The 144,179-nt window shown below is 44.7% G+C and overlaps 2 protein-coding genes across 6 annotated transcripts in view; one reads left to right on the top strand and one right to left on the bottom strand.

The window, feature by feature from the left end:
- The window catches only part of ZBTB2 (zinc finger and BTB domain containing 2), a 21,802-nt gene extending 10,222 nt beyond the window's left edge, over positions 1–11,580 (top strand). For 2 of the 3 annotated variants that reach the window (XM_032836361.1, XM_032836362.1), the window contains exons 2-3: positions 4,567–4,751; positions 10,154–11,580. In XM_032836361.1, coding sequence (XP_032692252.1) covers positions 4,579–4,751; positions 10,154–11,525 — 1,545 coding nt within the window. In that variant the 5' untranslated portion in view covers positions 4,567–4,578 and the 3' untranslated portion in view covers positions 11,526–11,580. Of the gene's footprint in view, positions 1–1,055; positions 1,132–4,566; positions 4,752–10,153 lie in introns of those variants that run through there. The other variant, XM_032836363.1, reaches the window with a different exon arrangement.
- Positions 11,581–23,586: 12,006 nt separating this feature from the next.
- On the bottom strand, positions 23,587–118,563 carry AKAP12 (A-kinase anchoring protein 12). Of its 3 annotated transcripts, XM_032836358.1 has the most exons (4): positions 118,239–118,563; positions 64,049–64,163; positions 24,297–29,280; positions 23,587–23,639 (listed from the first exon to the last, which is right to left on the bottom strand). In XM_032836358.1, the coding sequence occupies exons 1-3, from the start codon at positions 118,398–118,400 to the stop codon at positions 24,305–24,307; spliced, it is 5,253 nt and encodes a 1,750-aa protein (XP_032692249.1). In that variant the 5' UTR covers positions 118,401–118,563; the 3' UTR covers positions 23,587–23,639; positions 24,297–24,304. The 3 variants fall into 3 exon arrangements, with proteins under 3 accessions (XP_032692249.1, XP_032692250.1, XP_032692251.1); XM_032836359.1 differs by lacking the exons at positions 64,049–64,163; positions 118,239–118,563 and adding an exon at positions 45,425–45,564; XM_032836360.1 differs by lacking the exons at positions 64,049–64,163; positions 118,239–118,563 and adding an exon at positions 33,886–33,940.
- Between the last annotated feature and the right edge of the window lie 25,616 nt (positions 118,564–144,179).

The following is a 144,179-nucleotide window of genomic DNA, read 5'->3' as shown; positions in this document are numbered from 1 at the left end:
GAAAATGAGAATGGATTTGGCAATGATTCTTTAAGAAGGGGTACCACCACCCCCCACCCCCCACCCCCGTGCTGGCAGAGTGTGGAGAAACTGGGGGGGTGGGGAGGATGACTGGACAGCTGGACAGCTCCCAACTGTGCGTCTGTGATAGTCAAAATGTCTTATCACAAGTACGTATGCTCAAATAATGTTTCCGATTGACTTTAAACACACTCATGCATAGCGCGTACCAGCAAACCAGACAACCCTGCTTAAATCTCACTTCTAACGCCTACCGAGTCTATCCTCAGGGACAGACCAGCTGACCTCTCAGCCTGTTTCCCCCTTTATAAAATCTGCATAGCAATACCATAGATAAGTTCATGCGCAATTAAATAAAGGCCGTATGGAAACGAATGGTCAGTGGTAAACACTCCATCAGTAAGAGCCACTCTTGTCATTATCATCAGGGAATAAACAGTCATGTGTTCTCATACTCAAAGCTGCTATCTGTGAAGGGATAGCCAGAGCCGCCTAGGCATAAGGGGAACGGGCTCAGAGACAAAGCGCAGGAAAAGCAGCTCAGGGCAGGGTGTTCTCAGGGGGTGTTACGCTTCTTTGTAGAAAGAGGCTGGTTGGTAAGATGGAAAAAGGAAGTATGCTGGCATTTTCCAGCCAACAGGCTTCTAATGGTATATCATGGGGGTGGTCAGGTTAGAGTGATGTTTCTGTGTAATCCCCATTACCCTGCACACAGGCACCAACTCGTGTTTTCATCCTGAACCTCGCACCTTGTTTCTGTCTCCCCTTCCTCCTCTGGGTGCTCTCACTTCTCCTATCTACACCGAAAATCCTGTGGGAACGAGGGTCCTGATCCATCCCAGGGATGTGGACATATAAATGAGCCTGCGGTCTGGGTCTCTGTACCCAGACTGCTGCTAGCTTGGGTGACCCGCCTGCCCTTCCTACTTGGAGACAGCTCTTGATAGAAAACGTGACACTGGACATCCTTGATCCTTGCTCTGTGACCTGATTGGTCTCTCAAAGTATTATTCCATTTCCTTCTTTTCTTTTAGGTCACACTTGTTAATTCTGAATCTGCCAGATCATGCCTAGCACAGGAAGGAGAGTGGGGAGTTCAGTACCAGCTGAGTAAGAATTGCCACGGGTCTGGTTTGTTTTATTTCTAAAGCTTAACTAATAACGCATCCTATCACAGTAGCTTTCCCAGTTCTGCACTTAAGTGTCATCGTTATTACCCCTTTCTTTTTAAATCTGGCTAATTAGTTAATGTGTGGTGGGATTGTCTTTTTTTCCTTTTCCTTTTTATTTTGAGATAACTAGAGACACACATGTAATTGCAAGAAGTGAGAGAGATCGCATAAGCCCTTTGCCGAGTTTCCTCTGATGGAAACTTCTCGCTGAACTGTAGTCCACATCACAACCAGGGTGCTGACGCTGATACAGTCGAGCTGCAGAACATTCCTGTCCCAAGGATCCCTCGTGTTGCCCTTCTGTAGCCGAACCCATTTCCCTCCTGCTCCCCTCGCCTCCCGTCACTAATCTGTTCTCTGCTCCTCTGGTTTTCGAGAATGTTACAGCCGTAGAATCATAGAGCGTGTGACCTTTGGGGATTGGCTTTTTTCACTCCGCAGAAGCACCCACCTTGCTCTGTACACGTAGCGGTAGTTCATGTGTCCTTAACTGGCTGTGTGGTTTCCTGGAGCGTGGGCATACCACGTGCTTCACTGTTCACCCACCGAAGGACATCTGGGCTGTTTCTGGTGTTTGGCTGTTAGGAGTAAAGCTGCTGTGGACGTCCACGCATAGGTTTCAGTGCGAACGTAGGTTTCCATTCTCTCAGATGTGTCCACGAGCCCTGTTGCTGGGTGGGGCGGTACTTGCATACTGAGTTTTTAAGAAACTGCTTTTCCAGAGTGGCTGCACACTTCACCTTCTCCCCGGCCGAGTTCGAGCGGGGTCCAGCTTGGTCGTGGCCAGCGTCTGGTGTTGCCGTTATTTTCTACTTTGGCCATTTTGGTAGATATATAATGAAACCTCACCATGGTCTTAATTTCTTTTCCCCAGTCACCAACGAGGCTGAAGCTTTTTTCAAGTCTTTATTCACCATCTGCACAGCCTCTGTGGTGAAATGTATCTTCCAGTCCATTGCCTGTTGTCTAGTTATATTTTTCTTCCCTGTTGAAGTTTGAGAATTCTTTATGTATTCTATATACCTGTCTTCTGTCAAAGATTTGCAGAGGTTTTCCGGTATTTTCTCCTGGTCTTTAGCTTGTCTTTTCATCCCCCTTCTTCTCTTTCCTTCGTCGTCTTTCACGAACAAAAATTCTTAATTTTGATGAAATCCGGCGTAATCAGTTTCCCCTTTTACGGATTGTACTTTTCATGTTCAGTATAGAAGTTCTGCATCTAACCCTAAATCCCTAAGCTTTTCTCCCATTTTTTCACAAAAGTTATAGTTTGGTGTTTACTTCTGAGTCTGTGATTCATTTTGAGTTAATTTTTATGTAAGGTATGAAACTTTGATGACGTGTTTTTCTTTCTTTCTTTTTTTTTCCCCTAATGGGAGTCCAGCTGATCTAGCACCATTTGTTGAAAAGACTGTTCTTCCTCCACTGAACTGGAGGAATTGAAATGCTTTGGGGCCTTCGTGCACATCAGTTGTGCATATTTACTTGGCTCTGCTGCTGGGTTCTCAGTCTGTTTCCTAGTCTGTATGTTTATCCCTTCCACAGGACCTTGCTGTCTTGAATGCTGTACCTGTTCGATGCATCTTGAAATCAGACTGATTCGTCCCACTTTAATATCCTTTTTAGAAATTATTTTAGTGGGGCGCCTGGGTGGCTCAGTGGGTGAAGCCTCTGCCTTCGGCTCAGGTCATGATCGCAGGGTCCTGGGATGGAGCCCCACATCGGGCTCTCTGCTCAGCAGGGAGCCTGCTTCCCTCTCTCTCTCTGCCTGCCTCTCTGCCTGCTTGTGATCTCTCTCTCTCTCTGTCAAATAAATAAAATCTTCAAAAAAATTATTTTAGCTCTTCTGGTTCCTTTGGCTTTCCATGATACATTTCAGAATATTCTTATCTATGTCTACAAAAAAAAAAAAAACCCTTGCGAGAATTTTGGTAAGAATTTTGCCAAACCTATATGCTGACTTGGGAAAAATTTGTTTGTGCTATGTTGGATTTTCCTAACCATAAATACAGTATATCTTTCCATTTCTTTAAATATTCTTTGATTTCTTTCTTCAGAGTTTCAGACTCTTCAACATGCAAGTCCTATACGTGCTTGGTTAGATCGACAACCTATGTATCTCAACATTTTAAGTGACTGTAATGGTGTTATATTTCCAATTTCAGTGTCCACAGGTTCAAACTTAGTGTACAGAATTACAGTTAACTTTCACATGTTTATCTTGTAGCCTCCCTGTGGTGCTGCCAGACTCGCTTGTTCGTTCCAGGAGTTGTTGTGGGTTTTTTTTGTAGATTCCTTGGGATTTTCTAGGTAACAACCATGTCATCTGGCAAGAGGGACAGCTTTGGTTCTCTCTTTCCTCTCTGTATGCCTTTTATTTCCTTTCTTGCTTTATTGCACAAACTCAAACTTCCAGCACTATGTTCGGTAATGAGAGTGGGCATCCTTGCCTTGTTCGCAATCTTAGAAGGCATTCGCTCTTGGTAACAGAGTCTACTGTTAAGTATAACGCTGATCTGTGTGTAGTGGGCTGTTAGAAAGGCCCTTGGCGGGAAAGGAGCAGCCTACTGATGTGCCGAGCTACCTCCTTTAGAGGCAGTTCTGCTCCTCTACAGCTGATTCAGACCCAGTGCTTTGCTAGGGTGAAGTGGGACAATGAAGACCTTAGAATTTGGAGTCAGAACAATGGGATTTAAATTTTGGCTCCCCTGCCTTCTAGCTGGATGGCCTGGGCAAACTTATTTACACCTCTCAAAGCCCAATACCTCATCCACAAAAAAGGGAAGAGGATGCCATCCCACTTCCTCCCTCCATGAGCACAGGTGTCCAGGGCAATAACGGGCGTGTTATTTTATCCCCGCCAGGGGCAGTCCTGTCCCCAGGGCAGGAGCTGGAAAATGGCTCCGGTTTGGTGAGATCTTCACCCTACTCTGCTGTGTCCCCGCCCACCCCCCCCGCGCCCCGCCCAGCACCTTAATTTACTGATCTCTATGGAAGATTTGACAAGTTCTAGTAGACAGGTCATTTAGAATTTGCATTTGGAGTCGTAAACTAAAAGACTAACTGATCTGGGGACATTTGCTGTCTGGAGGGCAGACAGCCGAGTTCATTTCCCGGCTCGGCTCCCCCACTCACGTCTGTGTAAACTTGGGCAGACCACGTAATCTCCCACCTCGCTGTAAATGCCATCATCTGTGAAATGGGAGTGAAGACAGAGCGGCTGACTCCCAGGGCGGCCATGGAGGTGAAATGAGCGAGCTGGTGTCACGTTGTTAGCATGACTTTTTAGCTGTGGTCATTACTATTGGTGACTATAACGGACACATACTTACTTGTGAATCACCTTTCTTAAAAAAAAAAATTGTTTGCTTTGCAGATTTTTAAAAAAATGGATTTGGCCAACCATGGACTTATTCTTCTGCAACAGTTAAACGCTCAGCGAGAGTTTGGTTTCCTGTGTGACTGCACGGTTGCCATCGGCGATGTGTACTTCAAGGCACACAAATCAGTTCTTGCTTCATTCTCCAATTACTTTAAGATGTTGTTTGTCCATCAGACCAGGTAACTAACGTGGTTGATAATAATCTAATGACTGTAGACGCTGAACTTCATGGCCCTCTTCCCCTCTGCACCTGCTCTTAGCCCATCCAGACCATGGGGCTCACCTCCTCTCCCTGGAATCCTAGGCCCCTGGGCACCCAGTTTTCCCTCGTGTCCTCACTTGCCCCCTTGCCCATCTTGGTTACTCACACTTCCATGGACCTTCGAGCCTCCAGCAGCCCCTCCACGCCCAGTACCCTGGCTAGCTGACCCCGACCCTCGGGATGGGCAGTGGCAGCCTGATTCCCTCGCTCCCACTCCTCCAGCCCCCGGCCCCCAGGCTGTGCCCACTCCTTTCCCTATTTTTATCCTTATCTGCCAGTCTAATGAGAAGCTTGAGGGCATGAGTTCCCCAGTTCCCTTCTTTTCTCTCTTAGCACATCCCAATCTCAGCATCTTTGATCTTTCCTTCCCATCTCTCCCATCTTGGAGAAAAGGACCCTCTAAGGAAAAGTGGTCTTCCTCCAACTCTCAGGCTACAGATCTGACCTCTTACTCTCTGCTCTATCCTTTTCACTGCACTGCCCCCGCATCCGAGCCGCTGCAAGATCAACATCCCGGGTACCTTGACTGTGCTGCGGGGCACCTTCTCCTTTATCTCATGGTGAAGGTGTTCAGAGGGCGAGCCACAGCCTTGCTGGTGCTCCCCCCTACCCGCTTGACCCCTCCTCTCTGGGGACACTGTGGTCTCTGCTCCATCTCTACTGAAATCATTTCTCTAAGGTCACCTCTTCATCAAAACCGCGGCTCTTCTCAGCCTCTGGCGTCCTTGTCCTTGGCCGCAGTGCATCAGCTGCACTTTGATAATGCAGAACGTTCCCTATTTTCCTGCCCTCTGGGCAGGAGCCTTCTGAGAGTCGTGCTGAGTTTTAGTCTGGAGCTCTCCATGCTTCTTTCCCTGTGTGCTCTCTTGGGGAGCTTGTTTCTTCTGGATTTGGCCTCTATTGGAAGCCACAAGTTTATAACTCTGGCCTTAACCTTTCTCTGCGTCCAGAACTCTGCTTCCCGAGGCTGCGAGGCTGGCTGCTCGAGGGGTAGAATGGAGTATCAGCGTGTCTGAAGCTGAGTTAGGCCTTCCCAGGTCCTTCCCTATTTATCTCCAAGTAACCCGCACTTAAAATCGCTCTAAAACCCCATTTTCTTGGTCCCACCCCCAATCACGTTTCCCTCACAGTCCCTTTTGCATTAGCCCTTTCCTTCCCCTTCTTACCTCCTCCCATTTCCTAATCATTCCTGTCAGATGAATATTCCTGAACACTGAGCAAGCGCTGTGATTGTAGGACGCCTTTGATCAGAAACCTAGTCCAGAATGTACTGCTTGGATCAGAAACCTCGAGGCCGTCTGTCGCACATCAAAACAGCACATGGATTCCTGCTTCTCTTTCAAGGCTCAAAGGCTGCAGCCTGCTTGGCCATCATGCCCAGTCCCCGAGCCCAGCTCCCCCTCACCTCTTCTGTGACCCCTCCCCACAGTGATCCAAAGCCGGCTCTTCCTCTCTCACATTTCACAGCACTTTCTGCCCCTTTACAAGATCAGCACATTTTCCTTGTATTGTTCTCGGTGGACTTCTCTCCCCCCACCCCCTTCATCTGTAAGTTTCCTGAGGGCAGAGACCAGGTTTGACCAAGCTTTGTGGATGCCCAGGGTATAGTTTGGGTATTTGTACATAATGGCCACTAGTTAAGTGTCTGGAGGAGCAGAATGGGTGAAGAAGAGGGATAGTGGCGAGCAGAGGTTGCTTTGTCCTGCAACACTAAGGACGTTCCCTTTTACCTCATTGTCAGAGACTTGCTTAGAAGTTTCAAAACAATGAGTTAACTTGTCTTGAGGGGGAAAGATTTTCATTTTGAGGAGTAAATAAATAAAATAAATACAGTTTAATGAGTTTTAAGATTTTCTATTTATTTATTTGACAGAGATCACAAGTAGGCAGAGAGGCAGGCAGAGAGAGGAGGGAAGCAGGCTCCCTGCTGAGCAGAGAGCCCGATGATGGGGCTCAGGGCTTGATCCCAGGATCCTGAGATCATGACCTGAGCCAAAGGCAGAGGCTTAACCCACTGAGCCACCCAGGCGCCCCAGTTTAATGAGTTTTAAATAGATTCAAGAAACTTAAGTGGAGAGCAGTTTAAATGCCTTTGTAAAAAAAGGAATTGTGGTATCTGTGTAGATCGGAGTCCCCAATGTTCTTTTCTCTTTGAGACGAAGCAAACGGGGGCAAAGGCCAGAGGCAGCCTTTCAAACCAGGGCCTTCTTTGTCAGGTGCTGTGAGCTGCCACCTGATTACCCAGAAGGTGGACTGAGGATACAGGTTTTTCACACTTGGTTTAAGAGTGTTCTGTTGTCTGTAGTACCACTAGATGTCTCTGTCTCGTGTGCAGCCCTGGAAGTGACTGGGTTGTGAATCTCACAGGACTGCAAACACAAGAGTTCCCCAGACTGCAGAGAGGCAGGTCTGGCTAAGCACAACCTCCTGAGCGAGGTAGAACATTATGTAAAATTAATTATTTCTAAGGTTCTTTAAGCCCCTTTTTTCCTTTGAGATTCCAGTGAAGGAAAGATTAAAAATGCAAATTCCTGTGAAAGTTTGCACAAAGGGCTTGTGGCTGTGCCAAAACCTTATTTTTCCTATAAAACTGTCTCAAGCAGACACCTACAGACCAAACCATGTAGGTGTAATTATCTTGTGGGGAGCTGTGTCCTTCCAGAAGGACTTGGAAATGACCAAAGTCTGGCCCATAGCAAGCAGAGAGGTCTAGCTGGGAGGGGAAGCAGTCAAGGATGGAAATTGCTGGAATGTGACCTAAGGAACTTTTTTAAATAACTTTTTTTTTTTAAGTGTTTCTATGTGTTTATGTGTGCATGTGTTCTTCTGCTTTAAAAATAATAATAATAAAATTGAGAAATCAAGATAACTGGTTTCTGGGAACCTCCCGGGGCCCTAGGCACTGGTGTTGAATCCCAGAGGCCTCCCTCTCCCCAGTGGTTTCTCTCCAGCCCCCCGTGGGTCCCTTCGGATTCCTTCTCCCTCCAGCCTGGCAGGGTCTCCCAGTCCAGTTTATTCTTTGCCTTCAGAGATTGCACACAGTTCTTTAAAACCTGAGCTCTGCTCAGTAACCACCCATCACGGACAGTAGACAGAGGACAACCATATATAGTAACAAATAAGGGAAAATCATAAAACTGACAACAAAACTTTGATGGAAAGGGGCCCCACTTGGTACTTACCGATCACAGATGCTAGAAAACATAGCCCTCCTTGGGACTTGGACCCTTCTCTTCTCTTTCTGGGAGGCAGAGGGGAGCCTGCTTTCTCTTTTGCCTGGAGGAAAATACCCTTCCAGCAAAACAAAGGTGCCCTGTGAACTCCTGGGTGTACGTCGTCGCATCTCCGAAGGCCTGTGGTTTCCCAGTTCTCTGTTTTGGAGATGACTGTTTACCTGATTAAAGTACTCTTCCCCACACATGATCCCTGAAGCTTTGTTTTGAATATTGAACTTCCCTAGAGCCCCTGAAATGTATTCTAGTGTACACACAGTATTGTCGGCACTCACCCTGTGCTCGAAAGGAAGACTACCTATAAAAAGACTCCAAAGGAAAATGAGTGACCTTTTAAAAAAAAAGAGTCACAGAAACTCTCTTCTTTCTGCCATCAAAGTGCTGCTAGTTTCTATGCATAATCTTTATTCTTTGACTTCCATACTTTGTAGGCAGACACTTTTCACATGATTACTTGTATGCAGTCATCTCGAAATATACACGCATTGATAGCAAGACAGGAATTCCTCAAATCTGGTCTGTCACAAATTGCTATGAAAGTCACTCTTTTAAAAAATAGAATAAAATGTTAAATTTGGAAGAGCAGGTATACTGTGACTTTTTTTTAGCATGTTGAAAAACATATATCGATAAGATAAACAGCTAAAGGAGACAAAAAGAGTTACAAGAGTAAGAAGTGGTGTAATCAAAAATGATTATACATTGTAAGAACCTGATTAAATAACTCATCCATTTTTAAAAATGATTATACATTCTAAAGGCATTCAAGGAAGCTGTCCTTGAAATTGAAAATGCATTCATTGTCTGTAGAATGTATTCACTCAGTGGACATACAGCACACACCTCATGCTTTATAGATACAGTCATTGCTTTTAATGCATCAGAATTGCTGTCATTAGTGATGGTTTAGGAAGAGTTCTTTGGGACTGCTTGATTAAAGCTCTTGATCAGAATGATATTTCTGGAATGAGGCAAACACTAGCTGCTTTAGGGGCCTCAGATAAATCACTTAACTTTTTGGGCTCTCAGTTTCCAGATCTGTCAGATAGGAACAGTCACATCTGCCTGAACCACCACACAGGATTGTTTTCATGCTCTAAACAATTTTGGTGTCATGGGTTTGGATTGAGACCGAGATTTAAATCCCTCTTCGAACTCTGATACTGAGCAAGGCATGAATCTCTTTGAGCCTCCGTCCCTTAGCTGGAAAATGAGAATGAATGGAGTTTAATGAGATAATGCCTGTAAAGGCCGGCAGTAGTTCTGGTGGGGGTGGTATTTACGTTTGGTAAGTAAGGGAGTTGTCCTGAAACCGCTTTTTACTGCAGTCTAGCAATACTGGGTAGGTGATCTGACCCCATTAGAGCTAGAATGTTCCCCCATACCTTCCTGGGGGGGTGGGCAGATCAGAGAGTTCAGAGCACCAACAGAATTAGGTTTTATTTTTCTCTTACTTTTGTCGTGTGGCTCCTAGCGCTTGTTCATACTAGCCCAGCTCCCCCATGTCGTTTTACAAATGAAGAAACTTTCTCACCAGGTAGATTGTTTGATTTGCCTTAAAAGATCTCCTGCTGAGCTCTGGATGGCATTGGATCAATAGAAAATCATAGACTCTTAGCCAAAGCTCTGCCAGGTCAGCGGCTCTTAACCATGTCTGGGTCACAGGCCACTTTCAGACGGAGAAGCAATAGATCCTCCGCACAAAACACAAAAGTTTTTTTATATAGAACTCTCAGAGTTCTGTCTAAAAATACAATGTGATAGAAGTTCATGTAGACTCTGAGGAGAAAAAAACTGCTTCTAGAATCTAGGAGTTAAGATACCATATTTGCTTAACATGAACTTTTTCCTTCTCATCCTTGCAAATACATTTATTGTCTCTGTCTGTTCTTAACACCATGAAATTACATGGATTCCAGTTCTCTCCCCTGAGTATTCCTTTTCATGAAACACTAACTGTAAGAAAGGGGAAATGCTCCGGTTTCATTTGCCTTTAAAAGTTGCCCCCTTTTTTCTCCAGAGATCATGTTCTCCCTGGAGACCTGGGCTGACATTTACTTACAGACTGTCCCCCTGTCTCTTGCAGTGAGTGTGTCCGTTTGAAACCAACCGACATCCAGCCGGATATCTTCAGCTATCTCTTACATCTGATGTACACCGGCAAGATGGCACCCCAGCTCATCGATCCCGTTCGATTGGAACAGGGGATCAAGTTTCTGCACGCCTACCCGCTGATCCAGGAAGCCAGCCTGGCCAGCCAGGGTGCCTTTTCTCACCCCGACCAAGTTTTCCCGCTCGCTTCTTCCCTGTACGGCATTCAGATCGCAGACCACCAGTTGCGACAAGCCACCAAGATTGCCTCTGCCCCCGAGAAGCTGGGGCGGGAAGCGCGGCCGCAGCCGTCCCGGGTGAGCCAGGAGCAGGCGCCGGAGGCCTCCCAGCTGTCCCAGCTGCCTCCCAACCTGGCCCCGGTGACTCGGACGCACCTGACTCCCTCGGACCCGCTGCAGACCTCGCTGTCCCCGGAACTCGTTTCCACGCCCGTGCCTCCCCCGCCTCCCGGGGAGGAGACCAACCTGGAGGCCTCGTCCTCGGACGAACAGCCGGCGGCCCTCACCATCGCCCACGTGAAGCCGAGCATCATGAAGAGGAACGGGAGCTTCCCCAAGTACTACGCCTGCCACCTGTGCGGCCGGCGCTTCACGCTGCGCAGCAGCCTGCGGGAGCACCTCCAGATCCACACGGGCGTCCCGTTCACGTCCGGCCAGCCCGGCGACAGCCGGGGGCCCCTGTCTCTCTGCAGCAACGCCCCCGACCTGGGGAAGGACGCCATGGAGGTGCCCGAGGCCGGGATGATCAGCGACAGCGAGCTGCAGCACATCTCCGACTCGCCCATCATCGACGGGCAGCCGCACTCGGAGACGCCGCCGCCCTCGGACATCGCGGACATCGACAACCTGGAGCAGGCGGACCAGGAGCGCGAGGTGAAGCGGCGCAAGTACGAGTGCACCATCTGCGGCCGCAAGTTCATCCAGAAGAGCCACTGGAGGGAGCACATGTACATACACACCGGCAAGCCCTTCAAGTGCAGCACCTGCGACAAGAGCTTCTGCAGGGCCAACCAGGCGGCGCGGCACGTGTGCCTCAACCAGAGCATGGACACCTACACCATGGTGGACAAGCAGACTCTGGAGCTCTGCACGTTCGAGGAGGGCAGTCAGATGGACAACATGCTGGTGCAGACCAACAAACCCTACAAGTGCAACCTGTGCGACAAAACCTTCTCGACTCCCAATGAGGTGGTGAAACACTCGTGCCAGAACCAAAACTCGGACGTTTTCGCCCTGGACGAGGGACGGTCCATTCTCCTGGGCAGCGCGGACTCGGAAGTCACGGAACCCGACCACCCAGTGTTAGCCTCCATCAAAAAGGAGCAGGAAACAGTGTTGTTAGACTGAATGTGACTTACCTGTTTTTTAAAAAAAAACTGTCATTTTTACAGAGACGGTCTCCTCTCCCACCACCCACCCCGCCCCACCCCACCCCACTTCCCGATTCAGAACCGTAGTTCTCCGTGGCATGATACCAACAGGTCCCCGGTCCTTCCGCCCTCCCCACCGCCTCCCTGTCCCCAGCCCTTCCTCCGCAGAGGCTTTGTGCATTATAAACCTGGAACATATTTACTTCGAGTCAGGGGATATTGGAAAGATAATGGGCAGTAGTACTTATAAACTCAAAATAGATTTTGAGACATTTTAGATTATTTAAAGGCAGACTTGCAACTAATGAAGGGTATACAACAAAACAAAACAACTAGAATACAATTTGGTAAGCTAAAATTATGACTTTCCCTGGGTAATAAGTCTTCCTTCTCGGAAAATGGCAGAAAATACAGCATGCTTCTTAGAGATTCTGCTGGGCTCTGTACTATGCAAAAATCTAGAAGGTGTGGGGAAACTTTAAACCCAAGTAAATGTTCTTAGTATGTATCCTCCAGGTGTCTTATTTCAGAATGCGTCCTTTGAGATTATGTCCAGTCAAGAAAAATCATTCGTTAAGAAATCTACTTGAACAAAACACAAAAGAGAAAAAGTAATAATGTGATGGCAATCTTAATTTTTGGATAAAACATGACAAAGCTGTGAGTTTGTGTGTTTGTAAGAGAAAATGTGTGGATATTTGTGATAAACAGGTGTATTAACGCACATGCCTTATCCAATTGCTGGCTTCTTTCAAAGTTGAACGAGAACAAAATCCTCTGTTTTCGTTTCTGATAAATCTGTTGGTTGTTTTAAAAATCAGACTTGCGAGTACTATTATTCTGTAGATTGTCTTTCTGAATAGAAATCGACATGCCATTCCAGCAGCTGCGGGTGGTAAATTTGTTTTGGCACCGACCAGCTGCTTTAAATCCGTGTCCGTATGCAGGAAAGTGCATCTCAGAGGCAAGGCTGTGGGCAAAGCATGTAGTAACTTTAATGACTTTAAACGTTAATGCTAATACTTTACTGGCAACATTCTTCGAAGCATCAAAAATGGCAAAGAAAAAATCAGGACAAAAAAACCTAATTGCTGTTTGGGGGAAAAAAAAAACTTGATTTTGTTGTTTCATCTCCACATTTTTTTTTTCCCTGTTCTTTGAATACCTGAAATTTCCTCCACTGGCCTGAAAGCAGTAAAATGTGTCCGTTACTCTTTCCTTGGGCCAATAACAGAATGGGTCTGACAGGACAGAAAAGGAGCCAGAAATAAGGACCGAAGGGAAAAGGGAAGAACAGTTCATAGCTGTGCTGTACGTATATGTTTAAAACTGAATATCCCGTCATCCTGTTTCATGTATAGTTGCGTTCTCAGATTTGTAAGTTTTTATACATACTTTCATTGAATAAACATTTAATTAAATGGGTATTTTATTGTATCTGTGTATTACTTTGTCTACCTAAAGAGATGCAGGGAGGGGGGGCGTGGACCAAGGAGGCATCTCCTTGTGGCACCTCCTTTCTGTCTGCAGAACTTGAGGCAGGTCCCCTCACTTGAGTGGCATTTTCCACATCTATAAAACGAAGGCAGTGGGGGCGGGGCGCCTGGGTGGCTCAATGGGTTAAAGCCTCTGCCTTGGGCTCAGGTCACGATCCCAGGGTCCTGGGATCAAGCCCCGCATCGGGCTCTCTGCTCAGCAGGAAGCCTGCTTCCCTTCCTCTCTCTCTGCCTGCCTCTCTGCCTACTTGTGATCAATGATCACAGTGATCTCTGTCAAATAAATAAATAAAATCTTTAAAAAAAAAAAAAAAACGAAGACAGTGATAGCTGCTGGATTGTCAGATTGTGGGAAACAAATGAGTAAACTGTATGAAGGTGCCATGGACAGTCCAAGCTTGGCCAGGAAAGGGTCTAGAGGTCATCCTACCCAACTTTGTTTTAAGGGGAGAAGAAAAGACTCCAAGAGGTGTTTACCTAAAAACATGACACAAAGTCACGCTATATAAACCTAGATTCTTACTGAGAGGTTTCCGTTGATTTCATCTTTTTTTAAAATCATATTCAACATCTCCCAATTTAAATGAGAGTCTTGTGCCAAATTAAATTCTCTGAGTATCTGTGGAAGGGGAGATCCAGGCAGGTCCCCGCTGCTCTCTGCAGCACGCCAGGCAGCCTCGAAGGCACATGGGTCACACCAGAGGCTCTTAAAGAGCAGAAAGTCATGAGAATCCCGAGGGATCTGGTGGGTGAGGAGAGAGGGTGAGGCGAAGATGCCAGCCGGCCCCAGCTCACTTCCCACAATTTGGTGGAGGGGGAAAGTCAGGAACTGTGGTCAGCTGCTCATTATGGGCAGTGGTACAGGAGCTCTTAATGCTGGCTTGTGGCTACCTCCTCCTCTTGTGACAGACCTGCCAGTCCCTCCCTACCCTAGAATGCTCACTGGCTATTTCATCACAAGAGGTTATAAAGTTAACATTTCATTCTTAATTTTTGATGGTACCAATATAAACACGCTTTGGACATTTCAGTTGATAATGTCAGTCTGAACACCTAAGCTCCAGCATTAATTTAGGCTGTCACTCTCCACATTTTAGCCCTTATTTTTTTTTTAATATTTTATTTATTTATTTGACAGATCACAAGTAGGCAGAGAGGCAGGCAGAGAGAAAGAGGAGGAAGCAGGTTCCCCACTGAGCAGAGAGCCTGATGTGGGGCTCAATCCCAGGACCCTGGGATCATGACCTGAGCTGAAGGCAGAGGCTTTAACCCACTGAGCCACCCAGGCGCCCCATTTTAGCCCTTATTGACACCACTGGTACTACCATTCATTTCATAGGGAAAACAAAAGTGACCCATTCATTAAACAGATACAGCTAAAAAAATTCTGTAAAATAGTGTAGGATTTACCCTGGGAAATATGGCTGTAATGAGAAGAAAGAATTGCCATTATAAAACTGGAAAATATATACATACATATATAAAATTGCTTTGGATAATGACAGAAGAATGGAGAGTAGAGTGGACCTCAAACATTCTCCTTTCTAAAGTCATTACGGGGGCGGCTGGCTGGCTCAGTGAGTGGAGCATATGGCTCTTGATCTCGGGGTTGTAAGTTCGATCCCCATGTTGGGTGTGGAGATTACTTAAAAATAAAACGCTTAAAATAAAAAGTCATAGAAACCTGTGGAGCGTCTGGGTGGCTCAGTGGTTTAAAGCCTGAGCCACCTCTGCCTTCAGCTCAGGTCATGATCCCAGGGTCCTGGGATGGAGCCCTGCATAGGGCTCTCTGCTCAGCAGGGAGCCTGCCTCCCCCCCACAACCCGTCTGCCTCTCTGCCTGTGATCTCTGTCAAATAAATAAATAAAAATCTAATAAAAAAAAAAAAGTCAGAGAAACCAGCCACTATTCTTATTTGTAATTTCCCTCCCAAGAAAGGGAAAGAGCTGAGGCATGCCGAGTGAGCCTTTCAGTTCAAAATGTCACGCCTTGGTCACTGAATTGCTATGTTTAGAAATATCTAGGCACTTAGGAGGATGGTTGGGGAGGATGGTGTGTGGGGCGGGGGAGTACTTCCTAAGGCTTGGTTGGGAATTACGGTGGGGGGAGGGGAAGCCCTCTTCACTCATTCACTAGTAAGGAATGTTGAAACAAACTTACTTGTATGGAGAGTAGTTTATTGGAATGGAATGAAACTTGTTCTTGAAGTTGACTGCATTTTTAGGACAATTTTCAGAATCCTCAAAATACTTAGATTGCATTTTGCTTGGCTTTAGTTTTCCATTTTAGTCTGGAACAAACCATTGTTATACATCATTGGCAGGTAAGCAAGATTCAGGCTTAGAAATCTTAGAGTAAATAAAAAACGAATTATCTTAAGACAGATCAACTAACCTGCCTCTTCTAGAACTAGCCCCTTAAACACAACTGGAAGGGTATCAGCTAACCCATTAACAACTCTCTAAATAAAAAGTAGACTCGGGGGGCGCCTGGGTGGCTCAGTGGGTTGAGCCTCTGCCTTCGGCTCAGGTCATGATCTCAGGGTCCCGGGATCGAGCCCCGCATCGGGCTCTCTGCTCCGCAGGGAGCCTGCTTCCCCCTCTCTCTGCCTGCCTCTCTGCCTACCTGTGATCTCTCTCTCGCTGTCAAATAAATAAAAAAAATCTTAAAAAAAAAAAAAAGTAGACTCGGAATCTTCAATGTGAAAAATAAATGGACCAGGATGAAATGATATTCTGGGGTTTCATTCTCTTTAGATCAAAGTAATTCTGAACATAAAACATGGTTATTTTTGACTGAAGTTGGCGCTATTCCCTGAAAAATACGTAATCACCTGCCCTGCCTAATTTCCTGGTTGTTATGAACATCGCTGCTTGTGAAGAAGGCATTGTCAACAGAAGGGCCGAGTGGGGTACGTGAGATCCTCAATTGGGTGTCTGTGTGCTAGAGGTTTTCATTTACGCCCAATCATCCTGGCAAGCATGTGTCCCATTTTTATAAATGAGGAGACTGAGCCCCAAAGAAATTAAATAACCTCTTTGAGGTTATCCAGCCAAATAGAGACAGTCATCTTTTAAAACCCCATGTGGCTCCCTCAAAAAGCAATGCTCTTTCTCCTCCCCCAGGGATGCCTACACCTAACAGGCACCTTTGACCTGCCCTTGGCAATGGGCAAGTCCTGTATTATTGTAATTGACAAGCCTTTGATTCAGCAAAAGCAAGAAGTACAAGGCATGGCTTTCCTTGCTCATCTGACCTACTTTTGTGTCTGGTTTCAGACCTAGGTTTGTCCAAATTATATTAGGAGGCGGGAGAAGACATGTATTCCCAAATGTGCAAACATTTCTGTGGACTAGAAGCAATTGCTGGGGGAGAGGTGCCAGGGGCAGGGAAGGGAAAGCTTTTTCACCTATTTGTTCTGCGACTGAGGCAATTAACTTGAATCCATTCTATAGCCTTATGTTACGGCAGTGGTCCTAAAACAGGCACATCAGAATCTCCCGGAGGGTTTGATGAAACAGACTTTCAGCCTGGCAGAGAGTCTGATTAAGTCCGTCTGAAGTCAGGCCCAAGAATGTGAACGTCTAATAGGTTCCCAGATGAGATGATGACGATGATACTGGAAGCCACATCTTATTAAAGTCTTTATTTATTTATTTAAGAAAGAGAGAATGAGAGAGAGCGAGCATGAGTGGGGGAAGGTCAGAGAGAGAAGCAGACCCCCCCGCTGAGCAGGAAGCCCATTGCAGGTCTCCATCCTGGGACTCCAGGATCATGACCTGAGCTGGAGGCAGTTACTCAACCAACTGAGCCACCCAGCCCCACCCCAACCCCCGGAGCCACATTTTTTAAAAAGATTTTTATTTATTTGAGAGAGAAAAAGAGAGCACGAGCAGGGGGAGAAGAAGAAGCAGACTCCCTGCTGATTCCATCCCAGGACCCTGGGATCACGACCTGGGCCAAAGGCAGACGTTTCACCAACCGAGCCACCCAGGTGCTCCCAGGAGCCACATTTTGAGAACCACAGCATTACTCTATCATTTCTGCTATAATCCTATCCTTCCCTGGTTCTACTTGCTCCTTAGAATTGCAATAACCAGGGGAACCACTATGGGGCCACACAGGGACCTGCGACATTTCTAGCATTCTGCTTTCTTTGAGGCAAAGTGCTCCTTAACGAGATATATGATCTGTACACATTGGTACAGGAGCCCTTAGAAGAAATGGGCTTTATTCTAAACCTCCCTCTTCTCTTTCCAGAGGCACCTGTAACCTGTGAGCACAGAAAAGGATAAAGCTAAAGTAATCGAATATTCTAAGTAGTTTTCGGGGAGGCCACCTAGTTTCCTCCGTAAGAAAGTGGCCAGGATCTGGGTGAGGACACAAAATGGCATTAAGGTGGTCGGCTGAGGCCACACAACCCCTGAGAAGTACGTACACAGCCCCCATGTCCTTTTTTGTCAGCGAAAGAAAAGAAACTAAAAAATCTTATCTTTTGGGACGCCTGGGTGGCTCAGTTGGTTGGACGACTGCCTTCAGCTCAGGTCATGATCCCGGGGTCCCAGGATCGAGTCCCACATCGGGCTCCCAGCTCCATGGGGAGTCTCTTCTCCCTCTGACCTTCTCCTCGCTCATGCTCTCTCTCACTGTCTCGCTTTCAAATAAATAAATAAAATCTTAAAAAAAAAAAATCTTATCTTTGCAGTTAGGTAGGGACGCCCATGAGTAGACAAATGTGGGAGAGGACCCGGAGCCTGCGCAGTACAGCGTTGGGTGGAAGCTGGGATGGACCCAGAACGCTGCGGGGACCGTCCCTTCCACAGGCCCTCCGCCCCATGGAACCGGTCTCCCCTGTCAAGTCTCCCTGGAGAGCCGTGCAGCAGGCCACCCAAGCCGAAAGGGAAAAGGGGAGGAAAGAAAAGAAATGCGGATGACACCCAAGTGGAGGTTTCATTTCTAGAAAGAGCGCGTGTGAGTAAGATGGGTCTTCCTAACAGTTTGGGAAGATCCATGTCATTTTGAAGGTTACCAAGATCTTCAAGGACATAGCAGTCAACAGCGGTCACGATGCTGCCTCTGGCCGGCAGCTTTATTTACATATTTCTCTTTCCCTTCTAATTACTAATATGAATGCATTGTGGTGCGTTTTGCTTTCTTAGTTCCTGAAGCACATTCCCAAGAGGAGACTCTTGTGAAGATTCTGAAATGACACGTTCTGAAATGACACCGTAGCGACAAGTGATAAAGCCGCCTCTTGGGTGCCTGGGGGGCTCCGTCGTTAAACGTCTGCCTCCAGCTCCGGTCATGATCTCAGGGTGCTAGGATCGAGACCCGCCATCGGGCTCCTGCTCATCGGGAAGTCTGCTTCTCCCTCTGCACTCCCCCAGCTTGTGTTCCTGCTCTCGTGGTCACTCTCTGGCAAATAAGTAAAATCTTAAAAAAAAAAAAAAAAAAAGAAAGAAAGAAAAAAAAAGGAAGAAAACGAGGAAAGAAAGCAAGCTTCCTCTTCTCAATCACCTGACCAAAGCTTGTGTGTGAGATTTTAAGCCGTTATTTCCCGGCTCTGGGTCTCCCAGGACACGGAACAGAAGAGCCATGGCTCTAGTTCTCTAATCTCCCAAGACCCACCTACCCCGAGGCTGATCTGTTCTTGCCCTTACATAGCTCCTGGGCCTCCCGAATTGAACATTTCCCAAACTGATTATCTCCTGGCCCCACCCAAGTCATGGCTCGGCTCCACACGTAGGCTGGTCACCCAGAATGTCCACCTTCACTCCACCAAGTTCCCATGACAGATAATGAGGTGTCAGGCCCTGTTGATTCTACCCTCCTAAATCTCTCCATCTCACCCATAGGCTCGCCAGCCAAAAGGCCATTGCTTTCATGTTGCCCATTATCAACTCCTGCCTGGATTATGGTATTCTCATTTGTAGTCCTCTTCCCAACTTCCAGTCTTGGAAGCAATTCTCCAGATGCATTTCATTTTATTTTTTTGAAGATTTGAGAGAGAGCTTGTGTGCAGGGGGGGGGGGGAGGACGGGGAGGGGCATAGGGAGAGGGAGAAGTAGACTCCCTCCCTCTGAGCAGGGAGCCTGATGTGGGGCGGTGGTCCATCCCAGGACCTCAAGATCATGGCCAGAGTCAAAGGCAGAAGCTTAACTGAGCCACCCAGGTGCCCCTGAGACACGTGACATTTTAAGTTTGTTGTTTTTTTTTTAAGATTTTATTTATTTATTTGACAGAGATCACAAGTAGGCAGAGAGGCAGAGAGAGAGCAGGGGGTCGGGGGGGGGAGCAGGCTCCCTGCCGAGCAGAGAGCCCGATGCGGGGCTCGATCCCAGGACCCTGGAACCATGACCTGAGCCGAAGGCAGAGGCTTCAACCTACTGAGCCACCCAGGCGCCCCAGACATGTGACATTTTAGATAGAAATTCCTTTCCTATGAAGGGCTGTCCTGGGCCAGCACATTAAAATCCATTAACACCCTTCCTCGCCACTGAAACTAAGAATGCTACAAGGGAATAGGGTAAAAGGGCACCACACAAGGCCCGAACACTCCTTGGGAATCGCTAACATACAAGGACCGTTTCATTTCCTAGCTAAGTTATTTATTGATTTACAGTTAAGTCTCATACCCCAAAATGGCCCACGGGCCAACTCTGCAGTATTATTTCTGGAAAGTCTTTCAAAAGAACACCAATTTTGTTCAGGTTTCAAGTTCTAGAGGAAACCCTGCCTGCTTTTTCAGGTATCAGGTGAGTTCTGAAGCGAACAGGGATGAGGAGAATCAAGCACAACGTGGTTTTTAAATTAACCTAATTTATAGTATTGCCTCTACGCTTGTGAATTATACCAAGTTATTTGGAGTTAGAATAAAAGGTAAAGCGCAGGGCTGAGTTAGAGGTAGGCCTTAGGGCTCAATATCCTGCCGCGGGAAAACGGCACGTTCAGTCCTATTTTCTTCATTTATGAAATACTAACACAGGTCTCCAAATAGGAGTGTTACAGTGACACTGCTCTTTTTTAAGATTTTATTTATTCATTTGATAGAGAGTGACCAAGAGCAAGGGGGTGGGGAAGGGCAGAGGGAGAGGGGAAAAGCAGACTCTCCGCTGAACATGGAGCCCAAGGCGGGGCTCGATCCAGCACCCCAGGACCACAACCGAGGTGAAGGCAGACACCCAACCAGGTGAGCCACCCACGTGCCCCATTAAAAGCCGGTGGTTTCAATCTCTGCTTTCTCATATGTGAAATTAGGACCCTGATCCCCAGATCATTTCCAGTGACTACAGGTGGGAGATGGTAAGGAATTGGGTGGGGAGGAGAAGTCTGCATTTACACAAGAATTATGCCAGGATATCCTGATCCATTTCCATTAAACTGTTCATTAGAAATGAACTAGGCTTGAAGTTACAGGACACTGTGTTCAGCCTCCATCCTCTCACCATCTCGGAAACCTGCGGCTGCTGGGTCCATTGCCTTCCTTATAGAGCTGGGTGGGTGAGGGGTTCCTAACTCTAGCTCTAGTTACTGGTTGGGATTTCAGAGGTCTGTGTGACTGACTATCCAAAAACTATTTTGGGGAGTTCGAGGTCAGCCAGAGGTTTAATGAGATTCTAATTAAAGGGCCCTTGGCCCCCAAAAGGTTAAGAATCACTGGCCATTTTTGGTGCATTTACACATGTCCCAGGTACATTCCGAACTCCCACGATGCTCTGTGGAGAATGTTGCAAAGGTGTAAGTAATTAAAAGAAGTTAAACATGTGAGGATTATCACAGCAGTGGAGAAAAGCAATCAAAACTGAATTAAGGTGAGATTACAGAAAAGAAAATCCAGGGCATTTAATTAGGTCGCATTTTATTTAGATAAATGAAAATCTGCCCCCCAAACAGAACTAGGAATCAGATATTGTCTCAGGTTAAAAGGAAACTTGCTATGCTTGAAGCTTACACTGAAAGCTAAAATTTCCAGCCCTTGACTACTTGTAGCTCCAAACACCAAAGGAAAATACGGGAAACACAGTATGTGTTAACAGAGAGGCAACTCAGGTGCACCATTAGCAAAATAACCTGAGGGGGAACATTTTACATTCCCCAATACAAGAAGTGGTGAGAGTTTACAAGTCTTGCATTGCGTTCTACTGTACATGGCTCTACAGTAATGCCAAAAGTAGCAAAATATAGGCACTTGCTCCAACTTCTGCAGTTTACATTTCGCTGTTAACATACTTCATCAATCAACAGCAGCTTTAGAATTATAATACAGGATTCTATGTCATGCTACTGTTAATAGCATTCCTCCAGCTAATGGAAGTGTTGCTTAACAGACATAGGTCTAGAGCTCGTACAGAGATAATCTGAGGCACATCCAAATAAAGGATTATGAAAAGCACAGTCATGAAGCAACCGCTGCTGGAAAACCAGAATGACTTGGCCACGGGTGCTCTGGGAAGAGCAAACCCAAACAGAATGGAGTGGGAGGGGGTTTAAAAAAAAAAAAAATCAAAGTTTACCACTTGACTACATAAAGCCTTCATCAGTTCAAAGCGAAGCGTCTCGTGCCATAGAGATGAAGTCAGTGTTTGACCCATCAGGAGCCCCTCACGGATTGCTTGCTCTCATCTCCAGTGCCTCTTAGTTGATCTTCAAAAACCGACATCAGCACTTGGATTTAAGTCTCTAAGTTGGCAAAAAAATTATTTAGATCAGAGGGTTTTGTTTTTGTTTTGTTTTTAATTTGGGGGTTTTAAGTTTCATAACGATGTTCAGAGGACTATTATATAGGAGAATAACTCCTTAAAGGGTATCAAATATTTCCCAACTACAATGTCATACACTGTTATCATGAGGTGTCTCATGATATGATATGACCCCCCCCCTTTTTTTGGTCGTCAGGTTTGTTGATCTAAGATCAACTACTTTCTAATTCTACAACCTTTGTTCCTTCTGCCAAACTTGTCTTTCTAGAACATCTAGAATAAAATCATTAACTAGCAGTCATAATTTCAGTTTGCAAACCAGAGTTCTGAGTTTGAGTGCAATTTAAGATGCTCACGTGGCGAGGCCATTTCTACGTGTTAAGAGGCAGAACACAACACAGCTAACTGTGGCCAAAGTCTGACAAAGTCTTTTACATTTTGGCATAAATTAGGAATCATTTGGGTATTATTAAAAAATACTCAAATCACCTATTGGGCAAGGCATTTTTACTATTAAGCCTTCTTAAAAATTTCTTTCTTGACGTTTCTCATTAAAACCTAGAATGATGAAAGAAAACGGACTTTTTCAGGAAGGCACCACCAGATGGTAGCACTGTATCAGTCCTGTCCGTCTCAAAAGCTCCTGGTTGACCTGCACTAATGCCTCTCTGCTGGGAGTTCCTCTGAACATTACCTCAAAGCAGTATCCAGTGGTGACACCATGTAGTGACCACACTGGAAACTTCTACCTCAGCTGCTTTTAGATCTCAACAAACATGCCCCAGGCTTCCTAGTATCTAATAAAACCAGCAAATCTAAGTGAAGCAAATATTTTATTTAAATTGGTTGTCAAATCACAGTTTATCCAAATGAACATAATGCAACATTGTCCTTTAAAGAGTGGGCACAGATATGGCACAGTCACAATCCAGGACCTACCAAAATACCAGTCATCAAGAACCTGACTTTCCTTCACGCTGTGTGTGAATGTCGTCCAGCACAGAAGAGTAGAAGCAAAACCTTAAACAGCCAACTGTTTTCTTGATAAGATGAAAAACATTTCTCGCTACCTTGCCTCAGGATTTCGGCACACTCCTCTCTCCAAACAGCCACAACAATTCAGAGAAAAGGCTTAGAGTGAATCCGCTACTGAAAAAAACAAACAAACAAAAAAAACAAAAAAACTCCCTTCCAACCCCCACTGGGCTAGAAAGAAATTTCACAGTAACAATGGAACATTCTGTATGTTTCCCCTCCCTCACCCCAAAAAGGCTTTTTATTTTTAGCACACTGTGCCTAAGAGGAAAGTGACCCATTTTAGAGCGGTATGAAACACGGACCCTACTCCTTAGTAGATTTTAAAGTACGAACTATAGCTTCTGATCAGGAATGTCGTCTCTAGGGAGCTGTTCTCACAACTTCCCCAGGCTTGACCGCGGCTGCATGGCCTGCCTTATCCTGGGCGACACAAAAGGAATGTACCATCCTGCACATTTCCTTAATCGTTAAGGAAAAAAAAATATACAATAGATACAGAAGGCGGGTTACTTAAAACATACATATAAATACATAAAGGAAGATACTCCAGTTTGAGAAGCAGAACCAGGTTGGGCCAACTCCAGTTCCGGGTTAACAATTCAGGACCTTCAATCAGAAACACTGGAACAGGGTATCAGGGCAAAGTGAGGGGGGTGGCCCTGCGAGGAGGAAGTGTTAGATGGCTCTAGCTCCCGATGCAGCCTCAGGATTGTCAGGGGCTCCAGAAAGGTCAGTCGAGGGACCTGTTCTTCGGTTTTGAGTCTGGAACACTGGTCTCGAGTCTCGTCAGCAGCAACCATCCCCCTCCCTCCTACTGCTCGTCTTCACATTCAGGTCTTGCAAACACGTGGGCTGGACCTGGAGGAGGAAGGAAGAATGCAAAGTCAGTCAAGGTCTTCTCCTCCCTCGTTCGTTCCAGGCGCAGCGGAAGCCCTTAGAGCAGAGCGCTGCCCCCCAAAAAGCAAGTGGGTCAGGACCGTGGCGGTTCAGGCTGGGCCACCCCAAAACTTGGGGCCTGTGGCTCCCCAGCACCAACATTTGGGCCCATCACACACACTGGGAAATTTTTTAGATGCCTGTTCCTAATGATGGGGAACATTTTTTTTTTTTCCTTGAGAGCTATCAACTAAAATTTCAGGCTGTAGGATAGCAACTCACCATGAACTTCTGCTTATAAAGAAAAATTCAATGGGAGCACAACCGGTTTCTTAAGCCTTTGAGCCACACACACATGCACGCTTGTGCACACACACATGCCCCTTCACTTTCTTTGAAAGCAGGCACGTGGGTGTAGAATGAGCTCATTGTTTTCATGACATCAGTTAACCCTGAATGGCAGCAGGTCAGTGAGGGGAAAAAAGGAAGGGAACCAGGATCTCCTTGACTGTTCTTTGCCCAACTAAAGGTTCTGCCTACAGTCACAATGATTCAAACTCCTGCTTCCCTTATAACAAATTTGCCATCACATGGCAAGAAAAGAGGAAAAGACTGTTTTAGAAGAGGAAGCTTGCTTACCTGACGTTTTAGGATCCTGTGGGTTCGGATTTTGTCGGTTCTCCCTCCTGTTTCTGAGTGTCGTCCTGCATTTCGGTTTTGATCTCTTCTTCTAACTCGCTGTGGACTTTTCCTTCTGGAAATTCTACTTCCTGGCCACCTTCCTTCTCCTTCAGTGTTGGTCCATCTGTGTCTGAGGACTCTCTGCTCAAGCCTCCTGGGGCCGCCACACCTTCCAGGGCTGAGTGCTGGTTTTCCTGCTCAACAACATGACCTTTTTCATCTTCTTGGGGTTCAGAGAGGGACCCCTCTAGCCTTTCTTCTAAGCCGGCACGATCACCATCTTCTGCAACAGACTCGGTCCCGGTTGCATCTTTCTTTTCCTCCGACAGGAGAACTGCCTCTTCGAGCTGCTGGTCATTTATGCTGGAAGGTTCTACCTCAGCACTTGCCACCTCGGTGGAAGCTTCAGTCACAGCTTCGCACGCGTCGGAAAGGGTCTGTTCCCCGGCGGTGAGCGTGGCTTCTCCTTTGGCCACCACAGCTCGAGTTCCATCCCGTGCAGTGGCCTGCGGCTCCTCTTCTTCGGTCTCAGGGTGCGCCCTCCCCTCCGGGGCGTCGGCGATCATCGGCGGGTCCTGTGTCTGCAAATCAGCGGCTGTTTCTTCCGTGCTCACTAACTGGTCGACAACGGTCTGGATTACATTTTGTACAAGTTTACTGCTCTCAGTCTCAAGTCTCGAAATCTCGGCTTCAGCCTTTCCCTCTTCCTTTCTTGTTTCACTCCCTTGGACTTCTGGACCAGCAGTGGGCGCGTCCTCTTCCTCCGGGGACGGTCTCCGGGGTGGGGTTTTCTCTCCTTCCAGGTCAGCACTGACGCCTCCTTCAGGCGCTGCCGCTGTGGTCGCGGGAGTGGAGTCTGGCTGAGCCTCAGTGTCTGTGGGCGCCTCGATGTCCTCCGGCCGGGCGGTGAAATCTTCATCTTTTTCGGAGGATTCTTCCTCTGGTACTAACTGTGCGTCTGCAGATTCCTGAGCTTCCGTGGTTTCTAAAATCTTGACAGTTTCTTCTAAGACCTTCTCCTCCACTGCTGCAGCCGCTGGAGTTAACGACGCCTCTGGGGTCTGGACTTGAACTTCTGTGCGTACCGCTTCCTCCTGCACTGGCTGGGGAGAACCTTCCCAAGTGGTAACCTCCTCTTCCCCGTGGAGGACAGCCACGCCGTCTGTCTGCCCCAGGTGCTTACGAAGCTCCTCAGATGTGGTCACAGCTGGTTTTTGCTCCAGTTCCTCTTCGGTGGCTTGAGCTGGCTCGGCTTCCGTCTCCTCCCTTTCTCCTTGAACTTCCATCTCTCCCCCGACTGGGGTGGGAGATGGTGTAGGGCCGTGGATTTCGGTGTCGTCATCCTTCTGAAATTCAGATTCTTTAGGAGCTTCATCTTCAAGGACAACTTCACTTGTTTCCTGACTCCCGGTAGTCTCAAGGTCTGCACCTGCGACAGGGCTTTCGAGAAGCGGTTTCTCTCTGCTCTCCCCACTGGTAAATTGACCTTCCTCTTCAATCACATCCATCTTTGAAAGAATGGGTACGGTTTCCACCGGTACCTCTTTGTCCGTATGTTCTAGAACCTCTTCCATTTCTGAAAGTCCTTTAATTTCTTCCTGGGATGGAAAACTAGCAGGTGTTGGAGGCAGCTGTTTGGGGACAGAAACTGCTTCTGCTTCTGGGACCTGGGAATCTTCACGCATCTCCAGGGTCTGCTCTTGCTGTGTCACAGGGAGAGCTTCAAGATCTGCTACTGGGGTGCTTCCGTTGGTCTCGCTGTCTGTAAGGGTTTCAGCGGAGTCAGGAGCAACAGCCTGTTCCAGAATCAATTCTGATTTTACCCCAACCAAGGTTTCAGCCTGACAAGTGGTTCTAGGTTCACTGGAGTCCACACTGTCTGTGACTGCAGGAACTTTCTCAAAGCCTTCTGGGGTGGCCTGGACGACTACTTCAGCTTGTGACAAAGTCTCAGCTTTAGCTTCCTGTGCCTTCACTTCCAACACTGCATCTGCCTCTTTCTTCAGGTCTAGCCCTGGAGCATCCTCTTCTGCTCCATCCAGCTTCTCCAGTATTTTGGCTCCTACGTCCCGCGTTGTCTGAATCATGTCTTCTGGCCCCCTGGTATCAGGCAGCGGTGATCCTTCTCGAACTTTCTTTGCAACCGCCTGCAGGACCTCTTGAGTCCGCCTCTCTTGGTCTTCCAGGTCTGGCACACCGCCCTCCACCTCCTGAACGGGTGTTGCTTCCTCTGTGGTTTCTGGAGAGTCGGTGAGCTGAGAAACAGCTGAGACCATGTCAGCGGTCTCTTCAGCCCCAGATGCTTCTGCAGCTTCTTCAGCACAAAATGCCTCCGCACCTTCTGCAGCCGTCACGGCCTCCGAAGTTAATTCCGCCTCACTCACGACTGTGTCATCAGTGGCATCTTGGCCCTCTGGCAGAGTTTTGGTAACAACGGAGGTTTCTTCTGCAAGGACCTCTCCTTCAAGTGCCTCCCCAGTTAGGGGTCTGGCTTCCTCTTCTGCTTCTTCAAGAGGTTCTGTCACCGAAGCGGATATCCAAGACGGCGACCTCTCTTCGACACTGCTAACAGCCCTTGCCCCGTCGAGGACAGTCACCTTCACGCCATGAGCCAGATTCGTACTGAGCTCCTCCGACACAGCAATAGCTACCTGCTGCTCAGGCTTCTCCTCGCTTGTTTGGGCTTGCTGAGCTTCGATTTTCTCCCTTTCTACCGCATCATACTCGGACAGAGGTACCACGGCCGGGACATCAGAGTCGTCTTCGTTGACCTCTGGCGGCCCCGCATCCTCAGCGGTGGCGTGTTCCGCTTTCCCGTCTGACCTTTTCTTCCTTCGTCCGGGAATAAATTTCTTAATGGAAACCCAAGACTCTTCTTTCCCAGGTTCAGCATCTGACGCGGAATGTTCTACAACAGACCCAGGTACAGCATCTTCGCCTTTCTCTTCCAGTTTCGACTTTGATTTTTTCCTCGGAGTGACTAATCTTTTAAAGGACTCCCAGGTGGAAACCCCCTCTCCGTCGGTGGGGCTGCCAGCTTGCTCAGGTGAGGGGCTGCCTGGCCCTTGATCCTGTTCCTGAGAACCAGCAAGCGCAGCGTCCGGTCCGGTTTCTTTGTCTTTTCCTGCATCATCCGGTTTCTGGCCGTCTCCTCCCATCGTTTTTGGTTCCCCTTCATCATCGGAAGACGATGCTTTTCTCGCTCTTTTCTTGGATGATCCCACACAAATCAAAGCTTCCCAAGATACTGAGGTATCAACCCTGCGCTTGGGTTCTTCTGGCTTCTGCTCTTCTCCACTTCCCTTGGCTTCCTCCTGCATCTCGGAGGCCGCGCTCTCCGTGGAAGACAAGGTGGCGCTCTTGACTTTCTCCAACTCGTCCTCTTTGTCACTTTCAGAAAGCCTCCTGACACGTTTCTTGGGCGTCACCATCTTTTTGAAAGATGCCCAGGGAGTAACACCTTCTCTCTTCTTCTCCCCGTCGGAGGTAGTCCCTTCCTCAGCCTCCCCGTCCTGCTGTGTGTCCCCGAGGCCTTTCTCTAGACACGCGATCTCCTCCGGTTCCTCCGGGGACGAGGCAGAGCTCTCGCCCTTCTGTTCATCTGCACTGTCCGGAGACTCTGCTGCGACCTGGTGGTGATCCCCCAACTCTTCATCCCCTCCTCCTCCTCTCTTCCCTTTCTGTTTCTTTCCAGAAAGCTTTTTTAAGCCAGTGCTGGTAAAAAGTTTCTTTAAAGGGCTTCCTTGTACTTTCATTCTCTCTTGGGAGGACAGCATGTCTGCCTCACTCACGACGCCCTCCGGGTGTGCAGAGAGCGCTTTCTCCTCGGGGCTCAGGTCGGCCGGCTGGGGGTGGTCCCCTCCGGGGGTGCACACTTCTTTCATCTTCCCCAGCTCCTCAGGAGGCTCGGCTTTCTCGAGCTCAGCCTGGGATTCTACCCCTTTCTCAGGCGGCAGGGGCTCCACCACTTCCTCTCCCTCAGCCTTCTCCTCTTCTGTCTTCTTCTCTGGCATCCTAACGTGGACTTCGGCAACAATCTCTACCTTATCATCAAATACTTCTGTGGCTAAAGGGGCGGGTCTCTCTTCGGGGGCTCCCTGCACTTGATCTTCAGAGGGCAGCTCGACTTTTTCAAATTCTGCGGACAGTCTGGCAGCGTCAACGCTCTCAGCGATCTCCTGGGGGCGCTCTTGCTCGGAAGCCGCCACTTTCTCGGAGGTCTCTTCTCTCTTTTCCTGTTCCTGCGGGTCTCCTTTTTCGGGCTCTTGGTCCTTTTTCTTCTCTGAAGCTTCCAGCTCCTCCTCCTTCGGCTTCCTGAAACTGGTCTTTTTTCTCCAGCCAGCCCAGCCTTGCGTGAAGAACTTTCTGAAGGGTGACGCCGTTTCGCTGGCTGCCGGACTAGCTGGCGACTCAGGAGATTTGGTGGGTTCTTTTTGTTTATCTTCCCCGTCCTCTTTGCCTTCCTCTGCTGCTTGGCCAGACTCAGCCTGGAGAGAAATCTCTGTGTTGCTTGGCTCCTGCTTAAGGGTTTCGTCGGGTTTCTCCGTGGATTGTTGTAGTTCACGGTCTTTGGCTGTTGCCTGTCCGGCCTCCTGGCTGGGTTCCTGGTGGTCACCAGCCCCGTCTGCGGCTCCTGATCCTTCCCCTTCATCTTTTTTGACAGTGAGTAGCTGCACAGTGTCGGACTTCTCGGTCTTATCCTTTTTGACAGTGAATTTAAAGCCAACAAACTTAAACACCTTCTTAAATCCAACATCATTAGCCTGGGCATCAGTAGGTTGTATGAGCTCTTCTAAATTGCTTTCTGAAGAAGGAATCTGGTCAATGATTTCAGGCATTTCCTCCTGCCCATCCTTTGCTAGGTCTTGAGCCACCACGGAGCCAGCAGCCATCGCCTTATCTGAGGCTCTTTCATTCACATCTTCAGACTCTCTCTGTCCAACTATAGAAGAAAGAGAGTAGTGGAGAAGAATGAAATTATTACAGTTCAGAAAAGTTATACATGTTTAAAAAACATAACCAAGTAATTAATACTTTCTTTAATCTCAGGCAATTTCATGAGAGGCTAACAGTCTTCTCAGTATTTGTAAATCTCCATCCATGAGGCAGCATCTGCTTCTTTCAAATGACCTTTAAAAATTCAGGTTTAAAGATACTACCCTGCTCCTTCCGTTCCCTGTGAAAGCAAAGTTTACATACCCAAGTACCAGAATTCTAGGTATATATAAGTAGCTGCAACATCATTAAAGCGGGACAAGCAGATTCTGTTGCAACAGAAAATTGGATCAATCATCACACCCACGACCTAGAATCCAACCCATTTTAGAAAAGTAAGCTAAATGGCAACAAAAGAATCTAGACAAATCTAAAGGAGAGGTATTCTATGTGACAACTAGCTGGCGGTCCCTTTATACAAGTCCCCAAAAATGGGCTGGGAGCTGCATGGGGAAATTCCAGACTGGGGAAGGGCAAGTGCAAGGAACAATTTATCTTGATAGATGGGAGGTGCTCAATAATGTAACACAGAATGTGAAAAATCGTTGTGTTGTGTACACCCGAAGCTAAAATAATGTGGGTCAACCAAACTCAAATAAAAAACAAAATAAAATAAAATAAAAAGAAGGAAAGGTGTTGCTCACAAGCTGAGAGGTGTAACAGAAGGACACAGCAGTCAGCTTGAAGGGGTCTCCTGCTGGACAAACACTGAAGCATAAGGAAGATGATGACAAGGATGGGGTACAAAACACTGAACGAGAAAAGAATCCATGAATCACGAGTGATACTAAAAAAGTAAAATAGGGAACAGGGAATACTTCTTCATGAAAAGTGCCAATCAATAATAAATTTAGACATAATTTCCACTTTGATCTACAGTCACTCATTAGAATTTCAAAATTCTACCGCATCAAGATTCACATTGTTAAGGATGAGTTAACAAAAATGTTTGTTTTATAGCCAATTATACAGGCTCCTTCCAGATCATGGTAAACAGCTGTTTGGCCGTGAAAACGTTGAGCAATATAATATAGTCTTTGAAGACGTACTTGCGTCCTTCATCCAGTATGATCCACTTACATGAAATTAACATAAGTGGATTTTCTTTTAGTTCTTTGGGGAGGAAAGTCACGTTTTAGTTCAGTTCATCAGCTGGGTCAACCGAATTGAACTTTTCCACTGCTCAGAATAAAGTAAAAAATCATTTCTCATTATGTTCAATATAAAATAATACACAACACCATTTTCAAGGCCAAGTGTGGTTACAAGAAGTTTTACTGTTTTGAATGCAGCTGTGACTGAACAAATTTGGAACTAGTCATATCACCATTAAAACCAGCCACTCAGAGGTGCCTGGGTGGCTCAGTGGGTTAAGCCTCTGCCTTCAGCTCAGGTCATGATCTCAGGGTCCTGGGACGGAGCCCCGCATCCAGCTCTCTGCTCAGCAGGGAAGCCTGCTTCTCTCTCTCTCTCTGCCTACTTGTTATCTCTGTCAAATAAATAAAATCTTAAAAAAAAAAAAAAAAGAGTAACACATACTCAGTGTAGAAAATTAGGGAAGGGGCGTGTGGGTGGCTCAGTGGGTTAAAGCCTCTGCCTTCAGCTCAGGTCATGATCTCAGGGTCCTAGGATGGGAGTCCCACATCTCTGCTCAGCAGGGAGCCTGCTTCCCCCTTTCTCTCTGCCTGCCTCTCTGCCTGCTTGTGATCTCTCTGTCAAATAAATAAAATATTTTTCTTAAAAAGAAAAACAGCTATTCAGAAGCAAAACAAAAAGATAGGAGTTAGGGGAGAAGTTTTTATAGAAAGGACTTGAACGCAGAGTAAGGAAATTATCTGATTTGCAGTAGCTTAAACGGTCATGTTATTTGAAAAAGCTTAGTTGTCTGTCATCAGATTAAGAAAACTGCTCTTTGCCAGTATCTTTGTAGTAACCCCTTCAGTCAAAAATCCAGAAATGCTAAAACCATTGGGTGAAAGGTTGTCAGGAAACCTACAGTTTTAGAGTCTCGACACCCAGATCAAAAGGAAAGCCTGCCTTTAGAGTGGAGAGATCTGCAAGTACCACCTTAAACATTCCCACTAACGGAACAAAACTATCATTGTGCTTTCTGATGTGAGGCACTGAGAAGGCCAATAAATCACTTACAGTACTCCTGCCAAAAATGCTTAATGGAATCTTAACTGTGAGGAAACGATCAGACAAATCAATGAAGGATATTCAGTACAACAACTAGCTTGGCAGCTATGTCAATGTCACAATGTACGACAGTCAAACGAAAACCCAAGTAGACTGTCTGCAAGCAACTTTCAAACAGTTTAAGGAGAGAGACTGAGGATGAGGGCGGGCAGGAGAGAAGACTGTGCTAGACTCTACATAACTGCTGAATTAGGTCACGTGTATATGACTTTATTCTGTTTGTCTATAGTTTTGAAATTTAAAAAATCATTGAGGGTTTAAACAAGCAAAATCAATGTGATTTAATAAAGGAAGGGAGATACTGTGCTAAAGTAATAAACTTAAGAAGCATTATAGTAATGGGCATGGTCCTAGATTGGTTAGCGGTTAGGGCAAGCTAGCCAAAGGAGATTTTTGGCTTTTTTTAGGAAAACGTAACTGAGTATGATTTAGGATGAGATGAGATGAACTTTTCCTGAAGGAAGAGCTGAAGTTTGACTTAAAAAAAAAAAAAAGCGGATTACCAAACAGTATATATAGTTTGATTCCGTTTTGGTTTTACCCTCCCCCCCCCCGTTACCAAACCCCCCACCCCAGCAAACACACACCCCTCACATGATCTCTGGGGAACAGAAATGTGACTTTTAAAAAAAAAATTTTTTTTAAATATTTTTGAAAGATTTATTTCTTAAGAGAGAGAGAGCAAGTGAGCAGAGCAGGTGGGGAGGAGAAGAGGAGGGCATGATCTCAGACCCCACAAAGCACAGGACCCAAGGTGGGGCTTAATCCTACTAACCCAAGACCACAACCTGAGCCCAAATCAAGAGCTGGATGCCCAACCAACTGAGCCACCCAGGCATCCTCTGATATATTTTAGTTTCACTTCTATAAATCAAAGTCAATTAAAATGGACACAGAAAAGGTCTTTTTTTTTTTTAAGATTTTATTTATTTATTTGACAGACAAGAGATCACAGGCAGAGAGAGGCAGGCAGAGAGAGAGAGGGGGGAAGCAGGCTCCCTGCCAAGCAGCAAGCCTGATGTGGGGCTCAATCCCAGGACCCTGAGATCATGACCTGAGCCAAAGGCACAGGCTTTAACCCACTGAGCCACCCAGGTGCCGCCAGAAAAGGTCTTAATACCCACAGCATAAAATGAAGCTTAATAATTATAAACAGTATCCATACCAATACTTAGAATATATCCATACATATATGAAATACAGATACATTTGTAAATACATATACAACATGGTCCTCATGGGCTCAGTTTGCTTGAGATCCTCACTCCCTCTCCCTTTGCCCTCCCTCTGGCTCATACTCTTCTCTCCCTCCAATAAATAATTTTAAAAATTTGTTAATTTCCCCAATTATAAAAGTACATTCATGGAAAAAAAAAAACAACACACCTTTCCCTGAATTCTTTTAATGTAACAAAAGAGATGTAACTTTTTTTTAGAAGACTGTTGATTTGACAGAGTGGGAGAGAAAGCTCAGAAGCAGGGGGGAGTGGTGCTTGGAGGGAAAGGGAGAAACAGGCTCCCCGCTGAGCAGAGAGCCCAGCTGGGTGGGGGAGGGGGCTCCATCCCAGAAACCCTGGGATCAGGACCTGAACCGAAGGCCGACACTCAACCGAGCCCACCCCAGGCGCTCTGAGATGTGGCTTTTTAATTTAAAAAGGTACACAATACCACTGAAACTACACTACGGAAAGAAGGCAAACCCCAATGATACACTCCACACTGGTACAATTTTCCTGAAAACGTACACAAATATAAATTAAATTTCCTGCCAGCAGGCATGAGAGAAAAACAGACATTCATTAACTAACCTTTCTAAACTTCCCTGGAAAATAAATGCAGAGACAATTGCTAACACAGGGGGAGAAAACAGGTGTTAATACACACCATTTCCCTCCCTCTTTTCCCTCCATGCTCCCAGATCGGTTTCAATCGGAAACCCTTTTTCTTCAATTCTGGGGTGACTGGAATGTTTACAGTCACAACGAGAGAGACAGAAAGCAGCGACTACCAACGGGCGGCACAGAGCAGCCGGCGACGCTCCCACCAGCCACCGATGCTGACACCGGCGCTTCACACACAGCGGTTTGCGGGCGGAACTCATCTCTTTTTTTTTTTTTTTACTTTATTATTATTATTATTATTTTGAACTCCTCTCTTTAAAAGAGGGATATAGGATCGCGAGAAAATTTAAATCCTAACTGGTCAACCAACTGGTCTACAGCTTCTAATGACCGAAGCGGTCCCCAGGAGCCAGTATCGTCCCAACAACCTTCCGGGAGCTGTGGGTGGCCCTCAAGGCCGACCCGCCCACCGCGTCCCCGGGCAAACCGCCGCTGGGGGGCGCGCTACTCACGGCAAAGGTTACTCCACCAGGGCATCGCGCGCCGCCACCCGGCAGAGGAGCGCTACAGGGGCCGGAGAGGCCCAAGCTTCTCCCAGCTGCCCCATCGCGCAGTGGACACGGATACCGCTGACGAGGGCGCCCCCTGGAGGCCAGCCACCCCGTGCGTCACAGAGGGCACAGCCTCCTCGCGGTCCAGCCGCCCAGGGCTCTGGCCTCACAAGCCCTCAAGGAAAACGCCCCGGGGGTCCTGTGCATTATCCCAATGGGTCTCTTCAAACGTAAGTGCACTCAAACTCTGAAAATCCTCATGGCTAAATGACTGGCAGACTGCTAGACCTCAATACTGTTGGATTTCTGAGCTGCCTCTCTGATCTGAACTGTTAGGCAGTCAACTCCAAAATCGCAATGCATAGTGATGGCCAAAGGGATAGCGGGATCCTGCCCACAGCATGGTTCGTTTGGTTGTAAGAACTTACATTTCTTGAGTTTAAGAATAAGAACTGTGTGCCTCGTGCACGTTCCCATTACAGAGCTCATTCAGAGTCACAGCGCCTTGGGCTTGAAGGAAGAATTCACCTTGTCCTTCCAACTGGGGAATAAATGGACTTCAAATATGGTTATATGGTTCTTGCAAAATGGTACAACCACTTTTGAAGAGAGTTTGGCAGTAGTTTTCCACAGAAGTAAACATTTTCTTACCATGATACTTCAACCTGCTCCTTGGTACCTCACCCGAGGGAGCTGAAAACATGTCTACACAAAAACCCGCATATGGATGTTTATGGCTTTATTCATAACTGCACACACTTGGAAACAACCTCAAGATGTTCATTATATGAATGGATGAATAAACTATGGTACATCCAGAAAACATTATAACATCATTCAGTGCTAGAAAGAAATGAACTAGCAAAAAGCCACCCAAAGATACAGAAGAACCTTACATGCATTATCACCGGGTGAAGGAAGCCTATCTGGAAAGGTTACATACCGTATGATTCCAACCATATGACATTCTGGAAAACGCAAAATTAGAGAAACCCCCCCAAAAAAAATCAGTACTGCCAAAGGATCGGGGGACGGAAGGATGAACACGCAGAGCATGTTAAGATTTTGTGGCAGTAAAACCAGTGAACCCTCCAACATGGGTTTGAACCATGTGGGACCCCTTATCCATGGGTTTTTTCAATAAATACAGCACAATACCGTGTAAGTGTATTTTCTCTTATGATTTCCTTAATAATAATATTATTTTTCTAGCTTACTTTATTATAAGAATAGAGTGGATCATACATATAACACGCAAATATGTTAATCAACTATTTATATTATCAGTAAGCCTTCTATTCAACCACAGACTAATAGTAGGTTAAGTTTTGCAGGAGTCAGACCTTGCATCTGGATTTTTAACCAGTAGGTCCCTAACCCCATGATGTTCAAGAGACAACTATACCCTATGATACTCAGGGTAGATACATATGATTATTATATCATTTGTTCAAAACCCACAGAATGTACACCACCAAGAGTGAACCCTAGTATCAACTATGGACTTTAGGTGGTAATGATGCCAATGTAGCTTCATCAAAAATAATAAATTCACCACTCTGGTGTGAAATTTGATAGTAGGAGACACTATGCATGGCAGGGTGGCAAGGAGGCATAGAGAACTCTGTACTTCCCAGTCATTTTTGCTATGAACCTAAAACTGTTCAAAAAAATACAGACTATTTTCTTTAAATGGTCTCATGACTTGGCCAGTGTCATAGTAGGGGTGTGGCATTTCTGGTGGGCCAAAGGCTGGAGGGGGAGGATTAAATAGGAACAAAACAAAGTCAGTCTATTTAAAAGAAAAATTCCATACACTTTCGAAGTGCTATGCTTATCTTCCAAAAATTTTAACATTTTATAATTTGTAACTGCCACTTATGACAAGAAAAAGTATTGAGACATGTCTACTCCCATGCTTAGATGGAAAAACTGCTATTACGTCTGCTGTAAACAGCACTTAAAATTCTATTTCGGGGTGCCTGGGTGGCTCAGTGGGTTAAGCCTCTGCCTTTGGCTCAGGTCATGATCCCAGGGTCCTGGGATTGAGCCCCACGTCGGGCTCTCTGCTCGGTGGGGAGCCTGCTTCCCCCCTCTCTCTCTGCCTGCTTGTGGTCTCTCTCTCTCTCTGTGTCAAATAAATAAAATCTTTTTAAAAAATTGTATTTCAGTGTAAAAATGCTGTTTTTGATGGTTATAGTCATGCCATTAAAAAAAAAAGAACATATATATCCTACTCACAGAGAGTCAAAAGATCACTCAATCACCATTTCCAACCATTATGGTAAAAACTGGGTGAGGCTATGATCTATGGGCACTAAGTGGGGGATGGGAGAGAGAGCGGGCAGGGTATTTACATGCTCACTAGCTGTAAGGGTGGGGAGACGGGGCAAAAACTTAACACCAACTTCCGTTAGGGCCAGATGCACATTGCGTGTAAAACCTTCACAAGGGACACAGCAGCATCTGTGGCTAAGAATGCATAACCTAACATGATAAAGGAAATAAACACAAAGGAATGCAGTGGAAATGGGGAGAGGAGAGCTATATGCTTCCAACATGTCAATGTCTTAAAAGACAAGGAGTACAGAAATTAAATCCATAATACCGATCCACGGAGGGATCTCACAATGCAAGGTAAGAAATGCTAAAATGGACACTTTTAGATTAGTTGAAATTCGAACAAGGATGATAGATTCTACATAATGACTGTAATGATGTCAGTACAGGACACGGATGTGGAACTACAGTTATAAAAGAGAATGTATCTCTTTTTAGGAAACAGACACTTAATACTTGGGAATAAATGACGTGGATAACTGAACCCTCAACAGCTTCAGACAAATTCCTATCTCCTGCCCATACAAGGGCTGACAGGAACCTGTATGCTGGTTTTTGGTTTTGTTTTCCACCACAAAGGAAAAAGTAAATAAGGAAGCGAATGAAATACAATACTAACAATACAGGAATCTGGATAAACGGTATATAGATGTCTCCTGTACTTGTTTTTTATTTTTGCAACTTTCTCTAAGTTCAAAGACACTGTTTAAAAAAAAAAAAAAGACACTGTTTAAAAATAAAACACCCAGAGATATGTGAAATAGATAAAAGTGACTAAGAGGTACAAAATTCCAGTTATAAAATAATCATGGAAATTCAAAGTACATCACAGGAAATGTATGGTGATAGACGGGGACGACACCACGTGGTGAGCAGTAAGTAACGTACAGAGCTGTTAGCTCGCTATGTTATACACCTGAAACTAATGTGACGTAGTTATACTTCAATTAAGAAACACTCAGCAGAATCAACAGGTGCAGATAACTAATAATACAGAAAACAACAAAAGGAGAGAGGGTGGCAGTCGTAGAAGACATTGGATCCTGACCTCACAGCATAGACCATAATGTTTTATCAAGGTATTAACAGAGAAATTATTCTCTCCCAAATTCAGGGAGGGGGGAAATTAAAAGAGCCAAAGTTCTGGACACAGATTTGGTTTCAGCTGCACCACATCTAGCACTGGGCCCTTGGGCCAATTTCCTGAAGTTTCTGTTCTTAGTGTCTTCGCCTAAAACATAGGTCACCTTTGCGAAGGCTTGTTAGGAGTAAGTGTCCGTTTGTTGTTAAGATAAAACAAAAACTCTCTAATTTTTTTCTTCATTGTCTTCTTTAGAATAGAACTATTTCATTTTAATTATTTTTTTGCCAACTCCAAAATGATTTTTTTAAAAGATTTTATTTATTTATTTGACAGAGCTCACAAGCAGGCAGAGAGGCAGGCAGAGAGAGAGGAGGAAGCAGGCTCCCCGCTGCTGAGCAGAGAGCCCGATGCGGGGCTCGATCCCAGGACCCTGGGATCATGACCTGAGCCGAAGGCAGAGGCTTTAACCCACTGAGCCACCCAGGTGCCCCCAAAATGATCTTTATCAACTGCAGGAGATTCTTCAAATTCGGAAACTGGGAATGACATGCATACAGTGTCCAGAGATGATCACTATTACTAACCGAGAATGTTTTCTTCTGGCTATAGTTTTCAAAATTGTGATAATGGCCACAAAATTTATTTTTACACCCTCCTATTAAGAAATAATTTATTGGGGCACCTGGGTGGCTCGGTGTTAACCCACCTCTCAGGTCATGATCTCAGGGTCCTGGGATCAAGCCCCGCATCGGGCTCTCTGCTCGGTGGAGAGCCTGCTTCCTCCTCTCTCTCTCTGCCTGCCTCTCTGCCTACTTGTGATCTCTGTCAGGTAAATAAATAAAATCTTAAAAAAAAAAAGAAATAATTTACTGGTCCAATTTTTCATCATTATGCTCTACAATGAACATTCATGTGTATAAATCACTGTCCAAACCCCTGAGCAAGTGTTTGAACAGAAGAGGGCAGTATTGAACGGATTTCAACTGCACCAGGCTGGAAGCCTTGTGAATTTCCTAGATCAGGACCAGGAAAAAAAACTAAAAAACCTACCAATCCATAAAGCTTAGGTGCCTTTTCAAATTCTCTATAGTTGAACATATACCTCTTTGACTCTCAACACAGATGCTAAGGGAAAAAACGGGGCACAGACATCCTGAGTTGGCTCCCTCCCCTCTCCTGTTTGTTACTCAAACCATTGAGGATCTAGACCCTTTACCCCATTTTGGACCAACGGAGGGTCGGAACAGTGACGCAGCCCTTCTTTTTGTGTTGAATTCCATTCCCCACCCCCAGCCTCCCACCCCACCCCCGCTTTTCCAGGCCCATCCGTACCCAGTACATTTCCCACATGCTGCCAGAAGAGGGAGATCTCCAGACAAAACCATACTCATTCCTGTCCCTGTTCTAGTTTGTGGTGAGCAGAAACCTTTTTCCAGGCATTTTTAAAATTTTTTATTAACATATAATGTATTATTAGCCCCAGGGGTACAGGTCTGTGAATCATCAGGCTTACACATTTCTCAGCACTCACCATAGCACAAACCCTCCCCAATGTCCATAACCCAACCACCTCCCAACCACCACCCTTCCCCCCTCCCCCGCCCAGGCAACCTTCAGTTTGTTTTGTGGGAGGGATTAAGAGTCTGGGTGTCTCAGTGGGTTAAGTCTCCGCCTTCGGATCGGGTCATGATCGGATCGGGTCATGATCCCAGCATCCTGGGATCGAGCCCCGCATCCGGGCTCTCTGCTCAGCGGGGGGCCTGCTTTCCCCTCTCTCTATGCCTGCCTCTCTGCCTACTTGTGATCTCTGTTTGTCAAATAAATAAATAAAATATTAAAAAAAAAAGTCTCTTATGGTTTGTCTCCCTCAGGATCCCATCTTGTTTCATTTTTATGTGCTGTCTGCATACTGGTTCTGAATGAGTTAAAGATCATCGCCTGGGGAGCAAACCTGCTGGCCCAGTTTGGCAGGGTCTGGGCAGGGTCGCTGCTGGGAGTGAAGGCAACAGATATGAGAGACAGAAGGCAAGTGATAATAGTATCTTCTAGAAAAGACAGGCCACTGTTCACCTACCTAGATTCACACAGTGGAATCCATTCACAACCAGACCCAGAAACATTTCATTAATAAGTTTACCTCCTCCGCTCGAGTTTTCAACACATCAGCTCCCTTTAGTATTATCTGCCTTAGATTTATCCGACTGGATTGAAAGAGGACAATCAAAAGGCTTGATCATCGAAGCATCACTGATTTGAGGATATACTTTCTTGGTACCCAAAAAGTCCCTCCCCAGAAACAACTGATTTTACAGTAGGCCTTTCTGACACACAATTATCACTCCTGTGGGACTCAGAGTGATCGAAATTTTCCACTTACTTTGAAGAACACTGCTCTCAATCTAGCAAGATTCCCAAATGCCCATAAAGTCCAAACACAGTGCTCATTTACCCACTGCTTTGGTGACTGAGCTAGAAAATTCCACATTCTTGCTTGGTATCAAAGACAGCAAGAAGGCTGGGAAAGGGAGACGTCTGCTTATCAACAGGAAAAAACTCTAGGAGATAGAGCTGGCAGATACTGGTCCTCTCCACACCCCAAAGCCATGTAAAAGGGCTTTGACTACAAAGGAAAAAAAGACTACAGTCCTAACCTCAGGCCACACACTCACCAGACCCACGCTTCCCACCTTTTGCTTGGGACACGGTCTGTGTGGACATATTTTCCCACATCGCCGTCAGTGGAAAAACATTGTAGAAGTCCTGCTTCTCAAATAAACATTATTACAGAAACCATGCATTTCTATTCCCTTTTTCTGGGAGAAGACTCTAATCATATGCCTGTGTGAGAGTGTCCATATGTTGAAAACTGTTACTTGAAAACACAAAGGATGATTTTATTTTGGGGGAAGTGTATTTTTTTCGTCATCTCTACACCCAGTGTGGGACTCGAACTTACGAACCTGAGATCAAGAGTTGTATGCTCCTCTGACAGAGCAAGCCAGGCACCCCAAAAAACACTATTTTTAAAATGATGTACAAGGTGCTTTCATGCACTTACATTTTCAGAATATGGCCTCGAAGGAAAATCCTTATGGTGAACCTAAGGTATTGAAGACATAGTACATAAGAAATAGACACAAACGAAGGTACCAGCTTCCTAAAGCTGTCCTACCACCGGAGGCTTTGGGTAAGCTTGTCAGTCAGTCTTATGTTTTTCTAAGACAAATGAAAAAGTATCCCTAAAAAGTGTAGAAAGTAGAAGAGAACAGTGACATCCAGTAGTATATATTTTCTGGAGTGAACACCTGGAACTATATTTTCCTTTTTTTAAAAATATAAGCCACTCCCCTCATTAAACTATAGGAAAACTGTTAAGAGCTTTGATAGTAATCTATGTATTTCCTTTTTTTAAAAAAAAAGATTTTATTTATTTGACAGAGAGAGAGATACAGCTAGAGAGAAAACACAAGCAGGAGGAGTGGGAGAGGGAGAAGCAGGCTTCCTGCTGAGGAGGGAGCCCAATGTGGGGCTTGATCCCAGGACACTGGGATCATGACCTGAGCAGAAGGCAGTCGCTTAATGGCTGAGCCACCCAGGCGCCCCTAATCTACGTATTTCTTAGTATTATGAATTTGTCATCACAAGCCCTTTCAAGGTCAAAAAACAAGAACAAGACCCCTACAGGCTGTGAAATATTAACGAGTCAAGTTAATGTGAGAATATGGGAAGTATTTTTAATGATGTCTCAAGAGCAAAACTTGAAATCATTTATGGTATAGAAATCCCACTTTGGTAGAACATATTAAAGCTTTTAGGTGTTAATTTCTAGTAAACTCTGCTTCATCTCCAGATGAATGTCCAGTTAGTCAATCCCCATTTATGAAATCAAACACAAGAGACGTCCGAGGTGCACGTCCAAATTTACACTGTCCTTGTGGAACTATCGTCATCCCCCTACTTCCCAAGTTTCAAAAGGCACATGATCCCCCCAAAAGTCCAAGTAGTCTCATAGAAGCTGTGCTTCACACAGACACCCCACCTCCAAACTCCACAAATGCAATCGACATTTGCAAATCAATCAACAGGTCCAAAACCTACGGGGTCTGTTCTCCCTCTTCCAAATACTTAAGAGATTAAGACATAAAAAGTATAACTCGTTTCTTCTATTGTAGATGTTTAAAAGAAGAAAGAGGTCATATGATATATTGCAAAATTTTAATGCTTTTAACCAAACGTAGCTTTCCAAGTCCCGTGGTACAACAATAGACATTTTTGTCAGAGAAAAAGTGCAATATTGCAAAAGCTACAACATTAACTTTTTCAGTTTAGGGTAACCAGAGCGCTCTGTTCTGTAGCCCCATCAGGCCTGCTTGCTGCTGACATCTGGATCTGGTTAACTTTCTCCTACAATCTGCAGCACTGTCCTGGAGTTTTTCCAGAAATTCTCTACATTCTAAATCCATCCCGTATATCCCACACACCCAACGCCCTATGTTGTCATGCTCATTAACCACAAAACCTCTCAAGGGGATGTTTAACTGGGATTAAAACTCAGAGAAGCAAAACCCCACGTAGGAGGGGTTCAGGTGACGGTCCCCGTTTGTCCCCGCCTCAACAGTGATGCTGAATGGTCCTTGTACATCGGGGCAGGCATACAAAAACAGGGGCACCACTAAAGCCATGTTAATATCCTTTACAAGGTACACTACAGCTGTGCTTCTTAGTAGCTGTGAAACACCAAGAAAAACTGAGTTATCATCTTTAAAAGGGTGTTAAACACCCATTGTGTGCAGGATTATTGTAGAGAATAATGTGAATGGGCCCTCAGTAGGAGGTAGTTATGACTCTAGTAGGTGTGACGGTCTTCATTTCAACGTCCCACAAGTCTCTAAACAACTAATCTGCCTCCTTGGCAGACAGAAGCAGCCATGTAGAGGATTTTTTAAAATCCTGTCCAAAGATCTGCATAGAGAAAGGCAATATAAATCATCTAGAACTTGCATGAATGTTGGAGGACTCTTCCTTCCCCAGTTTCTAGTAGAGACAGAGTAATGCTGCCCTAATTCCCCATGACACTCCACGGTTATCTCAATAATGTGTTAGAAAAAACAGGTTAGGTATTTTCAAATTACCTTCCAAAATCCAAGAAGCATTTTTCTCCTGGCACACCATTAGTAGGCTGGTGGGGGAGATGACACCTCCACCATCCAATGTGATCACTTATTTTCTTGTTTTGTTTTTTAATGTATTTATTTAAGTAATCTCCACACCCAGTGTGGGGCTCAAACTCAAGACCTGGAGATCAAGAGTCACACCCTGTACTGAGTGAGCCAGCCAGTCCTCTCGGTCCTCACGTTTGTTTTGTTTTGTTTTGTTTTGAGAGAAAGAGAGCAAGACAGAGAGTAAGCATAGCAGGGCATGCAGCAGAGGGAGAGGGAGAAGCAGGCTCCCTGCCCACCAGGAGCCCAACATGAGGCTCAAACCCAGGACCCTGAGATCACAACCTAAGCCAACAGCAGAGTCACCCAGACGCCTCCTACTGTCCAGTTTGTAAGCTAAGTATTGTTCCTGTGATGTGAAGTTAAGATGTCAAGGAAGACCCAGAGTGTGTGAGAATATGCCATCATTTCACAGTAAGTTTTGCTGCCCTCATTTCACTGGGGGGGGGGGGGTTGTGCGGGAGGGAGGAGTAATAGTCCTGTAAGTGACAGCATTTCCTTACTTTCAGAAAAGGAAACTCGCTCCTAAGTACAAAAATATCAGTCTGATCACTTCCTGTTCACTGTGATATTTAAATGCTCCACGCATAACGTAACACTGAAGAGGACTAGAATACTATATTTCACATTATTTAGAGGAGTAATCTGCTATTTAATTAGTAATTAATGCCATTTTAATTTTTAAAAAATTTTTTAAAAGATTTTGTTTGACAGAGATCACAAGTAGGTGGGGGGTGGGGGAGGGCAAGCAGGCTCCCTGCGGAGCAGAGAGCCAGATGCAGGGCTCCATCCCAGGACCCTGAGATCATGACCTGAGCTGAAGGCAGAGGCTTAACCCACTGACCCACCCAGGCACCCCTACTTAATGCCATTTTTAAAAGCTTTTGTTGCTTTTCAAGCTTCTGACCAACTAAAGACTAGTCACTGTAAATCTTCCTTATCAGGATAACTTACAGAGGGGGGAAAAGATGACAGTTCAAACTCCCTTGGTCCACAACAAAATGGTTATTTGCTGTACAGTTTTGGAGGTAGGAATTTATGTGCACTTTCTTAGTACTAGGGAAAAGTACCAAATTTTGTCCATCCTCCACACCAGCACTGTAACAGAAACTCCGAAAGCAACAGATCTACATAACTTGAAGTTGCCTTAAAAATGACACCATCCAGGGGCGCCTGGGTGGCTCAGTGGGTTAAGCCTCTGCCTTCAGCTCAGGTCATTATTTCAGGGTAGCAGGGATCAGCACAACCCCCCCCCTCACCACCGCACTGGGCTCTCTGCTGAGCAGGGAGCCTGCTCCCCCTCCCCCCCGCCTGCCTGTGTTCTCTGTCAAATAAATATATAAAATTTTTTTAAAATGACACCATCCTTCCAACCGTTTCCATTCATCCGTTGGGATGATTTGAACCAATTTTTGAAAGTCCTCCAAATACCCCAAGTTTCGTACCTCTTTAACTACTTTGAAAAAGAAACCCTATCTTGTAAGAAACTCAACACCTGACAAATCTATCAGGCAGTGAATATAATAAAGGTCATGCTATACACAAAAAGCACCCAGAAGAAAGTTATAATCATAGAAGGCCCACCCCTAGCCATGGCACCCCCCAACAAACCACACTGCCAGGCAGCCTCTCTCACAGTTTGGCATGGCTGTTTCATTCAGAGAAAAAGAAATGATCTGGAAAAAATGAAACGTTTTGGTTTTAATCTATTTTATTTTGTACAGTCTATTAAATAATAGATTCTAGGTGTCTCGTAAACATTGTTGCTATACAAATGGTATACGGCTTATGGCATTAACTTGAGGAAGGAATTCTAAGGAAATCTCCAAGTAAACAAGCTAATCTATAGGAAGTGAGGGATATTTTTAGTTTTGCTAAACTTTCACATTCATTTAAAATTCCACAGAAGAACCAGGCTTCACAGAAGCCATTATATTGAGAAAAATGTGAAGTCTAGAAATCCTACACAGCATTTTTAAGAAAAGGTGTAGATTTGATGAGCAGTGATCTCAAACAATTAGAAAAGAGCAGGTCTTGGAAATCTAAATTAGCCAATGGGCGTTTGTGCTGGAGTGGTAAAAAGGAGAGAGGAGAAAACAGGCAAGTTCCTAAGGAGTCAGGCTACACACAGCACACATGCATCAACCATCAAATATCAAGTTAGAAGAGCTGTGAGGGCTTTCCACAAATCTGATATATATAACTCATTTGCTAGACATATGAATTAAATATTACAATTCATACTTACAGCCAGATTTCTAGAAAGCGTGTTTTAAAAACATGCATTTTTACTATTAGTGCTTCAATCCTGTTACTGGCTGGCCATCAACTTTACACTATGTATTTGCTAAAACCACCATTTAAACCAGAGCTAACATTTTAGGCCCCTAAATCGCCAAGTGCACCTTCCCTGAAAGTTTCCTACTAATGAGCAGGCCAAGCCAAATATCCTAATTTCGCAAAAACGGGAATTTACTTCTTTAGGACTACAACCAGGGATTAAGGCTTTCACAACCTACCTTCAAATTCACCCTAATCTAACACCTATCTCTTCAGTTGGCTGTTCTTCTGCCATCCCCCCACCAAGCGCCCCCAGTACATTCAAGGTCTCCCCTAAGTACAGTCGGGAAGACTCCTGCGTAGGCAAAAAGAAAACGCTGGGCGTGTTGAGTTCTCATGGAGCCAAAGAGAGAATGCTCTTCTGGCTGGAAAGTCAGCCAACACAGGAATGAATGCCCATCACTGTGTCCCCGCCAAGGACCTCGAAGGTCTCTGCCCCCAACGCGGGGTGGAGGGAAGGAAGCATTTACTCCACCTGCCACGGAGGCGCAACACAAGCAGCCGGCCGCCGCCTTACCTGTGATGGTGAGGATTCCCAGCATATTTAACCGCACACCTGCAGACGGCAAGAACAGCCGGTGCTCGCCCTCCTGCGGGCGGTGGGCTGAAGCAGCACGGGGTCTCGCCAGCCCCGTGCAGGCGGGCTGAGATCAGAGAGAAGCGCGCGCCGGGCCACCCTCGGAGGATGAGGGAGAATTTAAAGTGACTTCGGAGCCGCGGGAAAAAGGGACGGAGGATGCACTTCCACCGCTAATTATAAGAGGGCCCGCCCCCGCCCCGGAGCCCCGCCCCCGTGCCCCGCCTCCCCGGAGCCCCGCCCCCGCGCGCCGGGACTTGGCTCCGCGCCCGCGTCATGTGTTTCATTTTACAGGAGAGGAGCCCTCCCTGGAGCTGGTCTCGGTTAATGGTCAGGGGGGCTCCGCAGGGTCCCAGGGAGGGTTTCGGCGTGGCTGGGGTGAAGAACCCGAGTCAGCACCATTTTATCTGAGCCGTTACTTCATTCCTGGCGCCCTCACCCTTTAGCATGACTTGAAGCAAATAACGGCAGATATTACAGTCTATGACCATTTTTTTTTTTTTACGGCGTTTTGTAGCCTTGTTTGTGCAAAGGCTGACGAGGTGCAAAACACGGCTCGCATTTAGCAGCGACAGTATTTTACATTTTCACCGCCCGTCGGACACACGGGCTCTGAGCTGAGGGATGGCAACTGGTCTCCTCCGTTGTCCCTTGAGAAGGGTGTTCCAAGGCCACCGTTGTGTCTCCCACGCTCAGTCAACCCAAGGCAACTTGTAAAAAGCCCAAAGACTGGGGAAGCAGGTTTGTTTGTTGTCGTCTTTATGGTACACGTTAACTAAATGTTTAGATCAAACTAGGCCATATTCCGAAATACAGACACTGCCATATTCAAGCACACATTATGGAGGTCAGAACCCATATCAAGCACTCAGAACATCTCAGGCAGCCTCGAATCTCAAATGCTTTCTTCCCGAAACCTTAGAATGTTCCATATGAAGACACAGAGGAAGTGATACACCGGTCTTGCAATTTCGACATGCTTGTGTATGTCATTGTTCTGCATGGGAAAGTGCACCGAGGCCCCCCGGCTTCCTTTCCTTTTCATCCTCGTCCTGTTTATCACTTCATACCTTGCCTGCCTCACCCCATTACCAAGGCCTCTTCCCCTAAGCAAACAAAGAAAGGTTTTAGGACTGCTCTTCCCTTCAGACGGAGAAGCTCAGATCTTACTCATTATTGCTTAGGGGCCAGAGAGCCCTAGGATGGACCAGAGTGGGCGCAGTAAAGAGAAGGGTGGGGCAGAAGCATAAAACAAAAAAAACAAAAACAAAAAAACAACCCAGCACGGGGATGCTGGCGGACACCTAGTTGCCTCTTCTGGCCACCAGGAGGCGCAACGCACCAGGATTGGGACCAACTGGGCAAAGTTAAGAAAGCAATGTTGCTAGTGATCAGACCGCGTTACAAAAATCCGCCCCAGCCTCTTTGTTGACCACCAGGCTTCCCTCTTTTATTCCAGAGGACACGCAGCCAGGCCGTGTCATTCCTCAGGGAATGGAATGATGAGCTCCCTGTCCTGCCGCCTGTGATATGATACCCAGAGCAAGCCGCATCCTAACCTTTCATCTTCCCTAGAGGGCCCTTAATTGGGGTTCACAAATTGCCTCAATTACAGAGTCTGGTGTGTGTCAAATACTGCTGGTGGAATGGTCCCCCTCTGTAGTCCACGCATGCACACTAAGGGGTCCAGATGGCTCTGCAGTTTCGCCCTCCCCCAACACAGGCACCCAGCCCTGGGGCTGGGGAGTCCTGGCTGAACAGATCCTGGATGAACGAGCCTCTGGAGGTTGCACAGGTGATCCACATTAAATGACTGGTCTACAGCCTTCCAAAGCAACAGCCCCGACAGTGTGTCCCCAGATACAGCCCATACCCCTCCCCTGAACTGTCCCAGGAACCCCCCACCCCCACCTCAGGGATCTGGGATCTCAGTTTCTCCTCATTTCTCGGCACCAGCTGCTGGGGACAGCACATGGCCATCATCTGGTGTGCCCTTTGAAATACACCTGTTCCACCTATAGGCACATCTGTCGATTCTGACCTTGCTTAACGGTGCCTACCTGGTCCTTTCCTTCCCATAAGCCCAAGATCTAATGAATCACAGGCAACAGCTACTCCACTGGGCTGGACTGGAAGAAACGTCCCTAGTTACCAATTTAAGGCCCCAAATAACATCCACAAAGATAAATGTATTGCTGTGTGATTCTGTTACACCTTTTCTTTTTAGGACACTGGTAACAACACTGACACATCTCATCTGGGATTCCTAAAGTGCTTAAAACCACAAGGCAGAGCAAGAGAGCATCTGGTGGCCAGTTGCTGACTCTCTCAGCAGACTGAAGAGTAAGCAAGGACAGGGCGTGACACGGTGGCGGCCTCTGTGGGTCTGCATTTACAAAGCAAAGTCACTCAACCATGTGAAAGCAGTGGTGGCGCTCAGACCTAAGGGTCAATATACAATGCAGGAAACTTTCTTTTGTCATTGTGTTCTGATTACATCAAAACTGTAGAGAAAGAAATCACCACCCAAAGCAAAAATTATGGGGGAAATGTTTACCATATCTCAAATAGGTAGAGGACAGTGAAGGTGCTTTTCCTGAATCTTCATGGTTCACTGAACAGATATTTGCCACGTTCTTGCTCTGTGTTAATTACACTGTACATCGGGGAATACACTTGGTTATTATCCTTCGGCCTTGGGGAGCTCATCCAGCGGTAGACACATCTGGAGGCCAATATGGGCACACTCCAGTGTAGCTCGCTGCACATACCACGTGAGCTGGCTGCAGAAAGGGTGGGATGCGTGAAGGAGACAGCGGGGGACAGTCCACGCAGGAGGAACATGGGCAAAGAAGAACAACAAGACATTTAGCGAATTATGAGTGAGTTCTGTCTAGCTACAAGCTCAAAGTACCTGGCGAGAGACCAGGGGAAGGGAGGGGAAGGACAAAGATGATAACTGAAATGAGAACGAGAAATACTGTATTTGAGGCTTATGAATTTGAGTGACAGCTTAATGGCTTTGTAACACATATAACCCCATTAAAAAGCGGGCAAAGGATCTAAGTAGACATTTCTCTAAAGTACATACACAAATGGCCAATGAGCACAAGAAAAGATTATCTGCATCATCCGCCATTAGGAAAATGCCTCTCCAAACCACAATGAGGTACCAATTCACGCCCACTAGGATGGCTACCATCAAAAAGATGGGAGAGTAACAGGGACTCGAGAAATGAGAAGCTTCATCCATGGTTAGCAGAGATGTAAAATGGTGCAGCTGCTTTGGAAAACAGTCTGGCAATTCCTCAAAATGTTAAACACAGAGCTACTGTATGACCCAGCAATTCTACCCCTAGAAATGTAGCAAGAGGAAAGGAAAACCTGCATCCATGCAAAAATTTGTACAGGAATGCTGATAACAGTATTCATTAATCATGGCAGCCCAAAACTAGAAGCAACCCTGATATCCATCAACTGATGCACAGAAAACAAAATTAGGGATACCTGCAAAGGAGAAGGCTATTCAGTAATAAAAAGGAATTAAATATGCATGGTTTTTAAAAAAATTTTATTTATTTACTTGACAGACAGACATCACAAGTAGGCAGAGAGGCAGGCGGGGGGTGGGGGGGGGAGCAGGCTCCCCGCTGAGCAGAGATCCCGATGCAGGGCTCGATCCCAGGATCAATCCCAGGATCATGAGCCAAGCCAAAGGCAGAGGTTTTAACCCACTGAGCCACCCAGGCTCCCCTAAATATGCATGTTCTAACATGGATGAATAATGAAAACATTGCTAAGCAAAAGAAACTCGTCACCCAAGAGCATACTGAACATACTGAAATATGGTTTTGTTTTTAGTTTTTAATTTTTTTTAATTTTTTTATTTTTTTTAATAAACATATAATGAATTATTAGCCCCAAGGGTACAGGTCTGTGAATCGCCAGGTTTACACACTTCACAGCACTCACCATAGCACATACCCTCCCCTATGTCCATAATCCCACCACCCTCTCCCTAACCCCCCGCCCCGGCACCCCTCAGTTTGTTTTGTGAGATTAGGAGTCTCTTATGGGGGAAAAATAAAAAAGAGTCTCTTATGGTTTGTCTCTCTCCCAATCCCATCTTGTGAAATATGTTTAAGATTTTTTTTTAATTTTTTAAATATTTTATTTATTTATTTGACAGAGAGAGAGATCACAAGTAGGCAGGGAGGCAGGCAGAGAGAGAGGAGGAACGCGGCTCTCCACAGAGCAGAGAGCCCGATGTGGAGCTCGATTCCAGGACGCTGGGATCATGACCTGAGCCGAAGGCAGAGGCTCTAACCCACTGAGCCACCCAGGCGCCCCTTAGATTTATTATTTTGAGAGAGAGAGAGAGAAAAGGAGTGGGAAGGGCAGGGAGAAGGAGAGAATCTCAAGCAGACTCGGGACTCGATCTCACGACCCTGAGATCTCGACTTGAGCTGAGACACGCTTAACTGACTGTACTACCCAGGCACCCCTTGAAATATTTAATTCCATTTAAATGAAGTGTCCACAAAAAGCGGTTGCCCAGAACCAGAGAGGTGGGGAGAGCAGGACTGACTGCTAACAGGTTTCGGGGCTCTTTAGGAGAGATCAGAATGTCCCTAGCTGCCTGCCTCCAAGTGGGATTGAGCATTAATGCCACACATGAGAACTGGAGCAATCCGGAGATGGCCACCAAACCCAGGCCTCCGTACCCCTTGTCACCACCTTTCCAAAGCGGCATTCCCTTGCAGAAAAAGCACCCAAAAAACCCACAAGGTCTCTTCCTCTGGCAGGAAGAGGGCCGGTGAAATCTAAGCGAGCGTCTTCACCACCATGACTCCTTTACAAGGCTTCAAGCGACGCCTGGGCGGCTCAGTGGATGAGTGTCTGTCTGCCCTCGGCTCCAGACATCATCTCAGGGTCCTGGGATGGAGTCCTGGATGGAGCCCCACACTGGGCTCCCTGCTCAGCAGGGAGTCTGCTTCTTCCTTTCCCTCTGCCCTGCTCGTGCACACTTCTCTCTCAAATCAAACCTTTAAAAATATATATATTAAATGGGGCGGCTGGGTGGCTCAGTGGATTAAAGCCTCTGCCCTCAGCTCAGGTCATGATCCTGGGGTCCTGGGATCGAGCCCCGCATCGGGCTCTCTGCTCAGCAGGGAGCCTGCTTCCCTTCCTCTCTCTCTGCCTGCCTCTGCCTACTTGTGATCTCTGTCAAATAAATAAATAAAATCTTAAAAAAAATATATATATATATATAAAGCTTCAAGATAAACTCAGGGTGAGCTCAAAGCTGCCGGAAGAGATGACACAGACATGGTCTTGATGACGCAAGCGTCATGTGCAGGATGGGGGTTCTCCTGGGCTCCGCCCTCACGCCGCAAACCCTGATGAATACCAGCTAATCGATTTTTATGGTCCCATTGAACTGGACATGTTTATACAGACACGGTTACTCTGACTCAAAATCCTCAAGACAAATAATGTGAGTGGTTTCTCAAAGGGACTGTGGTGATACCACAGAGAGGCTAGAAGGGGATTTTAAAATGACTTCACAATACAGTTTAAAACAAAGCAAGGGAAAAATATTTAAAAACTCAATACAAATGATAAAAGTGATGTAAATTAAGAATTATTTCGCCCCTCATTGAGTCCATATTGGAACATTCCTTGATTTGGCAATTCTGTTTCTGCGAAATACACCCAACGAGAGGCAGAGATTTACATTTAAGAACATTTACTGCTTGGGGTGTACACGTTTGAAGAGCGTAAGTGTTCCACTAGTAGGAAGGGGGGATATTTGGCAAAAACACCATCTTTGAAACAGTTAATGACAAGGAAAATGGCTACACTGATACAGAAGTCCACACCTTTGTTCAGGGTGAAAAGCATGATATAAACTATATACTGAATCTAACCCCAATTCTGCTTTTTAAAAATGCATATATGGTACGTAAGGCTGAGGAAGAAGGCCCAGAAAGAAAAATAACAAAAGCCAAACATAGTGAAATTACAGGCAATCTCAGTATCTTCCTATTCTTTTTTTTAAAGTGGGCACCACGCCACATAGGACTTGAACTCCCAACCCTGAGGCCAAGACCTGGGCTGAGATCAAGAGTTAGACACTTTACCACGTGTCCCAATATTTTCCTGCATTTTACGAATCTTCCACAACATCGTTACTTCTGTGGTCAGAACACAAGCTGACAGCTGGCTTTGGGTTGGACGGGACGGCGTCCAGCACTACCAGACCTCGAACCCCAGAGCAATGCCTCTGATATGCTATATAACTGCACAGTGCTCCAAAATATCATGATCTTCAACTCTCCAATCACTGGAACACAGAAATTAGCAAAGTGAAAGGAGACTAAAGTTTAAATGTAATCTTTTAAAAATTAGGAAATACGAAAAACTTCCAAATCTGGTGAGCTACATGAAAAAAAAAGAGGAATCAATTCTTTCCTGAGAGCCTTGTGTTCAAATCCTCCATTCATCTTAGGTCTGAACACTCCTGTCTTTGATGTTGTCAAAAGGATTCTAGGGGCGCCTGGGTGGCTCAGTGGGTTAAAGCCTCTGCCTTCAGCTCAGGTCATGATCCCAGGGTCCTGGGATCGAGCCCCGCATCAGGCTCTCTGTTCAGCAGGGAACCGGCTTCCCCCCACCCCGCCTGCCTCTCTGCATACTTGTGATCTGTCAAATAAATGAAAAATCAAAAAAAAAAAAAAAAAGGATTCTGAAGTCTGAAAAGCTAGCTTCTAGTCCTGACTCTGTTGGCTATATGGCACACGGCAAAGTATTAGAATGCTGTCTCCGTACTTCAACTAATGGAGAATAAATGTGACCCACAGTAATGTTATGTTGAGGTGCAAATGAAGGTTAACACTAGCACTACTGAGTATATTCTAGGAGGAGAGTAAATGTTAGCTATTAACTCGCTTAAAACCATGCCCTTTTCTTTTTTTTTTTTTTTTAAGATTTTATTTATTTATTTGACAGAGATCACAAGCAGGCAGAGAGAGAGGCAGGCGGAGGGCGGGGAAGCAGGCTCCCCACTGAGCAGAGAGCATGATGTAGGGCTCGATCCCAGGACCCTGAGATCATGACCTGAGCCAAAGGCAGAGGCTTAACCTGCTGAGCCACCTAGGCGCCCCTAATAAAAGCATTTAAATTAATGCATGTAACATAATGGCTTAGAGTAGGCATTCAAGGATGATTAATTAATTCCTATTGTCATTTTGTTTTCTTTCATTTCCATATTAAGGGAAGTAAAACGTGTATGTGCTCAAAAAATTACACTTTTCTATGTTGTGTGCCCATAAACACAGGTTTACAATTATTGCTGTTTAGTTTTCCTTTAAGTCAGAAAGGAGAAAAAAAAAGTGTTACAAAGAAAAAATAAAGTTACGCCGCTTTTTCTGCTTACCAGTGCCCTTTACTTCCCCAGGTGGATTCAAGGATTCAAGGATTTCTTAAAGGACTCCCTTTACAATTACTCGAGGGCCTTGAAACACTTGGGGGAATGTGACCAGCCCAAGAAAAGACATGTGAAGATCAACCAGATCACCCTCCAAGGATGGCCACGTTGCCCCAGTAACACAATCCCAAACAACTCTTATTTTTTTATTATTATTTATTTACCTTTAAAGAGTGGGAAAGGAGAGCGAGCACACACGAGCAGGGGCGTGGAGCAGAGGGAGAGGGAAACAGACTTAAAAAAAAAAAAAAAGATCTTATTGGGGCGCCTGGGTGGCTCAGTGGGTTAAGCCTCTGCCTTTGGCTCAGGTCATGATCTCAGGGTCCTGGGATCGAGCCCTGCATCGGGCTCTCTGCTCAGCGGGGAGCCTGCTTCTCCCCTCTCTCTGCCTGCCTCTCTGCCTACTTGTGATCTTTGTCTGTCAAATAAATAAATAAAATCTTAAAAAAAATTTTATTTATTTATTTGAGAGAGAGAGCATGGGAGTGGGGAGGGTCAGAGGGAGAAGCGGACTCCCCGATGAGCAGGGAGCCCGATGCAGACATGATCCCAGGCCTCCAGGATCATGACCTGAGCTGAAGACCGTCACCCAACCAACTGAGCCACCCAGGCACCTGGAAACAGAGACTCTTAAGCTGCCTCTATGCCCGGCATGGAATCTGATGCAGGGCTTGATTTCATGACCCTGAGATCATGACCTGAGCCAAAATCCAGAGTCAGACAGTAAACTGACCAAACCACCTAGGCGTGCCCCCCCACCCACCAATTTTTAAATACAACAAACCAGCCCCCAAATCAGATATGTAACAAACACACCTATTATGAAAGACAAAAAAGCAATCTGGAAGAGACAGAGGCAATGCAGAGAAATCAATCTTCAAAGCAATCCAAAGAAAGATAATGCAGCCAGGAAAAAAAAAAAAAAAGGATACTTCAAAAATGAATTTTAGGGAAAAAAAATCAGTTTTTAGAAATAAAATAACAAAATGAAAACTAGTCTTTAGCATATTTTCCCAGAAAACAGAGCCAAATACAAAAAGCAAAGAGATAAATGACAGAAGGGGGAAAAAAAGATTTAATGAGGGCCATTGTAGAAGGTCTTAAATCTGAGTAATAGTAATTCCAAAAAGAGAACAAAGAAGAAGATGGGAATGGATGAAATAATTTCCCCGGCGTGTGATAAATGGATTCACAAGGAGACCCATCGCTGTAAGATTTTCAGAAGACTTTTAGGACAGAAAGGACACTATAAGCCACCCGAGGGATTAAGAAAGGTCAGCATCAGACTCCGATGGTGATACACGTATGAAGACAACACAGAGAATCCTAATGCACTTGAGGAATGAATGGAAGGAAAAATTAACCCAACTGGGGGTGCTGAAGGCCAAAATCTGACACACAGTTAGAAAATGTTGCTCTTTTGTAAAAAGTTCATTCATGGAGCTTAGACGACCATTCATGGAGCTTAGACCTCAGCTCAGCAGGAAGCTATTAATGTGGAAACCAAAGCAGCCTCCATTTATTTGGGACAAGCAATGATTTGCAAAGTGGAGATTATCTTACTCTGATCTTTAGCTCCTGGATCTCACCGTGTAGGCTGTGCGCCGAGGCTCCCGATGAGTGAACAGCAAGAGAGCGACTGTAATTCCACCATTAGAAATACGTACCAAAGGATACTGACATGTCCTTCATGCTACTTGGCTTTGGCTCATTAAGCAACATCCCTGATAAGACGACTCCTTCCTATGCTTCTCCATCAATGCACTTATCTCCTCTCTAAGCCATTCTTCCCGCACAGAATACTTGGCGGAAAGCCAACTACTTTCTCACGTGCTGAAGAGGTGGGGAAATTAAGCAAGTTTGAAAAGGCGGGAATATTGGAACCGAAACCCCGTTATGCTTGGCAAGCGTCCATCAAGCACATTCATACTTGAAAGATATAATAAGCCCCTGGCATTTCTCTTCAAATGGAGACGGATTATTTTCTCTGGCAGTGTTTTGCCTGGAGAAGAAAAGATGAAAGCAAAAGACAGGATAAATGTTTTCAAATACTTAGAGGGACACCATGTGGCAAAGGGAGGTGAGTTTGTTCTAGACAGTTCCAGAAGGCAGCACAGCTTGGGGGGGAGGAGGGAGGGGGGAGGGGGGAGGGCATGTCTTCCCTGAAGTGAAGTAGTAACTGGCTTCCGGTCATGGAGAAACTCCCTACATCCGTGTTTGAGAGAAGAGCCTCCTACCAGGGGGCCGGAGCCTGGTCTGGACCACCTCTAAGTCCCCCTCCTCGAAGGCCACTAAACCGGACTTTGCGGTTCTGTCAATCATGCGGACAGGACAGGTGTTGGGGGCTCAACTGGGCCCTCTAGAGATTCAGATGCTGAAGGCCCTAACCACCGGCACATCACAATGTGCTTGTTTGTGTTCAGGGAGGGGATTAAGTTAAAGAGACCGTTATGGTGCGTCCAATCCAACCTGACAGGTATCCTTTTTTTTTTTCTTCTTTCTTTTCTAAGATTTTATGTATTTAACAAAGAGAGCAGAAGAGAGGGCACAAGCAGGGGGAGCGGCAGGCAGAGGGAGCAGCAGGCTCCCCACTGAGCAGGGAAGGGAGCCTGCCGAGGGGCTGGATCTCAGGACCCTGGGAAGTGAAAGCAGATGCCCAACCACCTGAGCCAACCAGGCGCCACTTTTATTTATTTATTTATTTTTGGTATAAATGACAGGTATCCTTATAAAAGGAGACTGAGACACAGAGGCCAGTGGTACACACATATAGGGGAATGACTGGACACCGCCAGCAGGTGGTCATCCGCAAGCCAAGGCGAGGCCTCAGAGAACGTGCACCTGCTGACTCCTTGAACTTGGACTCTGCAGCCTCCAGAATTGGGAGAAAGTAAATTTCTGTTGTATAAGCCACCTGCTCTGTGATATGTTATTGTGGCAGCTTAGCGAACTACAGAGCAGGATAACTGCCCTGGGCTTGTCAGTCTAAGCACGGCATGCTCAGACATGGGAAAGTAACCAGTCCCTTCATTTAATTACATCTTCCCTGTAACTAGTCACACTGTCCCGACATGTTAACTACAAAAGCAGTTTGTAAAAATTCAAAGTGTAGAAAAGCTGCATTTAAAAAAATAATAAAGAACAAAACCAATAATCTGCTAAGAGACTCTGAAACTAATGATTTGGGGAAAAATATACCCAGAGACTGCATCTTCCGTAAGTTACCTAAGTGTCATTATTTATGTAACATGGGGACATTTAACATACCATTGCTAGAACCATTCAGGGTTCACTACATTAGGAGAAACTAGATTTTTTTAAAAAATCTTTTTTAAGTTTGTTTATAGTATCACCCAGCCTGGGGCTTGAACTCACGACCCTGAAATCAAGAGTCGCATGCTCCTGCAACGGAGCCAGCCAGGTGAACCTAAACTGGGACTGTTTTAAGAATGAGTCAGTCGGAGAAAAGATCTAAAGGACTGTCAACTAAATTAATAGCTAAAGAATTTAATGTTTCCATTAGGGCTTAGACACAATTAAAGAACCGGTAATCTCAGACCATTACAGTCCCTCCAAGGGAAAGGGTCTGAAGCTTGGTATGTAACGGAGACCAGCCTATAGACCATGTCACCTATGTGCCTCCTCACATGGGCCAGAACTCACCCTGCTCAGTGGACTGGAGTAGCCTCAAACTATAGCTATTTCTGGCCGAGCCTTCAAAGTAACTTAAGGTTGAATGACAGTATTCAGGGCAGACAGATATGGCATTTACCAGTATCTGTCAAAAAATAGGGCCATAACCAATCCTATGACATAATTTCCATTTCCCATATAGGGCGAGAGATAGGTTACCGTGTAGCCACATTTATGAAACTACATAGCTTTCTTTCATACTTGAATGATTATTAAGATTCCTGAACACATTTTCCCCTCTTGAGCTTTTTTCATTAAATTAAAAACTTCATATATACAAGAAGACCTTTTTAAAAATATTTTTTTATTTTCATTTTTAAGTAATCTCTATACCCAGTGTGGGACTCGAACTTACAATGCTGAGATCAAGAGTGGCTTGCTCCACCCACCAAGCCAACCAGGGGCCCCAATCTGGAAGAGGACTTCTGACATCAGACTAAAAAGAAAAAGTGTCTTTACAAAAAGGCATAATGAAATTACCAAGTAGGTTCCCACCTGCCCAAGGTTATTGGGGTGTGAGGCTAACCCCATCATCTGGTTTTCCTATTACCAGCAATACTGATGTTACTCAGTCCTAGAATTTCAGAGATGACTGAAGATGCTCATTTTACATATGGAAACTGATGGTCAGTGAGATTAAGGGATAGATTCAATTCAAAAGCACACGAAGAAATGGTGACTAGAGCAGCCCCACCCGTGGTTTTGTCCCCTAGAATCAACTGAGCAGAAAAAGGACGACCAGAAATCCTTCCCTCCTCATACCCCCACCATTTACCAAGTTACAAGGAAAGGTAAGGTTCACCGGACTGCCAGACTTGAATACAGTTCAAGGGAGAAATTCTTCTCGGTATAGGTTAGCTATTAATTACTTTAAAAAAAAAATCTGTTTCTTTAAAGAGGAAAGAGTAGTTATTTGTTCCCAGAAATTTGTCAATGACATAGTCATTTCAGAGAGGAACGCTACCAACATTCCCGCACAGCAGAGCAATGAATAAAAACCGGTTCCCGGAAACTGCAAAGTACACACTCCGGCTGATGTTCAAGGCTTGTTTTATGAGCATTCCCCCTAGTTTTCAGAACATTACGAAAACAGGATACAGCTTGAGAAAATGTCACGCGGTAACACTGTATTGGAAATACCAAAGCGGGGGTAGGTGGGGAGCGCTCTGTCGTTTGAGTGCGCCCACTGGAAAGCATCCCCAAGCGGGTCAGGGTCTGACCTCACCTTTTCAGACAACACCTGGGTGAGCAACGGTCAGCACCTGCGAGAGCCCAGCATGATGCGCGGAGGAGAAGGACCCAGCTTCACAGGTGCCAGAACGTTGTGGTATTTAACTACGTGAAAATGAGACAATGGTGCGAAGCTAACAGACGCTCCTCTCCCATGAGCGGAAAAGTCATATTGCTAACTCTAACCATTCATTCATTCAAGTACTTGCTTCCTACATTTTAGCAGAGTTGGAGGTAAGAGACATGAGCCACGCCCCACGCTGGTGTGGGGAAAAGAGAGGAGGAATGGAGGGTAGTGATCTGGGCAACAGGCATCTGTCTTCATGAGAATACGAACAAAGTACCAATTATGTCACCAGCTGAAAGAGAAAACGTTTGAGTGTGTATGTCTTCACTGTTCAGAGAGCAGCCTCTCACAGAAGAACATGTATGGGGCAGGGGGTCCACCTTCTAACAGAGACCTGGAAAGGATCTTAGGTATTCACTATCCAGATAAAGATATATATGATCAAAACTACCAGCAACTCCAGAATGGATTTTCTGTAAGGTAATAAGATCTGCAGGGAGGGGTGTGTTGGCAGTAAATAACCTTCTGGCCTTACCTTTTGGCCTTTCCATGTCCCAAAGGCACTAAACACCAGAATCTGGTAGGTTTCAAACAGCAAATTTAATAAAAGCTGAGACAGTGACATTAAGCACCATGAGGAAGATGAAATTCTCTGTAATACTGCAAACTGAGCTTCTAGATAGCTGAGCACGCCATACTCCATTTTTTTGTTTCTGTATCTGGGGGACAGGAGCCAGATGCAGAAAAACTGGAATCCTACAGAATGTAAGAAACACACTCTCTCAAAGACTTCTGTTTAAAGTGACAACATTTGGGGGTTTCCCTGTTTGTAAATTTTTCTCGGGATCTGAGAGGGTTTTTTTTTTTCCAGGACTGCCTATCCTTTTTGCAGTAGTGACCCTCCTCACTGTTTTTTAAAAGATTTTACGGGCACCTGGGTGGCTCAGTGGGTTAAAGCCTCTGCCTTCAGCTCAGGTCATGATCCCAGGGTCCCGGGATGGAGCCCCACATCGAGCTCTCCGCTCAGCGGGGAGCCTGCTTCCTCCTCTCTCTCTGCCTGTGTCTCTGCCTACTTGTGATCTGTCAAAAAAATAAGTAAAGGGTGCCTGGGTGGCTCAGTGGGTTAAAGCCTCTGCCTTCGGCTCATGTCTTGATCCCGGGGTCCTGGGATGGAGCGCCGCATCGGGCTCTCTGCTCAGCGGGGAGCCTGCTTTCTCCTCTCTCTGCCTGCCTCTCTGCCTACTTGTAATCTCTGTCTGTCAAATAAATAAATAAAATCTTTTAAAAAAATAAGTAAAATCTTAAAAGATTTTATTTATTTATTTATTTATTTATTTTTAAGAGAGAAAGAGAGAGAGTGGGAGAGGGAGAGAGAGAATGTCAAGCAGACTTCCTGCTGAGCAGGGACTCCCTTGCAAGGCTCAATCTCAAGACACTGAGAACATGACCTGAGCCAAAATCAGAAGTCGGACACTTAAGGGACAGAGCCACCCAGGCACCCAGCTCCTCACCATTCTGATCAGCGTAACAAAGCCTGTCACCCTGGTTGGCTGGCTGCTACTTTCAACACAGCTGGCTCCAGAGTGGCAAACATCAAGGGCAGAGCACCCCAAATGCTCCACTATTACTGGGGTACATGTCCTCACTCTGGGCAGGCAAAGAGTAGAAAGCACATGTGAACAAAAGTTTATTATTTTTTCTGTGTGTGTGAACAAAATTTAAAAACCAAGGCAATGACTATCGTTTATTCACACAAACAAACGTGACCTATGCAAACAGAGAAATCACCTACTTTATAACATTTGCTGTGTCTACTCTGCAGAAAGGCAAATATCAAAAAGGAAACAAGTAACACACTTGTAAATGATAAATTCAAATTATTAAGATTGGAGACAATCACTTCTGTAGTTGCACATGGCAATGAGTTGAACAGGTACTTTAATAAAAAGAATATGTATTATCCAGGAGTGGCTGGTTGGCTCAGTGGGTTAAGCATCTGCCTTCAGCTCAGGTCACAATCTCAGGGTCTGGGATCGAGCCCCATGGGGGCTCTCTGCTCAGTGGGGAACCTGCTTCCCCCATCCATTCCCCCTGCTTGTGCCCAAGCACCCGCACTCTCTGTCAAATAAATAAAATCTTTTAAATACACGTATTATCCAAATAAAGGAGGGTCTTCAATTTTTTGGTTTTATAATATTGAATTTTCCCATCTGGTTGGGAAAAAAATAATGTGTGCAACAGATACTAAAGTTATTTTTTTTTCATCTGGAAGTATTAATTTGCAAAAGTTTCAAATATAAAATTTGACCTGGACTCACATGTAATGTTTTAAAAATCATTCCTGTTGAGGTATTTAACTCCTAGAAAATCCATAGGTCACAGACTATAATAAAATGAGAGTTTGGGATGGAGAGGGCTTTTTAAAAATTTTTCCACAAAAGCAGATTTTCCACAAAACTAATGGCACTTGTGTGACCACTGTGAATGCTAGAAATAGCATAACATGAAAGAACTTTCTAGTTCTTTATGCTGTTCAACAGAAGAGTTTTTTGTTGCTGTTGTTTTCTCCCCAGAAAGTTTTTTTTTTTTTTAATTTATTTGACAGACAGAGATCACAAGTAGGCAGAGAGGCAGGCAGAGAGAGAGGAGGAAGCAGGCTCCCTGCTGAACAGAGAGCCCGATGCGGGACTTGATCCCAGGACCCTGAGATCATGACCTGAGCTGAAGGCAGAGGCTTAACCCACTGAGCCACCCAGGTGCCCCCAGAAGCAGTTTTAATAAATGGAAACCACCTTAAAAAATTCAGGAGGACAAAATCTCTAAGGCTAAAATAATTTATTGTGAATTCTTGTCATGTAACTTTTTTCTTTTCTTTTCTTTTCTTTTTTTTAACATTTTATTTGTCAGAGAGAGCAAGATAGATAGTACAAGTAGGGGGAGAGGTAGGAGAGGGAGAAGCAGGCTCCCCCCTTAGCAAGGAGCCTGATGCGGGACTCGATCCCAGTACTCTGGGATAATGACCTGAGCTGGAGGCAGACACTTAACCGACTGAGCCACCCAGGCGTCCCATTTGTTTCCCCAATAATTATTGGTTCTCAACCCTGACTGCGTACTTTCTATAAGATGGCCCGTGGAATTCTACAATCTTCAAGTCCTCTCCAAAACCCTTCTATACGTACCTAAGCCTGATGCACAAAGATATTTATGTAGCAAGCAGTTCCTTTCTTCTGTCATCTGAGGAACATTTACAAGGAAACAGGATTCCATTTTCCTTATAGGAAGAGGATGGGTTCTGAATTGCCAGTATGTCTGGCTTCAGCAAGAAAGCCAACAAGTCAAGGTCAGACAGTATTTTAATGTCTGGCTTTGTCTAAATATTCGGCTGCTTTAAATTAAAAACCCACTGGCGGGAACGCCCCTCGTTCATCATTTTCTCCCATGGACTGATCTGCCTAGGGCAGGACCCAATCCCACTGCTGGTCAATCTTCCTAGGGAAGGAGGTGGGTCAGTCTACTCGTACTGATGTGGACAGCAGGAGAAACCAAGGTCCCTGCAATCCAACGTGTTACCTACTAAATTATGCCATCACCGACATCCCAGTAAGCTTCTGTGTAAAAAGGATTTCTGGAAATAACGATAAAATCTAGCCATAGGCGATCACTGTAGTCAAAAGGAAAGCATGAAAAGGGGTGCTGGGGTGGCTCCGTCGGTTGGGCGTCCGACCCTTGGTTTTGGCTCAGGTCGTGATCTCAGGGTCCTGAGATCGAGCCCTGCATCAGGCTCCACACTCAGCGGGAGTCAGCTTGGATAATCTCTCCCTCCACCCCTTCCCCCGTTCGCCCGCTCTCTCAAATACATACATAAATCTTAAAAAAAAAAAAAAAAAGGGGCCATGAAAAACTACTAATGTTTACAATGCCAGGCAGTCAAAATGAAGACAGCAGAGAAAACAAGTGCACCAAGCTTATTACAGACACTAGTAAGACAATGGATTAACAATTCTGCCTAAAACAGTAAAAGCTCATCCAAAAGGCAGGGCTCCGGGTTGATGGCCCCTGCAGGCCTAGGACACCCACCGTCTTTTCCTAGGTGACAAGGCCTTTTCAGAATTTTTCAAAGGACAAGGTGTTATTAATGACCACTTTTCTTACAAGAGGTCTTTGCTATTGTTCAGAACCCTGAGGCCACGAGCAGAAGCCTGGGTCAGCTCGGGGAGACCAGGGAATGTTCCTCTGTGAAGGCCTGACCTTGCCCCTTCTCCTCTCCCCCTGCTTCTGGATCACATATGTCAGCGTCACAGAGGAACCCTGCCTCACTCATGTCAGTGATCCCACATTGCTAGCAAATACTTGCTTTCACAGCCCTGTTACCCAACACACTTGCCTCTCTGGGTCTCCACTGAACGCTGCTCAGAGAACGCTGTGCCAGAAGACAAGCCTATGGACGTGCCCAGCATGGTGAAGGCACAGCGATTGAGAGCTTGTGTTTGGTAATTTGCTGACCTTGGGTTTGAGTCCTGACACCAGTGTCACCTACCTCATTAAAGACCATCGTGCACAAAAGCACAGTTCTAGGACCCATGGTAAAAACCTGCAAAAGTGGTGGCTGCTATGCTTAGTAACCTCACTTTGGCCTGAGACCCATCAACCAGTCTAACCCTTATCTCCCCCCGTCCCCAGGTCTTACACTCTGACCTCAAATGATGGCACCCCCAGAACTCAGACCAGCTCTCATTTCTTGCAAATTCATTTGATACCCACCATGTTAATCTTCCCTTCATCATGTGTATCCTATAGACCAGCTTCCTCTCCCCCTGCAATGGGTAAGCGGTAGGCTGTCTGTCCATTTGTTCTTCTTCCCTGCAGCACAGAGCACAGGCGCTTGGCCAGAGAAGGCTCCAGACCTGCTGTGGCTCGACTGGATTCAAAAGTTGCCATGGGAAGGACAGAGCACAGGACTTTGGAATGTGAGTTGGGACGATTCCAATTCTTTTGGTGGAGAGGATTTGAAACTTTCACACTAGGTCATGCAAATCCTCCCTTCTGTGAGACTGTATATATTTCTGACTTTATATTGTGCCTGTGGTGTTATATAAAGATCAGTCTTCCCACCAACTTCAAAAGCAGCTCGCGGCTGGAAGCAGCTCCATGGGGGCAGTGAACAAGAAGAGAAACAGGTTCCACATGTTAGGAGAGTCTCATTTAACCAAGGCAATGGCCAGTCTCCTCTCCTGGGACTTTCCCCCTCATCTGTCTTGTTCACATTGCGAAGGCTCACTTCACTTCCTGCCAAATCATCATTTTATGCATCTTCGATAGTGGTCGTTAAATTCTCCTTTGTTTATGATTGAATGGAATGATGAGGCAAGAACTTCAGGGCAGAGGACGTTTCTTCTCCAGCCTGGGGAGGTTGGGCCTTTGGGTTAAGGTCCTTGCTCCTGACCCGAAGGTATGGGCCCTACGACCTCAAGTGGGCTCACTCCAACTAGTCTAACTAGTCCGACTAGAATCACATTGTGGTGATTCACTTTCCAATAACCACCCCCACGGGGCCTCTAGGCTCAAGAGCTAAAACACATGCAGCAAATCATAGTTTGGGCGAAGAGCGGCATGCACCCTGAAATACACATTTCTAGAAAAATCTGTGCAAAGGAAGCAGGCTACTCACCAGAGTGAGAGATACTGAATCTTAAAGCAATCACGACTCTGGGGGTTTCCAACAAGATTTCACATCAATACCGGACAACTAGTTGGGACCAGTCAACAATTAAAACGAAATAGAACAAAAAACCACCAGCCTAAGTTCCAAACAAAAATGTCTAAGGAAGATGAAACATGACTTCGTTTCCTATACCCAAATAGTGGCAGAACTTCGTATACCTGGGTGCAGAGGCCACACAAAAGGTCTGATAAATACTTCCTTTTGTTACCAATGGATTGTGTCTGTTGTCAACATCACCCCCACCCCGCCCCCGGTAGGACACCGTGTGGTCCAACCAGCCTGGCTTTCATTGTTTCACTGGATTCAGAGCAGGTGTTGTCAGCCCTAGAATCCCTACTTCTACCCAGACACTGAAAAGCTGCTTACCATCTGTGACAATGGCTTCTTCCTCCTGGCCATTCAGGGCTCCCTCCTGGGGGCTGAACTCTTCTTCCTCAGCTAAGCCATTGGCACTAGACAGCTGACCATTCTTCTGCAGGAGCTAAGGGGAAAAAACAAAACCATGTAAACTTACTGTCAATGGTAATGAAGATTTTAAGTGTCCCATGAGCTTGAATGATCCAGCTACCTTACAAAAGGTATCCCAGGAGCTTTATCAAGGAGATGGGGCTTTGCATCTGGGTAAATGAGCACACCATTCCTTTTTCCACTCAGTCATCCAAACAGCGGGCATCATCTACAGGCCTATTCGAGTTACAACACTGAGTAAGTCAGATGCAGCCCCAGCCCCTCTGAGCTTAGAGACTACTAAGAAAACTAGACTTTTAGACTTTTAAAAATTGTTGTTTTTGTTTTTTTCATGGCACCTGGGTGGCTCATTTGGTTAAGCGACTAACTTTTCTTGATCTCCACTCAGGTCTTGATCTCAGGGTCCTAAGTTCAAGCCCAGGGATGGGCTCCACGCTGGGTGTGGAACCTACTTCAGAAAAAAAGTTTTTTTTTCTTTAAAACAAAGTCTCCTTGTGATTAGATGCAGGGTATGCATATTTGATCAAAGTATACCTAAGTGACAGGAAAAAGGACACATAAATAAGCAATCAGGGAAATGGTCATAATGGGGGAATACAAAGAGCCAGTCACAAACAGAAGAGGAAGTACGGATAAAACTAAATCTCCGATCCCACAAGATGGGCTTATGAGAAAGGGTCCAGGGAATGCAGGAAGGGAAGTGAATTAGGAACCCCACCGTTCGAAGACCAGTGTACCCAGAGACAACACAACAAAGAGATGGGCTACTCATGGCTTTTGTGAGTCACTGATTTTTCCTTAAAATATTACTACAGTGGTCAGCTGTCCTCTATCCCAGAGGATAACCTGTGCAATTGAGGTTTTCAGTTGTTGTTAATAGCAGATACACAGATTTGCCCTTCTGTCCATAGGTAAAAAGTTTTGAGGCTATGGCAAACATAGTATAATAACCATTAGGAACCCCAGGATTCCAACAAAGCTTTCTATCTTGTATACATATCTCGTTTTATCAAAACCAACTTAGGTGGGGTGCTTGGGTGGCTCAGTGGGTTAAGCCTCTGCCTTCGACTCAGGTCATGATCTCAGGGCCCTGGGATCAAGACCTGCATCGGGCTCTCTGCTCAGCACGGAGCCTGCTTCCCTTCCTCTCTCTCTGCCTGCCTCTCTGCCTACTTGTGATCTGTCAAATAAATAAAATCTTAAAAAAAAAAAAAAAGCCAACTTCGGCAGACGGCAGTATCTCCATTGGGTAGAAGAGGACACTGGACCTCAGTGTGTGTGACCACAGAAGCTGGGGTTGGCTGGCCACAGGTCCCACAGACCAGAAGCGAGGCACCATGGCCCAAAGGCCAGCACCACTCACCATCAAGGACCTCCAGGGTTTTTGCACAGCAGTAGAGATCACAGAAGGACCTGCTGCTATGCATAATAATAAAATGCCATTAAGAGTCTTCCAGAGAACCCGGACCTGCCTACTTCAAAGAAATCTCAAAACCATGCACTGTACTTGGCATGATTCAATGATGCTTCCAGGCTAACAGAGCGCCCTGGCCAAACCGCGGCTTTGATCGAAGCCTTCAAGGGACAGCAGGTTCAAGACTGTCAATCCAGAAGACTTGAACTGAGCTAAATTGATTCCACCTGGCTGTTCCAGGCTCCCAGCTGCCTTCGACGGCATGAGCTGCTCCTTGAAATAACACCACGGTACTTTAATACTGACTCTACAGACGGACAGTAGGCTTCAGAATGCCCATGCTGAGTGCATTTATCAGACAGAACACTCCGATTACATTTCCACTTTAAGTCTTCTCTTCCCGAAATACGGAAGATGGAGTCTTAAATGAAACCTGAAGACAAAAGCAAGGGGAGGAGGAGGTCTCCGCAGTGCCCATTAGCAAAAATGTCAGGTATCTGGACAAAAAAAATCACTAGTTATGTGAACACATCAGGCTCAGATTTGATTAATAACGTGAAGAAGAGTGGGAGGAGGAAAGCAGGGACACTTAGTACTGTGGGATCCGCGGAAACACAATGAATCTAACCTAAGAAGTGCTGACGTTTGCACCATGATGCTGCAAACTAAATGGGGATCATGAGAAAGCAGCTTGAACGCCTCCATTTTTCAATGCAATAAATGGTGCCCCTTGTTTGGTAACCAGAAGTCTGAAGTTTTACGTAGTTTAGAGTCCTAGAGAATTTCTGTAATTCTTTAAACAGGTCTCATCATTCTTTGTGAATTGTCAAAATTAAGGTATCTTTACCCAGAGCCCAACTGTCTGGAAACGTGAAGAACTACAGGATTCAGACACAAACTTTCCTCTGCCTTTCAATGTTAGACACATAGCAGCACCTGGGTGGCTCCGTCATTACACATCTGCCTTCAGCTCAGGTGATGATCCCGGGTTCCTGGGATCGAGCCCTGCATCGGGCTCCCTGCTCAGTGGGAAGCTTGCTTCTCCCTCTCCCACTCTCCCTGCTTGTGTTCCCTCTCTCACTCTGTCAAATAAATAAAATCTTTAAAAAATCCCTGCTTAAAAAAAATGTTGGGGTGCCTGGGTGGCTTGGTGGGTTAAAGTCTCTGCCTTCAGCTCAGGTCACAATCCCAGGGTCCTGGGATCAAACTCTGCATCGGGCTCTCTGCTCAGCGGGGAGCCTGCTTCCCGCTCTCTCTCTCAGCCTGCCTCACTGCCTACTTGTGATCTCTGTCAAATAAATAAAATCTTAAAAATGTTACACACATATAATGAAGCACATTAAATAACATCAAATGAGTCTTAAAATCGGAGGTCACCTGCTAGCCCTCCTTATACACACGGTGTGGTAATTATGGATTACTAATCCCAATGGCCACAGGGCAACGGTCTCTACTTCCAGAAGGCATTTGATGAATTAACTTTGGTAGCAGACAACTGATGATAAGGACCATTATTAAAACTGAGTTTTGAGCCAATGTTACTATATTCACAGCCTGGGTCTCAATGCAAGGGGACCACCCAAGCTTAACTCCCACAGGTGATCATCTCCAGTGAGCATGCAAAACCCATGACACACCAGCCCGCACAACAAACATGGGTCTTCACCCCAACCATATTCAAGTATTTCCACCATTCTATGTCTCATTCAGAGATGCTATTTACAAAATCTCATGTGTCCTCGTAGATAGATAATTCGCTTTTCTGTGACAAAGAGTGTCTGTTTGCTTTTCCCCCTATCCCCAATCATTTACTTAATTTATACTACTGTTAAAAAAATTTAGGTGCTGGGCGCCTGGGTGGCTCAGCAGGTTAAAGCCTCTGCCTTCAGCTCAGGTCACGATCCCAGGGTCCTGGGATCAAGCTCCCCATCGGGCTCTCTGCTCAGGGAGAGCCTGCTTCCTCCTCTCTCTCTGCCTGCTGCTCTGCCTACTTTTGATCTCCATCTGTCAAATAAATAAATAAAATAAAATAAAAACATTTTTAGGTGCTTCTGAGAGTTATCAGTAAGTTAAAGTCACCTCAAATTGGGGGTGCCTGGGTGGCTCAGTGGGGTAAGCCTCTGCCTTCGGCACAGGTCATGATCTCAGGGTCCTGGGATTGAGCCCCGCATCGGGTTCTCTGCTGCCCCACCGCCTGCCTGCCTCTCTGCCTACTTGGGATCTCGCTCTCTGTCAAATAAATAAATAAAATCTTAAAAAAAAAAAGTCACCTCAAGTTGTAAGAAACTGGATCCATTGTTCCTTGATATTAGAGTCCTGTCTTTGTGTATATGTATTTTCATAAGCATTTGTAAAAAGGGGAGAAATACAGCCCTTTTAAAGTTTATGAGCGCGAGCGCGCTCCAGGGCAAGGGGCGGAGAAAGAGTATCTAAGCAGACTCCCCGCTGAGCGCGAAGCCCAAACCAGGGTTCATTCTCATGACCCCGCCATCAATGACCTGAGCCGAAAACCAAAAGTCAGACACTTAACCAACTGAGCCACAGTGTCCCAAGAATTACATGCTTTTTAATACATATCTGGCTTGTCTTCATTTTTTTTTCTGATTATCCCTTTATTTATTATTTATTTTTCTCACCATAGCAAACACCCTCCCCAATGTCCATCACCCAGCCACCCAATCCCGACCACCCCTCTCCCCTCCAGCAACCCTCAGTTTGTTTCCTGAGATGAAGAGTCTCTTAGGGTTTGTCTCCAGTCATTCTCTCTTCTGTCTGTAATTCACATGCCCACCGGAGACCAGGATTTACTTATCAGTTGTGCCCAGGTAAACACAGAGGCAAGGACACAACTTAGTGCCAGGGAATGGGAATGCTGGAGCCAGACCAGGCATGAGGGCCAACTACTTCAGGGAAGAGAGCAGTATCTGGATTCAAGTTTCCAAACAAGAAAGAAAGAGGAAATGTCTACTTCATTCTTGCACACAGCTTTTTCCATTCCTTTTGAACTTTTACACTTGTACAAATACAGTTCTAGAACCTTGACTTTTGAGATAGACATTAGACTTGAAAGACATGCTCCCTGCACTTCAACACAGTGAGCACCAGGAAAGCTCTTTTCCCACTGGATTTGTGCTTCAAAAAGCGTCAACGCCTCTTTTGAGCAAATCAAAACCCTTAATGTTTTCAAGCTTATATCCTCTGAGTGGGTCAGCCAGAGTTTATTCCCGTAAAGTATTACCACATTACCACTCAACAAGCTTTAGAGAAAAAAAAAAAAAACAACAACTCAGTGCTTCCAGCAACTATTTTCCTCTCATTCTTCTAAGACCAGAGACTATCCAAAATGGCAGCCAAAGCATTGAAGAAAAACTACCAGACTCCTCTGTTCCTCTTCCTCCTCCACAAGACTGTCCACGATTTGCTCTGAGCCCCCTTTACAGAGTAAGCAGGAGGAGTATCAAGCTTTTTTGTTTTTTTTTAAAGCAGGCCCTATATCCAGGGCAGGGCCGAACACTGGGCCTGAACTCACAAACCAGAGATCTAGACTTGGAACTGAGATCAAGAGCTGGACACTTACCCAACTGAGCCACCCGAGCACTCTTCTTTTCTATGGATTTTATCTTTAAGTCACTCATCTCTTCAACCAACAGGGGGGCTCAAACTCACAACCCCAAGACTCAGCGTCATACTCTCTCCTGACTGAGCTAGCCAAGCTCCCCAGGATTATCAAGCTCTTTACTGAATGAGTTAAACAATGTTCCAAGAGTTGAGCTCTTGGCGCTCTCAGGATATTGGGGGTAGAGGAGATGCGCCTGCTGAGGTAACTTCTTTAGTAGTAGACACTCTCTGTCTACATCCTCACTGGACGACCAGCAGAAGTGGGACTGGCCCCACAGTCCTGCCATAAATGTAGTAAATAAGGCTCTACCCAGCACAATTCTAGCAAAACCCAAGAAGCAGAACTGTTAAAACCCAAGAAGCGGTAGTGGTAAGTGGATATAAGCAGGAACAACCGGAAATCTGTATGACATATAAAAAGATAATCTGGGGGGATTTAATTCAGTTTTTTTAAATTTATTTAAGTAATGAATACACCCAATGCGGGACTCGAACTCAAGAGCCCAAGATCAAGAGTCACATACTCTTCTGAGCCAGCCAGGCGCCCCCATCTGGGGGAGATTTTAAACCCCCAATAAAACTTGCGAAGAGAACACTTCCATGTCTTTTTCTTCAAATAGGGAACGTTCTGAAGGTAAGCCTTTAAAAATGTCAAACAGAAGAAAACAGAAATCAGAGCCTGAATCAGTAAATTATGTCTTTGGAAAGCAATTTGGAAATAGCTATAAACCATCTGAATGTGCTTACACACTCCACACTTTTTTTTTAAAGGAGAGAGCAAGTGCGCATGTCAAAGGATTCGAGAAGAGGGGGCCAAGGGAGAAGGAGAGAGAATGGACAAGCAGAGACTCCCCACTGACCACGAGCCAGGGCCAGGCTCTAGCTTACCACCAAGATGAAGACCTGAGCTGAAATCAAGACTCAGATGCTTGGCTGTCTGAGCGGCCCAGGCGCCCCATCCACGACACGATTCCAATGGGCACATGGATGCCTTTACACACCTAGAAGGTGTAGGTGCCGTGGTGTATGACACGCAATCCACAGAACAGCATTGAAGGGAACGCAGTACATCTAGGAACGCTGATGTGGGTAGATGTCTCCAGTTTAAGTGGGAAAAGCAAGTTAATGGAGACTGATTCCTTTATATATTTAAAATAAGACAAAAATAACCCACTAACAGGGAGGAAGAAGGGAATGAGAGGGCTCCCTCCGATCTCCGCACAAGCGCTTAAGAAAAAGAACAGAACTCTAGTAACACACACAAAATCTTTAACAGACACTGCCTTTGCAGACTTCTTTGTTTTGCACTTTGCACAGGTGTTGGGGAAGAGACGGTTTGCTTCTTTTATTGAGAGATCTAACTGCTATAGATCATAGAAGGCATGGTTTCCTTTTTACTCATTATATTACTGCAAAGGTGAAAATACTTGGAGCCCTAAAATGTGTAGATTCTTGGGCAGTAAATAGGTTATTCACCTGGCTTTCCAGGACTCACAAATCTTTTCAGTCCATCTGAGCAATGATGGACCAAACTGCTCTCACGGAGCTTCCCGCCCTCTGTTCCTATGCTCTCCAAATGCGATTACCATATTAATAACGTCCTTGGCCACACCATTAATCACAAATATTGACCAAGAACTGGGGCGTCTGGGAAGCTCCATCAGTTAAGCAGCCCACTCTTGATTTCAGCTCAGATCATGATCTGAGGGTGAGGAGACCGAGCCCCAGGTCAGGCTCCACACTCGGCTGGCGGTCAGCTCCAGGATTCACTCTCCCCTTCTCCCTCTGCCACTCCCCCTGCTCGCTCATTCACGCTCTCTCACTCTTGGAGACAATAAATCTTTAAAAAATATATGTTGGGTGCCTGGGTGGCTCAGTAGGTTAAGCCTCTGCCTTCAGCTTAGGTCATGATCTCAGGGTCCTGTGATCAAGCCCCACCTCCAGCTCTCCACTCAGCAGGGAGCCTGCTTCCTCCTCTCTGCCTGCCTCTCTGCCTACATGTGATCTGTCAAATAAATAAATAAAATCTTTAAAAAATAAAAAAAAAATAAAAAATATATGTTGACCAAGACCCAACCAGGGATACCAGGGCTCTACTGCAGGCTACCAGAAGCTCCTGATACACTGATGTGTGTATTACGGACCCATTTCACAATGTGATTTATAGGCAATCTTGCTAATTTAACCCTCCGCCTTAAGGCGACTACTGTCATCACCCCTAGCTTACAGCCAGCCACGGAGGCTGTAATGAAAGGGACTGAGCCATGATGCAGGGAGGGTGACCTGAGCTGCACTGGTGGACTCAAGGTGCGGAGTTTCTGGAGCGCAGAATCCCTAACTTAGGAACCTCGTCTCCCAAAAATGGCATAGGTTCTAAGAACACAAGTCATCGTGACAAGACCAACCAGCCTGGGTTATGTTTAAGTGAAAAGTTTTCCCTCTAATTTAGAGGTCATTTACAGAACACAACAGAATTATGGGTTTCAAAAGATTTGCTTTTCTTTTAAAAGTAAGCATTTTTATTCAAACTAATTCAAGCAGAAACTTCATAAAATCCAAGTCTAAACACGGTATAAACCTTTAGGACAGGGGGTGAGGAACAGAAGCCGATGCCTGACAAGATCAAATGGACTGAGTTAAGGTCATTGCAAAAGAGATTAAGAGGAGGGAAAGCAAAAGATTTGACTTAAAATCAAAACAATTCTAAATATACAAAATTTGGGGAATGGTTATAGCCTATCTTGCAGCATTAAAAATACAACCTACAAAGTATAGTAGTATGGAAATGTATTTTATGTTGTAATAGCCAGTTTAAAAGGCAAACTAAACGGTTTGTATAAAATAATAACAACAAATACATACAAGAACATACTATAAAATAGCAACATTACCAAACTTAATATCATAACATATCAAAATCACTGGGGAAGGAACTATGAATATTTGATATCCTTTATTTTTCCACTTTTGTGTTCTGTTTCTTACCTACATACCATGATTGCTTTTACAATTGGGTGGTGGGAGAGCTTTTCCTCTGCAAGTTCTTTTGTTTCAGTTTATTTTTAGTATGGGCGAAAGGAGGCAGCTAAGAAAATTTGCTTTACAGTGAAGCGCTGTAATTCTGATTTCTACCAGTCACATGAATGTTCATGGGATAAGTGCACTGCTTTAAGAAAGAAACTCCTCAGTGAAATCGTATTTCAGGAGTTTGATCATGCAAACAAATCCGTATTCCTTCCTCAAGGGTAGATGACACAATGGGTTCAGAGACAGAGAAGCAGAGTGGAGGGCTGGGTACTCTGAGGCAAAATTAAGTACTTCAATTCAGCATTTATTTTATAATTGTCCCATCAGTCTTAGCCTGAAACGTGGGGCTCCAGGCCAGCAAAGGGAAGCGGCCAGGAAAGCTGGTTCTGATCTGTGACCTTGGGCACATTACTTAGCCTCTCCTACCTCCCTTTCTCTGTAAAATACGTAAGATTTCATTTTCTCTACCTCACAGAATATTTGGAACATCCCGCAACACATGTTAAGTTTGTAGTGAGTCACGTGTTAACCCAAGTTTTACCTGCTTTTATTATACCATCTGCTGTCAGCAACTCTGACTCTAAAGGGAACTACTTGTCCCATGCCCGTTTCCCCTTCCAGAGTGAAAAGCAACAAGAGGTTCCTGCCTGATTGGTCCAACCTCTGCACTCAACATACCCAGCATGGAAGACTTCTAGTCCTCTAGCTTTCTAAGACTCTCCGTTAGGAGAGGGGCCAGGCATTTTACACAAAGGTCTAAAGGAGGGACACCAGAGTTGGTTTTTTTGTTTTTCTTTCTTTTTTAAAAATTTTTTTAACCATAGAAAGTATGGGGGAAACAGCAGAGACCATATAGCATGGTTCCCATCAGCTGTGGACCCTTCCCTCTTAGCTCATTCTCCCAGTTATAAATGGGGACTAAGACCATCTCAGTTTTTAGACTGAGATTCAAATGGAATAGTATTTGGGAAGGTTCTCGTTCTCAACTGAAAAGCTCTCAGAAGCCAACGTGTGAGTCACAATCCACTTGCACAAACCAAGGTACGTATTCTACTCCGATATTTGTATCATACTCAGGCCAACTTTGAAAAATTCTCATATTTGCAGTGAGGAAGGTGTTGAAGGAGGCACCATTAGATCTGAAAGGACATTGGGGATCCAACAGTATTAGACACAGCTGTGTACAGAGAAGGCCTCTTGCTACCCCTGCACACAAATGGGGCTACAGCTCAAGAGACAGGGCACCACTGAGGGAAGATGGCTAGAGCCTGGGGACAGACTTAGCCACAAGGCAACGATGACTCCCAGGAGATGTAGGCTCTCCTGCCTGGGGTTCCCGGCTGGGCTGACCATTGGTTAGCAAAGGCAAGTTATGCTGCTGCAAGAGACAGACTATACAGAACCCCACTATCACACGTACACAGACTACATGGGATTAATGAGCCCATCTGTCAACACTGCTAAAAAAGTTGACCATCTCAGGGCGCCCGGCTGGCTCAGTTGGTGGAGCATGCAACTCTCAATCTCAGGGTTGTGAGTTCAAGCCTCATTTTGGGTGGAGATCTAACATAAGAGCAAAAAAAAAAAAAAAAAGTTAACCATTTTTACAGCTGAAGAGTTATTTTACTCAGTCAACAGCCATAGCTCCAAACAGCGTATTCAATCTCGAACCAAACTGTCCAAACAGGCACAGCTGAATGTGGTAAAACTATTTCAGCCCTCCCTTGTATTTAAACATAAGCACAGAGAGAAGTTCCCAAACTATTTTTAAATTTCTAGAAATAAGCGGAAGGCTAAATGTAGAAACGGATGGCTCCATCGCTAACGCGTATTTGTAAAAATTTTAGATTAGCCACAGCCCTAATTTTTGTGAGCTAACTGCACTGAATTCTTTAATCCCTCCAGGCCTTCCCCTACACAGCCATGCTTTCTAACAAGTTAGCCTTAAGATGCTCTCTTTCTTGGTTAGGAAACCATTCCACCCCAAGGGCAGTCCATATCTGAGATGCAGAAATAAAACTTAAGAAAACCAGAGTGGTGGGATAATTTTTTTTTTAAGATTTTATTTATTTATTTGACCGACAGAACACAAGCAGGCAGAGAGGCAGGCAGAGAGAGAGGAGGAAGCAGGCTCCCTGTGGAGCAGAGAGAGCCTGATGCAGGGCTCGATCCCAAGACCCTGAGATCATGACCTGAGCTGAAGGCAGAGGCTTTAACCCACTGAGCCACCCAGGCGCCCCTGGTGAACTAATCTTTAAAGGTTTTCTTAAGATTCCAAAAAAGTCAATTCTGTAATGTCTGACAGTACTAATGTGGTCATGGTATTCTATAGTGTTCAACTATTTGGTATATAATGACTGGTCTGCACACAACATATCTTGTTATTTAAGATAAGCAAATAAAATGTAAAAATTAAAATTTGATCAAGTAAGATCGGGGCACCTGGGTGGCTCAGTTGGTTAAGCATCTGTCTTTGACTCAGGTCATGATCTCAGGTAGGACTGGGTCCTACATTGGGCTCCCTTCTCAGTAGGGAGTCTACTTCTCCCTCTTCCTCTCCCTCTGCTCCCCCCACCCCCGCTCATACTCTCATTCTCTCTCAAATAAAATCTTCTTTAAACTATATAAATAAATATACATATTTGACAACATAAGATTAGAAAAATGTTGATCACAGCTAAAACTGGGGGATGGGCACATGGTGTTTATTATTCTATATTCCATGAACTTAGAAAGGATGCAAGGTAATTCACAAAACAAAAAGCCAAAAAAAAAAAAAAAAAGAGAGAGAGAGAGAGAGAGAGAGAGAAAAGGAGACCTTTAAACTTGCAAGGCTTTTTGAAGAGACAAAATGACCTGCTTCTCAAGTTTCAGAGGTATTGTCAAAACCTTGCACTAAAAGCTCTTCAAACCACATGAAATTGAGAAGACTATATACCCTGGGTCAGGAGGGAGTCTAGTGACCTCTAAAAATTAGATGTTTTGGGGCCATCTGGGTGACTCAGTCGGTTAAGTGCTGACTTTTGATTTCGGCTCAGGCCATCTCAGGGGTTGTGAGATCAAGGCTCCTGGCTCAACCTGGGGTCAGCTTGGGAATCTCTCTCCCTCTCTCTCTACTCCTCACCCCTCCCATCCCACTTAGCCCAAGCTCTCTCTTTCTCAAGTAATAATAACAGGATGTCCTTGTCTCTGAGAAATGACATTTAGAGATCTCTTTCTGGTCCTCACTTCCCTCCTAAAAGAGGCCCTCCTATAAGGAGGCAATTCCATCTCTTTAAAATACTAATGCCCCAAAGCATCTGATCTTTAAATAAAACCTCTACTTGCTTTTAATTTCATGCTCTCTCTTTCCACTCATCTACTCATCAAAACAACACCAACAAGTTATCTCCTTACTGGTTATTGACATTAAACATGACTGAGTTCATCTGAAGGACCTTGAAAAGGGGGTGGGCGTCTCATCACCATCATCTAGAGTCAACGTGGCTCCTTCCCTCCAGCCCCACGTAAAGAAAACACACACTCTGACTAACCACGCTTTTGAAATTTCAACTCACTAAGTAATGTTTCTGGAATACGATTCTGCATAGCACATGAGCTCATGGGTCCTTAAATGCCACTTTGTGAAGGGTATTTAATACCAGACACAGAGTCTCTGGCCACTGTCCAGAAATCTCCGATTTCCCTATTTCTTTTAGATTTTATTCATTTATTTGTCAGAGAGGGAGGGAGAGCGAGCGAGCACAGGCAGACAGAATGGCAGGCAGAGGCAGAGGGAGAAGCAGGCTCCCTGCCGAGCAAGGAGCCCGATGTGGGACTCGATCCCAGGACGCTGGGATCATGACCTGAGCCGAAGGCAGCTGCTTAACCAACTGAGCCACCCAGGCGTCCCTCTTTTTTTTTTTTTTTAAAGCAGTATTCACCTTTATGAGTTTCCTATTTCTTGTAATTTTCAGGAAAATTCATTATAATCCTTAATGTAGTTTCAGAAGGAAAAGCCCAGAGTCACCCCTAGACATGAGAAAGGGTGAAAGTGGAGAGAGAGCCATTAGCATCACCAGTGATGCTTTCAGCACACAAAACTAATTTCATTCAACTGAATGCTGGTATTCAAATAATCAAGTATTTAAAAATAGAAAGTAAGGGGTACCTGGGTGGCTCAGTGGGTTAAAGCCTCTGCCTTTGGCTCAGGTCATGATCCCAGGCTCCTGGGATCCAGCCCCAGAACGGGCTCTCTGCTCTGTCGGGAGCCTGCTTCCTCCTCTCTCTCTCTGCCTACTTGTGATGTCAAATAAATAAATAAAATCTTAAAAAAAAAATACATCTCGTATTATTTATGTAAATCCCAAAGCCTTGGTCACTACAGGTAACTCACTAATGGGAATTTTAAGTACAAACCAGACCTCTAATCTCCATGATCAGCACTTTTCAAACTGGTATCCAGGAGCATCAATACACTAGGTCTGCAACAGCAGATCATCTGGGGAAACTCTGATCAAGTGTAGGGTGCACTCTCAATCTCTGAGGAGGAAATCCTTTCAACTCTTTAAGATTTTATTTTTAAATCATCTCTACACCCAGTGTGGGGATCAAACTCACAACCCTGACATCAAGAGTCACGTGCTCTACCGACTAAGCCAGCCCAGCGTCCCACAGTTCCAGTGGGAAACAACGTGAAACTGAAACAACGTGCCCACAGAACCCTTGAGTCACATCTATCAACAGCCCCTGTAACTAAAGACACCAGGGTCAATGTAGTTATGTTTTCTCAGTCGGATATGTATTCCCATCCATTAAAAAAGTTACAGTTGTTTGAAAAAAGATGAACGATCTTCAGTGCTCTGGGAAAGTATGTGAAAGAAAACAGAGCTCTGAATCTGGTGAGGTGGGAGATCCGCCACGCTGACCTCCGACGAAGAGAATTTGTACGATCTCTGCTTGAGATCAGGGAAATAAAAAGGACCACCTACCAGGTACATCCATTCGCTGTGTGAAGATGGTCTACCAGAAGCCCAGGACACCAAAGGCTTACCTGGCAAGGTCTGGAGCTCCCCGCCACACTTAGGTCATATGGTACTGAATGGAGAGAGAGATGCTCCATGAAACCACAAAAGAACACGTGAATCCTAGACACCACCAGCGTCTTGTGTGCAAACTACGTGCTGGAATTGGAGGGCAGGAGGCATTGCTGGTGCTCTCCGCCTCAAACTGTGCCTCTTCTAGGTGGTGGTCCTAACACTCCTGGCTAAGAACCGCGACTCAGCCTCGTAGAATCAGGAAGAACTCTTCCAGGTTGAACTTTAACTGTGTTCTTTAACCCCCACCAACCCCCGCTTCCCTGAAACCAAGAAAAAATGATGCTACTTATGTTGGATCACCGATACAACCTTCCTAATACAGAAGTGAACCACAGCTGAACCAGTGTGTCCACGTGGGGAAACAGACTAGGCAACCCAACAATTCAGTTTTGAATTAACGACTTTCAGGTTAATCACTTTGTGAAGCTTCCAAGCAAAGCCGAACTTGCATGTTTGCGCATAGTAGGCACCTGACATCTGTTGGTTAGTTGGCCGTGTACTCTCCAGGTCTGGCCAAGTTAGACACCTCAGGATAACGAATCCCTAAAGCATTATTTTCTAGTGTAATGACATATATTATGAATGTCTAAGTCAGGCCATCGTCCCCCCACCCCACCTGAACTGTTGCACCTGCAAGATATACAAGGAAACTGCTTGCCATTTTGACTTCATAGGCCCCTAAGGATTCCAAAGGCAAGATAATCAAAGGGTTACTGTGTAGAGAACAATGAACACGAGTAGCTTAAAAGCACAAGACGTGTTCTGAGACATTTCTGACTATACTCGTGCCTTGTTCCTTTTGAGGCCCTGGACCACTGAGTTCATACTCGTTCGGTTCGTGGTAGACGCACAAGTCAACAAGATCCCACAAGTCAACAAGATCCCCACTCCCCCTGCATCCCACACACCACGTTGCATTCAAGTCATTCCTCTCGTTAAGATCCTTTCTGGGGGACCTGCGTTAGGTAGCAAAATATTCCATTGCATCCCTGCTTAGGAATTTAGTAATCCAAAGAAGTTCTGAAATCCACTGCGTGCCTTAGAAAGGCTAACTAGCTTCTTAGCCTGACAGATAAACAGTTTTGACAAAGGAGAAAACCAGGATCATCTCCAGCTTCAAACACCTTTTAGGTGCTAATAATACTTCTTCTAATCAAAGATGTGTCCCTCGGGATGCCTGGGTGGCACAGATCTGCCTTGGGCTAGGGTCAGGATCCTGGGGTCCTGAGATGGAGTCTCTCATCGGGCTCCTTGCTCAGCAGGAAATGTAATGTGCTTCCCCCTCTGCCTGCTGCTCTCCTGCTTGTGCTCTCTGACAATTAATAAAATATTTTTAAAAAATTTTTTGAATAAGAAGTTGAAAAACAAACGAAAAAACCCCCGAAGATGTGTCCCTATAAAATGAGCATCAGAAACTTCAGGGAGGGGCTTAGTTATGAAAAATCTGCAGCACCAAACTTTGCACAATAAATGCCAATATCTAACATCAAATACACATCTGGGACACATCAAATACACATTGAGTGAGCGTCCGGTGGTAGTGGCCCATCCCCAATATGTAGGAGGGAAGACAGAGACGGAAAAGTGGGACACACAAGGGTGTTTTACACAAAGCTCTTCTCCCATCCTGATGAAATTGTCTAATCACTCGTTCAAAGCAGCCCAAAGCAGCACAAATTACCACGTCTTGCAGGTTCCACCCCAGCCTACAGAAATGAGAGTTCAAGTTTACTGCAAGCTTTGTCCAACCTAAGCAATATTTAATTAGGAGCATAACTGAGGTCAAAGTTAAATGACATACATTATCAGTATATATTTCGTGTATAAATTTCAGTATAAATTTCGTGGTTGTCCTGCCTTTGAATTATATTGTTTAAAATAACTGCTGAGGGGTGCCTGGGTTAGGCCTCTGACTTCGGCTCAGGTCATGGTCTCAGGGTACTGGAATTGAGCCCCACATCAGGCTCTCTGCTCGGTGGAGAGCCTGCTTCCCCCTCTCTCTGCCTGCCTGTGATCTCTCTCACTGTCAAATAAATAAATAAATAAAATAACTGCTGATTAATATCCAGGTAGAGAGAACTTATCGATCGCCCTGTTGCTACTTCAGTTCTAAGTCTGTGCTCCCTTTGATTGAAAGAAAATGAACACACAAAACAGCCTGTCTTATTTTCAGTAGAGTGAGCTTAATTTTTAAACATGGCCCATCTAAGAGAATGTGATTTACCAAAGATCCGACAACAGCTTGCTATTCTACGATGTTCGACTCCAAATATTTCAAGCATCATCATCGAAAGGAATCCCGAGAGACTAGCAAAGCCACACATCGATCTACAGAGTGGCGTGCCCTGTTTGCTACAGAGCCAACCCACAGCTTCCCAGACTGAATTCTCAACGGCTTTTCAATTGATTCAATGTCTGCCTCACATCTGCTTCTTTCTGAAGCCGGCCAGGCTGGGAGTCCCACTGCCAGAGGCTCGCCCACCTGGAGCTTTTAGGATGGAAGGCGGCACTCAGCAAGGAAGGAGGTCAGGGGGCCGGTGCGAGCCATGTCAAGCCATCCCAAGGGACGTCCAGAAATGCCTCCTTCAATGTAAAATTAAAAAAAAAAAATTACAAAGTTTCCTATACACCATGGCATGGATTATTTAATCAAGTTATTAAACATTTAGCTCTGATAATGGACTTGAAGACGCCATTTTGGAGAATCCATTTAGGGTGGGTGGACAGTTAATAGAATTAAAATGATCCACTGAAATGGGTTTCTGTGACACGTGTGCTTTGCCCCGGACTCCCTGGAATTCAGCCGGCCGCCTGCGGACCAAAATACCAGCGATATGAATGCGGTCCTGCCGGTCCTTGAGCACAGCTGGTGTTGATCAGGAAAGTCTGCTCGCGGTCCAGCAAAGACTGCCTCATCCCACAGGTTCAAAGAGGCAGGCGATGGCAGGACCATTCCCTTAACTGGTCAAAGGGCTACCGGGTTCCTCCAGACCCAGCAGGACGTGCAGCATGATAAACGAAGGGCATGGGAATCCCCTCCTTATGAGCCGTGAGACATGAGCACATTTCTCATCCTGAGCCTATAAACGTGGGGCTGACACTTGGCACCATCATTATGGCCACACCCCAGCCCGATGAAATCAGCACCTGGGGGAATGGTACCCAGGCATCCATAGTTTCCAAAATGCTCAGGCCATTCCCAGGGGCAGCTACTGTCCCAGAGACCGGATACTGACCACAGCAGATGACCCGCTGGTGAACAGGGACACGGGAGTTCGGTCATTTGTCGCAACTGGAAAACAGCCCTCAAAAGGGGAAACAAGTCAGAAGGCAGGGGAGTTTGCAGGAGGTAAGTTTACAGGCACAGAGATGTGGTTTCCCTGCAGGTACAGGAGGAGGAGGAGTAGAGGTAAAAAAACAAGGAGAAACTGATGAGGAGGGGTCTCGTGTCCTCCCCCCCTCCCCCATGGGAAGGTGAAAGGGAAGTGGCATTCCATAAAAAAGATAGTGAGGCGGCCTCACTGTTGAGACCTTAGCACGAGGGATCAGCCAGCCCGGCTTGAAGTTTTCCTCTGTATCCATTTCAGAGTGGAGGCGGGGGAGGGGGGTGAGGTTGGGGGGGTGCGGGGTGCAGGAGAAGAGATGACAGCAGGCACTGCTTCTCGTGTCCAGCCGGCCAGCCTGAAACTTGGCTCACCACAGTGTCCAGCCGGCGCAGCAGTGGTGTGCTGGAAGGATCCATCACCGGCCCCCTTCCAGGGCGCTCAGCAGAGACGGCATCTTGGCCTCCCCGACACTGCCCGGAGTTCCTGTCACCCAGATGGCCCTGATCAAGCTACCGGGACTCATGGAGGAGGAACCATGATGCTAGGTCCCGTAAGCATGCAGATACACCAAAATGTTTTTTTCCACAAAGGAATAGTGACTATTCTAAGAACAGGTTTATAATGGTGATGTGTTTCTTCTATCAACAGTAAGCATCCAAGGAATCTTGTTCAGATGCCTCTTCCCAAGCCTGCCTTCTACACTAAGCCAAAGATATTGGAACAAAAAACACTAACACAAACCCTAGACATACACATCATCGTGTTACCCAAGGAACAGACTCACAGTCCAGGTGCCACAACACACGTGTCTGCAAGTCAAGCATCTCTCGTCTTCGTCCTAAATGAGTGGAGACAAGCCTATGAATAAAACCCGGGGAAGGAAGAGACATCTGGGATGCCCCTCTGCCCTCCCATTATGAGCTCAAGCCCCCCCAGTCTCTGTACTCAAGAACCATCCTGCCTCTTTCCTCTAGGTGAACCTCAACTGGTTAAACTGCATTTATAATGATATTCTAAGAAAGACAACACCCAGATAGAAACATGGCAGCTCTAGGAACTTTTCATTGTTTGTTTTTTTTAAAGATTTTATTTATTTATTTATTTGACAGAGAGATCACAAGTAAGCAGAGAGGCAGGCAGAGAGAGAGAGAGAGGAGGAAGCAGGCTCCCCGCTGAGCAGAGAGCCCGATGTGGGGCTTGATTCCAGCACCCAGAAATCATGACCTGAGATGAAGGCAGAGGCTTAACCCACTGAGCCACCCAGGCGCCCCTCATTGTTATTTTTTTTAAAAGATTTATTTGAGAGAGAGAGATTGAGAGAATGTGTGTGCTAAGTAGCGGGGAGGAGTGGGGTGGGGGAGACAAAGAATCTCAAGCAGATTCCTTGCTGAGCATAGAGCCCCATGTAGGGCTCGATCAAGACCCTAAGATCATGAGCCACCCAGGTGCCCCTCCTGCTTGTTTTCCTGGTTTTTAAAGATTTCTCGAAGTTCTTAAATGAGTTACACTGCACATACACCAACTTTCCTCTCGGGACCTATGTACCCAACTCCCCTGGAAGGTGTTTCTAGAAAGTAGACATAGCGAAAAGCTTTATCATTGGCAAAGCGCTACGAAAAGCACACCAACTACAAAGTTTTTGCTGTTAGCTTGCTTGGTTTTGCTACCAAATTTATTCCCTCATACTTCTGCTTCTGATACACACAGAGCGGTCAGAATATTCCCTAATATATAAGCAAGCACTCTCGAAAACATGGTCTAATTAAAAGCACACTTAGTCTGGGAAACAATGAATTTGCAGAGAAACAAAGCTGTTGTCACCATCTCTCAGCATGGTTGTGGGGTTGGGGAGAGCATTAGCTTGAAGCTTGAATCTCTTCATCTGCACTTGTCGCTGGTAGTTAATTACTACTTGAATATAAGTGATCTTATACAAGCACATTTTCCAGTAAAAAAGGAATCCATTAACCTAATTTACAAATCATAAGTTATACCTGTCAAATTAGCTTTCAGAAATGCCAGCTATCATAAAGAACATCTAGTGATGCTATTAATACCTTGATTTTTAGCTCTATCGGGGAACACAGAGCAGTGCTCATTCGCCACATACGTAAACACACACAAGGAGTCTGTCCTGACTCGGGAGGCAGGAGCATTCATTTCGGAGGAACTCCGTCTGTTAAATGCAAAGTGGTTACTTCTGAATGGGGGTGGTTAGGGTGGGAAGCAGTGAGACACAGGACACACGTATCCCAAATCCGACAAATGTAGGAATCAAGTATTTCAGATATCTGCAGTCCTGACATCTAAGTACCAACTTTACAACAGTACTAACGTTAGCACCTATTGTTTGAAGTCTGTTTCAATAGTGTGCTCCTGGTTCTTTTATACACCCGCACCCATCTCAGCCGGCTGCACCAGGCCCAGACTGGCAACTCTCTGATTCTTGTTTGTTTTACTCTATAAAGTATAAACCCAGAACTCTGAGCTCTAACCTTCTAAAATAGGTCACATTCAGGAATCTCAGTCAGGATAAGCAAATGATCTGCTTTGACCCCTGGAGACAGAGTAGATGAGCTTGTTTTGTCCACAACTGCTTTGATAAGTAACTAGTGTATTCTATAAATAACTAGTATGTAATCCAGGCACCTGGGTGGCTCAGTCAACAGTCTGCTTTAGGCTCAGGTCATGATCAAGTCCCATGTCACCTGCTTCTCCCTCTCCCTCTGTAGCTCCCCCTGCTTGTGCTCTCTCTCTCTGAAATAAAAAAAATCTCTTGAATATTAAAAAAAATAAACAGAGATGGCCAATTCCTTACTCACATGGCAAAAACTTCATAAGCAAAGTGAATGATCTCTGGAAGAAAAGATTTCTTAAAGATAATAAAACAATTTTATTTTGTGATATATAACTACCTATACACCAGAGTGAAAGAACTGTATTACTTTTTTAGTTAAAGATTTTATTTACTGAGGCACCTAGGTGGCTCAGGTCACGATCCCAGGGTCCTGGGAGCGAGCCCTGCATCGGGCTCCCCACTTGGCGGGAAGCCTGCTTCTCCCTCTCCCACTCCTCTGCTTGTGTTCCCTCTCTGTGTCTCTGTGTCAAATAAAAAAATTCTTAAAAAAAAAAAGATTTTATTATTTGAGAGAGTGAGTGTGTAGCTGGGGGCATTTGGAGAGGGTGAGGCAGAGAATCTCAGACTCATGCTGAACTTGGAGCCCAATGCAAGGCTCGAACTCAGAACCCTGAGATCATGACCTGGGTTGAAACCAGCAGTCAGACGCTAAACCGAGTAAGCCACCCAGGTGCCCTGAAAGAATGGCATTAAAATGACATCATTCCAGGACACCTGGGTGGTTCAGTTGGTTAAGCCGCTTCCTTCAGCTCAAGTCATGCATGATCTCAGGGTCCTGGGACTGAGTCTCACATCAAGACTCCCTGCTCACAGGGAAACTGCTTCTTCCTCTCACTCTGCCTGCTGCTCCCCCTCCTTGTACTCTCTCTCTCTGACAAATGAATAAATAAAACCTTAAAAAAAATGACATCGGGCACCTGGGTGGCTCAGTGGGTTAAGCCTCTGCCTTCAGCTCAGGTCATGATCTCAGGGTCCTAGGATCGAGGCCCGCATCGGGCTCTCTGCTCAGCAGGGAGCCTGCTTTCTCCTCTCTCTCTCTATGCCTGCCTCTCTACATACTTGTGATCTCTCTCTCTGTGTTTCAAATAAATAAATAAAATCTTTAAAAAAAAAAAATGACATCATTCCTAAGGTATTGCAACACTAAACAGTTATTATCAGGGGGAAAAGTAGATTTCAAACTTCATTTTCTCCAAAGTAACACAGGCATCTTATGCAAGATAGAGCTTAGGTTATTGTAAATGCCTTCTTTCCATCATTATGCACATTCTCTAGTTCAAATGTCTCATCTAAGCACACAGAGTTGAGAGTCCTTTGAATGGTGTTATTTTCCAGTTTTTTCTAACTTTAATCTACCTCCTGTTTTGTTATAAAACAGATTTTTTTTTCTAAACAAGAGTAGATTACCAAATAACTGCAAAAAAAGAGAATTTCAATGGTTTTAATATTCATTGGTCTCAAGTGTGTGCTTTATTCTTCTAAAAAGCATTCTTTCCCTCTTTTCCATAAACTCTCCATTGAGGATTAGAAGCTCTCTGGTAATCAGTAGTTTGAGAAAGACATACAGAAAATAAAATGCAGTTCTAGTATGTATGAACACCTTCTGGCAAGGAAAAAAAGAGTTTAATGGAAAACTCAAAGTGAATTACCAGCGAGACAGAAAAATATTAGTTGGTATCCAATCATATAATAATGGCTGAAAAACGAAATTAGCCAATGTCTTATAAACTGTCTACAGTTACTGCCAGTGGGGAGTAGGGGACAACACTCTGCTTTAACAGTTAAGTTTGTATAATAGAATTAGAATTAGTCTTACTGGGCCGCCTGGGTGGCTCAGTGGGTTAAACCTCTGTCTTCCGATCAGGTCATGATCTCAGGGTCCTGGGATCGAGCCCTGACTCGGGCTCTCTGCTCAGCGGGGAAGCCTGCTTCCCCCCAACACTGCCTGCCTCTCTGCCTACTTGTGATCTCTGTCTGTCAAATAAAGAAATAAAATCTTTAAAACAAAAACCAAGCCTTAAAAAAAAAAAAGGATTAGTCTTACTTGACCCCAATACACATCCCACTCTGCTGTTTCATAAATGACATTCTTCACACTATTTTTTAGAAGACTCTAAAAAATGTGAGAAAGAGAGTGCATGGGGGGATGGGGGCAAGGGGGAGAGAGACAATCTCAAGCAGACTCTGAGCCAAGTGTGGAGCCCCACATGGGGCTCAATCCCACAACCCTGACAACAGGGCCTGAGCCACAATCAAGAGTCGGACACAACTGACTGAGCCACCCAGGCAACCCTCTTCCCACTATTCTTAAAATAAGTTAATGGAATCTGGAAACCTCAACCACTGCATGCTCATACAGCTTTCTTGCATTCTGTTCTCCTTACTGACCTTCTTTTTTTTTTTTTTTTTAAGATTTTATTTATTTATTTGACAGACAGAGATCACAAGTAGACAGAGAGGCAGGCAGAGAGAGAGAGGGAAGCAGGCTCCCTGCTGAGCAGAGAGCCCGATGCGGGACTCGATCCCAGGACCCTGAGATCATGACCTGAGCCGAAGGCAGCGGCTTAACCCACTGAGCCACCCAGGCGCCCTCCTTACTGACCTTCTAAGTTCAGTTTCCAAAGTTTCTGTGTTCCTGAGCTTGAGCTGCTATAACAGAGTACCACCGCCTGCAACAGAAATTTCTCACAGGTCTGCAGGCTGGGGAAGTGCAATATCAAGGCGTGAGCCAATCTGATTTCTAGTGAGAGCCTGCTTTTTTGCGTGCAGATGGCTACCTTCTCACTGTGCATTCACATAGCAAAGGACGGACAGAAAGAGAAACACACACACACACACACACACACACACACACCCCATGAGTAAGAGCACTCTGTGGTGTCTGTTCTTTTAAGGATGCAAATCTCCTCAATCGGGTCCCCCACTCTATGACTGCATTTGACCTTGATTACCTCCTTATGGGGACTATCTTTGAATACAGTCACAACGAGAGTTAGGGCTTCAACATACAAATTTTGCAGAGGACAGGATTATTCTAGAGCAAACAGTATTCACTGGAAGAGGCCACAAGGCTGGCTTCTGGGGCACTGGGAATGTTCTACAAATTGACCTGGGAGCTCTTTACACACACGTTCATTTTCTAAGAATCCATCAAAGTTACACGCCCTTGAGAGGTCTCATGCTTTACTGGGTGTCGAGTTGACATAAGCTGACTTAAAAACCACCAAAACCATCAGTCTGGCTGAGAAGTGACAATAAAATGAAAGAAGCCAAGAATGGCAGCAGGGAGACCAGAAACAGGGAGGGGACCCTCGGGACAGCCATGCCCAATCAGTCATGTGTTTTGGAGTGAGGCCCACAAGACCTGACACTGGAAAATGGACTCCCAACCTGGAGGCTTGGTTGCTCAGAAAAAAACTCATCCTGTTCATCGTTTTTAACCCCTGGGCTTTGTCTTCATTTTCATTCTCTCATTCTTTCCCACCTCCCCAGTTGGGCGGGGTTCCTTAATCTCTTGATGCCTGTTCTGGCCATTGGTAGAAAGAGGATTCACAAGTCTATATATGTTAAATGCTTAAGAAAGCACCGGACACATGGTAAGCATCCAATTATTTTCAACTATTAACATCACAAAGCACAAATCACTGTTTTTCTTGCCCTTTCCTTCCATCTGGCCCCAACAATGGGGCCATCTTTCCTTGATGGGACTCCCAGGAAAAGAACACCTCCGTGCCAAGAACTGAGACATTCGGAGGTCACCTTGGGCTCCTCTGCTCCTTGTTCATCCCAACACTGATGCACCATCAAGTCCCATCATCCGTCATGTTTTCAGTGCTGTCTGCACCCACTCTGACTTCTGCTCTAGCTCAGGCATCAACACTGCACGTCTGATTCCCTGCGCCCTGAGCGCTGACCCCCGTTTACCTTTTCTAGTTTTCCATCTGCCATGTGTCTCCCTTACTTCCTAAACCCTAACTCCTCACGATCTGTAGCAGGAGACAAAGCCTCCCTATAGAAAAGCCTCCACTTCCCATTTGCCCCCATCACCCTCCTTCCTAAAGGCTGTCTTGGGCTAATCAGGAAGAAATCCTCAACTTCTTTCGCCAGTCACCTCTGCACTTTCATGCAACATGAATGCAGGCCATGCTGCGGGAAGCAAGCGATGGCTAAGCAGTGGGAAATCTCGATGAACTCATGAGGTTGGAGGTCCAGCGCCCTACCCATAACACACTCTAAGTTTACTGAACTCATGATTGACTGGCCTGAACCTTGAGAGAAACAACCAACAAAGTGCAGGAAGACAGGACGTACTGGTTCAGGCCTACACACAAGAGCCATCAGGGGAAAGGCAACTGCTTCAACGAATCCCTATGAGTGGTAACACCATTAGACTCAGGCCAAAGAACGCCCCCACTTTAGAGAGTCCCAGTCTGGCCCTCCTCAGGCCTCCTCGTCCCTACAGGAACCAAAAGGAAAAACCTCCCTGAAATCAGCGTCTCCCCTGCCCTGGGACCAAGCTCGTGGTGTTCCCAGGCCCGAGAGAACCCAGCCAGTGGGTATCTGTTAGTATGAATGCTGGGGGGGGGGGGACAGAGCTGGACGATCACCTGCTTGGGCTGGAGGCCCCTCGAGGTGCGGGGTCAGCCAGGAGTGGGGAGACAACAGGCTGGAAGCAGGTGCCCCCTGCATTACCACCTTCTGGCCTGGAAGGTCGAAGGTTTAAGAATTCTAAGCTCAGATTTGGCCTTCCTGGTGATTATGAAGGTTTACTTGTCAGGAAAGGGGATACAACATTTAATCTAATAGCTCAGCAGCTTAACAGATTTAAGGTATTTTGACATGTGCTATGTGGATCCTCATTTATATTCTTGCCCTGGGCCCTGCACATGTTAGGGGTGAGCTTGGAGGAGAGCCAAATCCAGCTTTGACCCGGCCAGGTCCTGAAGGGAAAAACCTAGAGCCTAGTCCATCAGAGTAAAGGGAGGTAAAGCCAGGGAGGTAAAGCCGGGCCTCTCTGAAGCCTGATCTCTAAGATTTCTACCTGGGCTCCGATTACTGAAAGCTGTGTGACCTGAGGCCAGCCGCTTCACCATTCAGAGCATGCCTCAGTTTCCTGATCTCGTAAGGTGGTCTCATAAGGTCGTTTAGAGGAGTACACAAGTTGGTATTTGTGAAGCATCTGAAACAGACTAAGCCCTACGTGTTTGTTAAATAAACAGCGTGTGTGGACAAAAGAAAAGCAGCCTCAAGAAACTGGGTCCCAATCTCATGGACAATGCTTTACCCACCCAAAGCCAAGATTCTGTGTTACCATCAGGACATGATAGGTTAAGTCAGGACTGGGACCTTCGCCTGGAAATCCGAGAGAAGACACTGTCAGCAAGAGAAATAAATTGTGAAATTTGGACAGCTGAGGGACTGCCTGGAAATGTGAAAATATAAACCATCAGTTTTAAAGTAATAAGACCAATAGATAAAGTGGGCAATAAATAGATACCATTCATTACTTGAAATTAAACCAGTACATCAACAAACAGAAATATATTATCTGCTCTAATAAATTCAAGGAACGCAAAAAGCACATTTAAGATCGCATCCTTTGCCTGCCAAGTCAACTACAGTATCGGGGACGTGGAAGGGACATCTCAACCCTTACAGGCTCCTGGTGGCACTGAAATTAGCACAACGTACAAAAGCATGCCTTACCAGCCTTCTAGCCAATTTGCAGAGGAAGACTTGCAAGTTAAGCCACTGATCTTATGTAAGTGGCAGACTGGGGTTTCAAATTCCTGTCTTGACTACAAAACACAAGGTCTTCCTCCTCTCTCTCCTGAAGCCTGGAAGCTCACCTTATAGCAAGAACAGGAAGAGGGCCCAGAACAATGCCACTCCCTGCAGAATGGAAATAGGCTGTCAGTGTGTTCGCCCGCCAATAAAAAGAACGGCTTAGTCAACTGTCATATATTTAAGTGACCCCAAAACACAAGGAATTCTATAAATGAGAGCAAAACAGGAGTGTGTTGAGCTAACTGAAACCTAATAAAAATTCTTATGCTTATACATTCAGTAAGTTATAAGTAATATACATTGACATAAGTAAACATAAATTTTAAAATTTATACAGCAAAACTGGGAGGGGGGATGTTCTGAGTGTTTTATACAGTATCTAATATTGTAACAGTTTTTTAAAAGGAGACAGCAAAATTCTGACATCAGAGCATGAAGGGTTCCTCTTCAAGATCTAGAATAGTTCCTCCACTACACTGCTGAGAACTAAGATCTGAAAGAATGTGACTTGTCTAAGGTCACAGACCTTGTTCAGAATAGAAACCACCCTTTAAAAACAAAAACAAAAACAAAAACACACACCAGCTTCCAAGGCCACTGTTCCAGACTCCTTCTCTATCTCTATTTTAAAAAAAAGAAAGAAAGAGGCGCCTGGATGGCTCGGTGGGTTAAAGCCTCTGCCTCCGGTCACAATCCCAGGGTTCTGGGATCGAGCCCTGCATCGGGCTCTCTGCTCAGCGGGGAACCTGCTTCCCCCTCTCGCTCTGCCTGCCTCTCTGCCTACTTGTGATCTCTGTCAAATAAATAAAATTTAAAAAAAAAAAGATAATATGTTAATAAGATCATACTAGGGGATACCATTTTTTTTTTTAAGAGTTGTTTTCCCCTTTAGAGAGGGAGGGAGAGAGACAGAGTGTAAGTGGGGTGTGGGGGAGCAGCAGTGGGAGAGAATCTTCAAACTCCCTGTCCTGCACAGAGTCCCCCACGGGGTTCAATCCTACCACCGGTGAGATCAGAACTTGAACGGGAACCAACAGTCAGATGCTTAACCGACTGAGCCACCCAGGTGCCCCAGGGAATACAATCTCACTAGAATAATAAGAATCTTCCCAAGAACTGGAATAAGGTTCTGGGTGTGGGCAAACTAGACCACTGACGTAGTACGGATTGTAATGACACTCAAAGTCTGTTGTTCTCAATTTCAAATCCATTGTATTTAAGAACTTACTGGAGGATTTTAGAAAAGCAGCAGGAGGTTTTGATAGAAGAACACTTCAAAACTGATTGTCCTAAGCTAAGTCATGAACTAGTTATCTTTTCATGACTCCAATACCTATAATATCACTGCAGAGAGAGAGAGAGATATCCGGCTCATCTGTGCTCGCAGAATGGACCCTTCCAAATGCAAAATCCAACCAGATTAATAGAGCAACTTTAACAAAGATAAACAGCACTTTAAAAAAAAAAAAAAGATGAACAGCACTTGGAGTTTCCCTCACTGTGAGTCCATCCACAGTCATACATTAGGGATCCAAAGACTATCCTCAACACAGAAATTAATATGAAATTAATTTATGAAATTTTCAATTATAGCACACTTTCATTACTGTAGATGTTAAATAAAATTTAAATGAGAAGCTGAACTTCTATTATCCCCCTTCCACAGGAGTACAGGAAATGCTTCTTCCCTACTAAATGCACGCACATGCACACTCACACGCACCTGTTAGCTACTCCCTAAAGACCTGGGGGAAAAAAGGCTTCCCATGTCTCATGTATCTCAGTGATGAACGCTTTTTTAAATATTAGGAGATGCACCACTATCTGGCAAACCAATACAGTCAGAGAATAGATTTTTACAAAATCCACACATCACTCCTAAAATCTGTTCCTACGTATATTCTTATTCTTATTAGCATTTAAAATGTTTTATATTTGTTCAAAAAGAACAGAAGGGAAAAGCTAAAAAAGAGGTAGGATTTATAGCCCTGTTAAAATATAGTAGACCAAAGAAGATGGTTCAATGGGAGGCAATAGTCTATTTGCAGTTTTAAGCGTTCTCATTTTAAGAACTAAGTGTGAGGGGCGCCTGGGTGGCTCAGTTGTTAAGCGTCTGCCTTTGGCTGGGGTCATGGGATGGAGCTCCCCGTCAGGGTCCCTGCTCAGCGGGAAGCCTGCTTCTCCCGCTCTCATTCCCAACCCGCCGTGTTTCCTCTCTTGCTGTCAAATAAATAAATAAAATCTTAAAAAAAAAAAAAGAACTAAGTGTGAAACTCATTCAATAAATACCTACTGAGCCATTACTTGAGTATCAAATTTTAAGTTAAAAGAAATTAAACTGACTGGGTGGCTCAGTCAGTTAAGCATCTGCCTTCAGCTCAGGTCACAATCCCAGTATCCTGGGATGGAGTCCCACATCTGGCTCCTTGCTCTATGGGGAGCCTGCTTCTCCCTCTGCCTCTGCCTGCCACTCTGCCTGACTGTGCTCTCTCTCTCTCACTCTAACAAACAAACAAATAAATAAATAAAAGAAATTAAACAGAACTGTTTCCTATTATTGCAGTTCTATAAAGTTCACCCTTGGTAACATCTAGACCTTTAGAAACAATATGCCAGAACCTTATTCCATCCATTCTGCATTTTTTTAAAGATTTTATTGATTTGACAGACAGAGATCACAAGTAGGCAGAGAGGCAGGCAGAGAGAGGGAGGGAAGCAGGCTCCCCGCTGAGCAGAGAGCCCGATGTGGGGCTCGATCCCAGGACCCTGAGATCATGACCTGAGCCAAAGGCAGAGGCTAAACCCACTGAGCCACCCAGGCGCCCCACCATTCTACATTTAAAAAAAAAAAACTCTTATTAAAGAGAAGATCCAGAAAATGAGTTTTATCTCTCTGGGTGTGTTTACCATAGGAATATTCCATCTCAAAAAGGTAAAATCCAAGTTTTTAAAAAAGAATTAAGAACACACGTATTACTTAGTAAGGCACTGAGGTCCACATAACATTTTTAAGTGTCCAACACTCACTGCAGCCGCATCGGTTGATAACCAGGCTTAGACACAGGCTCATCGTCTCCACCTGTTCTGACGGAAATCCAGAGCCCCCAGAGTACAAACCCACCTTTAAACAGCTGCAGAAGTAATTACCCCTAGGAAAGGACGGATTCATTTTCTTCTGTATCTTCAAGATTTTCTAAGTTGTGGTACTTGCTTTTAGGCTTTGTTACCTAAATGACCATGAACACCATCTGCTTAAACTGAGTCTACGCCTGTGCACACGGACACACAAATGCCACCGCAGAAGTACCAAGAAAAAAAGGTCAATCCTTCCACATCCATCCAAAACGGAGAGTCTTCTAAAAAGGTCCCTTTGTACTCTTTTTAAAGAGATACATCAATAAAAAGGGACAGAGAAATCAATGCACTATCGAACTCTTTCCTAAAGGCATGTGACTGTGATAAATAAAACACAATCAGTGACCTCCTAGGTGGGGAAAAAGGTAAAAATAAATGATAAATACTAGGTTTCTCCAAATCTTGGCTCGGCAGGTGTGCACGCTACTCCAGCCACTCCCAGTCCTGCCAGCTTCCCTTTGTGTGAGGCTCCGGGAGGCTCCGTCCACAGGGAGACGCGCTGTGGGGACTGCAGACCCGGGTGTGAACCGTATCCCTCCCCCTGCCAGGACTGCTGACGAAGCTAACTCAAGTGTCATCAGCCATCCCTTCTCCATCCCACAAAAGCCCCAAGCAGTCCATATGTACTCGCACCTATAAAAATGTCTGAATCACTTGCAAACATGAAGCAAACCCCTGCAGGAAGAAATGTACATTTTCACCTCCTCCCCGGCTCTCCTTGGGAGCCTTTGACAACAATGACTCCAGGAATCAGAACACCGTGCTCTGAAAATCAGCTTTTACGGTTTTAGCTTTGCTACATTTACATTTTGTACAAGATTTTAAAAGGTCTCAGGGAACCGGAATAAAATCAAAATTTATTGTTTAACTCTGCAAACGGTATTTCACGGTCTGTGGAGGCCCACTCAGCATGACCATAATTCTGTTCATATGCAAAATTTCATCTGATCAGTTTGTTAGTGAACAACTGTTAGACAAATGGGCAGTGGTATCATCTATTAACAATTATATTCAATGTAATTTTTATTATTTATGAGCTATTCTCTTCCTGCAAACATGAATCCTACCCAATTAAACAAAACCAGTCTAGATGTCTAGATAATTAAAACACTTTTCCAAGTCAATGAGGTATTCTAATGGTTTAATCTGCATAAAGTCATTCAACTAAAATAATAAAAAGCAGCCTTTCTGCAATCCTGCATTAGAATAAAAAAATATAAATGCACAACTTGGTGGGTAAAAAATATGTAGGTGGTCCCGTTGAGACAGAGAGGAGGAAAATAATTCTATAAAATCTTTCTTCTTCCAGTGATAGTATAAAAAAATTTTAACATTTAAATTACTAAATCAATATAAAATGTGTAAAGCATCCTTATTAAAAAACCTGTCAATGATTCATTCAAAGGCCTTCTACAGCAAAATGTGAGCTTTAACAATGTGATGTTTCCTATGATGGAATTTCTAAGGAAAGATCCCAGTCAAGCTGTTTTTTTACTATCACCTTCTTGGACGGTGGGTTCATTTTTCAAAAATCTATTCAACAGTTTTTTTCCCTCTTCTGGATGTAAAAGGGACATGCATTCTTTTTTTCTTCTTAAGATTTTACTTATTTATTTGAGGGAGAGAAAGAGCACAAACGGGGGCAGGGGGGACCGTGGGGAGAGAAGCAGATTCCCCACTGAGCAGGGAGCCCGAGCAGAGCTCGATCCAAGGACCCTGGGACCACGACCAGAGCTGAAGGTATCGACTGAGCCACCCAGGAGCCCCTGGACATGCATTCTTTTTTTTTTTTTTTTTTAAAGATTTTATTTATTTATTTGACAGAGAGAGATCACAAGCAGGCAGAGAAGCAGGCAGAGAGAGAGGGAGAAGCAGGCTCCCCGCTGAACAGAGAGCCTGATGCGGGGCTCGATCCCAGGACCCTGAGATCATGACCTGAGCCGAAGACAGACACTTAATGACTGAGCCACCCAGACGCCCTCGGCATTTCTTTTTTAATGCGTTTGAAGTTAAACATTATAAACTGTGAAATGATCTTTCTTTCTCTACGAACATACAAAAGAAATGACTGTGTTAAAAGATAATGGCTGTGTTAAGTGTGAACCTCTACTTTTTTTTTCTGCTACTTTTTTCATCTTTCTACAATTTCTAGTTTCCGTATTTTCTAACGCTTGAAGACTCTTAGGTACAGAACTTCTTCATTTTGTCTTATCATGTAACTCACAACTTCCTTCAGGAAAAATATGAACATTTCTGACAAAAAAAATTTCTGGGGCACCTGGGTGGCTCAGTCGGTTAAGCATCTGCCTTCAGCTCAGGTCATGATCTCAGGGTCCTGGGATCGAGTCCTGCCACTGGGCTCCCTGCTCAGCAGGAAGCCTGCTTCTCCCTCTCCCGCTCCCCCTGCTTGCACATTCTCTCTCTCTGGCAAATAAATAAAATCTTTAAAAAAAAAACGTAAACAAATAACTGAACTGAGGAGATCCTGGATTCCGTTTTTCAAATGCAGGCATAAAACCCATGTAAGGAGTAACAGGGAAAGTCTGAATATGGACTCTGTGTTAGATGAGATCATCACATCAGCGTTAAACCTCTCAAGAGCAGTAACAGTACTGTGGTTGAGGAGGAGGAGGAGGAATTCATTCTTACAAATCACTGCTAACCTCTTTCAAAGCGAAGCATTCTGATGTCTAAGAGTTCAACAACAAAGGAAAACCAGTAAGAGAAGGAAAACAAACCTGGCAAAATACAATCTTAAACTGCTTCTGTACACTGGGTGAGAAACACATTAAACCAACAGAAATTCTCACCATTACCTGCTTCCCACCATGGAAATATTTTACTATTTGAGTAACTCCCCCTTCTAGAAGGAGAACTTCTTCACAGGTAAGAGCTTACCAGTCAGGGCCATAAGGACCATTTTCCAGAAGCCAGGGTGCACAATGCACAAGGTTCACATGGATTCAGGGTGTTTGTACACAGTCATTCAGAAGGCATCTTTAATTCTGAGCTTTGCACGAGTGAATTAGAATACTGGAAATTTAGTTTTCTAAAAACAAAATGGAGGGGCGCCTGGGTGGCTCAATGGGTTAAAGCCTCTGCCTTCAGCACAGGTCGTGATCTCAGGGTCCTGGGATCGAGCCCTACCTACATCAGGCTCTCTGCTCAGCAGGGAGCCTGCTTCCCCTTCTCTCTCTGCCTCTCTGCCTGCTTGTGATCTCTGTCAAACAAATAAATAAAAATCTTTATTAAAAAAAAAAAAACCCAAAATGGAACCCTCTTACATGGCTGGGAAAGTAAAAGGGTACAGTGGCTTTGGAAAACTGTTAGTTCTTCAGAAAGTTAAACATAGAGTTAACATATAACCCTGAAATTCTACTCCTACAGGAAAGACATATTCACCCAAGAACTTGGACCTTCATGTTCATAGCAATATTATTTGCAATAGCCAACAAGTGGAAACAACCCAAATGTGGATCAACTGATGCAAGGCTAAGTACAATGAGAGGTGTAGCCATACAATACCTTATTATCCCACAAGAAGAAGAAACGAAGTACTGTCATGTGCTATATAGATGAACCTTACAAACATGACACTAAGTCAAAAAAAAGCCCCAGACATTTCTCTTTAGAGATGGAAAGTAGATCAGTGGTTATAAGGGACTAAGGGAGGGGGAAGTGGAGAGTGATTCTAGGGTTCCTTGGTGGAGGGGGGGTCAAATGCCTAAAATTGATTGCCATGATGGTTATACAACTCTTCACATTGAAAACCACTGAACTGTACACTTTAAGCGGTGAATTGTATGATATGGGAATTATTTTTTTATGATATGTGAATTATATCTTAATAAAGCTGTTATTTAAAAAACCAGGAGCAAGGGGTGCTTGCTTGGCTCAGTTAAGCATCTGACTCTTGGTCTCAGCTCAAGGTCATAATCTCTGCTCCTGAGATCAAGCCCCGTCAGGCTCCATGCTCAGTGGGGAGTCTGCTTTCTGCTGGTGCCTTTCCCTCTGCTCTTCTCCCTGTGCTCTTGGCTCTCTCGCTCTCTCTGGAATTAAATAAAAAAAGAATCTTAAAGAAAAAAAAAAAAACCCAGGAACAATTAATAATCTTTCAGCAACTGAGACTAGTAAATACTTCTAAGTAATGTTACCCATAGATATTTTCAGGGATAAATTTATCTGCTCCAGGGTGTTCATTTCTGATTAATCACAAACAGGATCTACAATGCTTCTTGAGCAACAGTAAAATGTCATGACAATCAGATTTGAGTGGTGCTGAATCCTGAAGGAAAGCAAATACATTCTTTAATTAGGCAAGCCTCCTCCAGAGGTCTTGGCTGATGACAGACAAACTTCTTTTCCACCAAATTTGGAGGGAAGAAAGAGTAAGATAAAAAAATCAAAAGTGCTAACTGAAAGAAAGTCTGCACTGAATAGAAATTTAGGAAGGATGTACCCTCCTCCCCACAAAAAAGTCAAGACTCAGGCCAACACTTGGGGATCACCATTCACCCTACTGACGGGCTACAGCGATCTCCAAGACAGCTAAGTCTAGAAAAGCCATAGTAGTGTCTATATTCAAAAGTCTGCAGAAACCTTCTACATCAAAGATTTCACCTGAGACTGAACATCTTTCATCTTGACCATGAGATCTAGTCATGTGACATCAAATGTTTCCCACACCTGGTACTGGGGACGACGTCCTTCCAACACTCGTGACATGGTATTCACATTCTCAACCCTGAATATGCCAAGTCTTCACTTTCTTTCTGGAATATTAAAACGAGAGTTTAACAGTCGATCGAAACGTCTTGTAAATGATAAACGTAAGTCTATTTCCAAAACTAAGACAATGTACAGAACTGGAAGTTTCCATATAATATAGGTAATCTAGTTAGGTATCAGGCATTCCCTCCTAAGCAAATGGACCACGACGTACAGATTCACACTAAACAAGTTTGATACACACAGCTTTCAAAGTTTTACTTCTGTTTGAAATACATGTGTTTGAGAACATGTGCCCTTATTTTATTTTAAGATTTTATTTATTTATTTGTCAGAGAGAGAAAGAGAGTGCGCACAAGCAGGCAGAGCAGCAGGCAGAGAGGGAGAAAGAAGCAGGCTCCCTGCCGAGCATGGAAGCCAAAGCGGGACTCGATCCCAGACCCTGGGATCATGACCAAAGCCGAAGGCAGCAGCTTAACCCACTGAACCACCCAGGCGCCCCATGTGCCATTATTTTAATAATGATGACTTGCTCGGTCCCAGGAGGGTCTGAATCTGTGAGTTTAGCTTAGTAGGAACTGAAAAGTCAAAACGGGGTCTTGGGGAAATGGTATGTCGGGCAAAAAAGTGACACCCAGTGAGTGGTGTGCAGGATTCAGAACTAGGTAGGGCTTAAGGATCACCGGGCTCTTCCCATCAGCAACCCTAAAAAGAAAGGTTCCAAGGGCCCAAATAACGGATGCTCCCTGCTGGCAAAGGAAAAGAATGGTAGCCTGGAGACCCTGCCTTTGCATCATCTCAGCGTCCACTAAAAAGAAACCACATGCTAACCTTCCACGGAAACTTTCACACTCTAAGTTCCTGTGATTACTTCTGTCTACAGAAAGCCTCCCTAACTGACAATGATACTTTGCCAATCAGAGAACAACTATGCTGTCCTTCTGCAGCTGCCTTCTAGAAATTTAAAAGGCCATGTTAACGGGGATCAAAAATCGTCTATTAAAAAAATGGCTACAGACACAAAATCTCATCCTTTGTCCTTTGAATCTGTAACTGACCTTATAAAACTTGCATAGGAAATGGGGCTGACCCTTTGAAGACCACCCTCTTCCCAATACCCCTCCTCAAACCCCACCTTCTGTCACCAGAGTTTGGCCATTTTATGGACTCTCGTGGGGCAGCTGTTTCTCAAGGACCCGAAAAGCACACTTTTGACTTTAATGTAGCCATATCTGCATTTCATATGTGGCTCTGTCCTAAGGACAATACTCCACCTGGACCAGCGTAAACCAGTGTAGCATTTATTACTACAGTGTCAGAGTATCTGAATTGTGTATTACCACCTTCCCTCCTTGCATACTATTATGAATAGACGCTCATTGAAAACCCCCGCTTTCCACTGCCCTCCTGCTTGCAAATTATATCCGTTCATCCTCAATTCCCTCCCATGTTGATCTGTGGGGTTTGCAACAATCTTAAAAAGGAAAAACCCTAAATTGTCTAAAACACTATCATTCTAACACCTCTTCATTTTCAAGAACTTTCAGCCACACGCATAGACTAGAGAGAGAATTGCTGGTCCAGAGTACAGTTCAGCGAACTACCCCCATTCTGAAACCACACGTTTGCCCGAGACACCACCAATTCCTCTCCCATGTCCTTTTTTTTTTTCTTTTTAAGATTTTTTTTTTAATTTGACAGAGAGATCACAAGTAGGCAGAGAGGCAGGCAGAGAGGGAGGGGGAAGCAGGCTCCCCGCTAAGGAGAGAGCCCGATGCAGGACTCGATCCCAGGACCCCGAGATCACGACCAGAGACGAAGACAGTGGCTTAACCCCCTGAGCCACCCAGGCGCCCCTCTCTCATGTCCTTTAATGCCAAGAGTTGGGTACAGGCACCACACAGAGAGTTCACTCCGCTGATCTTTCAGCATCTGAAATGAGGCAGTGATAAATACTGAAACAAACGTCACACGGCACAGTTTTCCTTTCTTGTGTTATTTATTTGTACAATTTCCAGAACCTTAAGTGCTGGAACAAAGGATGTGAACACTCAGTACGGTCCACCGCATCGCCAAATTGCTTTATAATCTGATTTTTCAAAAGCACAAGATCCAGTGCATTTCAGGGTGTTTTTCTTCTGCTCTATTAGATGCTTCTCTCTCCCTGTCCCTACACAGACCCAGAACCTTCCTCTGTCTTGTGTGCTTCCTGTCTGCCTGCTTTGGTGCGGAGAAAGCTGTACGGTCCTTCCCCTTTATCCTAACACCCTCACCATGCCGACACTTAAAGACAAAATACAGCATTTGTTTTGTAGTTAACTTGTTAACCACTTGTCAATGAGACCCATTTGTCAATGAGACCCACTTGGTCTGTGTTCACGGCTTATGCAAGTTGATAAAATTACTCTGGCCAGGCCACAAAGAGAGTTCTGAAGCCGCCAATTCTTACGAGGATGACCCGTCAGTTATGTTTATTCAACTGTATGTTTCGCCTACATTTAAAGAGAGCTGCTGAGTCAGTCAATTTTGTCCGATCTCTGGTGAAATCCAGAAACACGATCGGTTCATTCTCGAAAATCCTATAGTACAGAAACCTGAACAACAACAAAAGACCAAGAAAGGAAGGAAGAACAAAACAAAAAAATTAAGTAAATTTGGTTACTGGGTTTGTTTTCAGTGAACCCAACCTGACTCCTAGTGATCACTAATTTTTTTTTTTTATTATCTGCTGAGTAATCCATTCTAGCCCAAGAAGGAAGTATTATAACCACTATTAACTGTAGTTTTTTCTGATGAGGGAGAATGATGGGGGGATGGAAGCATAAGAAAAGGTTTGGCTTTTGTATACTTAGGTATGTACTGTTTCATTTTTAATAAGCCTATTATCCTTTTCAAGTTTATTTTCTTCAGATCTATTTTTCAAGTTCATTTTCTTCTAGTGTATTTTAAACCTATTGGATGGAAGTTAGTCTAGCTAAGCAACTTAATGGAAACCCCCTACAGTGACTAAATTTCCAATAGCAATAGGAGTTCCTTTCTTAGAACTTTGATTTTCAAAAAATTTAGAAGGGGCCAGCTGGATTCCAATGAAGGAAAAGATTTAAGCAGATACAAGCACCTGTATCATATCCGTGAACAAGAATCTGCTTCCAGTGGTTCAATGATAATTTTTCAATTAAGATTTTTTAAATTATGAAAACCATTGAACTGCATACTTTAAATGGGTGAACTGCATGTTGTGTAAATTTTTATCTTAAAGCTTTTTCAAGAATGCTTTAATTTACATCCTTAAATTTTGTACCTAAAACCTAAGTTTTAGAAAAATTCTATTTCCCAGATTTAAGCTTCAGTATGTAATTTTCTGCAAGTAAGATTTTTTTAAGCTAAATTCATTTTTTTGAAAGATGTATTTGAGAGGAGAGAGAACGTGTGTTTGCAGGGGAGAGGGAGAGAGGAAGAGGGTAGACAGACTCTCCGCTGAGCCAAGGAGCCAGATCTAATGACCCCCAAATCATGACCTGAGCGGAAATCAAGAGACTGCTGCTGCTTAACCAACTGAGCCAGCGAGGCATCCCAGCTAAATTCATTTTTTAACCAGAAATATTACATACACATTTATAGTATCTAAAAATGTATCTTTAACATGCACTTGTATATACTATCTTCATATAGAATCTACTGACAAATGAACAATCATCTATGATTTAGCATTAAACACAGATCTTCTTAAGATATTGGCAAGCAAAGTTAATAAACTAAACTGCTGGAAACATACAACATTTCTGAGCAAACAGGCTTTGCCTCTGGTCCTTGAGGCCTTTCAGCAGATGATTCAAAACTCCTTTCAGGACCACTCCCTGCCCCTGCCTGCTTTCTGTCTTGGTGTAAAGGATGTTCTCCTTCCCTTTCCTCTCTCTGCATCCCTTTTACATCCCACTAGCTTTCCTCACAGTAGCTTTCCTCACAGAAGTCTCCTCTCCACCTACCCCAACCTGGAAACGGCCATCCACAGGGAAGAGACTAGCAGGTTGAGATCTGACATGAGTGGGCTCAGGCTGAAAAGACAGAGACAATGGAAAAGAGGTGTCCCAGCTGGAGACAGACAGTTTCAGAATTCCAGAGCACCCTGATGTCACAGAAGCTAAGCCCCTGAACACCAGATCCCAGGAGAGCCTGGGGAAGAGCAATGACTAAAGAAACACCAACGGAAGGAATTTCGTATTTTTTTGAATGGAGGCCTCAAAGACCAGCTCGCAAGGCTCTAGCTATATGAGTTCTGAGTTAGAAAAAGTCTAAAGCTACTAGTTCAAGGAAGTGGTACTTCAGCCTTTTGATTACCAGACTCTCAATCAGCGTGAGTGAGAGAAAATTTAAGTTTAAGGGGCGCCTGGGTGGCTCAGTGGGTTAAGCCTCTGCCTTCAGCTCAGTTATGATCTCAGGGTCCTACAATTGAGCCCCACATCAGGGTCTCTGCTCAGCAGGAAGCCTGCTTCCCCCTCTCTCTCTGCCTGCCTCTCTGCCTACTTGTGATCTGTCAAATAAATAAATAAAAACTTAAAAAAAAAAAGAAAGAAAATTTAAGTTTAAGAAAAGCAAGGACTCTGGAAGTCAAATCAACCCTTTTTTTTACTCATATAAGAAATAAATCTAAAGGCTGAGTACTTTGGGTAGTAAACTATCTTTGGTTTGCAGGCAAAGAAAATGGGCTTAACTCTGAAGTATACGGACACAGACCCAGAAAACTTGTCAAAACCTTGGACTTGGCAAGCATTCATTGTGGAATGTCTCTTTGGCTTTAGAAAGAAGGGGGGACTGAGCATGGCCTTTGAGACAGTAATCACCTGCGAAGTAGTCCTGATACACAATGGCTTCACTAAAACCCCTCCCATCCTAAGCCTACTGTTTTGTGATAAAAACCATAGAGGCTTTAGGGATTTTCTTATTGGAGGTGGGGGGAAGGAAAACAAAGACTTTCTAAACGTTCATTAATTCATACCAGACACTATTAGTTAAAAATTAAAATACCAATAAATCAAATGTCTAAACCTTTAAGTCAACTGACCTTATTTCTAATTCAAACAGAATTCCCCAAATAAACGCCAACCCAGTAACGAAATAAATTTAGAGCCCAAACTACAACTGTGTTTCCATACAAGCATGATTAAGATTTCCACCGTCTGCATTTAGGATGCCCAAGGTGGTGGAACACTGACTTGCCAGTCATGTAGACAATTCTTAGGCCATGCTACCACACTACATGGGAAAGCACTTAAAATTAAACATGCAATGCAGAGAACATCCTCTTATTACCACTTTCACGGACTGAAAGGAAGAAAAATGTATAGATGATCAAAAGAAAACATTTACTCAACCACTGGTTTTTGTCTTTTCTCTCAATGCTCAAGACGCAACTTGGGAATGAAGAGTAAGGGACTCACTCATAGGTGGGTGGCTGGAAGCAAAGGAAAGTCTGCAGGGCTTTATACAACTACAAGCAGGGGGCCTCTTCAATTACAGGGGTCCAAGGTACTTCCCCTTTATAACCATCTCTGTCTCTAAAGCAGTTGTATATATAAAAAATGGCTAGAAGTAGGAAGATTAGCAGGGTTTTTTTTTCAACTTTTAGAAACTATTTTCCATCAACCTTATTTCCACTTTTGCCTTTGCACAAGTGCAGCTTAGGAACTCGCAGCAGTGGTTCCCACCCATTCAGTGGCCTGAGCAGTGGCAGCGGCACACAGGTAGAAGACTAGTTTAGATGAATTCTGCCTGTACTGCATAGGGTCATTAAAACTAGGGAATAAAGAAAAGATCCAAGGAAACAGAAATAGAATCAGTAGAACCTCACAGCAGCCTGGACATGGATAAATGACAGGCAGAGCACAAGCAAGACAGGGATCCCCTGTCCCAAGAAGTGGGGGGATACCAAGAGAGTCTCCCTCTACGGGAAGGAAGGCGGACAAAAGGGACAGAAGGAATGCTACTCTTTTGAGGCCCCCTTCTCTGATACTACACAGAGGTGTACGTGAGACTAAAAGTGGGACATAATTTAGTATTAAAAGACAAAATCGCCCAAGGACAATGCCTTGACCACAGAGGGCAAATCAGCTGGGGTTTGGTCCAAAGGGAGGAAATGTGTTTGACATGAAATGGAGTTCAATGGGGTACAGTAGGACAGATGATGAACTGGGAAGTCAGGAGGGCAGAGCAAAACAAGAAGGGAAAGGAGGGTGATTACATGGGCCTGGCATTCAAGTCACTCCAATTAAGAAGAAAAATAAGTGCTATCAATTCTTATTTAGGTTGTACATAACTTGGCTCCAAACCCAAACTGCTCATACAGCCTGCATTAGAGATTTCCAGTCCATGATGGGGTAGAAGAGTGGGGTCTGTGGAAATAAGAGGTTAGCTAATAAAAATGAATCGTCTGCCATTTACAGATATAGGAATATATTCTAAAATACTTAGAAAAACAGAGGGCATTGGCATCCCAGGTGATGTCTGGCATCCCAGAAGTTAATAATGAGATATCAAAAATTCTAATAAGGACATCTCTTTGGCATCATAGCCAAGACCCACTTCAGGCTGCAGTGGTCCCTCCTGTATCCACCAGCCTGAAGACTGGGAGCTGAGTACACCACGGGGACCAGCGTGGAACCCAAGAGCTAGTGAACCAAAAGCTCTACTTCCTAGTTAAACTTTCACTCTGTGGGCTTAACTTTAAAATAGGGTTGATACCTTTACTGCACCTAAGCTGTGAGCTAGTAGTAAAATAAGTATATAGAAGTGCCCCCAAAACTGCCTGGTGCCCAATGGGTACTCAAAACCAACCAACATTATTAGTGAGTTGACAGCCACCGAGAAGAGCAACTCCTTTGTATTTCCGTACGTACTTGACTCTTACGGTTTATGCGTATCTTCACTTCATTCTCTAAACACGTTTCAACCTTGAAGTCAACACTGAAACACACCGAGCAGGAATGGGTCAGGAGACCTCAGTCATGGGCAGAGAGTACTCAACTCACATCCAGGCCCAATTTTTTCACCGACATCAGTGTCTCGTGGGAGAATAAGCACGAAGTTATACTGAAGAAAAGGGTCAGGAAAGGGGTATCTTCAATCAACACACTATGTATACACGGACCTAAACAGACACAGCAGGGAGCACCTGGTGGCTCAGTCGGTTAAGCTCCGACTACTGACCTCTGCTCAGGTCATGATCTCGGGTCAAGCTTGAGATCAAGCCCCACACTGGGCTCCACGCTGGCCATGGAGCCTGCTTGGGGTTCTCTCTTCCCTCTTCCTCTGCCTCACCTCATACACACTCTCTATCTAATAAAAATAAACAGTAATATCAAATATTTATTAAGAAGCAAGAATCAGTACTTTATGCCTTGATTCAACTGCTCCTGCTTATTACCGCCTAAAACAATCTTACACGCAGAGCCCTACGTCGACTTTTAGGTTTTAAAAGAGGCAGCTTTCTTTTTTAAAACAATTTTTTTTTAAGATTTTATTTATTTATTTGACAGAGACAGAGAGATCACAAGGAGGCAGAGAGACAGGCAGAGGAGAGAGGGGGAAGCAGGGTCCCCGCTGAGCAGAGCGCCCAATGCGGGGCTCCATCCCAGGACCCTGAGACCATGACCGGAGCCGAAGGCAGAGGCTTAACCACTGAGCCATCCAGGCACCACCACCCCCCCGCTTTTTTTTTTTTTTTTTTAAGATTTTATTTGACAGAGAAAGACTGCAAGTAGGCAGAGCAGCAGGCAGAGAGAGAGGGGGAAAAAGAGGCAACTTTCTTTAAAATTTAGCTTAGTTACAATCCCAAATACAGTTATTAGCTTTGATCAGCCTCAAGAAAAAAAATAATAAATCAGTGTCTTTCTCAACTTCTCATCCAAAGCCCAAATAAGCCAGCTCTCAGCTCATAGCAAAGGAATCATAAGCTTTGAGGGTTTTTCCTTCTTCATGACCATAAAAAGCAACAAACGGGTGACATTTCTCTTTACTCTTATTTGCCAGAGGAAGAATTTGCAAATCCCATTCAAGTAGGCTCTATTCTGACCTCCCCCACTTCTTCGTTCAAGTTCACATACAGTTACAATACCTCCAGTATTCATTGCAGGAGCTGGAAAGGGTTAGAGAACACAGTATTGACAGCATTTAACTCCACAGTAGTCCAATTGTCTTTGGCTCCAGAAAATACCATTAAAGGAAAGTATGAAGGCATAACATGGCTTGTGCTAGGATGTTTAGTTCTCCGTGCAATTAAGTGCTATAAATATTAAGTCTATAAACAATTAGACTCACGAGACTGAATATAATCTCAATCTGATGCAATTATCTGATTTATCTAGCAATGAAATTAATCCAAACTGTCCTCAACCCCCCAGTTTGAATGATCCTTATTGTTGTACCAACTTTCCACTTCTCTGCCCTCCCCCACCAAAATACATTAACGAATCTCGACGCCATTAAATAAGAATATGAAAACGTGAAATATTTCATCTCAGGATAATCTGAGACATTTCCCAAATAACGTACATTTAAAAGCTGGGACATGTTCCATATTTTCCCATTTTAACTGGAGAGGGGGAGTCTCTCTACATGTGGTTAATTTAAAACTTCCATATAAAAAATACAATCAGTTTTATATGAATGAAAGTGAAAACCCATCCTTCTGGTGCCCCCACCAAAAAAGAACAAATTTCCCTAGTATTTTAAAATTATTTTCTCAGTCTCAGCTTAGAAACCGAAGTTATTTTCAGTCCCCGCCTACATGCTAACAGATGTCGATTTGGATCCCAATTAATTATTGGCTTCACGCTGCCGATCACAATAAATGCAGAAAAGTCACACCTAGAATTTAACGTTCTCCACAGCAGAGCCACAAGCTACCTCTCCAGATTCTTCAAGCCCTCCTTCAGCTCCACTCTCTTCTCTAGCCCAGCATTTTCCAATTCCATTTGGTTAAAGACGCCACATTAAAGATTCCGCGGAGTCCTGTAGTTCAGACAGACTTGGGGTGCCCAGCTTTTCCTGAGACCATTTTCTCTCTCCCATTATGACAAGGTTCCCTTTTGCCTCCTTTCAGCACTTTTAAATATTTATTATTTTACTATTTCTCCATTTTCTTGCATCCTCTCAAGCGTCTCCATTTTTCAACAATTCACCATCCATTCTATTTCCTCCACCTTAGTTCAGGCTGCTATGAACTATTTCTCGCAGTTCTAGAGCTGGGGGAGTCCCCGATGAAGGTGTGGGTTGATCTGATCCCTGGTTGAGAGCTCTCTCCCATGCTCTCATTGTATCCACACATGGTAGGGAGAAAGCAAGCTGTCTGCTGTCTCTTCTTACAAGATGACTAACCCTGTATCACCTCCCAAAGACCCCGTCTTCATATTTGGTGTTAGCGTGTCAGGGTATGAATTTTCAGGGGACACTCAGTCCATCCTCTAGGTCACCTTCCCTGGTGCCTGAGTATACCCACTCTCTCTTACCTTCACAACCTGTCATGTCTGTGACTCTTGTCCAACACTCAGCTACAATTCAGGGCAAACTATGGTTTCTACAATGGTTTCTACAAGCTTAAGTCCACAGCAAACCGTGGGTACTGTGGTCACATGTAGTTAGCAGAAACTCAGCTGGTCCCCTGCAGTGCTTAACACAGGGAGCCAAGAAAGACCCCCGGCTCGGGAGGCCTGGGGGGCTCAGCTGGTTGAGCATCTGCCTTCGGCTCAGGTCATGATCCCAGGATATTGGGAGGGAATCCTACATCAGGCTCCTTGCTCAGTGGGGTGTCAGCTTCTCCCTCTACCTGCTTTTCCCCCTCCCCCGACAAATAAATAAAATCTTAAAAAGAAAAGAAAAAGACCCCCAGTACACTTCAAAGGAAGCCTCTGGTTTTCCTCTTCTTCTTAAATGTACTTACAGTCTATTATCACTTGCCTATATATACTCAGTAATTTTTAGTCTGCGATCATGCAATTAACACACATACACACACACCATAGCTCTGATTTTTCCAGTCACTAACCTTGAGCCTTAACTGTCTTTTTGGTGTTCCAAGTGCAGGGCAGTGTGGCATCTGCTCCCTGCAGCCCAGCCCTCCTTGAGGCTGAGAAGTGAATTCAGACACCTAATTTGCCTAAGACTAAAGCACCCTGAATGAGGAATACGAAGGGATCCGAGGATCCGAGGGACCGCTTGAGAAACTTTCTCTGACAAATATAATACTTTAAACCATGACCTAGTTCCCTGAATACTTAAGCATTCTTTGCATTCTTCTGTGTCCTGGAGGACTGTTTATCAGGCACAGTTCCAGAAGTGACTTGAAATCTTTCTTTATAGATAACATTGTAGGGCCTCCTTGGTCACCAGATTCTGCATAGAGGACAAAAACCTTTTGAGCCTTGGAAAGACCTTAATATGTCTTTAATTAGTATCAAAAGAATAACCAACCTTCCTTTTAATCAAAGCAAAACAACTTTCTATACTGTAAACAAGAGCCAGATCTAAAACTATCATCAAACTGAGTTTAAAGTTAACTTAAACTCTTGAAGGTTTTACAAAGAAAAACATCAGATAGAAAACCAAACCAACCGGGGTATTGCCCCCATGACTGTCAACTCCTTTTTGTTTAAGTTTTATACACTAACTTTTGTCAGGATTGGAGAAAAGATGGTAATAATCAAGACTGATTTAGGAAACATTAGTGGAGACATTTTCCACTACTTTTCAGTAACTTTCTTCGTATAAAAAGAGCGAAAGAACAAAAATTTCCCTTTAAATATTTAGATTAACACTACAGGAGTCAGAAACTCATGTCTAAGTGCTGAACCACTGAACTGTACACCTGAAATTAATATTACACTGTATTTTCACTTAATTGGAATTTAAATAAAAACTAAAAAAAAAATACCCTCATGTCTAAACATTAGTTAAATGTGTCCTTCCTCAAGTAAGAAAAATTTGTCATAAAGAGACTGGCTAACTCTTAGCAATGTCCTGTAGACAAGCCTATCGCCACTCTCCCTCCCTTGTCCTAGTACACCGTAAATTCAAACTAGACAGACCACAACTAAGGCTGAACTTTGCACAGCCTGTGATTTGTTATGGGTATGGAGTAAGACTGTTTTACATAAATACCCAAATGAAGGATAACTTCAAAGCAAAGTTTCTTAAGACGCATTTTACAGTTTGCTAACTTAGTGAAAAATTATCACCCAGTACTGAAAATGTAAACAAAGATTAGAAACCATAAAATACATCAACACTCTTGTTCTATACACCACAACAATATGTATTGTATGGAGTAAGGAAACCTATCAAGGGTGCAATGAAATGGGTCTTTAAAAAAAACCCAAAAAACAAAAGCAGGTCTTAAACAAAAATGGTCAGTATCAGAGGAGTGGCGATAGAAAACCGATTCTCACGGCAGACAAGCTCAGCGCCTGCAATGGCTCAATTCAGTAAGAAATCATATGCTCGGACGTGAAAAATAGCAAACCGTAATTCGTCCTCTGAACAACAAACCCGAGGGCAGGCAGTGGAGATGGAAAAAAATGACAAAGAAATGTCTTCTTTGAAAGTCAACGTAAACATTCCCCATGTTACCTAGATTCCTTGACTAGGAATGGAAGAAATCCTGGTCAACCCTGGGGCGCTGTCGTTTCAGGAGGACCCGCCACACTGGGGTCAAGTGACTGCGTATGACAACGCAGAGGGTCCAACACCGTTGAACCCAGTGGCCTCTGCTCTACCTAGTTTTCTGTTAGTATCATTTTTGTTTCCACCTTCTCCGTGGCCAGTACCTGAAGTTCCTTCCACAGTATCGCCTGCTACCTATCCTGTGATATGTGACCCATCCTGAGGCCCCCTCACCCCCCACCCCCAACCCACGATCCTGAGTTCCAGAGGACTCCATCGCCTCACCCAGATAATGAGGCACTCGGGATAATGCTGGGTGGTGGTCTCTCTTCAGCTCTCCGATCTCTCTCCATCTAGACCAATGTCTTCCACAGGTGTTTATGGAATAATTGACTATTTTTTTAAAAGATTTTATCTATTTATCCACCTGGGTGGCTCAATGGGTTAAGTGCTGCCTTCAGCTCAGGTCATGATCCCAGGGTCCTGGGATCAAGCCCCGAGTCAGGATCCTTGCTCAGTGGGCAGCCTGCTTCTCCCTCCCTACCACTTGTGCTCTCCTACCTGTTCTCTCTCTCAAATAATTCAAATCTTTAGATTTTATTTGAGAGAGAGAGTGTGTGAGCCAGAGACGGGCAAAACGAGGGAGAAGCAGACTCCTTGCTGAGTAGGGAGCCCAATGCAGGACTCGATCCCAGGACCCCGGGGATCAGGACCTGAGCAGATGGCCCACGGAACCGACTGAGCCACCCAGGTGCCCCTGGAACACCTGACCAATTTTAACGCGTGTTAATACATACCAAGAGAAATTAAGTTTAGAAGATAACATCTGTTTCCCGCTTACTTTTTTTTATATTTACGGATGTACAAACCATCTAGAGCCGTGGCAGACCAGTGTAAGGTGTTCTCTCTGGTGTTTCGATAGGATGGGGGCGCCCAAGCGTGGGGGGACGATCGGGTGGAAGCCAGCGGATCGGGCTTCACCCAAGGCACACGCTGCAAGGGAGCAGCCGGCAGGAGAGTGGAGGAGAGGGTGTCTGCCAGGAGGCAGGGGATGGAGGCTGTATTTAAAGCGAGAAGGTGGGCATGTAGCAGCACATATGGAATTTTCCCTTTTATGGTAACTGTGCCTGCATCTAAGTAGCCCACTGGTCAGTGAGGGCCTATGGGTAGTCTGAGGTGGGTCGGTAGCCCGTCTGAATTCAGCCCGGTGGTCGCCCCAGGCCCTTTGGCCTTGATCAAGTTTCCATTGCTCAAGCCTGTTGCCTAAAAGAGGCCTCTCTGTAGGTTAACACCTGAGATGCAGAACAGAAAAGTATTTTGAACCACAGGCTAGCTATTACAACTGATGACATTTGAGCCACTCCCTTTAATTTACTATACAAACACGGCAGGGAATTTTTTTCAAAGTAAAAAGAAAAATAAAGAGATTTATGCATAGATGCCAAAACGAGTTTTAAACAGGGGGACTTACTGACTCAATACTACTGGAAAGAGTAGGTAACCAGCATGGAAAATGAATTCCGATCTCTCCCTCCAGACATAGAACAATACATTTCTAGCAGAGTCAGGAGTTAACTCTGGAAAGGAAAGCTTGTGACTTTCTTAGTCCTGAGCTCTTGGCGCTCACTCTGTAGCCCCATGTCCTGGCACGGTGCCTGCAGGAGAGCAGCTGGTAAAGAAACGTCAGGGCGCCTGGGTGGCTCAGAGTTAAGGTTAAGCCTCTGCCTTCAGCTCAGGTCATGCTCCCCGAGTCCCTGGATCGAGCCCCACGTCCGGCTTCCTGCTCAGCAGGGAGTCTGCTTCTCCCTCTGCTGCTTTACCCTGCTTGCACCCTTTCTCAAATAAAGAAAATCTTAAAAAAAAAAAAGAAAAGAAAAGAAATCTTTATGCAATCCAGACTGACTAGTAAATACATAATGGACAAAGCCAGAACAACTTAGCTGGGCTTTAGTATTTCTTGGAGGATTTTTGGACCAGCAGACTACCATCCACTGAGCCCTCCTCAGGGCTGAACTCACTCCTTCCCCAGCTCTGCGGAAGTTGTAAATTGAGAGAAATGAGGGAAGAGGTTTAAGAGGCATCAGGTGGAAATGAACACTGACAAGTAGCTCCTTCCGGCTCAGAAAGCATAATCGCACTGAATTCAGTATCTATTTACCCTGAATCGCACATTCCATGTAGAGAAGCCTCTACTGGCGGCACACTCATTTTCAATGCAGAATAAAAGGATGAAATTACGTAGGAGGAAGTATTTCCCTTGATTTTTTTCTGGAAAACGGGCGGTGGGGAGCACCTGTTCTTCCTGCATCTTCTGAAACTCTCCCTCCCACGCACACAGGCTCCAACCACGGTCATCCCCGCCTGGAGCCCCTCCTCCCTGGCCCTCCGTCACCTCCTACATCCTGTACCCCTCCCTTAAGGCAATGGCAGCCACGCCAGGCAAATCCGCACACCGACAAGCTCTGCGGCTACAGAACATGGGCTCCTTCCATTGCCTGGGATTCTGACTCAGCGCCATGGGGACGGTGTCTTCCACGAGCTTCCAGACGATTCAACTGGACAGCCAGGTTTGCAATGTCTGCACCTGATCCGTCCATGAGCGGCGGTAATCCTGCCTTCCCAAGTTTTAGCTTCCCTCCTTTACAAATCAAAGGTAAAACTGACATTTTACTAAAACTGGGATGAAGGTTGGGCAGAATGAAACCCCCACCCCCACCTTACTTTTTTTTAAACATCACAGACAAGCTGCGAGGGGGACAAAAACCTTTGAACTTGCAGGATACTTGTGTTAAGGGAAGACTGGGTGTCTGGGTGGTTCAGTTGGTTATGCGTCAGCCTTTGGCTCAGGTCAGGTCGTGATCCCAGGGTCCTAGGATCCAGTCCCCCATCGGGCTCCCTGCTCAGCAGAGAGTCTGCGTCTCCCTCTGCCACTCCCCACCACTCGGGCCTGCTTGCTCGTGCTCTCTCTCTCACACAGACACACAACAATAAATAAAAAATCAAAAGAGGGAGAGAGAGAAGCCTATCATGGTCTGAGAATTATCTTGTCGTCTCTGTGCTTTGAGTGCCTCCTTTTTTCTGGGAAAGCACATTCATTCCAGCTAACAGACCCAGCCTGTAGTTTGTCCTAAGGGGACTGGAACCCATGGGTGGGCGGGTGGGCGTTAACCTATTGTTTTCCCAGGAGTGGAATTCAGCCGGTCCCAGTCCCCGTCCTGGTCCTGGTCCCGGTCCAGGTTCCAACATTTCATGGACCAGAAGTATGAAGAAATTTCTGGCAACTGGATGATTTTAGATTGTTCCCAGAGTAGAAACTTGAAAACTCATTGCTAAAGAAGTAGGTCATTGCCCAAGCAAATAAAATTAAGTCTGTTTATGCATCTGGGAAGGAATGAGTAAAATACAAGCAGTACCTGAGCCACCTTTTTTTCACTCTTCAACTTGCTTTTTTTCCCTGTTATGAATCATATTTTTTTTTAAAGATTTTATTTTATTTATTTGACAGACAGAGATCACAAGTAGGCAGAGAGGCAGGCAGAGAGAGAGGAGGAAGCAGGCTCTCCGCGGAGCAGAGAACCTGATGCGGGGCTCCATCCCAGGACCCTGAGATCATGACCTGAGCCAAAAGCAGAGGATTTAGATTTAACCCACTGAGCCACCCATGTGCCCCCCAATTTTTTTTATCTTTAAACGCATATAAATACTTTGAGCAAGCAATTCCACTTGTAGAAATCTACCCCAGAGATCTATCTGCACACATACAAAGATATGTGAGCTCGGACAGTCCCTCTGCTACCTCAATACCGCGAAAGACCAGGAAAATGTCATGTAAACCACAAGGGGATTGGTTAAATGTTTACTGCACTTCAACCCATAAAGGGAAAACATATGCAGTCATTAATAAAAACAGTGGCAAGTCTTTATGTCCTGATATGAAAAGATATTCCAAACCTAAAATAGCAGAACATGCGTGATAATGATTTTATTTGTTAAAGGAAAAACATGGGGCGTGGCACTGGGCTGGCTCCAAAGAGCACACCACTCGTTCGAGCCCCACATGGTGCAGATTACTTTTTTAAAAATTGGGGCTTTTGTTTATATACGGGTACATGCATCAAGTTTGGAAAGAACATGCGAGAGACCACCAACATTGGCTTCAAACTATCCACAGTGAATGCCTAGGGCATAGAGAGGTAATAGAAGACTTATTTTTTATCATACTCTACACATCAAAGTCCTCAACATTAACATTTTTAGAAAAATAAAATATTAAGGGCACCCAGCTGGCTCAGTCCAGAATGCATGTGACTCTTTTGATTGTAGGCTTTTGAGTTTGAGCCCCACACTGGATATAGAGATTACTTAATTTAAAAAAAAATCTTAAAAAGAAATTAAAATAAACATTAAATAAATCCTGTTATGCAATTCTTTTAAGCAAAAATTACAATAAACAAGAACTTCTGATCTTATGAAGATGACGATTCAAGAAAGTCAGATTAGTCAGTTTTCAATAACTTAATTATTCAAGGTTAAGAAATAACAGAGGGATGTATCACTGAAATTATTAGATTCTTAACCTCTTCCCCTAAATCCTTTTATTAGTACTAACAAGTAGGAAACAAGAGGATGATCATACAAAACCCAACACTTAGAATCTCTAAGGTGCTAACTTGCAAGAAAACCCTCCAAGATCTAAGCAGAAAGGTCAATTTTAATGACAGATTTTGAAAGTTTATACATTTTTTTAAAGATTTTATTTGAGAGAGAGAGAGCACAAGCTGAGGGAGACAAGCAGGCTCCCAGCACTCTGGGATCATGACCTGAGCCGAAGGCAGATGCTCAACAGAATGACACACCCAGGCGCCCCTTGAAAATTTGAAGTTCACATTTATAATATACAGTGCTTCTCCCAAACACAGCTTTTTTGTATTTTTCCATTATTTTTAAAATGAAACATCGTAAGTTATATTTTTTTCAGGTTATAAGAGGGCAAAGAATTGGGTTCAATGATCTTTATTTTGGCTTCTTTTTTTCATGAGATAAAAGTACTGACTATCTTTTTCTCAGTGATATGAATTCTAATTTCTCAGTTCATGAGTAGACTATAGCAGAGAGAAGTACAGAGGCCAAGGAGAAGAGCACCATTTAGCTTGATTTCCCTTTAGGTGGTATTCTGTAATACTTAATGCGTTAAAGCTGATGGAGACAAAGAAATAATTTCATAATGCCTTTTTATTTTTTTTTAGTTTTTTTTATTTATTTTATTTATTTGACAGAGAGAGAGATCACCAAGTAGGCAGAGAGGCAGACTGGGAGAGAAAGGTGGAAGCAGGCTCCCTGCTGAGCAGAGAGCTCGATGCAGGGCTCGATCCCAGGACCCTGGGATCAAGACCTGAGCCGAAGGCAGAGGCTTTAACCCACTGAGCCACCCAGGCGCCCTCATAATGCCTTTTTAAAGCAAAACATGTTATTTCTGTTTTATTGATTATCCTATAAAATACCAAATTAGAACAATCCTTATTCTAATTGCTTTCAAGTGATCGAGGCAGAGATTAGCCAACCTAAAGTGTATCCAAAAGGATGCATGTGTGAGGCGGGCTCATCCCAACAGTATTGCAGGGGGAAATCTCCAGTGATCTCACACACATTCACTAACCTATGCAATCCCCAAAGGCTAAATGACAATCCTCACCCGGACGTCTCCAATGTCTGGAGTCTGTTCTACTCAGGAAGTAGCGCCTCTTGTAATCTGGAGGGAATCCATAGGAAAACAGGCAGCCACACACACAACACACCACTGTTAACAAACGTGTAATTCTCTCCAAACCCTAAATCCTGGCCCTTTTATTGTAAAACTGATCCATAATCACAGTAAGGTCACCTCCGTCCTCCATTCCCGGTTTGTAAACAGAAGCGGGAGAAAGCATCCCACCTCAGGCTGGAAGAATTACGAAATGCAGCTGGTCAACTCAACTGTCTGTTTTAGCGCATGAAGGGCAAAGATCCTTAACTCCACCATCGGATGATGGATTCTTCCATTCGAGTACATGTTTATGTTCCTTGGTGATTCCCAGCTCTTGTGACCAAATGGAACCATAAACAGAAGGACAGAAATGAGTCCCCATCTCCCCACCTGCCAAGGACAATGGCCTGAAGATTACAACCGACCACTGCTCCGTTTTCAGTCATTGATTGAGCAAAAAATACAAAAAGGATAATTCAGAGAATTTTGACTGTCCAGTCTGAATGTGGAACCTGGCTTAAGAAATCAAGGTTTGGGGGCACCTGGGTGGCTCTGTCATTAAGCGTCTGCCTTCAGCCCAGGTCATGATCTCAGGGTCCTGGGATCGAGCCCCATAACGGGCTCCCTGTTCGGCAGGAAACCTGCTTCTCCCTCTCCCACTCCCCCTGCTTGTGTTCCCTCTCTCGCTGTGTCTGTCAAATAAATAAATAAAATCTTAAAAAAAAAAAAAGAAAGAAATCCAGTTTGCCAGACTCTCCGTGAGTTTGTCATTGGTCATTCCACTCTCTACTGACACCTAATTACTCTTTCAAAGATAGACTTTTAAAACCGCATTATGGGGAATAAGTGAGAGGCCTTATTTACTGCTTGCATTTGCGTAGTCTAATAATTCCTGTCCCTGCAGGGCCCAAAGCCTCCAAGTCTCAAAATTCAACCTAGCAAATAATCGATACCATTGTCCCCCAGAATTTACATGTGTAAGATCGTAAAGGATTGACTGGAAGAAAAGGTCCCTTCCATTTTATAGAAATATACCAAATAAAGCCAGGACTTGTGCCTCAGTGCCCCTAAATGTTAGGCTTCAATAATCAAGTTCTTTTTTCTTACATTCCGTATGATCTGATAGAAGTGATACTCAATTAGCGTAATGTCGTCTGAGGTCTGAGTACTTAACTCAGTAAAGGACGGGTAGAGAGAGAGAGAGAGAGAGAGAAAGTAAACTAATTATTAAATAAGCAGCAGGCATCTGATATAAACATCATTTGGAGAGAAAAAATATTGATAGCTTTCAATTAATTAGTGATCAGCAATGGGGGGGCGCGTATCAGTATAACCCCCCAAATGTCCACATGCCCACTCAAGAAAGCTCAAGATGCAAATCCTAACTAATTCAACGTATAAAGTGGTCTCATTTGAGCGACCTGCAATTTATACTCTCCTGTCTATTCGACACGAAGACAATTTAAAATTGCAAGGCGAACAAGCCAGTGTATTTCTGGAGAGCCCCTACAGAGTTTACTGCCAAGATAGTCACTTGGTCTATTAATAACCAGACCTATCTGGTGTAGTCACTATCTGATACCTGAGGCAGACCATGACAATGACACGGTTAAAGGTTAAACTGTAGACAAAGTCGATGGCCCAAGATATTCCCCAACTTGACAGCGTGCGATCAAAACCAGGCAGCATGCCACCTGTGGGGGAACACTTGCGCAAACACAGACACGGTCCCTGCCCTCGTGGAGCTTCCAGAACCAGGACAACAGTCAAGTCACTAACCTCACAAATGTGCCGCAAGCTGCTGGGAAGGACCTGTGGTGCTACAGGAGCCTGGAAAGGCAGAGGGGATTACTCAGAGGTCAGCAACTGGAGTTTCACAGGGTGAACAGGGGAGGTAAGAGCTGTGTGCTGAGTCATTCTTAATTAGGGAGTTCTTTTTAAAAGGACTTTTGAAAACCTGTGTAATAAATTTTGTGAGCTGAAATGAAAAACGACACCATTTTCCAAGGATACATGTAAGTGTATTGATTTGTCTCCAAATTGATAACTGGGCAGTGTGCCAAAAAGCTCAGTGATATTCTAGATGTTATTTAAGTCAATTTTTTTTATAGAGGAGGCGGCTTGGCTGCTTCAAGATGGTGGCAACTAGAAAAGGAGGACGACAAGGTTATGGAAGAAGGACAAAAAGAGAATGGAAGGAGTATTTTTAAAGGGACAAATTCAAGTTTACCAGGAAGAAATTAAACATCCTATTCCAGCATGAATTGTTAAGAAGACCTGAAGTAGTAAAAACCAGTAAAAAAACAAAACAAAACACAAAAAAAAAAAAAAAAAAAAAACTGTGCCCAATCACAAGCTTTTGTCAATTACACCTTAAAACTACTTTCACTACTGGATTCTAAATACTGGGGCATGGGGCCCCTTGGGCAGTAGCTGGCATCAAAAGGTGATGTGGAGTTACGTATTAAAATGTGACTTAGACCTCAATAAGACTGCACCTGACTTATGCCCAAAGCTTAGCCCCTGTCTTAGAAAATTAACTTTCTAGCAGTCTGTACTCAAGTAGCATCTACAGCTCTAGGGACCATGGGTTTTACAAGTAGTTATTAGTTAAAGACTAGAAGGAATCTAATTAAGAGCAGTCTCTCAGCCCAAACTAGACTAGGGCAGCTAAAGAGGGCACAGCAATGAGGTCACAGTTCTGTGAAATTTACCCAGATTCTGGTGGGGGAGGGGATGTTTTTCACACTGTAAACATCTGAAGTTCCTCACATTCTTTATCCTCAGATAAAACACAGGTTGTAAACCCACGTAAAACACGGGGCTTTAAAAAATATGTATTAAGTTACCCACCACCTTCCCAACCCAAGTAAAACACGGGGTTTTTGAAAAAAAAAAAAAATTAAGTATGATAAGTTATCCTCCATCTTCCTACAAGGATATGGCAAAACAGATTAGGTGACACCTTGCTAATGAAAACACGTGCTGGAAAAACAGATCTAGAATGCAACGATCCAAACAAGTCCCAGTCTTGGCGGCTGTAAGTGGCCAAGGGTAAATATTTCAGCCTTGAAAGACTCAAGACTATAAAATACAAAATTTCTACGAGGCTCAGCACTGTCTCCATAGACACAGGAGCGCAAGCAATCCTCGCTGAAGCCTCTGACCGCATCCTTGGAGAACTTCTAACTATTCCCGGGTATGTTTACCCCTTGAGTCCACAGGCAACGAACGGAGCGAAGAGGAGGACCCTGCCTTGTTGACGGAACCTGTCATTCCTTTTCGAAGGGCAGCGTCTACCCAGGTTTTCTTTGGCTCGGAGCGAGCTACACCCCAGGCTTTCTCTGCATCGGAAGGCGGTGTCGGCTCGAGCCGCTGCCGCAGCAGGGCTGGGTACCAAACCCGCTCTCTCCAGGCACAGCTGGTGCCAAAGACCAGACGCGGCGGGGAACCCACGGGTGGCGGCCTCGCCACGCTGCGACACGGGTCCTGGCCCAAAAGCTGACTTTCCGAATCCGGGAGGAAGAAAGAGGGGCGGGGGGCTCAGGACCCTCGGCGGATGGGTCACTGCCCACCCCACCCCACCCCACCCCCCGGACTCCCCCGCGCAGCCCGGGCATCTCGGGCATCTCAGGGCTGGGTCGCTCCCACCGGAAGAGTGAGGAGAAAGGCTCAGTTAGCAGGGGCGGGGGGCGGATTTTATTACTGCGGATGGCGCAGTCGCCTCCCCCGGAGACCCACGACAAAGATGCAAGCCCGCCGCGCTCGCTGCTGCTCTGGTCCCGCCCCGACACATGAGACCCTGGAAAGCTAGAAAGAGGGGTGCGTGCTCCCGAGTTTGCAGATGGGCTGGACGGGCCGGGAAGTTCTCGCGGGCGGAAACCAGGGAGACCACCCTCCCCCACCCACGTCCCCGGGGCAGGTGGCCCGGCGCGCCCGTACCTTGGTGGTGGGGTCGGCGGCAGCGATGGCCGGGTCTCCCGGCGCGCTGGGCGCCGCCTCCGCCGCAAGGCCGCCGCCGCTGGGCTCGGGCTCGGCCGGCGTCGCGCTCCCCGCCTCCGGCTGCTCCGGGCTCCGCTGCTCCGTGGAGCTCCCGGCACCCATGGCTCTTGGGCGGTTCTCCCGCGCCCCGCTGCCCGGCTACACCTTCCCCCAAACGGCAGGAACGTGGAGAAGAGCGAGAAGCCGTGCGCCCTCGGGGTCCCAAGAACGCCTTCCGCTCCCGCGGTCCGGCTCCGAACGCGCCCAGACTGCGAATGAACGAGACGCGCTCGCGGCAAACTCCTTAAAAGAAAAAAAAAAAAAAAAAAAAAAAAAAAAAGCCACCTCTTTGCCTCCTCCTCCTCCTCCCCCTTGTTTTTCCCTCGCTTCATCACATGAGCCCAGCCCCAGACACGCCTTGCAGCAGCATCTCCCCCCAGGCTGTAGGACCAGAGGCGCAGCCCCAGCCTCCAGCCAGGGTCCAGGCGGCCCGCCCACCCCGACCCCCGGGCGCTTCCCATTCCGAAATGGGGACACGAGCTGGGGGCGTGAGGGGGGGGGACGACCCAGGGTTGCAGAAGGGGAGAGGAGGGCAGAAGGCCCCTGGGGAGATTGGATTTGCTGAGGTTTATTAAATGATTGATAACCCAAGGCAGAGCGTCTGCGGCAGCACACTTTCCATCCGCCCAGCAAGCGAACCCAAATCCCCAATTGCTTTCCTTCAGCCTGGGTGAGCCTCCGAAGGCTGGTCCCTGCCTCCTCCCCAAGAGCAGGAGAAAGGCGAGCGCTCCTTGGCTTCTGCGGAGCCTGACCATATTAGGACACCTCGCGTGGCAGGAGCTGGGAACCGAGAGGTTAATGCAGTCAGGCCACGGATGAGGTGGGCCAGGCGGCCCCACGCTCGCCTATCATCCGGAACCAGTGATGTCAGGCGATGCCATCAGCGACACGGGCTGCCCTCCTTCCCTGGGGAATTCGGGGGAGTGAGGCTGTGACTGGAAATGGGCCTGCCCTCCTTCGAGGGCGTGATGCTGGAGGTCCAGGCCACTTCTCCCTCGCGCCATGCTGAGACATGACGACATACATCTGTCCACGGACCATCGGTAATTCTCCATAGATACAGGCTTCCAGGGGATCAGCCTAAGTGGCTCGCCTTCCTACCCTTCATGCTCCTGAATACTTGTTCCATGAATACACAAGGCAGCCAACAATTATTTCAACGAAATCAAATTTTCAGCTGGATTACTTGGCACACAGGCATGAAGGTGGTGGGGCCAAAAGAAAAATTATCCCCAGTTTTCAGTGGCAAAGAATTGCCTTAAATTTCACAAATAGTTGGAAGAATGAAGAAACTTGGAATATCGACCCCGGATACCAGAGAAATATCCCCTGCTCAGATTTCCTACAAGTTAGTGCAGAATTGATGCACGCGGTTAGTTCAGTAGTAGAGTATTTTGTGTCTGATTAACTGTGGCTTGTAGTATAATGGCATATGGTTATCCAGCATAAAATATTTCTACATTTAGCATTTTTAGCATTTTTATTTGAAGAAGCACATGAAGGCCACTTTCTCTAGAATATATTGCTTCTTAAGCAGTATTATGCAAAATGGCTGTTTTTCATCATTTTTAAGCATTTCATCCATTTCAACTTAAAACTGTTTACTACTTAGGAAACATCCCAGTACTTACTATGTATGTGCCAGGTGCTGTTTAAAGCACTTTGCATATCTCATCATATTTAGTCCTTACACCAACTCTATGAGGTAGAGCCTAGGATTCTCATTTTACCAGTGGAGTAAAGGAAAGTAGGCCCAGAGACATTAAATCAGGTGCTCAAAATTTCACAGCTGGTAGGCAGAAAAGAGCAAGGATTCTTCCTACACTGAGTCTCTGTTTCAACACCTCACTCTCCTTCTGTAGGAAGCTTCCAGTGTGTTTTCTCTACTGAGGAATATCTGTGAAAAAGTGGCATTTGGCTCTCACATGAGGGTTAAAAATGCTATTAAAGCCTATCTGAGAATGACTGAGGTCAGCACATATGAAAATGTATCAATATGTAGTACAAACACTATCAAAATGTCCCATTCTGTGAGATTATAATTACTCAGTTCTTGGGAAATTCTTAACAAAGCTTTTCACATCCAGCTTTCAAATTTTCAGAGAAATATTACAAGGTCAAGGATGTTAAGCCAACACTATACATGCCACATCATCAGCCTAGATTAGCAACTGCTTGCTTTGTGTTTACTTTTCAGGCCATGAAAATGCTCATATTCTGATTTTTTTAAAGCAAAATCTTTTTTTTTGGAGATTTTATTTTTATTTAGTTTATTTATTTAAATATTTTATTTATTTATTTGACAGAAAGATAGACAGCACAAGTAGGCAGAGAAGCAGGCAGAGGGAGAGGAAGAAGTAGGCTCTCCATTCAAGCCCGATGTGGGATTCTATCCCAGACCTTAGCCCAACGCAGCTGCTTAACTGACTAGGCTACCCAGGTGCCCTAAGATTTTATTTTTGCGTAATCGCCACACCCACTGTGGAGCTCGAACTCACAACCCTGACATCAAAGAGTCACATGCTCCATCAACTAAGCCAGACAGGTGCTCCAGCAAAATCTTATTTTAAGAAATACACACTTTCTAGTCCTCCCTCATCTGCCTGAAACAGCTCCCCGATAAGCATATTAAGAATCATAGGCCGGGGCGCCTGGGTGGCTCAGTGGGTGAAGCCTCTGCCTTTGGCTTGGGTCATGATCTCAGGGTCCTGGGATTGACCCTCACCTTAGGTTCACTGCTCGGCAGGGAGCCTGCTTCCCCCCATCTCTGCCTGCCTCTCTGCCTACTTGTGATCTCTGTCGAATAAATAAATTACAAAAGAAGAATCTTTAAAAAAAGAAGAAGAAGAAGAAGAAGAGGCTCTTGGAGCACCCGGGGCGCTCAGTAGGTTAAGCGTCTGCCTTCCATTCAGGTCATAATCCCGGGGTCCTGGGATCAAGCCCTGAATCAGGCTCCTTGCTCAGTGAGGAGCCTGCTTCTCCCTCTCCCTCTGCCTGTAGCTTCCCGGCCTGTGTGCTCGCTCTCTCTCTCTCTCTCTCTCTCTCTGTGTCAAATAAATAAATAAATAAAATCTTTAAAAAAAAAAAAAAAGAATGACAGGCTCTTTTGTAGATTCACACAAGCACCTTTGGTTTCTGGACTGCCTAAAGAATCATTTTCCATCTTACTTGTAAACTGGGGAGCTACTCTCTGTTAAGTTATTTTTATTAAGAAGAGTAGTTGTACTATTTATTATCCCCAGCAATGCCATGTCCCAACCTTTTGGATATATCACTTAGAACATTCAATATAATAGGACATATGCTATTCAGAACACTACATTCCATTTCTTTCATTCATCCATTTTTTCCCTAAGATTTCATTGTTTTAAGCAATCTCTACACCCAGCGTGGGACTCAAACACAACCCCGAGATCAAGAGTCACGTGCTCTACCCACTGAGCCAACCAGGTGCCTGATTTCCTTTCTTTTTCACAGCTGTTTATCGAGTGCCCATTCAGTGCCAAGACTCTAAATCAAGTCACCAAGGTTTGCTTTTCTAGGGTTTTGGAGACACCTTTAAAATTGCTTGGATTAGTGTCAGCGATAGAGAGAAGGCAGCTGTTCTCAATTTTCCACTTCTCAGTCCTGGGCTGTCGGTTACCCCAATTTCTCGCCAGCAGCCCCTTCTCTCCCAAACAGCAGGACACAGGTGTCCCACACATCCTCTCCCATGGGGCAGCTGGTGGTAGAGTCGTTTCTCTGTGAGAGTTGATACTCTCATAAAAACAGCTCGAAATTTCTCAAAAACAAATACACACGGCCGGTACAGCAGGCTGAACACTTGTATGCTTCGTGTCTAACTTCTCCAGAAAGACGGGTCACACGAGATTTACCAATAAAAGTTAAAGTCCTAACTAGGCATCTTGCGCACACACCAAAACCTCTTTGACTATGTTTTAAATGAATTCACAACTGTGAAACATGTTATATCAGACTTAATACAGCCCCTTGAAAAGGCAATCATAATTATAATTATTAAAACAATTTAAAACCAACCCTTAACTCTACCCCCCCAGATTCATTCTCTAGCTGCAAAGCCTTCAGGCAATTTCACTTAGAACACAGAAACTCTCCAACCTTGAAACTACCACGTATAACTTCATTGTATCCTCTAAATAAGAAGCCTACTTTTTTTCTGAGCTAATTACTTACATCAAGATATCTAAATCACCTAAGAACACAATTCCTCCACTCCTCTCTTGCATTTACTAACTGTAAACCAGAAAACCTAAGAATTAACAATTTTACTTTATTCATGACTTACTAATCAACATTCATTCATATAGGAGCTACAGAAAAAGTTCAATGTACAGATGAAGATCAAAGGTCAACCACCTGTAGACCTACATCATAAATACAGGCAAATGCTAAATTTCTAAATTTCAAGAAATCTATTTCTTTGGATTAACTATAAAGCCAGCTTTATCAGTTTCATTCATTAAGATTTAAGATTGCCTTCTGGCCCAAATCTAAGATTACAAGATTACACTAAAGTAGCAAAAAAGATGGCGGGGTGATATATATATATATATATATATATATATACACATATATATATATATATGGCATATAAAATACATATAAAATATATAAAATAAATATTATATATAATATGTATATATTTAAAAATTTTTTTAAATTTATGTATTGGGGCACCCGACTGGCTCAGAGGAACATGTGACTCTCAATCTCAGGGTTGTGAGTTCAAGCCCCATGTTCAGTGTAGAGATGACTTAAATAAAACTCAAAAAAAAAAAAAAAGCAAATTCCACAAAGAACAAGTTCGACATAACTGACGTAGCTGAACTTTGTTCAGGTTGTGTCTAATATAAACAAACAAATGAACACAACTGAAATGCAGTCACCTAGAAGCCAGGATAGCTTTAATTCCTCCTTTTTCTAGAATTAGGCTTCTCTCCAGCCACTTATGACTGGAGCCCACGATATAGTGAATTATTTGCCCAACATGGAGAGAGATTTCTCTGGGCATATTTTTGGAGGGTATCCGAAAGTATCTGGAAGGTTCCTATTCCCCAGGGCAGACCAAGTTACCTTAATCCTCTTATCCTCAAATCACTTCACAAATTCTGCACAGGTCCTGTGTGTATCCAATATTTAAAAAAATATATTTTAACATATTAATTCAATAGACTTTTGAGTTGAGTACCAGGCAAAATGCTTGGAACTTTTCAGAGCTGAAAACTTGGGTTTCATAAGTCGACATTTGCTGACTTGTAAAAGACGTTAGAAACACACATTGTAAATTGTTGAGAGATTTTTATGTTCCTCTATGAACCTGAATACCTTTGTGAATTTTTTTAAAGACTGTATTTATTTATTTTTAAGTAAACTCTACACCCAGCGTGGAGCTTGAACTTACAACCCTGAGATCAAGACCAATAGAACCAGCCAGGCGGCCCTCGTTTGTGAATTTTTAATCTCAGATCTACAGTATTTTTATTGTCTTTTTTTTTTTAAAGATTTATTTATTTGAGAGAGAGACTGAGAGAGAGGACGAAAGGGGAAAAGAAGGTCAGAAGGAGAAGCAGACTCCCTGCAGAACTGGGAGACCGACGTTGGTCTTGCCCAGGACTCCGGGACCACCACCTGAACCAAAGGCAGTTGCTTAACCCACTGAGCCGCCCAGGTGCCCTATTTTTGTTGTCTTTGACATCAAAAAATACTTCAGTTATTGTTTGTGATTAGCAATGAAATGACCAATGGTTGACCTTAAGAATTACCAAAAGCAAATGCACAGGAGAGGTTGACTATTTTATCCCATTTTATACAACTCCCATCTAAATTTTACTTGATGGGTGGTGAGATTCTGTATTCCTGGGCATTGGTCCCAATTCTGTTGGCTGCTTTTTTTTTTTTCTTTTTTAAATGACTTCTTGTCATTCCTACAAATGCAGTATCTATAGGAGGGGTAGCTATGGTAAATTAGAATAAAAGATAGAAAATCAATAGTGAAACTAGATACACTTTCCCTCCCTTCCCTCCCTCCAATGTGTGACTTCATTACAACTTCATTGGGAGCATAATCAATTACACGAAAAAGATTCCAAAATCTGCAGCTGCTTATGCTACTAAGTCACTTAAAAATTTGAAAAATGTAATAATCATTTGGATATGTTATTTTGAATGTTATTGAGCTCTTGAGAATTCTTTGAAGAAATTATGAGTAAAATATTTGAAATTCAGTTTCTATGAGAGAACTGGAAACACTGATTATTTCAGAGTGCAAAATTACGGGGTGTTTTGCTGAGTAAAAATGATGGGTTAGTGAAAATAATACCCAGTGAGTGATTGCCGTATTCAGTATTTGAAGTTAAACTGTACGGAACAAATCCCCTGATTGAAAGTTGCCAACAGTTCCTTAGAATATTTTTTTCACAGTTTTATTGCAGTATAATTAGTATAGAAAGAATGGCACACATTTAAAATATACAAGTTGATGAGTTTTGGTAAATGCATACATTCTTGGAATCTTCATCATAGTCAAGATAATGAGCACAATCATTTACCCAAGAATCTCTCCATGTACCCTTTTAATTCCTCTCTCCAGCCCCGCCGGTCCCACACTGCCATCTCAGGCAAAGGCTGGTCTGCTTTCTGTCACTACAAACGGGTTTGCATTCTCTAGAATCTTACAGAAATGTATAGACATGGATATCATGTAGGGACACCTGGGTGACTCAATTAAGAGTCTGCCTTCAGCTCAGGTCATGAACCCAGGGTCCTGCTCTGGGGAAGTGGGGAGTCTGCTTTTCCCTCTGCCCCCACCCCTTGCACACACGCGTGCGCTCTCACACTCTCTCAGATAAATAAATAAAATAAAATAAAAAATGGAATCATCTGCTTCTTATGTACTTTACTGCATTTGACTTTTCTTACTTAGCATAATTATATTGAGATGCATCCACAATTATACTGAATTATTTAACATTTAACAATAGTTATAGATAATTTTATTTATTTTTAATTTATTATTATTTTTTAATTTGACAGAGATCACAAGTAAGCAGAGAGGCAGGCAGAGAAAGACGGAGAAGCAGGCTCCCCGCCACGCAGAGAGCCCAATGCGGGGCTCGATCCAGGATGCTGGGATCATGACCTGAGCGGAAGGCAGAGGCTTAACCCACTGAGCCACCCAGGTGCCCCGTTATAGATGATTTTTATTTTATAAAAATGTTTTTTGTTTATATGACTTCCCTAAATATTCAGTAATGAGTATGTATGAGATTTTTCCCTATAATGAAAATACCAAGGCACATGTGAGTGATATATGAATGCATATCCCATTGAAATCCAGACAATAATAAATCAACCAGCATTTGAGCCTGAATTACAGCTGAAGTCAAATCCATTCTGTATTTTAATAAGTTTGTATTCACTTTACATGCTTTTCCCGCTTCGTATCATTACTCTGAGTATTGAAAAGATTTGGGGGGAGAAATGATAACTATCTTCCCATAATAGTTATTAGCTTGGCTGGGAATGATGCATTTTTGGCAATAATTCTAAATTCATATAGTGATAGTGGAGGTATCAGTGTAAGTTGTCAATTTGGAGGAAAATATACTGGAAAGTATAGTCACATACCTTAAATGTTATTTTACAGCAACATAAAATGATTTTTAATTTCATTTATTTAATTTTGTAAAGATTTTATTTATTTATTTGTCAGAGAGAAAGAGAGAGGACAAGCAGGGGAGCAGCAGGCTGAGCAGGGAGCCACACGCCCACGGGGGCTGGGGGCTGGGGGCCGACCCTGGGATCTTGACTTGAGCTGAAAGCAGATGCTTAACGCACTGAGCCATCAGGCATCCCTAAAATGACTTTTTAAAAAGTATATCTTACCTAGTAATACCCATAACCCAGATCAGGGCATGTAAAGTTGTAAAAATTATGACATTTTAAACAATTTTGACCATTACAAAATTTGACAAAAATTATGGTAATTATGATCACTGCAAATCAGTATTAATTTCACAGTTAGTTATTGATATTAATTTTTGCATTTACTTATCAGATATCTAAAATAACTTAGAAAACTATATTTACAATATCATCTCAACTTGATAGGATAAAAGCTGAAAACATATATATATATATTTTTTAATGTATGTAATATATGTATTAATAATGTAATATATGCCTAGAAAAAAGACGAAAATGTTACTATAAGTCTTTCTGGATGATAAAATTTAAAATGACTTTTTTCCTTAATTATGCTTGCTTGTTTTTCCCCTAATTTTCTTTCTTTCTTTTTTTTTTTTTTTTTTTAAGATTTTACTTATTTGACAGAGAAAGAGAGATCACAAGTAGGCAGAGAGGCAGGCAGAGAGGGAGGGGGAAGCAGACTTCCTGCTGAGCAGAGATTCCCACCCCGCCCAAGGCGGGGCCTCGATCCCAGGACCCTGAGACCATGACAGCAACCGAAGGCAGAGCCTTAACCCCCTGAGCCACCCAGGCGCCCCTCCCCTAATTTTCTACATTGAGTATGTGTTACTCTTGCCAACAGAATAAAAAGCATGTTAGAGATTTTTTAATCACCCAAGGAACACTAGAACCTGAAGGATGGAAGTTCACACAGTACATTATGACAACCCAGGATACCGTATTTACCATATTGAGTGATAAATTATGCTAATAATAAATTGCATAAAGAAGTAGGCAGGGATAGTTCTCAAACTTCACTGCAGACTGGAATAACTTGGGAAATTTAATGAATACCGATGCCTGCATCCCAATTTACCGCTGCAGCTTGGGTACTGAGGTTGTAAAAAGCTTTCCCGGTAATGCTATTAGGCAGCCGAGGTCTAGAACAACTGCTCTAGCTTTGAGATTGAACTGACGTTCTGGGTATGGCCTGGCTTCTTGATGGCATTAATAGCTAAGCAAGGATATGGGAGAAAAGCAATTTCCTTTCAGCATAGTTTTTTTTTTTAAATGATACTAGGAGAAGGGAAGTCTGTGCTCTGGAATCATCGTAATTACATATATATTCAATCTATTGCTCGTAAGGAAGTCAATCCACCTGGAAGGTTCCAGTGTAGGACCTCATGGCATAATGAATTTTGTGTTATATTGGAAACACCTTACAGTAAGACTGTACTTTTTAAAATCACGCCAAAGAAGATGGTTATTACAGTACAGAGTTACAGGTAAGTATAAAATTATCTACATGCAATTATATACTTATCATATTTCTAGGCAGAAAATCATTAGGTTATGAAATACTGAACATTTGCTCCACAGTATAGAATTTAATCACTACAGAAAATATTTGGTCTAGCCAAAACCCACATGCCTTGAGTCATGAAAATAATCAGAGTGTGAACTGATAAATATCTTAACCAGGAATAAATTGAAGAGAGGCAGATCAGTTGATCTAACATTTCTTTTGCATTTCTTTAAGCTGACTTGCTAAATGCTTTTATAATATATGTAAATTAATTTTATAACAATTTCAATAAACCCATTCAAATATGCACAACTGATTTTTCACAATTTGCATAAGTAATCCAATGGTGGGAAGATAGCCTTTTCAAAAAATGGTGCTGGAACATTTGGTCATCCATAGGGAAAAAAAAAAAAAAAAAAGGTTAACCCTGACCTAAATCTCAAACCTTAAAAAAAAAATTAACTCAAAATGGATCATGGACTTAAATGTAAAACATAAAACTATACCACTTTCTTAAAAGAGAAAATCTTAGGATATAGAGCTTGGTAGAGAGTTCTCAAACTTGACACAAAACGCATTAAGAGGAAGAATGGATAATTGAGAGTTCATCAAAATTTAAGGTTTCTGCTCTGCATAAGACCCAGTTATGAGAATGAAAAGACAAGCTCCAGACTGGGAGAAAATATTTGCAAACCACAAATCCAACAAGGACTAGTATCTAGATAGAGAAGGAATCCTCAAAACCAACAGTAAAAAAAAAAAAACAAAACACAAACAATCCAATTTTTAAAAATGGGCAAAACATTCGAAGACATTTCATTCAACAGTAGAAACAAACTACAGATGTAAAATATAATCCGCATGACTCTCCCGAGAATAATGCTGAAAGAAAACCCCAAAGTTACATACTTTTTTATTCAAATTTATAAAACATACTTAAAGTTAACAGAAATGCAGGCGAGCTTAGGGGTAGCCAAGGGTTAAAGAAAGGTTGGGGAGGAGGGAGTGGGTCTGGCTATGGCAACAAGAGGGATCCTTGGAGGAGAAAGCTCCTTACCTTGGCTGTATCAATGTTAATATCATGACTGTGATGCGTGCTATAGTTTTGCAAGATGTTACCCCCAGGGGAACTGGGTGAAGGGTATATGGGATCTCTGCATTATTTCTTACAACTGCACGTAAATCTACAATTAACTGGGGGGAAAAACAGCTTAATTAAAACAAACAAACAAACAAACAATATATTCTGTATTTTCAGATGGGCTAAAATTAAGATCCTAGATACCCATTTTTATTTAATTTCCAGTCTCCTCAACTTTCCAATGTGTTTAAAATACCTTTTAGACTGAAACCTAAACCAAATTAGATGTCAACACAGTGTTAAGAGGCTGGTATTTTGTTTTGCTTCTAGGCTTTTTAACTCTACAGCAATCAGACTTGATAAAATACAGAAACAATAGATTTCCTGGCTCTGCACTGCTGTGTAAATATACCCTTTTAACTCCTTGGCTTCATCTTGCCAATAAAGAAGGAACGGACCTACCTGTAATCATCTTGGCCAATATCACTTCCAAGTTCTCCTGCTTTCCAGGGGTCTTAGAGGAACCAGATCAAACAAGAAATGGAGCTCGAGAAGCAGTCCCAGGGAGGTCAGCTGAGAGCAACATCTCACATTAAGAACAGTTTCTGGAAAGGTCCCTGCCTTTTCCGCTTCCCTCATCACTGATGTTTAGCAAAATCCAAACTGGAATCTAGCAATATCGTATCAGATATCAGATAAAGAAAGAGAAGAGAAAGCAGATAAAGAATGGGAGGGGGCCCATCCATGTTTTAGAATGTTAATTTTCCAGGGTCACCTGGCTTGGGCAGTTGGTTGAGTGAGGACTCCGGATTTTGGCTCAGGTCACGATCTCCGTCTGGGATCCAGTTTAAGAGTCTCCCTCCCCTTCCAGTCTGTGCCTTCCTCCCCTCCCCCACCCCACCTAACACGCAAGCACTCTCTCTCATTCTTAATAAGACTTTAAAATGTTAATTTCCCAGGGTAAATTTCACTTCAACAAAATTGACCATGGTTTATATTTTCTGGCTTTAAAAAAAAGTCCATATCCTCCTTTGGCCTATATTTAATAACAACTATTATATATTTGCTTGTCTAAAACTATTTGCAACATTCAAGTCAACGCAGCAAGACATTCTCTAAGATTGACAAATCGATAATGCTTTATAATTGTTTTTTTTTCCAAAGATTTTATTTATTTATTTGACAGAGATCACAAGTAGGCAGAGAGGCCAGCAGAGAGAAAGGGGGAAGCAGGCTCCCCGCTGAGCAGAGAGCCCGATATGGGGCTCCATCCCAGGACCCGAGATCATGACCTGAGCTGAAGGCAGAGGCTTTAACCCACTGAGCCACCCAGGTGTCCCTATAATTGTATTTTTTTTTTTAAAGCTTCAAAATGATAAAGTTCTCAGCTAGCACCTCGTGGCCACCAATATTGGAAGATGATTTTTTAAGGGCACCTCGTTGGCTCTGTGGGAAGAACATGCAACTCTTGATCTTGGGGTCATGAGTTCAAGCCCCAGAGTGGGTGTAGAGATTACTTAAATAAACAAAAACTTTGAAAAAAGATTAATGGGGCATCTGGGTAGCTCAGTCAGTTGAGCTTCTGCCTTTGGCTCAGGTCCTGAGCTCAGGCTCCCTGCTCAGCAGGGAGTCAGCTTCTCCCTCTGACCTCTTCCCTCTCTGGCTCTCCCTCCCTGTCTCAAAAAAAAGAAGGAAAAAAAAGGGTTAAGAAGCTGATTTTTTTTTTAAAGATTTTATTTATTTATTTATTTATTTATTTATTCATTTGACAGAGAGAGAGATTGAGATCACAAGGAGGCAGAGGCAGGCAGTGGGGAGGGCAGACTCCCAGCTGAGCAGAAAGCCCGATGCGGGGCTCCATCCCAGGACCCTGAGATCATGACCTGAGCCAAAGGCAGAGGCTTTAACCCGCTGAACCCCCCAGGCTTCCCAAGAAGCTGATTTTTGAGCAGAGTAAAACATAAGACACTAGCAGCAGAGCTAGACTTATTCCCCAAATGTCCACAAGAGATGAGTTTTTACTTCCCACATTTCATTGGATCCATATAAAATGGTTTCTAGACACGCTGGAGATATGCAGAGAAAAGAAAATCCATCTCAGCCTCTCTTCAGAACAATAGTATTCCTAATCTTGGTGGCTGAGGAGAGAGGTAAGAAGATTTTTAGAGATCTGAACAGTTTAAAATAGCTTTTTTTTGCCAGTCCAAGGAGGAAAACACTGAACTATCTCTATTCCTGAAAAGAAAGTGCTGAAGGCACTAATTCACCGTTTGTCTCTAGCTACAGTGTTTCTTCGATGTCCATGAGATGGCTTGGTGTGAAGAAACTAGGCATTAAGTTGAAGAATGATAGCCTTTATTATTGAATAATTTCCCTTTTTCCGACAGAACTTTTCTCAGCTCAAGTTGCAAAAGCAACTCCTCTCAGTGCGTTATCATCCCCAAACTCAAAACCACACAGATAATTAAAAGAGAGTCTCTTCTCTCCCACCCAAGCCACATTTGGGATTTTCCGGAAAGTGGAACCAGTAAAAAAAAAAAAAAAAAAAAAAAAAAGGCCTTGGCTTTCATTTTCATTTGCCTTCTTTTTTCCTAAAGCTGCAAACCCCCAGTGTGTCTCCTGTCCCTGCCTCTTTATTTAGTTTGCTCTGTTCATGTATTCACCGTGGAAATTGCTGTTCTGATTTGAAGTCCCTTATCCCTACCCATCCTACCCCAGCCACCTACTTCTGGCTTCCCCTCTCCTGTGTTACCAGTGCTCCGCACCCCCAGCCCCGGGATCCCAGCATGGGGGGCACTGGCTTGCTCTTCCAGGCACCTGCAGCACCTCCAACAGAGCAACCCGATTCAAGTCCCGGAGCCCCTAGGCTCTTGGAGATGGGAGATCAGGTTTGGGTCTCCCATAAGGTGTTAGTGAGGAGAGGGGATGGGGGGAGGGCAGCCTGAGACGTCCCATAGACAGAGAAATTTCTCTTTAGATAACCTGAAACATTTCAAACTGGCCCATTTGTCTTTTTTACTTTTCTCCTTTCTCTTTTCTTTTCATGAAATAGGAAAATGGAAAACGTGATTTACTTCACCAACCAATGTGGGGTCAAAAAAAACGACGTCTTGACCGATTCTGGTTGAGGACTCTGTCCCGGGAGCAACAGCTGATGCACAAGGACCAGAGATGGGTTATTCCTGGCTTAGCCGTTTCCAGAACTTTCTGGAGGAAGTACTGCTGAAAAGAAAAGGAATTACAGCCAATTTAATCTGTCCTTTTTTTTTTTTTTTGTAAGATTTTATTTATTTGACAGAGAGAGACACAGGGGGAGAGAGAGCACAGCAGGGGGAGTGGGAGAGAGAGAAGCAAACTCTCTGCTGAGCAGGGAGCCCAACGGGGGCTGGATCCCAGGACTCTGGGATCATCACCTGAGCCGAAGGCAGACGCTTAACGACTGAGCCACAGCCGTCCCTATATATCTTGAAAATAATAATAATAATAATAGTAATATAGTTCTTTCACTCTGGTGCCCCCATTTAATCTGTCCTTAAGACCAAGAAAATGAGGATAACTACTTATTTTGAAAATTATCGTCTGGCTATGACCCCTGAAGCCCCTTTATTTCAGATAATCTCATCCAGTTGCTCTCTGGGCTTATTGTCAATTCCTACTAATACAAAATTCTGAGATTCTCTAGGAATTTTTCATGAGCAACTATTCTCAGTGGGTACAAAGGTGCATCTCAGAGGGCTTCCCCTAATGGGCAGGTTCTCAGAGGTACAGGAAGAATTACACGTTTATAACCTCATACTATCTAAATTACTAATTTGAGTATATGATGGGATATACCTAATATATTAGTGCTATAGCATTATAAATATACGTACATATAAATATGTATACTGGATCTGAATGCTGAATTTAAAAAAAAAAATTGGTATATACAGTCAGTAAGCCTAGAGACCGTGCTGCTAAAGGCAGAGGAAATCCATCTTCTTCACTCAGACCCATAGCCATGACTTGTGGTTTATAACCAGAAATTCAGAACTGTCATGAGTGGCTCCCTGTTAATTCATTTATACATCCCATGGCTCCTCAAGGGTGAGACCACATTTTATACATTTTTGTTCCCCCATGACCTAGCACAGTCTTTAAAAATGTTGGAGAATTGGGGGGTTCCTGGCAGACGCCCACCCTTGCTGACAGCTTGAAGGCAGCCTCACCAGAGACCCAGAGCCAGAACCACACTCAGCTGAGCCCTTTCCGGGTTCCCTGATCTCTAGAAACTGTGTGAAATAATAAATGTTTGCTGTTCTAAGGTGCTTAAAAATGCTCTGTGTTTGGATTTCAAGGACGAAGAAACCACATTGGAATCGGCAAGGACAAGAATTGTCAGATGTTCATAAAAATATGTGGCGGATTCTTATGACGCTTAGCAAATGCATATTCCCAGGGGTCACTAGACGGGAGCCGAGATCTTGGTGTTTGTCGTGTCAGTTTGGCGACAGCTGTGCCCCGACGGGCTGCCCCACTGTTTTGTTTCCAACGTGACCTGGACGGAGCTCTCAGAGGCAGATGCATGACGAGGAAATGAGCTCATTGAATAGCAGGCAGAACCGCAAACAGTTTCACAACCAAAACGTTGTTGTGAAGAGGACCTGACCGCAGAGGCAGGATCAGCGGTGGTAGCTCCACGTGCAAACAGAAATTCAGGAGGTGCTCTGTACGAACCGGTTTAAATAGGACTGGAGGTGCCCTGCCTTTTTCTTATATTCAGGGTCTGTTTGAGAGGCTCCAGAAATTTAGAAGATGATGCCAAAACAACACCTATTTTCAGAGCTAAGAGTGGAGTTGCAAATATATGTAAATTTAAATACTGAATTTTAATATGGAATTGTCTTAGGATCTGGAGACGGTTCCCTGGAGGTACAGGCAGCATTTGGAACAGCAACCAGGGAAGGTAAACCACGGAAGAGGTGACGTCACCAGCGGGCCCAGCAGAAGTCAACAGTTTATTCCAAAGAAACAGAAGCGCAAAGCACTATAAACGCAGTAACTAAAATCAGTATTTGTAACAGACACAATAGGTTGGCTTGAAGGTGAGATGTGCCGGTCTCTTACCTCCACGTGGAAATGTGCAAACTATCAAGAATCTGAGGAGCCAAATTTTTAGAACCTTTGGGATCTCATCATTTTACTGAAAGAAGTGCCTTCCAACATGTCTGGTTTTCGAATATGAGATAAAGACAGGAGAAGACCTTTTCAGGCACTATGTTCTTTAATAAAAGGTGGCCCTTTATTTATTTATTTATAGTTATTTTTTTTATTTTTATTTCATTATTTTTTAAATAGCAGATCGTTTTTGTCTTTTTAAAAAGATTTTATTTATTTATTTGACAAAGAGAGAGATCACAAGTAGACAGAGAGGCAGGCAGAGAGAGAGGGAGAAGCAGGCTCTCTGCTGAGCAGGGAGCCCGACTCGGGACTTGATCCAAGGACCCTGGGATCATGACCTGAGCCGAAGGCAGAGGCTTAACCCACTGAGCCACTCAGGCACCCTTTATTTTTATTTGTAAGTAGGCTCCACTCCTAGGATGGAGACCAGTGTGGGGTGGGGCTTGAACTCACGACCCTAAGATCAAGACCTGAGCTGAGATGGAGTCCAATGCTTAACCAAACGAGTCTCCTAGGCATTCCCCGCCCCCTTTTATTGTTGGGGCAAAATGAAATTGGAGATCTCTTAGGTTAAACTGTTATTTTTATTTTTTATATTTTTTAAACAGTTGTTTTTAAATTGGCCCTGTATTTTTGTCTCATGTTTCATTATTGTATCCTCTGCAGTAGGTGTCTGTGGAGAGGTCTTCGTCCTTGCCATCCTCTGTGCACTGCAGGTAGACAGCACTGGTCCCCATCCCCTGGAGGAGGCTTACGGCTCTGTGCGTGTCCAGGAAGCATCTCCCCTCCTATGAGGGGACTGTTAATATACTCCAAAAGAATCCAGCAACATCTTTGTCTTTATTCCACTGTCCTAGCATGAGAGACGACGGATGCGTCTATCTGAACACTGGGTTAGTGTCCCTCCTTGGGCTCCACAGATAGTACCCCACCCCCTCACTCCTTAATTCTCTTCTTGGACACTGGGTGGCTCAGTCTGTTAAGCATCTGCTTTTGCCTCAGGTCCTGATCCCAGGGTCGTGGGATCGAGTCCCACGGTGGGCTCCTTGCTTGCCAGGGAGCCTGCTTCTCCCTCTGTCTGCCACTCCCCTGCTTGTACATGCTCTCTCTCTCTCTGACAAATAAGTAAATAAAATTTTAAAAAGATTTATTCCTTCTTCTCTTGCCTTTTTTTTCTCATGCAAATGTTTAAATCTACTTTTTTAAAGATCTTATTTATTTCTAAGAGAGAGAGAGTCCAGCAAGGGGAGGGAGAGGGACATGCAGACTCCACACTGAGCACGGAGCCAGGCCCGGGGCTCAATCTCATGACCCTGAGCTCATGACCTGAGCTGAAATCAAGAGTCTGATGCTTAACCAACTGGGCCACCCAGGAGCCACTGAATGTCAGGAACAGCGTGAGGCTTGAACTCAAGACCGTGAGTTCGGGAGCCGCAAGCTCTATCACCTGAGCCGGGCTGGTGCCCTAAATCTATTCTAGGTGGAAAAATATTAACAACCAGTAAGTGCCCTTAGAGCTCAGTGCCTTTAAACCCCCCTTTCTTTCACAGTCAAGTTGCTTGGGCGGACAATCTCTACAGCCTATTGGTCTCCGCCTTGCCCACCAGCACTCCTGTACACGCTGCCCTCTGGCCTCAGAAACAGAGACTGCTCACCCTTGGGGAGAGAAAGAGAGACCCCCGGGGGGGGTTGCTGGGTGGGATCCGGTTTCTGGCTCCCTTTCCTCCAGAGAAGCAACGCAGGGGCCTGTTGCAAGGATGTGGGAGGGAGTGTACAGGTTCCCTTGTAGCTGGTTGGGTCTTGACTGGGCTACCAGATCCGCTGAACAAACTGGGGGGGGTTCATTCTGATGGGGAGTGCTGTGTGTCCGCCCAGGGTTGGCCGCCTGAGGCAGCCTGATCTCTCCGCTTTGGGAAGAACTGGGTTAGCAGCCTGACATTTTAAAGTCTAATCTGGTAATCTGACTTTCAATTTGGTTCAATTGATCACCAAGACAGGATTTTAAAAGCTGAAATAGATTGCTAATCACTTCTTTAAGAGGAGCACGGGTAACCTCAAAAGGAAAGAAAAGAAGAAAAGGCACCTAAAATAAGAATGGAGAGTTAGGGATTTTTTTGCCAGGGATGCGTTAACCTGGAACAGCACACAAACGATAACGTTTGGATGGCATCTCCCTGGCAACTTCTGGAAAAGCATTCTCTTCTAGATTCTTCTTCTGCTTATGCTCTAACCTGAGGCTCTTCTTAGGATTTTGGCTAAAACCGGAAACGTGACTAAGTGACCCTTTGGGGTTTTAATTTAATAACAGCAGAAAGGTCAGAATAGAAGCTTGAAGACGTCAGTGCCAAGATTCTCACAGGGCCTGTGTTTGTGGCTGATTTCCAATGAGAGACCAAGAAACTTTTGCTCTAAAGCCGCCCAGGAGGAGAGGCATCTTAACTGATGAACATCTCCCAGCCCTGCTGAGTGGGCGGGTCCTCACCGGATCCTCACCGGATCCTCTGGAAACACTCCCTGTGGCCCCGCCTGCAAGCCCACGCGCCTACCCCACGAAGGAGGGCACAGAGCAGAAACGCAGGCTCCCGTCCCTGGCGATCCTGTGATAGGGCTCCTCAGGATAGGAAGGTGGGGTGGGTCCCAGGCTGAGGGGAAGGATTATTGAGAACAGGGGCAGGAGGCAGGGATTGAGCAAAAAATAAACCTGGACTCAGTCTCAATTAAGTTAAGTGTCAGCCACCAAGAAGCAACTTGAAACAGAAGGCAAGCAGCCCTCAGGCTTTTATGACTGAGCCCCGCTGTGGGGCTATTCTTAGCCGCGGGTTTTCTCTCAGCCCAATCTGAAGCGGAAGTTAGACTGAGTCTTCTGCCTATAATGAAGGGCCACTGCCCCCACCCCCAACCGTGTTTCAGATTTTCTGTTTGGGTATATCCTGGACATAACAAAATATGTCTAATGCATGCAACTAAATGCTGTGGTGAGTTGGCTAGCATTGCAATTAATAGGAAGACGAGCAGAGATTAAATAGAGGTCAAACTGCCTTTTTTTGTTTTTAAAGTTCTAACTCCTTTCCTTTTTTCTTTTTTAACCGATTCTCCTAGTTAATCGCCAGAGTTTTGTTTTGTTTTGTTTTGTTTTGTTTTTGTTTTTAAGCCTCTCCAACTCAAACTGGATGAACCTTTAATTCTTTCAAATGTATACAATCACGGGGGCTCACATCTGCTACCATGTACAAGGCCTCACTGTGTGGTTGCAGTGACTATAAATACTTCCCTTAAATTGGTGTAATTTCTAAACCAAAATGTTCTGAAACCAACGGGAATGTTTATCCTTAGGTAAATTGACTAAGGTTCCAACAGCCTTGTTTGTCCTTTGATTTGGGGAAGGAACTTTTCTTCATCAGTAACACTGGCAGGATTTTGTCGTCCTAAACCCGGTGCTGTGGACTGGTGGGATTTTCGGGGGTCCTCCCTGTCCGATCTGGGCAAGTCTCGCTAAGACTGGTTGGGCGGCAAAGAGAGGGAACAGCAAGCGTGAGAGACAGGGGTCCTGAAGCCAGGTCCCAAGTGCTTACAATGGTGTAAATTTCATGGGCGGAGTGATAAGGAGGATCACGCTGCAGCCGAGAGCTTGAACTTTGCTGTGGGACGGACCCAGCTCTCCCACCATGTGACTTTGGAGGAATTGCTTAATGTCTCTTTGTTAGGAGTGAGTTGGACAGTTTGCTGGTCAGGGCCGGGGTCCCCCACAAGAAGATACGGAGTCAGGACAGCTAAGATCAAACAGCACTGACTTCTGGTTTTGCAGCTGAGACAGGAGCGTGCTAGGATGCTGCTCTGCAGCCTTTCCAGAAGTGACTTCTGCAAAAACATCCTAAAATAAGACAATTAACCACAGGGCCTTTGTCCCTATCCTGGGCAAGGGACAGTTAAGACATAAGCCCCCAGATGTCAGCCCAAAAAGACCATCAGCATGTAGACATTACCCTAACAGGTAGAGAGACGTGTGCCGGGCACGACTCAGCACACCCTGACCGCTTAAGCTAGTTCCGCAAAAGAGCTCATAAAAATCCCCAAACTTAGAAACTCCAGGGGCAACCCTCCCGGGCCTCCCTCTCTCTCTGGAACCTGGTGCTCTCGCTCATTGAACGCTGCCATGCTGCCCACCTTCTTCGTCTGGTCCTCCCCCTCATTCTTGCAAGTGGTGTGATCAGAACCGGGGGCACTGAAGGCAGACAATTCCCGCACCATCTTGGCCTTTGTTTTTGGTTATCTCCGGCGGGATATAACACCGAATGCTCACGGCATTGTTTACAGGACCCATGAGCCGTCACTGTGGCCACACCGGCCCCGGCGCTTGCTGCCTCCGGGAAGATGGGGACGGCTGCCGAAGCCTCGCTCATCTGTACCACGGGGCTGTTCGTGTCCACCCCGAAGGATGGGGCTGAGAACGGACAGAAGGACGGTCGCCAGCAGTGCCGGAAACACAGCATGCAGCCGATGTTAGTGCCTCCTTCCCGCCCCTGGGTGAACTCAGGAGGAGATGAAGTCTGCCAAGGGTTTTACATTCACCTTACACATGCAGCCGCTGTATTTGGAGCCCCAAGGACTGGCCAAGGGGTCATTAAAAACACCATTTTACATTCCCTTTTATTGTGTTTTGGGCCTCTTTTTGGGGTGAGGACATCCTTTAGTCACTCCTCAGACTGCAAGTCTGCCCCCTCCCCGCCCCTGTGGGACGCCCCAAAGGCAGAGAGATGAGCCGCAGCTTCTGAGCGTGCAATCTGCGGGCACACCCAGGTGAGCCCCGGAGGGCCACACAGAGCGGGGGGCCAGAAAACAGGGGCCTCGCGCAGAGACCGGGGGAGGGTGGCTCAGGGAAGGTGGGCCTGCGTGGGTCACGGGCTGAACCCGGAATGGAAACAGAGTGAAGGCTGAGGGACCAACAGGGCACACAGACATCAGGGGACCTGAGCCCATGAGCCGTCCGCAGAAAGAAGGGCATGTGTCAAGGCACCAGGGAAGGAGAGCAGGCCTGGGGCATCCGACGAGCTCTGTCCAGCTCAGCAGTACTGGAGCAGAGTGGGTTCTGGGGGTGTCTGGGTTGAAGGCTCAGCAGTATGTTACCGGGGTGCCCCCCACCCCAGGCAAATGAGCGTTAGATGGTAACAGATCTTCTAAGGTACTAGGACATTTGGGGATGGCCTCTCAGACGTCACTGAAGGGGTATTTTTTGGGTTTGGTTTGGGGTTTTTAAGATTTTTATTTTTAAAGATTTTATTTATTTATTTATTTGACCGACAGAACACAAGTAGGCAGAGAGGCAGGCAGAGAGAGGGGGAAACAGGCTCACCGCTGAGCCAGGAGCCTGACACGGTGCTTGATCCCAGGACCCTGGGATCATGACCTGAGACGAAGGCAGCCACTTAATGGACTGAGCCACCCAGGTGCCCCAAGATTTTTACTTTTTGAAATAATCTCTACCCCTAGCATGGGCTCAGTCTCACAACCCCGAGATCAAGAGTTGCATGCTCTACCCACCGGGCCAGCCGGGCGCCCCCCCGGTTTGGATTTTGGTTTTGCATCAATAAGATTTATTAATAGAATAAATTCTATTAATTAGATTTAGAAACATAGGATTTCCACTGTATTTGTTGACTTATAATTTCTAAATTATCATATCCTAGACTGACCTTTTTGGGGACAAACAGTGCTACGAATTTCAAGCCATGTACAGTTTTGCGTAGCTGTCAGGATACAGACCGTTCTGTATCCCCCCAAAAATCCATTCTGCTGGCCCTTTGTGGCTATACCGTTCCCCACCCAGACCAGTGGCATCTACTGATCTGTCTGCCATGACTGTAGTTCTGGTTTTTGTTTTTTGGCTTTTTTTTTTTTTTTTGAGAAGTCATATAAATGGAATGGAAGATTGATTTATTTGTTTATGAGAGAGAGAAAGAGAGCGTCCAAGCAGGGGGATGAGCGGGGGGTAGAGAGAATCTCAGGCAGACTCCACCTTGTCTACGGAACCAGAACCGATCTCACCACCCTGAGATCATGACCTGAGCCAAAATCAAGAGTCAGATGCTTAACCGACAGCCACCCAGGCTGTTAGTTAGAATCATGTATTATGTAAGCTTTTGAGACAGAGCTCAGTGACTTTGGGGTTTCTCCAAGTTGTTGTCGGTATCAGTGGGTTTTCCTGTTTATTTCCGGGCAGCGTTCCATCATATGGACATGCCAGTTTCTTTACCCACCCCAATGAAGGACATTTTATTGAAGGATTTTTTTTTTTTTTTTTTAGCTGTCAGAAGAAGAGCTGGGAAGTGAGCTGGCTGAGGAGAAGGGGCCCGTCAGACATTTATTTCAGGAAACTGAGACACTGGTCCCGAGGCCAGAATGAAAGGGGACAGGTAGGAAAATTTTCAGGAGGGAGAGTGGGCAAGACATGAATGCCTCATCAGTTATGAGCTGGAGGGAGAAAGACGGGTGCAGGGTGAAGCTCAGGTTTCTGGTTTGGACGACAAGTGGGACTACAAAATAGAGAATTCGGGAAGATGAGTATGATGCCAGCCATGTCAGAGACCCAGATCTGACCTCCCTGTGGAAGGCCTTCTCGGAAGGAGGCAAATCTGTGAAGGGCCTGGTAGACAGCAGGTATTCAATAAAGGACAGCTGCCTGGGAACCTAGCCGCAGGCACAAAGACCGAAAGACAGAGTCACTGGCCCTGAAGAGTCAGATCTGCAAGCAGGTCATCCTAATGTAACCACCGAGAAGTGCAGAACTAGAAGTGTAGGAGTGCCATTTCCAAAGTAAGAAGGAAGGACCCTTAGCTTAGTATGCCTATCAGAGAGGGCTTCCTGGAGGCGGAGGTACTTTAATGTAAAATCTTTCCTTGAGGGAACTGTGGTCCTCCAGATGAAACCACTTACACAATGTGAATATTCACCAGGAGGATAAGCCGTTTAACCCTTTGGTATCAGTAGATGCTACTCGGCCCTAGAAAACCAGTTCATCTGAAGCTAAGATAGGGGCTGGAAAAGTTTGAGCAGAGGACAGATGGCGTGAAAATCCCCTGTGTGGGAGTAAGGGTTGCTGAGTTATCTAACCCGGGAAAGCTGACTAAGCAACTAGAATTATCTGGGAGCTTTTTAAAAAATTCAGGTTTAACAGAGCCTTACCACAGACCTAAAACCACAAACTCTCCGGGTGTGACCTATGAAAAAAACGAAACAAAATAGAGCAGCACTCCCCGGATGACTGTAACGTGAAGTCAGGTAAGACCCTAGGTTATCAGGATGGTTCGGCAGCAGAGCCCAGGGATACTGAAAGTTACCTACCTTGCACAGACATAGGGTAAATGTTCAGTGTCAGAAATGCCAGCCACTGGTCAAAGGGAAATCAAGTGTGTGAGTGAATGACTGTCTCCCTTATCCTTATTTTTTTTTTTAAAGATTTTATTTATTTGACAGACAAAGATCACAAGTAGGCAGAGAGGCAGGCAGAGAGAGAGAGGAGGAAGCAGGCTCCCTGCTGAGCAGAGAGCCGATGTGGGGCTCCATCCCAGGACCCTGGGATCATGACCTGAGCCGAAGGCAGAGGGTTTAACCCACTGAGCCACCCAGGTGCCCCTCCCTTATCCTTATTCTTGAAAAAACAACTCCAAACACAGGCCCCACTCACTAGGTGTTAGCTGTCCTTTGCTGCCAGATAACTCAAGCACATCTGATAAAAACCATAAATGCATGAGTTTTATAAAATAGCAATAATAGCTATACTTTCTTAGAGTTATTACTAGGTCCTGATTTTGCATATACATAAAAATGTTTCATCTTTGGGGCGCCTGGTGGCTCAGTCATTAAGCATCTGCCTTCAGCTCAGGTCGTGATCCCAGGGGCCCAATATCGAGCCCCGCATCAGGCTCCCAGCTCAGCAGGTAGCCGGCTTCTCCCTCTCCCACTGCCCCTTCTTATGTTCCCTCACTGTGTCTCTCTCTGTCAAAAAAACAAAAACAAAAACAATCCTTAAAAAAAATTTCATCTAACAACCAAGGGAGGTAATAGTGAAATAAACCTATTGTTCCTTGTTCAAGGTTGTACATCTCCCAGTGGCTTACCAGTCAGATTCCAAATTTCATTCCTTTCATTATATCAAATAAACAACCTTGAAAGATCTGCAGTGAGGGCAAGAGTGACTATTCAGCAAAAGCCAAGGGAACCCGCAAGAAAAAGGAGTATGACAATTAAACGTGTGTAATAAATCGGGTAGGGGAGATAATGAAAAATAAACAAAGGAAGGGAGACCAGATGAATAGAATTTAGGGCAAGCATCTATTAGCAAAGAAGACCGAGGGAATCTTCTGTGAAAAACAATGAAATAGGCCCAGAATTTCCTCACCCATGTTTTATGTGTGTTCAAAGCTGTTGTTCATAGTTTTTCCTGAACACTCTTTACCCTACCCTACTTTCCGAGGCCTTTTTTAGCTTAGGAAAACAGGTCCAAAGAGATGGTTTCGGTCACGTCGAGCTGTCTGTGACACCCAGCCTTGGTTCCTCCTGCAGGCTTGCTGCCGTCCTGGGCAGTGTCGACTCTGTCTTGAATTGTTTCAGAGGCTGAGGGCTGACAGCGCAGTGCAAACCCCGGAGACACAGACCTTGACCTTAATAGCACACTGACCTACAAAATACACCAATTAGTACCCATGAGAAGAGACAGAAGAAGAGGGACACGAAAGAGGGCAAAGGATTGCCAAAGGAGGACTAGAGGGACGGAGCTGAGCTGGCTGCCAGAGAAATCTGGATTAACGGTAACTTCACAACAGGCTGGGCAAGGTCGTGGCAACCTAGTCCACAGCCACTTTCTTCTTTCTTCCCCCAACTGGGGCCAAAACAGAGAAGTTGAATATCATCTGGAATTTAGATATAAAAACTTTCAGGGAAATTGAATTTAAATTAAAAAAAAAAACAAAAACTGGGGGGTGGGGGGTTGGGTGAGCCTAGTGGTGGGTATTAAGGAGGGCACGTATGGCATGGAGCACTGGGTGTGGCGCATAAACAATAAATTTTGGAACACTGAAATTTAAAAAATAAATAAAAATTTAAAAAATAATTAAATAAATTTAAAAAATGTACAGGTAGTAAGTTGTGCTTACTAAGGAAAACGATTATAAACAAGGCTGTACAAGTCGCCCTTCCTGCTGAGGCCTGATCATTATTCTCAGGCACCAGCGACGTGCACAATGTAATTATCGTTAATTATTGTCAAGCACGAATTAAATGGATGGCAGGATACTGGACACTTCAAATACATTCCCTGCTCCATTCAATCGTTTTTAGGAATGTCCAAGGTGGATGTTATTACCCCCATTTTACAGAAAAGTAAATGGAGGCTCGGTGATGTTGTTTAGGGACTTTCTGGGGACACTTGGGAGTGAATGCAGGGCTCAGACCTTATCTTTGACCCTAAGACACTCCTGCCACCGTATCAGCACTACCCCTCGATCTTGAATTGGTTTAGATTAGGGAAGACCAAATCAGCTCACAAGGACCCCACCCTGCCTTATCTTAGGGACCAGCAGGAAGAAAAGAGAAAGGAGTAATGAGGGACGGAGACTGACCTGGTGGGGACCAAGTCTCCAGGTCCTGCCCCCAGCACCAAGCTAAGGGAAACCTTCACCTTTCTCCCTCAGGGTAAATCCTTTTATTTTTGTTTTCATTTATTTGTTTTTGTTGGAGAGAGAATGTGAGTATACAGGAGCAGGGCGGGGCAGAGGGAGAGAATCTTAAGCGTGGGCCACGCCCAGCATCCAGCACCGACTGGGTCCTCGTGGGGTTCAATCTCACAACCCTGAGATCACGACCTGAACCCAAAGCAAAAGTCAGATGCTTAACTGACAGAGCCACCCAGGTGCCCCAGGGTAAATCCTTTTAGATTTGAATAAATCACAATAGCTGGGTGCTGATGCTTTATAAACACAGTCTGGAGCACTGCTTTCTGCATTTGCATCCTGACTCCAGGAGAGAACAAGGTGAAGCTCAGAGACAGAGGCTAAGGGGCCCTGTTCCAGGCCACAAGGACAACACTGATAAGAGAGAACAAAGCCCCAACCCAGGTTCCAATCGCGAAAAAAAAGCGGTATCAACCAAAATGGCAAATGAAAATTCTTTCCTCCATTAAGATAGTGAGAAAACTGGCCTGTGTTCTCGTGTGCCGTTTCAAGGCCCTCGAGTAATTGTAAAGGGAGTCCTTTAAGAAATCCTTGAATCCACCTGGGGAAGTAAAGGGCACTGGTAAGTAGAAAAAGCAGCGTAACTTTATTTTTTCTTTGTAACACTTTTTTTTTTTCTCCTTTCTGACTTAAAGGAGAACTAA

The sequence above is a fragment of the Lontra canadensis genome, unplaced genomic scaffold (genome assembly GCF_010015895.1).
Source record: "Lontra canadensis isolate GAN:19392208 unplaced genomic scaffold, GSC_riverotter_1.0 scaffold92, whole genome shotgun sequence".
Taxonomy (NCBI): Eukaryota; Metazoa; Chordata; class Mammalia; order Carnivora; family Mustelidae; genus Lontra; species Lontra canadensis.
The sequence above is the reverse complement of the archived record's forward strand: the minus strand, read 5'-3'. Positions and strand labels throughout refer to the sequence as shown.

What these genes read in the sequence shown, in the direction of transcription:
- AKAP12 (XM_032836358.1), bottom strand. Translation starts at nt 118,400, where the DNA reads ATGGGTGCCGGGAGCTCCACGGAGCAGCGGAGCCCGGAGCAGCCGGAG. An exon ending in CCGCCGACCCCACCACCAAG is followed by an intron (nt 64,164 to 118,238) that starts GTACGGGCGCGC and finishes TTTTCCCCTTAG; the next exon opens with CTCCTGCAGAAGAATGGTCA. An exon ending in AGAAGCCATTGTCACAGATG is followed by an intron (nt 29,281 to 64,048) that starts GTAAGCAGCTTT and finishes TTTCTTCTATAG; the next exon opens with TTGGACAGAGAGAGTCTGAA.